Source organism: Odocoileus virginianus, unplaced genomic scaffold (assembly GCF_023699985.2).
Source record: "Odocoileus virginianus isolate 20LAN1187 ecotype Illinois unplaced genomic scaffold, Ovbor_1.2 Unplaced_Contig_8, whole genome shotgun sequence".
Classification (NCBI taxonomy): domain Eukaryota; kingdom Metazoa; phylum Chordata; class Mammalia; order Artiodactyla; family Cervidae; genus Odocoileus; species Odocoileus virginianus.
In genome coordinates, this window is record NW_027224325.1 from 823,107 (window position 1) to 941,184 (window position 118,078).

Sequence of the window (118,078 nt, forward strand, 5' to 3'; positions counted from 1 at the left end):
GGGAAGAAAACAGCCAGTGACAACAGAGGCAGTGACTGGGGTGATGCACCCACTAACCAAGGCAGGCCAAGGATCGCTGGCAAACACCAGAAGCAAAGAAGCAAGGAAGGATTCTCCCCTACAGGTTACTAGAGGCAGCACAACCCTGATGACACCTTGATTTCAGACTTCTGGCCTCCAGAGCTGTGAGACAATAAATTTCTGATGTTTGAAGCTGCCCAGTTGGTGGTACATTGTTTTGACAGACCTAGGAAACTAAATATAATTACCAAGAGCTAATATTTATTGAATGCTTACCACGTACTAAGAGCTGTGCTAAGTACATGCAGAATTTCTTTTAATCTTTTCTACAAGCGTGTGAAGTTGATGCTATTTTTATCCATGTTTTACAGGTGGGGAATATAATGATTTTAGAAGTTAAGTACATAACTGCAATCATTAGGCAAATAGTGAGCTTGGAGTTTTGAGGATCCTTTCTTGTAGACTCTTAAGTGTTAAGGGATTTAATATATTCAAGGCCTCTTGTGAATATTAAACTTCTTCACTACTTGAGTTGTTTTGCCTGTGTATGTTCTTCCAGCCAAGCAGTATGATATGAAATTTAACATGTCCAAAATGGTGTTTATTTTCCCCTCCAAACTTCTTCCTGTGTGTGTGTGTGTGTTTACACTCAGTGTCAGACTCTTTGTGACCCCATGGACTGTAGCCTGCCAGATACCTCTGTCCACGGGATTCTCCAGGCAACAATACTGGAGTGGGTTGCTATTTTCTTCTCCAGGAGATCTTTCTGACCCAGGGATTGGACCCCAATCTCTGGCATCTCCTTCACTGGTAAGGCCAATTCTTTACCACTAATGCCACCTGGGAAGCCCCCAAACTTCTTCAGTTTCCCACTAAAACATCTCCTTCCCACTCTTCCCCAGTCTTGGTGATGGCTCTGTGCTCAGATCAAAATCCTAAGAGTCATCCTCAGTTCATCCACTCATCCCCAACACAGGAACCTCCAGCAGGCCCTGTCCCCTCAGACTATGTATTAAATCCAGTGTGGTCTCACTGACACTCTGCTACCACCCTAGTCCCAACCACCCATATCCTGCTTCTGAGCTCACTGCTGTGGCCTGTCTATTCTCCCTAGGAATAGCTTCCACTCCTGCTCTCCTGGAGTCCTCTCTCCACAAAGTGCCCTTTCACAATTTAAAACAAATCAGATCATATTTCTCTCCTGATTAAAGCCCTCCAAAGTCATCTCTTTCCACCTGGAATAAAATCCAACTATTTCCATGGTCTGCAAGGCTCAGTAGTCTGGCATTGGCCCCTCTGTAGCCCCATCAGTCATCACCCTCTAGCCGTGCTGCTCGTTTTTGTGGTCCTCCAATATTCCTTGACTCTGTTGTTTTCTTCACCTACAAGGTTCTCCTTGGACTTCCATTGACTGTTTGCTTCCTTCTCATGATTTAGACCCCAAAGACCTTCCTTGACCATATTCAAAATGGTCTCTTTGCCCAACCCCACTTCATCCCATTACCCTGTTTTATTTCCTTTAGTCTCTGAAAATTAGCATACACATTTATTTTTCATTAAATCTCTTGCTTATATTTTGTTTCCCTCTGTTAGAATTTCAACTGTGGATGGGACTTCCCTGGTGGTCCAGTGGCTGAGAATCCGCCTTCTCATGTAAGGGATGTGGATTCAATCCCAGATAGGGCAACTAAGCCCGTGCCACAGCTACTGAGCCCAAGCACTCTAGAGCCCATGCTCTGAAACAAGAGAAGCCCATGTGTCACAACAAAGGCCCAGCCCAGCCAAAAAATAATAAACAAAAATAAATTTTTTAAAAATTAAAAAGGAATTTAAACTATGGGAGCAGGGGCCTCATCCACTGGGGTTCACTGTTCTGATGACTAGAAAGTATCTGACACATAACAGGTGCTTCGTGAATGCATGAATGAAAGTCTAAGGACCTCAAAGTGGGATCCTTACTTTGGGTGAATTACCAGTGTCTTTTGCTGCTCCCAGGTCAGCATTGTGGTCCAAGCAAGTATCCATCAAACGCATGCTGGTTGCATGATCAGAGAAAATTTTCTCTTAGAATTTCTGGGTGGTACTAGGACTTCACATTCAGAAATCCATCACACAGTGTTCTTGAATGAGACTTAGAGAGTCCTCCTCAGTTTTTCCCTAGAGGAAGTCTCTGCTCAGTGAGACATAGTCATCCTCCACACACAGATAGGCTTGACCTACCCCAAACTTGTGACATTGCTGTTCTAACCAAACTCACATATGTAAACATTTTCTGGATTTTTAATTACTTCCAACACAGAGAACACATTTGGAGGCCTTTTCCAGTCATTCTGCATCTCTTACCACTTCAAACTGCTTGGGAAATGAGTTTTTCTGCCACAGGGGACATAGAAGAAAATGAAGGACTTTTTTTTTTTTTTTTTAATTAAGTCCATATTTAGTGCTCTTCTCAGATGCCTTGCATCCACGTGTAATAAATGGAAGTGGGCTCGTGTTCTTGGAAACTGATTTCTCCATTCCCCTTAGTACTCTGTATTTGCTGGCCCTCTGACTTTAACAGTCGCTCAGAAAGCTGTTCTGAACTTCAGATCCACTACGGGGAGGGGTGGGGGTGGCCAGGTCCAGCAGCTAGAACTGTGGCAGCAGGTTCCTTGAGCCTATTGAAAAGTCTGCAGGAGGCAGAGTCTGACGAGGAAAACTCTGAGCTTTAAATGTTGAGTCCCGGGCAGTTGCTGCTCTTCTGAGAATATGCGATATACGCGATCACACAGGACAGGAAGTCTCCAGTACAGCTGTTTGCATCCTGTCCCTGTCTGCCCACCCCCACTCCTCATCACCATATTCATCCATTCCCATTCTGGCCTGATTACTCCAGGCCAGGAAGGAGGAGGAGGAAACTGATTTAAAGTAAGTTAAGTAGGCTTGGCATTAGCCTCGAAGAAGGAAGCAGCCGTGTCTATTTTGGGCAATACTATTTCTCAACAAAATTATCCAAACTCCTCTTCCTTTGGCAAAAGGTGCTGGGAAACCAAGCTGACTAAGCAATTTGTTTTGGTTAAGGCTCTTTTTGGTTGCAAATAATAAATACCCACCTGGGCTAACTTCAACAAAATAGGAAAATGGATCATATGGATACAAGAATATCTCACAGAACGAAGGATCGGGGAGAGGATACAGGTCTCAGAACAGATCTAAACTAAGAGCTGTGGGAAAGTAATGGACCATTTTCTATTTTTCTTTCACTTTAGAATCATGTAGACACTCATCTCTGTTTCTCTCTGTACCTCTCTTTGATTCTTCTTTCTTCTGCCATAGACTTTTTGTTGCTGTTTATTTCTGCTTCTCTCTACATGAGACCATGATTCAGCTCTCAATTTCATACGTTCTCCATTCAAGTCACACACAGGAACCCACTGCTCATGAATCACAGGTTCTCAGGAGGAAGAGTCTGATTGGTTCTGCTGAGTCAAGTTTCAACAGCTGATCCAATCCAGTTTCAGCCAGGTGGACACATGCTGCTGCTGTTCCGTCACTCAGTCGTGTCCGATTCCTTGTGACCCCATGGACTGCAGCACACCAGGCTTCCCTGTCCTTCACCATCTCCTGGAGTTTGCTCAGACTCATGTCCACTGAGTCGATGATGCCATCCAACCATCTCATCCTCTGTTGCCCCCTTCTCTTTCTGCCCTCAATCTTTCCCAACATCAGGATCTTTTCCAATAAGACGGACTCTTCCCATCAGGTGGCCAAAGTGTTGGAGCTTCAGCATCAGTCCTTCCAATGAATATTCAGGGTTGATTTCCTTTAGGATTGACTGGTTTGATCTCCTTGCAGTCCAAGGGACTCTCAAGAGTTCTCTCCAGCACCATAGTTCAAAAGCATCAATTCTTCAGCACTCAGCCTTCTTTATGGTCCAGCTCTCACATCCATACACAACTACTGGAAAAACTAAAGCTTTGACTATATGGATCTTTGTAGGCAAAGTGATGTCTCTGCTTTTCAATATGCTGTCTAGGTTTGTCATAGCTTTTCTTCCAAGGAGCAAGTGCCTTTTAATTTCATGGTTGCAGTCACCATCTGCAGTGATTTTGGAGCCCAAGAAAATGAAGTCTGTTACTGTTTCCAATTTTTCCCCATCTATTTGCCATGAAGTGATGGGACCGGATGCCAGAATCTTAGTTGTGGACATATGCTAACTCATATTGGGAAGTCATCCCATCCGTCCGTGGGGCCACAGAGGGACAGGCAGCAATCCCCCAAATACCTAGAGTGTATGATTACCCTTCACTGACAGAACAGCCACTTTTTGCTGTTCTGTGCCTTTAACTCCAGCGACCTTGGAGTATTCAAAAATGACTATAATCTGACTCTTCGTTTATTGCTTTTTTATCTAAGAAAGGATCATTGGTTATTAGACTTTTCTAATGAATTCTAAAATTATTTTTTCCAAAGTAGATTTTTTTCCCCTTCTTTTTAAATGTCTGAACACAGGTTTTCAAACCCCTAGCTCATCATCAGTCATTCAAACACTGGAAACCAAGGTAGCAGTCCTGGGACCATTAAGTTAGTTAAGGCTAAGGAATAATAGTAACAATAATCATATGGGAAAGTAAAGGAGAAGAAATAGATGTGGAAGAGAAGGAGTGAATGTATATTGAATACTTACGATTGCCAGGCGTTGTAATAAACATCTTAGGGACCCAGTGACCAATCCTTTCCTCAAGCAAGTTAGAGACACAGGGAGCTCTAACTGTATTACCCACCCACGTTCATGACCACTGCTCTCTCCCTTAGCTCCTGTGGGTGCTTGGCTTGATTACACAAAATATTACTGACTATTTTCATTTACACAAATAGCTTTCATTTATACCTAATCACCATGTAGCACAAAGATGATTATGTGTTGATTAACTTTGCTTTAAGATTAATCTCAACATTAAACTCTTCCCATTATTTTCAGGCTTCCTAGTTTATTGTTTGTACAAAATTGATTGTCTACTCCAACTTAAAAATAATTAGAGGAAACATTATGATACTAGGTTGTAATATAGATGGCACACATACGGGCCCTTCCCAAGCAGCAGAGGATAATTGGATATTTTGAAGAACTGATCTTAGAATATCTGGATATCCCTTTGGAAATGGAAAGAATATTAGTGTCATGGAGATATATAGCATGGTCTAGTTGCATTTTTAAGATGCTAAATAGAGAAGTGGGCAACAAGATACTGTGAAAGGATACCAGTACGAAAGTCAAAGTCGTGGTCAGCCTGCCTCCAGCAGCAACTAGCTATGGGAAGTGAGGATGTGGGGACCTGTAGGGGTACACATTTGCTGCATGTATACCATTGTAAGTATTAATACTGCCTGATACTTTAGTAACAATAATAAGTAATGACAATAATATAGAAACAATAGAAACAAGATAGCTAGCATCTATTGAGTTCTTGTGCCACATAATATCATATTTAATCCTCAGAATAACCCTGAGGGGTTGGTGCTATAACTGAAGCTCTACTTTGGCCACCTGATGCAGAGTCAACTGATTGGAAAAGACCCTGATGCTGGGAAAGACTGAAGGCAGGAGGAGAAGGGGACAACAGAGGATGAGATGGTTGGATGGCATCACAAGCTCAATGGACATGAGTTTGAGCAAACTCTGGGAGATCGTGAAGGACAGAGAAGCCTGGTGACTTACAGTCCATGAAGTCACAAAGAGTCAGACACGACTAAGTGACTGAACAACAACAACAGCAACAAATTGGTGTTGTCATTGTCCTGAGTTTTCCAGAAGAGGAAACAAAAGTTGAGAGATGCTAAAAAAAAAAAAAAAGACCATGTTGGTAATTCAACATGATCCAGCTAGTCTGGATCTGAATCCAGGTCTGTCGGGCATCAAAACTTAACGATCTTTCCTGTTCTTCTAGGTTGTCTCCAAGATCGCTAATCTCCAAGAATCTCAGCTTCCTCATTTGTAAAGTTGGATAATAATATTTTTACTTAAAACACAGTATCTTAATGAGAGTCACAGGGTCACACACCTGTGTTGCGCACCCAGCAGTGGCTCAGGGCAGAGCTGCTACGTGACAGATGAAACTGCTGTTCCAGGTGGGGCACTCACTGGAGAGAGATGAGCAATGCCCTTTTATAATATCATCTTCGTGCTGAGTCTCAGGCACAAACTTGGAAGCATTTTTAAATGCTAGAAAATGTAAATTTGTTAACATTATATCATCTTCGTGCTGAGTCTCAGGCACAAACCTGGAATTCTCCTAGAAGAAATTGGACATCTGCCCTTGATAGGGTATTACAGATAAGGCATAGCATCTGTGACCAGAAGATTGAGATCTGAGTCCCAACTGTGCTACTCTTTGCTGTGTGACCTTGGGGAAGTCATTTAATCTCTCTGAGCCTCAATCTTCTCACCTATAAAAAGAGGCTAGTGGTAACAACATTGTGTTGGAGATGTGTATATTAAATGAAGCAATAGATACTTTGTAAACAGTGGTCTTATGATTAATCACAAGTTAGTTGTGACTATGTATTTTTCCAGCAATGAGGAGAGGATAGGTGAAAGGCAGTGCCCTGAAACTCTCCCTCATGGCTAGAGTCTGCATAGGGTTCACCTGGCATTTATAGTCTTTTATTTTTATTATTAGGAAAACAAGCACAGTTGTCTCTTAGAACTTGCAGCATGGACACCTGCAGGTGAGACAAAGGCAGTGGTGAGGGTGGGCAGATGGGGTAACCTCCACGGGACTGGGCTTTGGGGGCATGGGCCATTTCCTACAGGAAAGGCAATGATGGCTCAGGAAAGTAAATGAAGAAGGGCGAGGCAAATGTCCATTATACACAGTTAGCAGTCACCCCACAGCCCTGGCCCCCATGGATTCCAACACCCACAAAGCTATTGCCTTTCCTACCTCCATCCCTAACTGCCCAAATACTCCTTCTAGCCTGACTTTGAGGAAGCAGGGATGCTGCAGGAGGAAGACGTCTTGTGAGGTTTGCCCCAGGGCCCTGCATCCCCTCATTGTCAGAGCAAGCTCAGCTCTATCACATCCGTAGATAGAGCAGTGGCCACACCCCCACGGAGAAAGGAATGTGATCCTTGAAGCTTGGTGTTGGAGAACAGGGAATCATTCAAGTTCTGCCACAAAAGTGCTGTGACTTCAGCAGTTCACTTAATCTCTGAGCTATATTCTCAGGCAAACAGAGATGTTAACATTTGTTCTGACTTCCTCATGCTGTTGATATGAGGATCAAATTAAAAAGCAAAGAAATCATGGGAACAAAAAAGTCTGTTTAAATGTTTATTTTTATTATTTTTAAACATTGTATTTATTTGTTTACTTATATCTGTGCTGGGCCTTCTTGCTGCCTTGCGCTTTCTCCAGTTGCAGTGAGTGGGGGCTACACTTTGTTGCAGCGCATGGGCTTCCCATTTCGGTGTCTTCTCTTGCTTCAAAGCGCAGGCTCTAGCGCTCGGGCTGCAGTCGTTGTGGCACACAGGCTTAGTTGGCCTGCAGCACGTGGAATCTTCCCGGACCAGGGATGGAACCCATGTCCCCTGCATTGGCAGGCACATACTTGACCCCTGGACCACCAGGGAAGTCCTAAATGTTTATTTTTAGGCGAACAATAAAGTAGTTAAAAGCAATAGGCTAGGTGGACACCTGGCAACATGGTTGGATCTTAAGTACCTGGCCCTGAGTAGAAAATGCAAGAAGTATAATGAGCTCTGTAACACAATACCAGCCACATAAATTTAAAATATGTGCTCACAGAATAATCATTCACATTTTTCAAAAATTCAGCCCTAAACAAATTAGAACAGTAATAGGACTAAGGAATGGGGATAAAATGAATGAATGAATGGCAAGGGTTTGCGTGGACCAATGGTAATAGCATTCCATGAGCTGAGGAGTAGATTAATCCAATCCCATGTACCTAAAATTCACACACACACACAAATATCTTATTATTAATGTGTCAACTGTGTGAAGTAAGAGAGGAGTATTGACAATATTTTCTTCTGTGATATGGTCATTCATTCAGTTAAACATCTACAACAGGCCAAACTATGCCAGGTGCTAGAATTATAGAGCTTTAAAAAAAATAGGTCCCATCCTCACATCTGCTGTTTACAGAAAAGGAAACAAATGATTACAGTATGACTGATGGTGTCTGACAGAGAGGAGGAAGAAGGGACTCAGAGAGAGGGCCTTCACCCAGCTTGGATCGAGGGAGGGGACTAGGGCAGCGAAGCCTGGAAGAGGGGTGCTTGGGCTGTACTGGAAGAATAGAAGGTGGGAACAGAGGCTTCAGGTATAGGAAACGGCAAGTTCAGTAGCACTGAGGCCTAAAAGAGTGAGAACAAGGGCCCCACAGAGCTGAGGCTGGAGATACAGGCTAGACACTGCTCAGAAGAGCCTCTCAGAACAAGATGGGGAGTCTAGATTTTCCCTAAGCTCATGGGAGCTAATATGGCTTTACACAGGAGAACATCAGAGCCAGAGATGCATTTTTAATAACCTCTCTGGACACAGAAATTTTCTATGAGGGAAGCTTGAAGGTGAGGCGACCACTTAAGGGGTCATAGAAACACTGGAAGCCTGATCTAAGGCAGCAGCCATGGGATGGGGAGAAGAAGCCAGTCTTCTCTAACCACCTCTGACTAATTCTCTATCCGACATCCAGTTGGACACCAAGTCATGCGATCCTGGATTCTCCCTCCCTCTTCCTATCTCATGTCCTTGGTCTCCCTTCTCCATCCCCACGGCCACCTCTTTAGTTCTAAGCTTCTTTTCAGACCCCAAGTTCAGGTGACCATGTCCTTCTCCAGAACAGGAAATCCAGGAGGAGGCAGGCTTGGGCAAGACAATGAATTCAGTTTTGGAGAGACTGAGTTTAAGTTTCAGAAGGTTGTATACACAGGAATGCAGCTCAGGAGAGGTCCTGAGTTGGAAATATCCATATTTGGCAGCACTGAAATGTGAAGCCCCTGGGGGAGATGATACATCAGGGAGAACTTAGAGCTGAAAGAAGAAGAGGGCCAAGAACAGACCATTCATTTAAGGGATGGGTCAGGGAATTGAAACTGTGAAAAAAGGAAAGAAGAGAGACCAGAGGAGATGAGATTAAAAGTGAGTGGTGGGGCTCAGTGCTAAAAAAAATTCTGCCTGCCAATGCAGGAGACATGGGTTTGATCCCTGATCCAGGAAGATCCCACATGCTGCAGAGCAACTAAGCCCATGCACCACAGCTATTGAGCCTGTGCTTTAGAGCCTGGGAGCTGCAACTACTAACGCCTGAGTACCCTAGAGTCCATGCTCCACAAGAGAAGCCGCCACGAGGGGAAGCCTGTGCTCCACAACTAGAGAAAAGCCTGCACAGCAACGAAGACCCAACATAGTCAAAAGTAAAATAAATAAATAAATTTTAATGAGTCATGAAAAGGAAGAGGAAGTCAGATTCATCAGATAATGCAAACAGGTCAAGTAACATGAAGACTGAGATGAGTACGGCAACCAAAAGGCCTGTGTTAACAACAGAGAAAATAAAAGCAGAGTTCAGTTCAGTTCAGTTCAGTCACTCAGTCGTGTCCGACTCTTTGCAACCCCATGGACTGCAGCACACCAGGCTTCCCTGTCCATCACCAACTCCCTTGGAGCTTGCTCAAACTCATGTCCATCGAGTTGGTGATGCCATCCAACCATCTCATCCTCTGTTGTCCCCTTCTCCTCCTGCCTTCAATCTTTCCCAGCATCAGGGTCTTTTCCAATGAGTCAGTTCTTCACATCAGGTGGCCAAAGTATTGGAGCTTCAGCTTCAGCATCAGTCCTTCCAATGAATATTCAGGACTGATTTCCTTTAGGATTGACTGGTTGGATCTCCTTGCAGTCCAAGGGACTCTCAAGATCTTCTCCAGCACCACAGTTCAAAAACATCAATTCTTTGGCACTCAGCTTTCTTTATAGTCCAGCTCTCACGTCTGTACATGACTACTGGAAGATGCAAGAAAGATGGGAAAACTGATGATAGGAGATCCCGGAGAAGGTGATGAGGGCAGAGCAAGGACACAGCTGAAAGGGTCCATATGAATTGAAGAAGGGACACCTTTACCCCTGGATGAAATGAATTTTCCATCTTTCCTGAAATAATAATGTGTACACAGCTTTCTGCTCCCTATAAAATCAGACTGGTATCTGTTATTGAGATTACTCTAAATTTTGATGACTTCCCCATTTTCTCTTTCCCCAACTTCCTCCAACAATGGCAAGAATGCTGAGGTGGGTGCCTGGGAAGCAGGAAGAAGGGCCAGAAGCCAGCAGAATTGAGAATGGGAAAGGGAAGCAGCCCATAATGGGACACAGAGAGGCATCAACATTCCTTCTAATCCCCAATTTAATGCCTCCGCTGAACCAGGCAGGCACAGAGAAACAGTCCTGGCTTCCCCACTGTTTAAACCTGTTCTCACTTCCCCCTCCTCCCAATTCCAGATCCACCTCTCAGTGTTTAACTTCCCCCCTGTTCTTTCATTGCTGGCTCCTGATGCTTTGCTCCGCCTCCAGAGTTTTGCTTTGTATTCAATACTTTGACACTCCAGAGGGCTTTTGTCTATCTTGGGCAAAGGGATCTGAGGTGGTTAACAAAGATATATGGAATATAACAAAATTTTTAAAATACTTAGATCACGAATCAAAAGAAAAAGCAAAGTTAGAATAGGATAAATTCAAGGTAAGGTGAAAATGCCCAAGATACCTTCCATAAGTTTCTTTTACTATAAATGATCATAGACTGAGGACTTCCCTGGTGGTCCAGGGGTTAGGAATCCGCCTGCCAATGCAGAGGACATGGGTTCAAGCCCTGGTTGAGGAACTAAGATTCCACACGCTGCGGGGCAACTAAGCCCGTGCATCGTAACTACTGAGCCCGCGCTCTAGAGCCCAGGCTTGGCAACAAGAGAAGCCACTAAAACAAGAAGCTCGCGCGTCTCAGCTAGAGAGTGGACCCCATTCTCTGCAACTAGAGAAAGCCTATGTGCAGCAGTGATGACCAAATGCAGCCTAAAGAAACAAAAATGATCATAGGTTGGCCTCCTAACAGCCAATATTAAGAAGCAGGAGAAGGTATGCAACTTACTGTGTTTTTAAATAAAAACAAATGTATTAAAATCAAGAAAAAAGGGAGTCCAAAAAACAGAGGGGCAGAAGTAATCTCCAAGATGAAAGTTAGGACAGTTCCAGGGTACTAGCCTTCAGAGAGCACCAGAATGTTGTAGGAGCTGTCTCCATCAGAGGAAACTGATGGAATACCTGATATGTTCGAAAGTACTTAAGAGTTTAGACAATTAAGGGAATGTTTGGCATGAAATAATGATAAATACTTAGAAATTAAGCATAAAGACATGGTAATAATTATCCCCAGCATAAACAAATAACATAGTATAAGAAAGAAAGACTAATAGCTCTGCTACAAAATAGCATTTCTGTGGTCCTAATTATGTAATCATGAACTATCAATATAATGTTGATCACATCTATGCCATAATGAGAGGAGAAGGAAGTCATTGTGAGAGATAATGATGTTTATTGTTTTAATCTGCTAGTTTTGGTGTAATTGTATTTCTCACTCTAAAAATGAAAAAGTAAGAAATTGATAACACCTCAAACAACAAAAAACTCAGGAAGTAGAAGTTTAAGCTTGTTATTTAGAGATATGAAAGTTTGTAACAACAACAACAAAAATAGCTTACAAAATTAGGGGCTGGAGATCCACTTCCAAGACGGCTATTCACACGACTGGCAAGTTCTTGCTGGAGGATGGAGAATGAAGGCCTTGGTCCCTTACCACACAGACGTCTCCTTAGGGCTGATGGAGTGTCCTCGTAACAAGCAGCCAAATTCCCCCAGAGTGGGCAGGACGAGAAAGGACGGGGTGGAAGACGCAGTACCTGATGACGATCTAGCTTCAGAAGTCACACTCCGTCATTTCACATGACTCCTATTGGTCACACAGGATGACGCTACTCAGTGGGGGCAGTGACTATAGAAAGACATGAATTACCAGGTGGCCCAGTGGTGAATAATCCACCTGCCGCTGCAGGAGATGCAGATTCAATCCCTGGGTTGGAAAGATTCCCTGAATGAGGAAGAGTCCCTGGAGGAGGAAATGGCAACCACACTCCAGTATTCTTGCCTGGAGAACCCCATGGACAGAGGAGCCTGTCGGGCTACAGTCCATGGGGTTGCAAAGAGTTGGACATGCCTGAGTGGCTGAGCACACACACACACAAGGATTACTGAAGGCTGCTACACAAGTATTCAAAAAGTATTATAGAAACTTGCTAATAAAGTGAACCACATTCTTAACATTCTTATGATAAGGACATCGTCAGGCCAGTGGCATAGCTGAGAAGTCCTGTTCTGAAAAGCTAACCAACCAAAGGCCAAAATGATAAGTGCCAGCACCCAGCTCTCTGAAGGTCTCTGTAGGTCTGACTTATCTGTAGATAAGACAGGGAATCCAGAGGGAATGCATGTCTTTTGCCTCCATTGATGCTATTTTTTGCAACCGAGCATTTGGTAAATGTTGAGCTGCAGGAAGCTCAATGTTATGCTATTTGACAAGTACATGGAGTTCAGCTCCTCCCTGCTACCAATTAAGAGCAGATCCACAGTCTTTAATAGGCTGAGCTGGAGATGGGCTGTCATCCGCCTGAGAAAGTTCAGGAGCCTGGATGGGACACATGAGTGGCAAGAAGGACAGCCTCTTGGATGTAATATCTGTCCTCCATGCAGATATCCTTGGCATTTAGGACATCCCAGCTTTAAATCCATACCCTTCCTTTATGCCCAAGAGCAGAAAAAGGATGCGTTTCCTCTTTTGAAGTTCTCTTTTTAAAAAATTCATTTATGTTAAAAAATTATATTTATTTTAGCTATCCTGGGTCTTCTTTGCTGCCTGGGGTTTCCTCCAGTGGCAGTGAGTGGGCTTCTCATTGCGGTGGCTTCTCTAGTTGCAGCTCCCAGGCTCTAGAGCACAGGTTCAGTAGTTGTGGCTCATGGGCTTAATTGCTCCATGGCATGTGGGATCTTCCCAGATCAGGGATTGAACTCGTGTCTCCTGAATTAGCAGGGGGATTCTTTACCACTAAGTCACCAGGGAAGCCCCATCTCTTTTCAAATTCTACCAACCCTCAAAGTCCAGTTCAAAGCACCCAGTCCATTAAGGCTTCTTCACTCCCTCCATACCTGCTATTCTACCTTCTCCCAGCGAGCGCTCAGGCCTCTCAGCCCGCTCCCTATACAGAGTATGGTTAACAGTGCGGACGTAGTGACCCCAACAACTCCACCATCTCATTCAGGTACAGGACACACCTCATCCAGGCTTGTGCCTTCCTAGGCCTCAGGTCTGTTCACAAGAAGCCCTCAGCACTTTTGTATCTACAAAGTGTGCCTTCAGAACAGGATGATCCCAGGGGAGAGGGATGCCCACAAAGAACAGCCACGATTCTCTGTGTTTGTTCAGACATTTCTGCCCCCTAAGAAAAAAACCAGTTTTCATCAGAATCTCATGGCCCAAAGGGGTTAAGAATCCTTGTCAGAGGACACCAATCAGAGAGCATGCAAGGTTATTGGTTTGGACCACAGAGTGTTTGAAGGAGGAAGGGAACAATACTTAAAGGTCAGAGGACTTTACACAAAAACAAAGATTTCTAGCTACACAAATAAAAAACAGACCCCAAAAATGGAAAAGGAGGCAACCCTGAGCCCACATTCCCTGGTGGCAAGAATTGGCTAGTTCGGAGCAGAGCTGCTCTTCAGATGGGACACAGGCTCCCCACAGTCCCCACCAGACCAATTTCTTTTTGATGATTCTGCCTTCTTGACCCTGGTTTAGCTTCTTTGTTGTAGCTCTTCAAAAACTGGTGACGGTTTCTCTCCCAGCCGTCGGTTTTACTGGTTTCAGGCCACTGCTGGCCATTTTAGGAACTCTCTACACCCCAGAGCCTCATCTCACAGGGGAGCTCACCCTCAGGCAGGCTCTTCTTCCCATTGCTGACATCTCCTTGCCTGGGAAGGGACCTGTCTGAGCTGACACTCCTGTCTGACTCCGCCCCCCATTCCTGATTGGCGGGTGAGCAGAGAAAGCTGGCAGTATCCTTCCTACCTCCGGCTCCTCCCTCCCCAAGCCACCCAACCCATCAAGCGAGTGTGCCTCAGTTTCTTTAGGCCTTGTGGACATGTGTACAAGGGAAGGACATTAACAACCTCATTTTACTAGATATGAGAGCTTTTTGGAAAAATAATTTTATTTCTTTAGTTAGTGATTATTTTAGCTGTGCTGGTTCTTTGTTGTGGCATGCTTACTTCTCATTACCGTGGCTTTTCTTGTTGCAGAGCATGGGCTCTAGGACGTGGGCTCAGTTGTGGCTTGAAGGTGTAGAGCTGGGGCTCGGTAGCTGTGGCACATGAGGCTTAGCAGCTCTGCAGCATGTGGGATCCTCTCAGACCAGGGATTGAACCAGAGTCCCCTGCATTGCAAGGCAGACTCTTAACCACTGGGCCACCAGAGAAGCCCTACATGTGAGAGCTTTAATGGGTAATGAAGGTGATACTTTGTTCTCCATTGGCCTACACAGTTGTGTATTTTCTCTAAAGACCGTAGATTCAGGAATCACAGTGCTCCACACTGTGACCTTAGGCAAATCATTTAATCTCTCTTCTGCCTCAGTTTCCTGGTCTGTAGAAGAGGATAAGGCTAGTGTCATCTTCAATGAGATGTTTAGAATACACCAGATAATCCATTTTTTAATGCTTACTTAGCTTAATATTCAGGACATAATAAGAACTCAGTAATTGCAATCTATTATTGATATAATTTCTGATCTCATTACTAAAAATTAAACCAAACAAGAGTAAGAAAACCAATAACAAAATAGACATGCACATTTTCTTTGGTTGGAGCACTCCTCTTCCTCCTTTCATTCGCCTCTGAAATGGTTCCAGGAAATTCCCAGGCATTCACTCCCAGGGGTCCTCCAGTTCAGTTCAGTCGCTCAATCGTGTCCGATTCTGCAACCCCATGGACTGCAGCATGCCAGGGCTTCCCTGTCCATCACCAACTCCCAGAGCTTGCTCAAACTCATGTCCATCGAGTTGGTGATGCCATCCAACCATCTCATCCTCTGTCATCCCCTTCTCCTCCTGCCTTCAATCTTTCCCAGCATCAGAGTCTTTTCCATGAGTCAGTTCTTCACATCAGTGGCCAAAGTATTGGAGTTTCAGCTTCAACATCAGTCCTTCCAATGAATATTCATGACTGATTTCCTTTAGGATGAACTGGTTGGATCTCCTTGCAGTCCAAGGGACTCTCAAGAATCTTCTCCAACATCACAGTTCAAAAGCATCAATTCTTCGGTGCTCAGCTTTCTTTATAGCCCAACTCTCACATCCATATATGACTACTGGAAAAACCATAGCTTTGACTAGACAGACCTTTGTTGGCAAAGTAATGTCTCTGCTTTTTAATATGCTGTCTAGGTTGGTCATAGCTTTTCTTCCAAGGAGCAAGCGTCTTTTAATTTCATGGCTACAGTCACCATCTGCAGTGATTTTGGAGCCCCCAAAAATAAAGTCTGTCACTGTTTCCATTGTTTCCTCTCATCTATTTGCCATGAAGTGATGGGACTGGATGCCATGATCTTAGTTTTCTGAATGTTGAGATTTAAGCCAACTTTTTCACTCTCTTTCACTTTCATCAAGAGGCTCTTTAGTTCTTCTTCACTTTCTCCATAAGGGTGGTGTCATCTGCGTACTTGAGGTTATTGATATTTCTCCTGGCAGTCTTGATTCCAGCTTATGCTTCATCCAGCCCAGCATTTCACTTGATGTACTCTGCATATAAGTTAAATAAGCAAGGTGACAATATACAGCCTTGATGTACTTCTTTCCTAACTTTGAACTAGTCCTTTGTTCCATGTCTGGTTCTAACTGTTGCTTCTTGACCTGAATACAGATTTCTCAGAAGGCAGGTAAAGTGGTCTGGTATTTCCATCTCTTTAAGAATTTCCCAGTTTGTTGTGATCCACACAGTCAAAGGCTTTAGCGTAGTCAATGAAGCAGAAGTAGATGTTTTTCTGGAATTCTCTTGCTTTTTCTATGATCCAACAGATGTTGGCAATTTGATCTCTGGCTCCTCTGCCTTTTCTAAATCCAGCTTGAACATCTGGAAGTTCACAGTTCACGTACTGTTGAAGCCTGGCTGGAAAATTTTGAGAATTACTTTGCTAGCGTGTGAGATGAGTGCAATTGTGCGGTAGTTTGAACATTCTTTGGCACTGCCTTTCTTTGGGATTGGAATGAAAACTGACCTTTTCCAGTCTTGTGGTCATTGCTGAGTTTTCCAAATTTGCTGGCCTATTGACTGTAGCACTTCAACAGCATCATCTTTTAGGATTTGAAATACCTCAACTGGAATTCCATCACATCCAGTAGCTTTGTTTGTAGTGATGCTTCTTAAGGCCCATTTGACTTCACATTCCAGGATGTCTGACTCTAGGTGAGTGATCATGCCATCATGATTACCTGGGTCATGAAGATCTTTTCCATACAATTCTTCTGTGTATTCTTGCCACCTCTTCTTAATATCTTCTGCTTCTGTTAGGTCCATATCATTTCTGTCCTTTATTGTGCCCATCTTTGCATGAAATGTTCCCTTGGTATCTCTAATTTTCTTGAAGAGATCTCTAGTCTTTCCCATTCTATTGTTTTCCTCTATTTCTTTGCATTGATCATGAGGAAGGCTTTCTTATCTCTCATTGCTATTCTTTGGAGCTCTACTTTCAAATGGGAATATCTTTCCTTTTCTCCTTTGCCTTTAACTTCTCTTCTTTTCTCAGCTATTTGTAAGGCCTCCTCAGACAACCATTTTGCCTTTTTGCATTTCTTTTTCTTGGAAATGGTCTTGATCACTGCCTCCTGTACAATGTCACGAACCTCTGTCCATAGTTCTTTGGGCACTCTGTCTACCAGATCTAATCCCTTGAATCTATTTGTCACTTCTACTGTATAATTGTAAGGGATTTGATTTAAGTCATATCTGAATGGTCTAGTGGTTTTCCCTACTTTCTTCAATTTAAGTCTGAATTTTGCAATAAGGAGTTCATGATCTGAGCCACAGTCAGCTCCAAGTCTTGTTTTTGCTGACTGTATAGAGCTTCTCCATCTCTGGCTGCAAAGAATATAATCAATCTGATTTTGGTATTGGCCATCTGGTGAAGTCCACGTGTAGTCTTCTCTTGTGTTGTTGGAAGAGGGTGTTTTCTATGATCAGTGCGTTCTCTTGGCAAAATCCTGTTAGCCTTTGCCCTGCTTCATTTTGTACTCCAAGGCCAAATTTGCCTGTTACTCCAGGTATCTCTTGACTGCCTACTTTTGCATTCCAGTCCCCTATAATGAAAAGGACATCTTTTTGGGGTGTTAGTTCTAGAAAGTCTTGTAGGTCCTCATAGAACAGTTCAACTTGAGCTTCTTCAGCATTACTGGTTGGGGCATAGACTTGGATTACTGTGATATTGAATGGCAACTGTTAAAGGTGGCAGAGTAGAAGGACGTATGCTCATCTTCTACTGAGAGATCTCCAAAATTACAACTCACTGCCGGAGAACTGTTGACGGGAGAATGTTTGATCCCACCAAAAAAAGATACCCCATGTCCAAGGGCAAAGGAGAAGCCCCAGAAAGATGGTAGGAGGGGTGAAATCACATTTAGAATCAAACCCCATACCCACCAGAGACACTCAGAGGGCTCAAACAAAACCTTGTGCACACCAGGAGACCCCACAGAGACTGAGCCAGACCTGCCTTTGAGTGTTTGAGTGTCTCCTGTGGAGGTACAGGTCAGCAGTGGCCTGCCACAGGGGCAGGGCTCTGGGTGCAGCAGACCTGGGTATGGCATAAGCCCTCTTGGAGGAGGTTGCCATTAACCCCACCATAGAGCTGCCAGAACTTAACACAGTACTGGGGAAACAGACCAGGACCCAGGAGGGCACAGACAAAACTTTGTGTGCACCAGGACCCAGGAGAAAGGAGCAGTGACCCCACAAGAGACTGACCCAGACTTGCCTGTGAGTGTCCAGGAGTCTCCAGCAGAGGCGTGGGTTGGCAGTGGCCTGCTGCAGGGTCAGAGGCACTGAGTATGGCAGTGCATGCATGGGACCTTCTGAAGGAGGTCGCCATTATCTTCATTACCTCCACCATAGTTTGGCCTCAGGTCAAACAATAGGGAGGGGGCACAGCCCTGTCCACAACAGAAAATTGGATTAAAGATTTACTGAGCATGGCCCCACCCATCAGAACAAGACCCAGTTTCCCCCTCAGTCAGTCTCTCCCATCAGGAAGCTTCCATAAGCCTCTTATCCTTATCCATCAGAGGGCAGGCAGAATGAAAACCACAATCACAGAAAACTAATCAAACTGATCACATGGACCACAGCCTTGTTTAACTCAATGAAACTATGAGCCATGCCATGTAGGGCCACCCAAGACAGATGGGTCATGGTGGAGAGTTCTGACAAAATGTGGTCCACTGGAGAAGGCAATGGCAAACCACTTCAGTGTTCTTGCCTTGAGAACCCCATGAACAGTATGAAAAGGCAAAAAGATAGACACTGAAAGATGAACTTCCAAGTCAGTAGGGGCCCAGTATGCTACTGGAGATCAGTGGAGAAATAACTCCAGAAAGAATGAAGAGATGGAGCCAAAGCAAAAACAACACCCAGTTGTGGATGTGACTGGTGATGGAAGTAAAGTCTGATGCTGTAAAGAACAATATTGCATAGGAACCTGGAATGTTAGGTTCATGAATCAAGGTAAATTGGAAGTGGTCAAACAGGAGATGGCAAGAGTGAACATTGACATTTTAGGAATCAGTGAACTAAAATGGACTGGAATGGGCGAATTTAACTCAAGAGTCCTCCAAACTTAGTTCAAAACTGCTTTTTTTTTTTTTTTTAAACTACAAAGCTACAGTAATCAAAACAGTGTGGTACTGGCACAAAAACAGAAATTTCGATCAATGGAACAGAATAGAAAGCCCAGATTAAACCCACACACCTATGGTCAATTGTGTTGTTAATCATTCAGTCATGTTCAACTCTTTGTGACCCCCATGGACTGTAGCCCACCAGGCTCCTCTGTCCTGTAGTATCCTCCAGCCAGAATACTGGAGTGTGTTGCCATGCCTTCCTCTAGGAGATCTTCCCAACCCAGGGATCAAAACAGCATCTCTTTTGTCTCCTGCATTGGCAAGTGGGTTATTTACCACTAGCACCACCTGGGAAGCCAAATCAACTATACTTTAATTTAAAAAAAATAGTACTTAAAGAGGGAAAAAAAAAAAACCTTAAAAAATTATATATATACATTTTTTTTCCTGCTATTTTAATGTCTTCCACCAACCTGGTTCTAGAGTCAGACACCTGAAAGTTACCATAAATTCCTCTCTCTTCCCTACTCTTCAGCAATGCCACATTCTGTTGGCAATCCCTCCTAAATCTCTCCCCATCTCTCACCTTTTCTACTACCCCTGTCATGAATTCAATAATTCACTCATTTAGCAAATACTGATACCTACTATATGCTAGGTACTGCAATAAATACTAAGGATATAGCAGTGATCAAAACAAGCACACCCCTGCCTTCAAGAAAGTTTCATTCTCCTGGAAGAAGACAGAACATAAGCAGATAAGCAAAAGATGCAGTGTGCTGGATGGAAACAAAGAAACAAACATGGAAGTGGGATAGGGAGTAAAGGACTGCTTTAAGTAAACTAAGGTTCTTCACTCAATTCAAATGATGATTGAACCTATTATTATGAACAAGAATCCCTTAGAAGAGATGGAGTAGTCCTTATAGTCAACAAAAGAGTCTGAAATACAGTACTTGGGTGCAATCTCAAAAATGACAGAATGATCTTGGTTCATTTCCAAGGCAAACCATTTAACATCACAGTAATCCAAGTATGCTACAACCACTGATGCTGAAGAAGCTGAAGTTGACTGTTTCTATGAGAACCTACAACACCTTCTAGAACTAACACCAAAAAAGATGTCCTTTTCATCATAGTTATGAAGTCCAGAGATACCTGGAATAACAGGCAAGTTTAGCCCTGATTATTACTCATTTTGGAGTACAAAATGAGGCAGAGCATAAGTTAATAGAGTTTTGTCAAGAGAACATGTTTGTCATAGGAAACACCCTTCTCCAAAAACCCAAGAGATGACTCTACACATGGACATTACCAGATGGTCAATATCATACAGTCAAAGCTATGATTTTTCCAGTAATCTTGTCCAATTCTCAGATGTGAGAATTGGACCATAAAGAAGGCTGAGAGCCAAAGAATTGATGCTTTTGAACTGTGGTGCTGGAGAAGGCTCTTGAGAATCCCTTGGACTGCAAGGAGATCAAACCAGTCAATCCTAAAGGAAATCAACCCTGAATATTCATTGGAAGGATTGTTGCTGAAGCTGAAGCTTCAATACTTTGGCCACCTGATGCGAAGAGCCAACTCACTGGAAAAGACACTGATGCTGGGAAAGATTGAAGGCAAAAGGAGAAAGGGGTGGCAGAGGATAAGATGGTTAGATAGCATCACTGGACTCAATGGACATGAAACTGAGCAAACTCCAGGAGATAGTGGAGGACAGTCCACGGGGTTGCAAAGACTCAGACCTGATTTAGCAACTGAACAACAACAATGCTTCATTAGAAAGGAGACCTTAAGCAAAGACTTGAAGCAGGTAAGAGAGTGAACCTTGTGGACATCTGGAGAAAGATCATTCCAGAGAGAGGAAAGAGAAGGTGCAAAGGCCCTGGGGTCAGTGTGACAGGCATGTTCAAGGGTCAGCTAGTAGTCGGTGTGGCTGAGCCAGGAGAGACTGAGTGGGAGATGAGGTCACAGAGACAATGGGTCAGTCTGGGGGCCTGATGCTTCATTGGTAATGGCTTTGGTCTTTACTCGGAGTGCAATGGGAAACCTTAACTGAAACTCATTTTTCACCTGCCTCACTGCAATGGCCTTCTGTCTGGCCTCCCTGACTCCAGTCTTCACTGGTCAGTGATGCCAGAGTCAGCTTTCTAAGGCTCATCACTTCCATTCTTAACACCTTCAACAGGCCCCCGCTGTTGCCAGAAAAGAACAGTTTCCTTGTTGAATTTTTAAAACTTTGTGCTTCAGGTTTAGATACACCTCTCTCCTCTTCCTACAGTGCTGTCCAAGAAGCAAGCCCTGCCTTCAACCAGCCAAAACCCATTCAAATTCCTGTGTGAGGCCCCACCTCTCACACTGTATTTGTTTCAGCTGTTCCTCCTGCTTACAGTGTTCAAGCCTTTCCCTCCCATCTCTTCTGGCAGCTCAAGTGCTTCCCTAACCAGCCTGGCGGTGGGGAAGGGCCAGGAGGTTCCCATCTTGCGCATACCTCTACCACAGCCCTGTTCCGTTGTTTTCTCATGGCTCATTCATCCGTCTGAGCCAGAGAGTGCTCTGAAGACTAGTGCCTTTTTCAACTCAGTATCTCTAGTTCTCAGTGCAATTCCTTGCACGTAGTACCCACTCAATTAAATTTTAGTTTAAAAATTATCTCTTTCCTTCCCTCTTCAATCCCAACCAATTAAGCTAGAATTAATCTCTCCACTGCTCTTAAGCACCCTCTCGCCTTTGATTTTTAGCAGTTATCACAGTCCAACCTTGATTAGTTTTGTGTGTTATAGCCCCTCCTAGATTATAAACTACTGTCCAGGAACATTGGAATTAATTTTGGTAACCACATTGCATTCTCATCCCCTCACTACCTAGGATGATGCCTCTCACAGGGAGATTCTAATAAAATTAAGAGCATGGGCTCTGGGATTGAACTGACATTTGGTTCTCTAGGTCTGTGAGGCCTTGTCCGGCCACACTTTGTCCGTCTTTTTTTGGAAAATGAGGATGAGGATGGTGATGCCTGATTCAAGAAAAATGAGCACAGGGCTTGTCTGCTCATCATGGGCTCAACAAAGGCAGCTGTGATCATTAGAGGCCCTGTACAGAATTTCTCAAATTTGTGTGAAGTTCAGCCCTCATCCCCACCCCACCTCTTAAAAAATATTTATTTAATCATTTATTTGGCTGTGCTGGGCCTCAGTTGAGGCACGCAGGATCTTTAGTTGTGGCATATGGGATCTAGTTCCCTGATCAGGGATCGAACCCTGGCCCCCTGCATTGAGTCTGCACCACTGGACTACCAGGGAAGTCCTACTCAGCCCCTTTTATTCCTTGTCTTCCCTTGGCTGTGCTGTGAGGTATGTGGGATCTAAGTTCCCCAACCAGGGATTGAACCCAAGCTCTACGGTGGAAGTGCAGAGTCTTAACCTCTGGGCCGCCAGGGAAGCCCCTCGTCCTTCCCCCCACCCTTTCAGCCCCTTTCAAAGGGGACATTTTTTCATAGGCTCCCTTAGAACATGAGTGCAAAGACAGTGACTTAAAAATATCTATAAATTGTGTCTGTATAAAAGGTGTCAGTAATTTTCTAAAACTTACCTTAAGACTGAAAAGTCAAAATTCAAGCAATTGTCGAAGAACTTGCGGAAGCTCGGGCTTGTGTCCACAGACCCTAATTGAGAGCTTTTGTTTACTAAGTGGACTTGGGACAGAACCAAAGGCCCAAAGGCAGAGAGGTGGCTGGGGGAGGCAGTGGGCCCTGGAGGGGGTGCAGGGAGGGGCGGTTGGGAGTCCTTTGTTCTTCCCATGATGGGGAGGGGGACGCTATGGAGGAGGAGGAGTCAAAAATTTAGGGGTTTGTCCCTGGAGACTCTAGCCTGGTGTACAGCCAGCTGGTGGGAGTGAGGAACCTCCCACCAGAGCCCCGGGAACCAGCAGTGCCTTGCATAAGGCTAAGGGAAGATCAACTGTGGGCAGAGGCAGAAAGAAGTTCTGAGAAAATGATGTAACTCAGAAATTTTTATCTGCAGCAGACGGGAAAAATCATCAAGTCAACAGAGTGTCATCAAGCAAAGAAGAACCAGGGCAACTAAAAATGAAGCCAGACCCCTGCTTCTTCCTGGCCTCTTACCCTGCTGGAGCCAAGGCGCCTTTGGGGTCTGCTTCATTGCGGGTCTCTCAAGACCACTTCTCAACCCCAGGCCTCCTAGAACACATGCCTCCCCTCTCCTCTCACCTGGCAGAAGTCAGTTTCTGGCAGTGACCCTGGCCACAGACCCAGAGTGGAAACATCTAGAGATTCTCAGAGATCACAAGAGCCCCCTCCCCTGAACCCAGCATCATACGGCAGCTTCTCCCACAGTCAGACAGGCCTCGGCCTCCTCAGTAAATAGACCAATCACATGTTATTCCCCTTCCCCAAGACCTAAATAAACATCTAAATGATCCAGACAGCCACAGGCCGACTCCTTCAGCAACTGCAAACAGAGATCATTTACATTCCGAATGAATCTGCAGAGGGCAGCGGCCTCTCCACGCTCTTTTCACATTGGAAGAGGCTATCGAGCTGGAGATGTTATTTTCCTCCACTCAGGAGACTTCAGAAGGAGTGCAGATGTGCAGCTAAGCTGAGCACCCTTCAACATTCCCAGTGGCATCTCTGTGGGCTTGCCAGGTGGTGGTCATGGTAACGAGCCTGCCTGCCAACGCAGGAGACATAAGAGACCTGGGTTTGATCCCTGGGTTGGAAAGATCCCCCTGGAGGAGGGCATGGCAGCCCACTCCAGTATTCTTGCCTGGAGAGCCCCACGGACAGAGGGGCCTGGTGGGCTACAGTCCATGGGGTCGCAAAGAGTCAGACACGACTGAAGCGACCAAGCACAGCACAGCAGCCCTGCAGAGGCAGACGCGTCCTTTTCCTACAGCCATCGAATGTGACACAGCTCCTGGGAGCCCTCTTTCCCGGCGGTCAGATCCTTAGTCGCCTCCTGGAGGAGCTGTAGATGAACGGAAAAAAGCTCTGTTCCAGGTCCCTGTAGTGTAGACCAGGATCCGAACGTGGGAAAGAAACTCAACTGCTGACCCAGAGCCCAAAGGCCCAAGCAGAGCTCCCTTGCCTTCCGTCACTGTCTTCTACCCCTTCTTCAACCTCCTCCCTCCTCCCTTCCCCCTGGAAGTTGGAACCCTTTTCCAGAGGCCTATTTGGCAACAGTGTGTGCCAAAGGTCTTACTAAGTCTGATTTCTAGGAACTATCCCAAGAAAAGAATGTTTTGTTTATATCCGGGAGTGTTCTCTTTGAAGTGTTATTTATATTAAACATAAAATGACCCAACAGTAAGGGACTGAGTAGATGATGGTATCCTTATACACTAGAGTATCATAAAATCTGAGGGGAAAAAATATAGGGGAAAGCCCAGGCTGCACTGGGAATTGTTTAGAAGCATTTTCCAATACATTATTTCTGCATATTGCCAATGACATAAAGATAGAGGAAAGCAAAAATATGTACAAAAGAGGACTAGAAAGTTATGTTGTTGTGTGGGGGGTATATGGATGGTTTCTTTGCACTCATCTTTTTTTCCACAGTTAACATGTCTTATATTTCAGAGTGTAAAAAGCAATTAATTGTCCATCTTTCTAAAACACAGACACATACGTTTACCCAATACACATATTTGTAGAGCAGACATCTTAGTGGATGGTCTTCTGAGCAAAGCCAGAGCTAGAAAGGGCAGATGACAGAGCAAGTGATAGATCAGTGAAAGAATCACTGGCTGGTAGGTCTAGCTACATAGCTTGCAGGACCCAGTACACAATGAAAGCAAGGGGGTTCCTCTCAAAAATTACGAACCTCAAGACAGCAAGAGCAGAGCATTAAACCAAGTGTGGGACCCGTCTAAGTGTGGGGTCCTTTGCGACCCCTGTGCAGGCATCACACATGCCCAGGAAGCTGGTTCTGTTCATTGGCCTGGAGCAGAACACTGTGGCCCAGCAGGTGAGGGTGTGCAAATCAGCAACAAGCTCGGAGGAACTGATCAGAGGTCCCACTGCCTCCTCACCTGTTGCTGAACAGGTTTTCATTCTTCATGAATTCCCCTTCCCAGCAATCAACCTCTAAAACAGAGGTAAACTTCATCATCTACATGCAAATCAGAAACCAGCCAAGATGACTTACACCCTGGATCATAACCTCCCCCACCTTTTTTTTTTTTTAAGGTAACTGCTTATTTATTCTAAGGATAACAGAAAGATGCCAAGCCATCTTCTACCCTGAAATTAATGACAGTCCCTACTGAGACTACAATGTGGACTTTTTTTTAAAAAAGCAATTTCTGATTGTTTTCTCTCCAGAATCATCAAGAACCCAATTTGCACAGTTTCATGGTCTTTTTCTGGTCCCAGTACCTCCTCCTTTTTTTTTTTTTTTTTTTTTTTTTTGCCAGTCCCTTTATTTTGCAAGCAGAGAGGAAATTCATTAACGAATTCACTACAGAGCATTATTCATTCCACATGTCTCATTCGGAGGTTTTTAATATCAGGAGTTACAATAAATCACCCCTGAGTTGTGATCCTGTGAATCTAACGAGGTTCACAGAGCAGCATCCCTGCTAATGACCAAACGAAGGCAAGGTTGGAGGAAAGTGTGTTGATTCCCCTTGTCTGGGGAGGAGCAAACTCAGTAACTAACCCTTGGATTAAATTATGTGCGAAGCAAATCTCTCCCTCTGCAGCCAGTCACAGAGGCCACCTGCTGCAGAAATGCAAACATGTCGGATCAAACCACAGCCAGACACCTGCCTAAGCCAGAGCTTGTGGAAAATGAATTGGGAATCACTCAGGCACAAAGGCATACACCAAATTCTTCCTCCAACTTCTCCAGGAGACCCGAGGCCGAGTCAGGGGTGGGTGGGGCAGGACGCAAGTTCTACCCCTCACCCGAGTGGCCAGAAGAGCCTCGCTCATTTTCTAAGGTGTAGCATGTGGAACTTTGCCCATGGCCAGCCATTCCAAGGCCTTTGAACTCTTCTCTCTTGACTTTCCTCTTTTTTATCTTGCTGAAAACTTTAACAAAATTTGAATGTTGGAAAATATTGTGAGGGGCATCTATTCCACTCCTTTAACACTTGCCTTCCTCTGTGAAGCCCCACCCAACTTTTATCCAGCCTTTGCTTGAATACCTCCAGGAACAGGGAGCTCACTACCACCAAAGGTAACAAAACATCCTAGCACAGGGCTGACCATTCTTCCTTTTGTTAAATGGAGCTCCCTCACTTTGTGTAACTTATCTCTACTGAGAGCCTTGCTTTACACTTATGGGCCAGATGAAACAACTGTTATGATGGTCTTTCTCATATTTGAAGACAGGGCTCTTACTTCCCACAGGTCTTGTCTTCAGTGGATTAACAATGCCAGATCCCAGTGACCTTGCCCTGTGACAGCTTATTGGAGGCTCAATTTTCTTGCTTGTAGAATAGAGATAATAACATCAATTTTTCAGTATCGTTGTTGGGATTAAAAAGAAGGCATGCAAAGCATCTCACAGGAGCCTAGCACCCAGTAGGTAACTAATAAATAGTAGCAGATCTAATTAGCCTCTTCACCTAGAACAGAACAGAACACCTAGAGCAGAAAAGAACATTCCTCCTCAGACCTGACCCAGCAGAGTGACCAGACTGATTCCCGCACGCCCCCCCCCCCCGCCCCCCACCGCCCCACTAATGCTGTACTTCTCTTCATTTGGCCTGAGGTGTCTCATCTTCAGGGGCAGTCACACCACACACAGCACCTACTAACATAAACCTTATCGCAACTCAAAGCCTGAAGTCTTTTTGTTTGTAGCCTGTCATGCTACCAAAGGTGACTGTGAAACGGGAAGATGCCTATCAAAGGCACATTGTAAAGGCTCAAAAAAAGTGAGGAGCTGTTAGCTGTTACCAGTCGACCAATATTGTCCAGGAGGGGTAGAGGCCATGAGGCGAGTTGCTGTGGACCCTCGGCAAGTTTCCCTGGCCCTCACTTCTCAGCCATATCTCCGCCATCTCTTGCTGCCTTGGCGCCAAATTTCCCTTGGTGTTGGCTGTTCCCCTAATTTTCCTTCTCAGACTTAGAGCTAATTCCCAGCCCCTCACCCTCACCTTCACAACAAGACTGATTGTTTCTAACATCAACTTCCTCCATTTCACTCGGTATCTCATCCCTTTGCTCTTCTCCAAGAAGCCTCCTACCCACATGCCTGTTCTCATCCTGTGTGGGCTGGTTCTCTCTCTCCATCACACTGGCCATCAACCTCTGCCCAGATGCCAACCTTTCCCCTTCTGGAGACAAACAATGAGGAGAAACAGGAATGGAGTGGCACCCCCACTTTGGGAAGTCCCAGTGCCCTGTGAAACCCAAGGCAGATTCATCATGATGCATGGCTTCCCCCACTTCTGGGGTCTGTCCAGGACCCTCCCACATGGACACAGGGGTGCCTGAACCAGAATGCGCCACACTGCGTAACAGTGAGAAGTGCAAACAATGGGCAGAAGGGGAGAGGCGTGGCAATACAGCAGGGGTCAAAATGAAGGAACCTGAGCTCTGGGATCATCCTGGGCAAGCTCCAAAATAATGCTGGAGTTTAAAAAGATTGCATACGTGTACTTAATAGAAGGTACTTCCCTGGTGGCTCAGCAGTAAAGAATCTACCTTCCAATGCAGGAGACCCGGCTTCAATCCCTCAGTGGGGGAGATCCCCTGGAGGAGGAAATGGCAACCCACCCCAGTATTCTTGCCTGGGAAATCCCATGGACAGAGGCGCCTGGTGGGCTACAGTCCATGGGGTCCCAGAGTCAAACATGACTGAGCAATGGAACAACAATAACATTTATAGAAGGTACTTTTTATGTGAATTTTAAAACATACAAAATAATTCTACAAGCTGACTTGGTACAGATATGTGCAATAAACACATTGGTTTTAAAAACAGGAGGATGATACTCATTTAAGGATAGTAATCACCTGTGAGGAGAGAGGTGCGGTTAGGGTGGGGAAGATAGTTAACTGAATCTGTAAGCTTATATGTCTTTTTTTTTTTAAAGAAAGAAAGATCTACAGCAAGCATCAGAAATGTTAACATTTTAAGTCTGAGTGGTGACTCATGGTTGCCAATTATATTATTTTCTGTACATTCAAAATATCAATATTTCATAATTTAAAATACATAAAACTTCCCTCAACCCTGCTTCTCTTTCTCTCCCGCCTCCTGCCCACCACACCTGCCTGTTGAACACCCAGTTTCTTCACTGAGTAGCCTTGTTTCGCTGCCTTCCCTCCCCTCCCCAGCTTGCACTTCACAGCAAACACCCTCCGGCCTCCCTCCAGCTGTTTCCCTCACCTTTCTGACCTCTCCCAATGCTTGAGGGTCCTGGCTGCCTCCTCCTTCTCGGTCCTTCCTCCTGTCAGATTCAGAGATGAGGACTTTTCCCAGTTCTACTCAGTCTCTTTCCTCCACTGGCTCCTCTTCATCCTCCCATGCCTGCTAAGTCACTTCAGTCGTGTCCAACCCTTCGTAAACCTATGGACCACAGCCCCCCCGGCTGCTCTGTCCATGGGATTCTCCAGGCAAGAACATTGGAGTGGGGCACCATTTCCTCCTACAGGGGATCCTCCCCACCCAGGGACTGAACCCGTGTCTCATAGTTTCCTGTGTTGGCAGGTGGGCTCTTTACCAATAGCACCATTTGGGAGTCCCCTCAACATGCTTAGTTCGTTAGTTCAGTCACTCAGTCATGTCCGACTCTTTGCGACCCCATGGACTGCAGCACACCAGGCTTCCCTGTCCATCACCAACTCCCGGAGCCTACTCAAACTCATGTCCATCACATTGGTGATGCCATCCAACCATCTCATCCTCTGTTGTCCCCTTCTCCTCCCACCTTCAATCTTTCCCAGCATCAGGGTCTTTTCCAGTGAGTCAGTTCTTCACATCAAGTGGCCAAAGTATTGGAGTTTCAGCTTCAGCATCAGTCCTTCCAATGAATGTTCAGGACTGATTTCCTTTAGGATGGACTGGTTGGATCTCCTTGCAGTCCAAGGGACTCTCAAGAGTCTTCTCTAACACCACAGTTCAAAAGCATCAATTCTTCAGTACTCAGCCTTCTTTATAGTCCAACTCTCACATCCATACATGACTACTGGAAAAACCATAGCTTTGACTAGGTGGACCTTTGTTGGTCAGCTCAATTTATATTCTCATAAAACTCACCTAGTAGCACTTTCCTGACTATACTTGCATCCAACCATCTCCACGCCTGGGCTTCTGCCAGTGTCCTCTCCTGGGACACCCTTTCAGTCCAGCCCTTCCTCTGAGGCCACCTCAAACACTACCACTTGATGGCACCTCTTAAAATTCCGCTTGTGGAGTAGGACCACTCCCTCCTTGGAATTCTCATGAAGCACTGCTCTCTGACACCACTTATCCTAAACTACTCCAGCCACAGGCAGAGGAAAATCCATGCCTGTCTTATCATTCTACCCTTGGCCACCTCCGCATTCCCCCATCCCAACTGAGTAGTCAGTTTCTGAGGCCCAGAAGTCATCACATCTTCTCGGCCCCCAGCACAAAGTCTGGCTCTCATTAAATGTGTTGGGAATCACTGTTTTGAGGCTTGAAACCACTGTTTGTGCTGTGTAGGGTGGGTGCCAAAGGCTCCGTAAACAGTGTCCTGTTCATTATTTCTGTGGGTGGCAGGCCTGGAGGCTGCAGCCCAAGGCCAAGATGAATTCACGGGGGGCATCCAGTGAGACTTGCTCCAGGGGATGCACAACTGGCAACAAGGTCCTGTTCCCAGGAGACTTGTAAGGAAAACTGTGTGCAAAAAAAGGAGAACTGGCCAGGGTTCTGGCTGCTGGCTGTCCCATGAGGGAAGCTGCTCTTCAGGAGAGCTTGTGTGCTGGTGTGTGCTCAGTCGTGTCTGACTCTTTGCAACGCTGTGGACTGTAGCCCGCCATGTAGTCCATGGGGTTGGTTCTTCAGGCAAGAATGCTGGAGTGGGCTGGCATTTCCTACTCCAGGGGATCTTCCCGACCCAGGGATCGAACCCACGTCTCTTACATCTCCGTCACTGGCAAGTGGACTCTTTACCACTGAGCCACCTGGGAAGCCCGCAGGAGCACCTAGAGCTGTGCAAACTCCCAGTCCGGGGCACGTGCCTTCAAGCTCACGGTGAACCAGCTCGGACGGAGAGGACAGCCCTGGACGGTGAAGACCCTCCTTCCTCCCTTTGTGTCTTTTTATCTCCCTGTTCTTCTCAAACATCCATGAAGCCTGAGGAGTAGCTGCCACAGCTATAGGAGGAAGTCACAGTCGAGTCTGGGAAGACGGGTCCATGAACAAGCAGTGACACACAGCAAGACGTCAGCAGGGAGACGCCTGCAGTGGCCCAGCTGAGTGATGACGAGCGTGGTGGCGATGGTGTGCAGAGGGGTCCTCCCTCCAGTCAGGCTGAGGACCCTCCAGAAGTTGACACACACCCCCCAACCACCACGAACAAAGTCCTCTTGTAGCACAAGTCTGACCACACTGCAGAGTGGCTTCTATTGATTCACGTCTTTAAACCAGCAGTCCACAAACTGAGACACGTCCTGCTGCTGCTGCCGCTCAGTCGGGCCAGTCGTGTCCGACTCTTCGGCACGGCAGCCAGGCAAGAACACTGGAGTGGGTTGCCATTTCCTTCTCCAGTGCATGAAAGTGAAAAGTGAAAGTGAAGTCGCTCAGTCGTGTCCGACTCTTCACGACCCCATGGACTGTAGCCCACCAGGCTCCTCCATCCATGGGATTCTCCAGGCAAGAGTACTGGAGTGGGTTGCCATTGCCTTCTCCAGAAGACATGTCCACACCTGTCTTGTTCACTGTTGTGAGGAAGCACATAGTATATACTCCACCAATATCCATTACATTTATCACTAATCAATTGCCTGTCCAAGCTGGCTTTGACATTGCATTGCTCCCACAGGTGCTGCTTTTCACTCAAGCTCCATTCAGATTTCAGCATCTCTCAGTGACCTCCCCTAACTCAGATGTGTGTCTCACATCCAGATTTGCTTCCATGCTCTATAACTAGGCAGGCTTCCCAGGTGGCTCAGTAGTAAAGAATCCACCTGCCAATGTGGAAGCCACAGGAGATGTAGGTTCTATCCCTGGGTTGGGAAGATCCCTTGGAGGAGAAAATGGCAAGCCACTCCGGTATTCTTGTGTGGGAAATCCCATGGACAGAGGAGCATGGCGGCTACAGCCTATGGGTCGCCAAGTTGGATGCGACTGAGCATGCACGCACTATAACTAGGCGTTGGGCTTCGCTCACCACTGCGTGGTGTTCCGACCTTGCAGTCTGAACGCCATCTATGACTGCATTTTCTGCCTTCTGATGACCACTCACAGCAGTTCAGTCTCATAACAGGGCCCAAGTTCCATGGAAATCATATCCCCTTTGAGAGTCTGAGATACCTATTACAAGTTTCTTCTGTTTGTAATAATCAACTTTCCTAATGGTGCCTTTTTATTTGTACAACATCCCCTTTATCCTTCTTGCCAGACAGTTTCCTCGGCCCGTCCCATTCCCAGCACAGTCACGAGGCACTCTACGATAAATCTTAATAGTGATCTGAGCAGCAGGCCTGTGTGTGGCTCTGTGATTTACAAAACACTTTCACATGTGTTATCTCGTTTTAGTCATCACACTGCCCCTGTGAGGGAGATATGAATATTGTTTTTACCTTACAGATGAGGAAACTGAGATTATGCAGGCAGAAAAGAGCTGAAGTACAACTTGAATTTCAGATGTCTGCTCTGTGCTCTGCCACTGTCCTGTCCTCAGGGAAATGGTAAACCATGCTGATCTTTTCCAGACCATGAATCAGTAAGAGTGATGAGCTGCCTCCCTTGTCCTCATTAGAAACCCACAAAACATAAATCCCAATTTGTGGCTGATAATTTGTCTGCAATTTACAGGCTTTCAAATGAATACTAAAGCCTGGTTTAAATGAGATTACTTCTACCTCAATTTAAAATCCAGTGATAAAGACTTCCCTGACCATCCAGTGGCTAGGACTCTGTGCCTTCACTGCTGTGAATCCCAGTTCAATCCCTGGTTGGGAAACTAAGTCTGCAAGCCACAAGTGACAGCCAAAAACCAAAACAAATAAACAAACAAAAAAAACCCACTGATAAAGCTAGCATTTCCCTTACCTACCTGTTTCTAGCTTACAACATTAAAACTTCCCTTAGGTATCTAAAGAATATACAGCAGTAAAAAATATTTCACATCAATCTGGACTAAGGAGGGTTGGAAAGGATGGAAGGAGAAAGAAAAGGGAATTTGTAAGTCATAGTCAGGAATGAGAGGAAAAATCCACAGCTGTGATGTTTATCTCCCCTCTGCTGGGAGGAAAAAATGCTTAAGAATCCAGGTCATCAGGCAGATATTCCAGGGGTAGAACATTGAATCCTCAGTCACTACCAGCATAAACCGTATACCTGCTCCACAAATCACTGAGTAAACTGATCACATCATGCTGGAAGGCACTGGAAGGGCATGGTGGGCTAGAAAATACTTGCATGACTTGAGGGTCCTAAATCAGATGACATTAAGCCTCTTCCAGATTAAAATAGGCTATACTTCCAGTCTGTAGAATACTCTGCCACATTCCTTGTGATGCCAATAAAAGTACCTGGCATGACTGCCAACTTGAAATCTTTCAAAGCACTTTAACTCTTGTTCCGTCTAAGCCTAAGTGGACAGCCAATTAGAAACAGTGATTGAGATTTCTCAGAGTGGCCCCAAAGGCTACAGGGAGACACAGGTGACAGTGAAGGAGGAGAGAGGAGAAACATGGAGAAGAAAAGCATCATAGCCACACTGTACACAGCATAATTGGTTCTGAAGGCATCAGGGCAAAGCAACACCATGCAGTAATTGATGTTGATAACCCTGAGTCACCAAGAGGTTAAATCATAGATATGTCACTGTGAGCTGATCACTCAACTCATTTACAAAGTATTTATCAGACACCTCATGTGTGCCTGACTCTGCTGGATCCCCAGCATAGCAAGATGAATATGACATGGTCCCTGCCCTCAAAAGGCTCTCTGGACTTCAATTTCTTCAAGTGTAAAATGAGGGAGCTAAACTCAATGACTCCTAAAATTCCTTCCTAGAGGTCCTAAAAGCTTTAGGCATTAGGGCTTGAACCTCGACAGTCCTATGAGATGGTAATCCAGATAACATAATCCTGTTTTGCAAATGAGCACCGAGACTCAAGGCGGTTAGCATCTGACTCAAGGTCACACAGTGGATGAGGAGCAAAGCCTGGACACTCAGCCACACAAACCCGTCACACTGAGATGGAAAGGTCTTCTTTCTCCCTTCCCTGTGCTCGCTCCACACTGTCTTCCTTCCTCCAAGAGGACAGGCAGAATAGATGGAAAACAGCTCATGCATTTGACAGCTGCCTGGATTTCCAGGTCTCGAATACAATATTCAGAGCCACAAAACAAAAATCATGTGCAATTGGACAGCAATAAGTACCTGTAAGACCAAGTGCAACCAAAGTGCATAGAAGGATCTGTCAAAACCAACAGCAAAATAAATCCAAAAAGTCAATAGTGATGGCTACTAGGGACACATGCTGAACTACTGAAATATCTCCGAGGGAGAAAACGTGGTAGAAGGGAAAAGGCAGCTTGGGAGCACTGTATTTTTAAAAAAAGAAGAGAAAACTAAGACCCAAACACACACATCACTGCTGGTGGAGTTGGCTTAGGTGCAGAGAAAGGGTGGAGGTGCTTCCACACAGCCTGCTTTCTTCCCTTACCACTGGCACAGGACACCTGTCAACCCTGCTGTTGTTAATCATGTACCGATTATGGTGGGAAAGAAGGGCTCTGTCTTCCAGGGGACAATGTACAAGTGGAGAGCGAAAGCAGCCAGAGAGCCAGTGGACTGAGACCGACGGCTGATCACCACACAGGATGCCAGCTGCATACTGTCTGACATGAGACCGCAAGTCACAACCCTGGGGACAAGCATGCTGTGAGCACTTTTATTTTCCTGGATGTTCTGCTAGATATTTTATACACAGTAGTCCATCTACCACTCACAACACGTTTATGAGTGGGTAACACTCACTGACACTCAGAGAATTGATTTGCCCGGGATCATACAGTCAGTGAGTGGCTGAGAAAGGATTATTTTTTTTCCCCTTGGAGGCAAAAAGCTTTATTGTTTCTATTTAGTCCAAGGGTTGGGAGAGGGCTCCAGGGTGGTTTAAAAGCTGCCTAGTGGTTGCAGAGAGGGGCTTCAGACAGAAGCCCTATTAGGGGGGCTCCTCAAAGGCCGCTGGGCTCCTGAGGCTCCTAGCCATGCTTGAGGGTGAGCCTTTGGAAGAGATATTCACCCAGCCCAGCATGGGGACCAGCCAGCCTGTGGAGGTTGGTCAGGTGGTCACCCATCTTCTGAAGAGTTTCACCTCCTCATCTAGGAAGTGGCTCTCCAGGAGGTCACCGAGGTGGGTTCTGCGCGGGCAGAACCCAGGCCATGCAGATCCAATATGGCCAGGTTCGGGTTCTTCTGTACGAGAAGGGTGGCTTCCATAGTGTCCTGGGTTTTACACCACTCATCTTGAGATGGCTTCTGCACATCCTGGAGGAGGGCATGGCCACCCTACTGTTTTTGCATTTTCAAGAGGCTCTTGGCACCCTCACGCTTCTCCTCAGCCAATTTGTAAAAAAAGTGACCCACACCCTCCAGAGCCACATCGTCGCGGTCGAAATAGAAGCCCAGAGAGAGGTAGGTGTAGGAGGCCCGCAGTTGCATGTTAACCAGGCGGTTGACGGCGGCCTCCACCTCGGTGGAATAATTCTGACAAATGTGGGAGTTCATCAGTTCAGTTAAGTTCAGTCACTCAGTTGTGTCTGACTCTTTGCGACCCCATGGACTGCAGCACGCCAGCTTCCCTGTCCTTCATCATCTCCTGAAGCTTGCTCAAACTCATGTCCATAGAGTCAGTGATGCCATCCAACCATCTCATCCTCTGTTGTCTCCTTCTCCTGCCTTCAATCTTTCTCAGCATCAGGGTCTTTTCCAATGAGTCAGTTTTTCACATCAGTTCATGGTTGATCAGTAATAAGGAGTTAAGCTCAAAAAATGATGTTGGCTAAATATCGTATATTAACACATGTACATGGAATCTAGAAAGATGATACTGATGAATCTATTTGCAGGGCAGCAATGGAGACGCAGACATAGAGAACAGACTTGTGGACACAGTAGGGGAAGGAGAGGGTGGACGAATTGAGAGAGTAGCATGGAAACATATACATTACCACATGTAAAACAGATAGCCAGTGGGAATTTCCTGTATGATGCAGGGAGTTAGAACCGGTGCTCTGTGACAACCTAGGGGAGGGGTGGAAGGTGGAAGGACAGTTCAAAAGGGAGGGGACATGTGTACACCTATGGCTGACTCATGTTGATGTATGGCAGAAACCAATACAATATTGTAAAGCAATTACCCTCCAATTAAAAATAATTTTCTTTAAAAAGCAAAAAAACAAAAATAAAAAATGGTGTTGGCTGATGGAGGACAACTGAGTGGCTGATTCCAAAGGCTACAACTGGAAAAAATGTTGGAGGATGGTCAGAGCCTGGAGCAAGGGCCCTGCCTGGGTCTTTTTCACCCAAGCACGAGACAGATCCATGGGCCCGCGGGGGCGCACTGCACCTAAGCAAGGATTTGAACTCGGCTTGCGTTCAGAGCTCCAGCTCTCCCAGCTCCTCTGCATAGCCTCTAAGACTGTGTTCTGGCCCCACGACACTTATCACGATGCAGTCTTAGACCAATCATTAAATCTCTTACAATCCTCAGGTTCCTGAGAACTGCCTGTCTCATGGAATTCTTGTAGAGTCCGAGGAGATAAAAAGCATGAGCCTTTCTTAATCTGAGAAGACTCCTGCAATCAAGATGATGTTGATAACAATAACAATGCTTATTGAGCACCTATTATGTGCCAGGCACTGGTTTGCTGCTTTACAAGGATTACCTCACTTCATTCTCACAGCAATATGTGCAATTGGTATTATCTGCATTCTATAGATGAAGAAACCCAGGCTCGAAGATAATAGGAAATAGGAAAATAGTAAAGAGAAGTAATACGAAACCCAGGCTCGAAGAGAAGTGATAGGAAATGGCAGGGCTGAGGAGGGAATGGGCTTAACCACTCCATGAACAACAAAGGTCTCCCCACCGCCTTCTGTAGTTTTATTGCCTTCCTCCCCTGTGGCCACAGGGCTTAGCCTACTTTGAGACGTTCTCCTTAGATGTAGGAGCTAGAAATTGTCACTGTGAGAAGGCCAGCACGTCCCACAGTTGAAAAGAGACTGCATTCTGTTTTTATCTGTAGCTTGTCTTTGTCCAACTGAATTGAAAAATGCCATCAAAAACGTTTACTTCTTGTCGACCTGAGTTAAGAGGCAAATTTGCCCAGAGTTCCAAGGGTTCACAATCTCCTGGGGGACCACAAATACAGCATTTATTGAGCCCCATCTCTGAGCCAGAGTCTGGGTGAGGCCCTGGGGACACAAAGAATAGCAAAACACCACACATGGTGGTACTGGCTCCACCTGGGATGCGCACAGGGTAAATCAGGGCCTGGAGGGAAAAGACCCTGACCCTGCCGGAGGGTGGCAGGACCAAGGGAGATTGGAAACAGCCAGGAAAGCCTCCCAGTGGAAGTGGGGCTTCAGAGCTACATTCTGATAGCCTGCACTGCTAAAGAGTTGGCATATATCGTCTCTAATCCTCATTGCAACAATCCTCTTGGGCAGATGTTATTATCTCATAGATAAGGTATTAAGTAACTTGCCCAGAGCATCAGAGCAGAGTCAGATGCTGACCCAAGGAGCGCTGTGACTCCAAGTTTGCCAGACCCTAAAATCACATCAGGCTGCTGCAGAGAATACAGTGTTACAAGCCAGGATGGAGAAAGAAACACACACCACTTGAGGGGTTAGAACAGAGGAGGGTAATTGAGTCGCCATCTGTGAGGTGTCATGAAGGACAAATGGTGTGAGCCAGCCATGGTACAATGACTCAGGACAGGACTGCAGAGATTCTTCATTATTCTAGTGAGTCCTCTAGGTCCTAGGCAGGGAGGAACACTCGAAAGCAGGGGTCCTCAACCCCTCTAGCAGGACCCCGCCTGTTAGGAAGCAGGCCACACAACAGGAGGTGGGCAGTTAGGAGGGAAGTTTCATCTGTATTTACACCTCCTCCCCGTAACTCCCTTTAGTGCCTGAGCTCCCCCTCCTGTCAGATCAGCGGAGGCATTAGATTCTCATAGGAGCACAAACCCTACTGTAATTGTTCATGCAAGGGATCTAGGTTGCATGCTCCTTATGAGAACCATCTCGAAACCATCTTCCCTACACCAGTGCGTGGAGAAACTGTCTTCCACAAAACTGGTCCCTGGTGCCAAAAGGTCGGAGGTCACCACTCTAAAGAGTCAAGGCCTCAAGGCCATGTGCCCAACAATCCAGGGGATGGGGTGATTTTTTTTGGTGGGAAGGTAAGGTAAGATGAGGAATCAGATTTGGGTGGTAGGAAACCTACTCATATGACTTGAGCAAAAAACATAAATTAGGAAAAGCAAACAAAAAAAGGGACTATTTAAGGATTGGGGCATTTTGTAGAACCCAAGGGCTAGTGAGGTATTGTGACTACAGGAGTCCTGGTTGAGATCACTGCTCACGACCACATCAGCTGCCCCCTCCCTCCTGCTTCTGCTTCTGTCTGGGGTCTCCTCGTCCTTTGCCTTCTGTGGTCTGGCTCTCACTATCTCTCCGCAGCAGGGAAAAGATGCTTCCAGACAATCTCTCAGACCTGACGTCTCTGATTGCAGTTCTAAATCCCCAGGAAAGGGACTCTAATTTGTTCCCCTTGAGCCACACAGTTGTGGATGAGGAGGTAGGGTATCCACTCTCAGAGAAGGCTGGAGGTCATGACCCAGAGGTCATGTCAGGGTGTTCTGGAGATGTGTCCAACTCCAGATACTGTCAGAACCCATGTTCTAGAGAGAGGCTGCCAAGAGGCCTTCATTTTGACTTTCTCATTCTGCTCTGCAAAGTATTACACTGGCTTCCACATTTATAATTCTTCTGTGGCATAATTAAATCCATAAATAAAGATTTAATCTTTGAAGCCCTGCATTGTGAGAGTAGAATTTAAAGAGCAGGCAGAGGAGAGCTTACCAGCCCTGGTGGCCGGGGCAGCAAAGGATGCATCCTGGCTGCTGGGCAGAGGAGCAGGAGAGGCTGAAGCTGCAGAGAGCGGCTAAGGGCAGAAGGATGGCTCCTGCCCTCTGGCTGAAGCCTGGAAGAGACTTCTCTGCTCCTCTTGGAGCAGAGACGGCACTGCTGAGGCTTAAGGTCCTATCCTGCAGGCTGGGAGACACACCAGGACTGTCTCCACAGCTCTCATAGTGAGCATGTTCTGACCTAAAGCAGGTAGAGAAATAAGGATTGGTGGAAGAGGGTGCTTCCAGGAGACTTGGGGAAGGGTCCCTATGCAAGGAGAAGGAATCCAGAAAGTCTGCGACTGGAGGAGGAAAAGGGAAAGGACTCTGGTTCCTGTTTAGCTCAGTGCCCGATCCCGGAGGAATCACTGACAGCTGAATCAACAACTTCATTCCTTATAACTCTGCCCTCTCCCTCCCCACCATCGGGGACTCAGACAACACTGGCTCAGGTTCCTCCATGAAGAAGTGACAACATGAACACGTTGGTTTCTCTCGTGGGCAGACACAAAGGCCAGCAGTGGGGAGGAGAGGATATTGAGAATAAAGAGGAGGGCTGGGAAGTGAGGGTGGGGAACTCTTGAGGCCAGAGTAGGGGTAAAAGGGGACCCTTTCAACCCTGTTGTGATGCAGAGACACGCCTGGACCAAACATCTGGCAGACGGCTGTCCCCACAGCAGCAGCTCCGCCTGCTTCCTGACTCCATTCCTGCATCCCCATCCCTGGTGGTTATCGCCTTGGGGCTGGGGGTTGGAGGCAGATGTGGAACTTCCCTACGGACTCTGAGCCCCTCTTTCCCCATTAGGGCCTCTGCTTCCCGCCATCTTTTGTTCGACCCAAACCAGAGGTCATAACCTGCTTCTGTCAAGTGACATGTAATGGAGGGTCTGAGAAGGGGCTGTGAAGCTGTTTGCTGATGATAGGATTCAGCCAGCAAGGTGCTCTCTCTGAGCAGCAGTTAATTTCTGTTAATGAATTTGGACAGTTCACTGGATCTGCCCACACAGTTCCGCTCACCTTCTAAAACGGCTTCCAAAATAGCACTAGCTATTTTACAGGAGCCAAAAAGGAAAAAAAAAAAAAGAAAGAAAGAAAAGCAGAAAGTAAGAAGTGACAAGACCTCAGAGATTTCTGTCCTTTCAGAAAAGTCTGAGTGAAATTTTCCAAAAAAAAAAATTTAAGCAAAAAAAACAATAAAAAATAAAAAAGCTGCTTTTTTCCTCATTGAGGAACCCAGGAAAGAAAAATGACATAAAGATAGGCACACACATGGTGAGGTTGAAGGACAAGTTTTTAGTCCTCACTCCTCACACTGACGGAGAAGGCAATGGCACCCCACTCCAGTACTCTTGCCTGGAAAAATCCCATGGACGGAGGAGCCTGGTAGGCTGCAGTCCATGGGGTCACTAAGAATCGGACACGACTGAGCGACTTCACTTTCACATTTCACTTTCATGCACTGGAGAAGGAAATGGCAACCCATTCTAGTGTTCTTGCCTGGAGAATCCCAGGGATGGGGGAGCCTGGTGGGCTGCCGTCTATGGGGTCGCACAGAGTCGGACTGGACTGAAGCGATTTAGCAGCAGCAGCCTCACACTGATGTCATTTACACAGAGTCCCAGAGCTATTCCCTCCTCAGGGTCTTCAAAAAGCCACTTCTGCCGTTTGGTGCGGTATCAAGATACGGCTGCAGACAGGGCCCCATCCTCAGTCCAGCGGCGTAGGGTCAGGAGCTCCCCCGTCCCGCCCCGTGTACACGCCCCTCCTCGGAGCCGGGACCCCTGTCTCCGGGCCGCGGGAACTCCTCCCTCCTCCACAGCCTCTAGTGCGCCCTGCGCTGCGGAACCAGATGTTCCGTGGGCAGACCCCTCTGTGGGCTGACAGGTGGTGATTACTGCTGCCAGCCTCACATTACGGAGGACTGAATGGGAGCGAGCCCCCACCCATCCCGGGCTCCCCACAATAGGGCCTTTGTGAGGTGCTGCAGGGCTTTCTTTTCCCGCCTCCCCAACCTACGTCAGGAGCAGCTCTGCCTGGGGAGACAAGACAAAAGGAGGATCGCAGGGCCCTGACAGAAACCTTACCCTGGGTGGGGGCTGGGTGAGGGAGAGCGATATCCTCAGGGGAAAAGACCAGGTCCCTTTCCCCTCCTGCCAGGAGGTTAATAACCGGGAGGACACCCCACCCACACCCCCAGGGCTGCTCGAGGTCAATCTCACTGTCAAAGAAGTGGATCTTGTCCATCAGACGGCCTTGCTCCTTGATGTTGGACATGAGGATGAGGCTGGAACAGGGCCTGGTACAGAGCTTAGCAGATGCCTAGAGAATGGGCTCCAAAACCTGGGTTTCCGTCTCCTGTCCCTTCTCCCTTCCTGCACTGGCCTTCTCCATGTCTCGCCCAGAGGCCAGGGTGCTAGGCAGCAAAGGGTTAAGTTTCCAGGACTTCTGGACAGACTTCCCCGAGGTGGGGACTGGGGTAGGTAGGTGGGGGCGAGGTGGGTGGAGAGAAGGATGTGTTGGGAAACTGGTAAGGACGTGGTCACTGCCCCTCCTCCTCGCCCAAACCGCAGACGCCATGGCAGCCGGAAAGTCAGAGCGCTGCAGGCCAAGATCACAGTTGAGCAACCTGGCCCTGGGCCATGCTAGAGATGGGAGCGGGCTTCAGCACGGGGGCGGCGCAGAGTCCACTTCAGAAGGGAAACAGTTCTTACTGAACACACATGTATATTCAGGGCTCTAGTTCCCACGTTTGACTGCAGTGTGACTAAAATCCATTTTCTGCTTCAAAACCTCAGAGAATTGGAATTAGAAACTCTGCCCCTGGGCCCTAGTCCCATGGCCACAGGCACAGTGCCATTTGGGGTTCTGGGAAGGCTGGTGTGGACGATGGTGGGTGTGGAGGGAGGCCTTTTGCCCAGCCTCACTAAGTGGTGGATACTCTGCCTCCCCAGGCGCCTCCTGATGAAGTCTGTAACTAGAGAAGCCCCTCTGCCTCAGCCTGGGAGCCCAGCCAAGGTCCTAATGTGGCTTAAGGAGTGGATATGTGGCAGAGGAGAAAATGGACGATCATGGGGAGAAATCTGATCCAAGGGCTACCCCAAACACACACAGGCGAGGAGCAGTGGATTTTCCTTTTAATGCAAAAGTCTGCAGTACAGAATGAGTCCCATTCTCTAGGGCACTGAAGAGAAAGGGAGAGAGGGCAGAGCTAAAAGTCTCCTCCTCACCCTCTCTCCCCTGACTCCCACTGAGGCCAGAAATATTCTGTTGCCTGATCATTGGGGTTGCCCCCATATATTTAAGGGTCAGAGCTCTGAAACTGGGTCATCTTTCACTGGCTTGTAATTTGTTTACATGGGGCAGCAGAAGAGTGAACATTTGGGGCTTTCTCTCTTTTAGCTCGGAAAGGATTCCTTAAGATCTGGAGTCCCACGTGAAATGCATGGGGCCAGGAGAATTTAGCTTCCATGGATTAAAAACACGAGATTTGAATCACAGCTTGCCCACATCTGGAGAATGAGGAGCAGGAAATTTAGTCAGGATATAAATGTATGGAGGTGAAAGAGATTCAAAAAAAACAAGACCAGCTCCCTCAAACTTCTTCCTCTTTCTTCCTCATCTCCAGCTTATAGACAATCTGGTAGCCATCATCCCAGGCGTAGAGCTGGCGCTCACGGGGGTTATAGCGCAGGCTGGCATGGGCACCATATCTGCGGGGGAAATAAGGGAGTGCTGCCCTTTCCGGGGTCAGGGTGCCGCTGGCATCAAAGGAGCATTGGATGCGAGCCCGACTGGCAGGGCGGGTATTATAGACGACGTAGAGGGTCCCACAGATGACAAAGGCGGCCTCGGCGTTCTCTCGGGGACATGGGGTATCCCACTGCTGCTCTGTGTCCAGCGTCTGTGGGTCTAACTTGGCCAGACACAAGTGCCTGTCATCCTCCTGGGTGGCATAGACAGCCCAAAGGCCCTCCTCGTCAGCCGCCAGGTCTATGTATGTGTCTGCCGTCAGCCCGTACGGGGGGATCAAACCCTCTGCTGGGAACACTGAACTGTCCACCACTGTCCGGTTTGCCAGGTGGAACTTGATGAGCTGCAAAGTGTTCTGCAGCTCACCGCCCCCTCCAGGTCCTCCGGGGGGCCTCCGGGCATAATACAGAAAGCCACCATATACCAGCTGGCCCGTGCCTACCCAGGGGAAGGGCACCCGGACCCGGGAAGCCTTCCGGGCAGCCATGGCAAGGGTGAAGTCACGCAGTCTTGGGAAGACAAAGGCTGTGTCGTTCTGGGTCCCATCTAACACGTAGATCTTCTCTGCTGGGCCCAGTGGATCCTTTGTCCATAGACCGGCTGGGCCACCGAACCGCTTCAGGATCTTCATTGATCTCACCTGAGAGATCGTGTAGCCACAGTCTCGTGGGAAAGGAGAAAATCACAGGACAAGGAAATACAGGCAAGAGTTAGATGCTCACTGCAGGAACCTTGCTGGGTGGGCAGTTTAGACAAGAGCGGGCCTTTGCCCAGTGGATGCCTCTACTCTATGGAAGACTGGGAGAAAGGGCATCAGAGGCCTGGGTCCCCAGAAACTTTCCTTAATGAACCTGATATTACAGAGATTTCCGTAAAAGAGACTCCAGAAAATAGAGCCAGATAGACTGGGATAAGGAGAAAAAAGGGGAAGACTCAAGGAAGAACACGGGGGTCTGTTTCAGACTGCTTACCTGTTATCATATCGTACTTCTCATTTCTTCTGCCCTTGCCTTTGGTCCCAGGGCCTCCGGTCACCTTCTCATCAACCTCTACACAGGGTAGGGCTGGGTTCTGGGTTTCCAGATAGTCCACCTCCCGCTCCAGACGGTCTACTCTCCCGGAGATGGTGTCGGCTTCGGTTCTGAGCGCCTCCCGCTCCTTCTCAGCCACCTCCAGCAGCGGCAGCATCTTGTTCTTGAAGTCCCGCAGCTCAGCAGCATGCCGACTACTCTGGTCCTGGCACTGGGCCAGCCGTTCCTGAAGGGATGGGGCAGCAGGAGGGAGGGCTGCAGGGTCACAACTCCCAGGCAGGAAGAGGCCCCAGCAGGGAGTCAGGAATGGAAAAAGGCACAAACTCAGGCAGGCATCAGCATTCCCCGCAATCCCCAAAGGAAATAAAATGTTCAAGATGCTAAATGTGCAAAGAGCCAGGCTAAGACCCATGCACGTCCCTATCCTGACTTTGCATCCTCTGGCCTACTGTCTGTGAGCAGTGCCACTGAATCATCTGAGCCTCTAGGGCAGTCTAAGTACAAGAAGGTGAGAAGGGATCTCTGCTCCATTATGCTATCCCCCTCTTAGGAACTAGGATGCTACAGGCTCCAAGCCATTAAATAGGCAGAAAGTTGCAGATTCTCTGAGAACTTCCAACTTTTAATAGAACCATCAGCTCCTCTTGAGATGGATAAATCCTTGCAATTCTAGCTCTCACTTCCACTCTGTCCCCTTATCCCATTGAATCCCAGAGGTGAAACACAGAGGTCTATTTGCTTTGGAACTGCACTACGAATGTGGGCTTCCCTGGTGGCTCAGTGGTAAAGAATCCGCCTGCAATGCAGGAGATGCAGGAGACTTGGGTTCAATCCTTGGGTCGGGAAGATCCCCTGGAGGAGGAAATGGCAACCCATTCCAGTATTCTTGCCTGGAGAATCCCATGGACAGAGGAGCCTGGAGGGCTACAGTTCATGGGGTCTCAAGAGTCGGCCAAGTCTGAGCACACATGCACTGCACTCTGTGGATGTGGGGAAAGAGGAAGATTTGCAATTCTGAGAATCCTCTTATTAAAAGATGGAGTTTTCTGTAGGTACTTACAGAGCCTAATTTGTCATCCATCCCCAGGTCTCTGACAAACTGGGTGAATCAACTTAGAAGATACGGAATCCTTCCGGGCTGGGCCAGAAGAGTCACTTACCTCTAAGGCAGCCAATCGGCGTTCCATGTATTCCACAAGGTGGTGCTGCTGTCCTTGAAGGGGTGCCAACCATGCCAAAAGGAACAATATGAGGAGTGGAGTGCGGGGCCCCATGGCAGTGGCAGAGTGGGGCCAGAGTGTGTAGTCGGCCTCTTCCACTCAAGCCGGCGGGTTAGCTCTGGAGGCGGGGTGGGGGCGGTGCCTCCTCTCCTTCTCCATCCCTGGTCTCTCTCACTACTCTGGAATGCTTTCACAGTCTCTTTAAGGCCCTCCTCCTTTCCGCCAGGATTGATCAAACACAGATGGCCCTATTGCAGAGCAGCCAGAAGCTTTAACCACTTCCCGCCTAGGCTGCAGGCTCCCCGGGAGAGGAGGAGGGGACTGGAAACTCTAGGGCAAAGGCCTTCTGGGCAGTCATCCAGGAAAGGGAGCTAGAAGGGGGAGGCGGAAACCCCAGAGAAAACTCAGCAAACTATTTCTGCTTTAGAATGCTTCCGATGCTGACTTCAGAAACATTCTTCATTTATCCTTTCCTTTCCCAGCAATAACAGCACGGATTGTTTTCTGCCTTTGGTGGAAGCTGGAAGCAGGGAGATGAGGTCTGAGGAGAAGAGGTGGGAAAAAAGGCCATAGTGCTCACGTCTGCAGGACCTTCCTCTACGGCTCACTGGCGCCACCTTGTGCCAAGCACCTGCTGTCATCTCAGAATTAATAGGAAAACCAAGGCTTAGACTTCATCTCCAGTGGAAAATTTTCTACAAGGCAAGCCAAGTAGGCTGAATTTACAAGGGCTTTCATGATTAAAATGCACCTTTCCCCACAGACTATCCAATTACTTAAGGAGCCTCTCTTTGATTTAGACTAAGAAAGACAATGTAACTGAGATTAAAACGAAAGAAAAAAACTCAAAACAGGTCATTGAGAAATTTGTAAATTAATTCTTGATTATCTGGAAGAGAGTCTGACAGCAGTCATTCTATATAGTCTTCCTTTGCCTGAAAGCTCCTAGAATGTTATCTTACCAAAACTAGGGAGTGTTCAGTGAGTTCACACTACTTTTACACTCATTTAGGGGGGAAAAATCTGAAAAATTTATGTTTGTAGTCTAAATTAAAATAAATGTACTCTGACTTCCCTACTAATGGGAGAGAACAGACTATTGATAATTTCTCTTGGTTATGGCTCCAAAGGGCGTTTCTGTTTTCTCATTTCTATATTCCAACTATGACTGCAGGAGCCCCAAATGAATTAATGGCCACTGTAAGATAGACTTGTCTTGAAACACATACGTCTAAAGAAGTCAAATGAACATAGCATGTATTCAGAGACCCTCAGTGATGAAATCAGGAGAAATTTAATTCATTTTAATCATGAGAAATCTGATCAGAAATTCTCCTCTAAAAAAAAAACTAGTCTTCTAACAGGGCAGCTTGAAAGGAGGGGAAAATAGCATCATCTTGTGGTTATTCTTATTTTCATTTTGGTACTTTAGATGTTTGGTGGAACATGGTAGGAAGCAATTAATGAGTGTCAGAAGTTTCTGCCTTTTCCAAAGGGCTAGATCCAGATGCTCTTAAGTTAGGGCCCCGGACACTCCATTCTGGGGAAGTGTCCCCTACCAGGCCCTAGTCAGTTCAGATGTGGAGATTTGTATGAAGAAGTAACTTGTCTCTAACATTCTACCAGTCTTCAGATGCAACGTATTCAGCCACTCCAAAGATGCCATTGTTGATCCTCTTTGCACCCTTGTAACACAAGTCAAAACCAGTCACATGAATCAGAAAATTTACCCATTTTATTGATGCATTGCAATTGCTCTACATTTTACCATATTATGTAGAAAATACTGAAAATACAAGCTACTTTGTAAAACCAAAGACAAACATTGAATCCAAAGATAAACTATGTTTTACACAATGGACCCTTTTCCCGTAGTTAGTATTAAATTTTAAATATCTATTTTTTTGTTAAAATGATTATTTTACATACTCCCTAAGTACATCTGCATTACAAACATAGCTCAGTAATTCTCAGAAACTGTTTCTAGAGGCTTGTTGTAAAAGAAGCGCACAACCAGAAAAGGGAGAAAGCAAAAAAAGTTTAAATCGCACACAATAACTAGCATATCAATACATTTAATAAAGTTGGAATTCCATTGCAATATCAAGGATTCAAAGCAGAAATACTAACGTTACATATAATGTACATAAAATGTACTGCTACATGTAGTGAGATTATTTTTCAAGCTGAATCAAAACCACACATTATATAAAGTTTAGCAACAAACAACCATGTAGACATGCTGCACCATCCATCAGTTTAAAAAAAAATTGAAATAGGAAGCAGGCTTGGGTCATTCCTGTCACTGAGAGGCAATTTCATTTCCTATCCTAAAACAAACCATCCTAACCAGTGGGTTTCTGCGTAATAATGCTGAATAAAACACACATTACTGCACTTGCCTGGCTAAGGGCAGTCAAGCTAGCCCCTCCAGTGGAGGACGATGGATGGCCAGAACTGTTTAAATGGTGTTCTCATTCCTGGGACTGGGGTTTTAGCTGAGCACTGACCAACTCTGGAGTGATCAAGTGTCCTGATGAGCCTAGAGTGGCTGCACCTTCCCACTTTCTCTCTCACCCCTGAAGTGGGGAAGTTGGAAATACAAGTTCTGAGAGGACTTAAAGCCTTAAGCCGGTCTGAGGTCAGGCCTCTGTGACCGGGGCCAGCTGCTCACTTTATTACGGGGCTTCCCTCATCCTGTCAGGGCCAGCAATATTAAGCCCCAGAGACAGAATCTAAGCCACATTGAGCACATACGCATTCAGCAGACACAGATGCATTTCATCTTGGTAAATCCGAAACGCCAATTTGCAAAATTAAGACTGAAGATCTCTAAAATTCTTAAAGCCACACACTGCTAGTAAGGTGACTATGGTAACAATATAAGCTCTGGGTGGTATTGTCTTCTCCCCATGAAGACTCCTATCTTAAGTGGTATCCACTTACTGGACTGAAGGTGGGGGGTAGGGGGTGCAGGAGTGGAGTGTTTTGTGTCCCCCCCCCGCCGCATCTCATTTCTTACAAAAACAACAAAACTTATCCCTTGTAGAGGAAAGATAAGGAACAAAAAAAGTTTCCATAGATCTGCCTTTGAGCTATAAAATGAGAATGTGTTTGGCAAAAAGAGACATAAAGATCACCCACGCTGACACAGAAAACTGTATAATACTCGTGACAGAAACTGTACAAACTGCTTGGGTATCTTGACCAATACAGTGCTGAAAACAGAACTCAATATAATGATGAAAAGAAAGTAGAAAAACACCAACATGTTCCTGGTAGGCTGTTCTGACTATCTGCCCCATCCTGAAAGCCCTTCCTCCTTCCAATGAAGAAATTCCAAATACCTTGACAGCTCCTCGGTGTTCAACCTGGTTCAGAGCTTGCTGACCAGGTCCCATGAAATCTCCCATCTCCATCCTGCACCTCCTTGACACCATCTCTACAAAGAACCAGTCCTAGACGTATCCCTCAAATCTATAACCTTCAGTTCAGATGGAACACACCCACATCTTAGGGTTAGCCTTCTTCCCCCAAATCTTTTACGGGCAGGAACTTTGCCATCCCCAGTACCCTCTTCTTGACCCAGATCCGTGCAGGAGCTGAGAGTACAAGGACAATTTCACAGTTTGAAGGGCCCCAAGAATACAGAAGTTGTTAAAAAGAAACCTCAGAAGCCCAATGACTCAACAGGCTTTGGTTCCTTCTTAATATTCTTCACCGGTTAAGAAACCTTTCTGCGAGTTCCCTGTCACCAGCGGCATCACAAAACTCCTCCTCATAGTATTGGGGACATGGTAAGCAATACAACAGGCTCTTTGGTATAAACACATCTGTTACATGTTTTTTTTCAACAAGCAAATATTTTACTAGGAATGTCGACTATTCGCAGGAAGGACTGCCACATGGGAAAAGGAAAAAATAAATCATCTAAAAGTGATTGCACTTACTTAAAAAAAGGGGGGGGGATGCACATTTAATATTGACTCGACTCCTCACCTGCTTCCTAAATTCTCACAGAAGCAAGGTAGCAACGCACAGTGAGAGAGCCACATGGGGAAAATGCTTCTGTGAGAACTCAGCTGAGAATCCAAAACAGAAAGGGGTAGAGGTGGTGGTAAAAAAGAGAAGTTCCTGTTTTTATTTTCCAATGTCGGCAGGGAAACTGAGAACAATGCATATACACAACACAGCTACTAATCCTGTTCTGATAAATCCCGGTGAACAGCTTTGGGTCCACGGGGGCTTGCTGGTCCGTCCTAAGGCAAGCTCACTGTAAACTCTATGAACCACTACATTATCATATAAGGCACTACAATAAGGGAAGGAGGAGAAAAGGAAGGAAGAGACACACACTGAACAACTCCTCACCAGACACACCTGTGCAAAACAATTCCAAGGGTCTCCTCTCCTTGCAGGCAATGCCCCTGCTCACTCAGCACTACAGTAATATGCTCTATTATAATCGCAATTAGTTCACATACATTCCAACAAGTATCAGTTCATTTTGGTTTAAATACAATGGAGACATCAATTTCATCTCCGGGGTAACACTGGAGGATCAGATACACACTAAATACACAATTCAAGTGTAATCACTACACATTTGATTACAAATAACATTTTGGGTTAGCAGGAAAAATTGCTTGTTATAGTCTTCTAGTCAGTATGTACATATTTAATTATGCAAAATATTAAAACACCACCATTACAAAACTTCTAAAATATTTTTAAATTCAGTAATAAATTTTTAAAATATTTTTTGCAATTCCTACATGCACTTATATAAGTCTTAGTAAGAGAGCATTCAATTTGCTGCTGGCATACAAAGAAAGCTACTTTTAAGTATAAAAGCTATACACAACGTTCTTATCTGATTTCAGATCCTTTAGCTTTCTCCCCAAATAAATCACATAGAACAAAGGGAGAGATGAGGCAAAGAGAGAAAGAGGTGTATTATTGAAAATTCATACTAATCTTCAGGCAAAGCTCATCAATGCCAGTATCACATAATACAAAGAGAGTTTGCATATAAGAAAACAACCATCACCATACAATAATAACCACCTTATTGGCTTTTCCAAGAATAAAATTTAAGCTGAATCAGAGAAAGACTTTTTTAAAATAATTTAAAAAGAATGCACAGGGCTTCATTTAAAAAGAACACCCAGTGCTTTGTGGTAGGTATGGATTCTCTCACACTAAGTTACCAGCAAATGGTGAGCTGCCTTTTTAACACTACTTTATAATAAACACAGGAGCAACTGAGAGAATCCCAATAGTAACACAGAGTAGTATGTAACCAGTTTTGCAAAAATAAAAATTTCCCACTAAATATAACATGACATGAAAACAATACTAAAACACTGTAAGCTTAAATGTCCCATTAGCAAAGGTAAAATTCCAAGGAGAAATGCAAGACAGTAAAATACAGATTTGTGCAAGCTGCTCTTAAGAGAAGCAATTAAGTCTTGGTTTTTAAACAAGCAGAAAGTAATGGTTTTCCTTTCCTTACTTGTTACCAGATTTCGAGTCCTCCTATCAGCATTTTTCCTCTGACCAGGAATTACAATAAAATAAAGTTAAATAAAGAGATACTTCACTTGTTTTTAAAAGCATTTATAGAAATCAAGTCAGAGAAGGAAAATATTTTTCAAAGGTAACTTCAGAATGATCACTCTTCCTTGGTAACTGCAGACAATGGGCATCTGAACTCTTCCAAATACCAAAAATGCTGTCACAAAAATAAAGAATTAAAAAACAGGGCAGACTTTGGGAGACTACAACAATGCAGTCAATACTGAGACAGGTTCCCCAGAGAAAAGCCTTCTGCTTCAGTGGGCCCCTGTGGAGCAAGTTGCTGGCTAAGGAGTTTCAGGAGAGGGTAAGGGAGGGGCTCATGACAGCCCATTGAGAACTCGGGCCCTCCCCTCCCTTATGCTCGCCAACTACAAGTAAGAATACTGGCTGATCTTGGTAGGACTCAGTGGGTATCCAGTGTAAATGGCCGAGCCTCGGGAAGACCCAATGTAAGACTGGGTGGCAAACTGGTGTTGGTACTGCGCAGGGGCCACGCTGGCAGAAGTGAGGAGACTGGGCCCAACGCTGACAGGGACCTGGTGCACCAGAGTGCTCGGGTGGGTGGCATAGGCCGCAGCGTGCCTCGAGGAGCCCTGCGGGGAGAAGAGATGAGCAATGGAGGTGGTGGAGCCCAGTGCAGCAGCAGAGGTGGGGGCAGCGTACGTATACAGATGAGGCTGGCTCGGCAGGTGAGCGGGGGCTGGGGCCAGGTGGGGGTGCCCCGTCGAGTGCAGTGGGCTGCCGTGCTGGAAGGCGTAGGGGGCCTGGGAGAGCGGGGCCACAAATGCCTGCTGTCTGCGGGGGGCAGGGTTGCCACTTCTCTCCTGCGAGGTTGGAGCTGACGATGACTGCTGGTTCTGGAAGGAGGGAGAAGGGAGTGAGCAATCTTGAGGTCACTAATGGTCCATTTTGAGAGTTGAGGTTCTAACATAAACTGCCTCTGGGCTGCCAGAGCACAGATCTCCCAGACTGGCAATGCTGTCAGAAGGCAGCCATCCATCCCTCTGCCTCCTGGCAGAACAGATCCTAACCCAGCCCAAACAGCAGCGGTTTGCTCTCCAGTATGACAGAGGAAAGGGGGAAATAAAGAGTTCACAGGGGTTACCCACTCCTACAAGCGAGTAACTGTCAACTCAACTCACCCTATTCTGGCGTCAGTGACTTTGAATCTTCCCTACCCTCTCTTCCTTGCCATTGTTTCTTTTGTTCTCCTCTAAGTTCTTCACATCCCTCTTGAATTGTGGTGCCTAAAACACATGCACTAACTCGAACGTACATCTGCACTTGCATGTGCCCTCTCTTACACACACACGTGCACACAAACCCACAGTTACACCCTCACAGTTACACTTTCTCACTGCTAACAGCTTTCATACAAGCACCAGAATTTTAGCTGAGGAAAAAGTGAACACAAATAGAGTAGGGACCCTCCCCACCCATCAGAAGATCAGATGTGGGGAAAAGAGCCCCAAACCCCAGACTCGAGCAACATGTAAGACTAGAACCAGTAGATTAAGTGTATAGACAGCTTTTCACTGTCCCTTGCTTCAAGTAAACAGTATGAGGCTCAAGTTATTTATGACCCAGGAGATGAAAGAAGAGAATATGGTCTCAATGCCGGTGATGATGCAGAACTAGGCATGGACTAAAGTATCCTTGGTGCTTTCTAAATTCCAGACATTTCTCTAATCATCCAGGACAGACTCGGGAGGCCTGATGGAAAACCTGGATCGTATACCCTGAACACATTCACAGAGGGAATAAAGAGACACAACACATGCAGATACAATGCGGGCCATGGAACACCAAGCTGTTTGTGCTTCATTTGGCTTTATTCAGCAATCCAGCCAGAAGCAGGTTTCTCCAGAAAGCAACAATAGGGGGGGTCCCAAACAGAAAGCAGCAGCCCCTAGCGCTTACCTGGCTAAGGTTGAGTGGCTGCGCTGCACTAGTCCCCCCGCGTTGAGCTCGGTACCCTGTGGGGGTGATACAGCATCCAGACGACTGCCCACTCACTGAAGCCACTGGCTTGGTCTTACTGCTCAGGAGACCTAAAAAAAGGGTCAGTCAGGCCTTAGTTATGAGCAGACATGGGCTTAGTATCACTGAGCTAAACCTCACATGGCATCATATTAATCAGTCCATGTCTGTATGAGGTTTGCAAGAGTTAAGGTTTCATGTGTATCTTATTTCCTCAATTACATTTACACCAGAGGAACAAAAACTATATTATCCCTTTTTGTCTTCCTATAGAGCTCCAAGAGGGTCTTCAGAAGGGTCACTTCAGTAAATATTATCTGATCGCCAGTAATGTGTTAAGGTGCTATTAGAAATATAACACAAGTAAGAACAGACCCTGCTCCCAAGAAGCATAGGGTTTTATGTATGAAGGAATTAAACAAGAACAGAAATGATAATGTGAAGCTGAGTAAGATACTGGTAATACTGCAGAACATTAAGGTGTCAAAGGGGTTTAAAGGAAGATAAGATTGTATCTTGTTGGGCATTCACTGTCTTGAAATTCTAAGAAACTACAGCTGAAACTACAGCATGATCAGTTTTCAAAATTTTGCCTCCTTCTGTGGCCTCATGAGGAAAACTGGAGCACATATTCAGTGACTGGTGGAGCATCCTGTTTTCTCTGGACCCAGTACAGGACAGAGCCCCCAGTAATGCTGCTCAGGGGTTCCCCAGTGGCTTGGTGGTAAAGAATATGCCTGCCAATGCAGGAGTCCTGGGTTTGATCCCCGGGTCATTAAGAACCCTTGGAGGAGGAAATGGCAACCCACTCCAGTATCCTTGCCTGGAGAATTTCATGGACAGAGGAGCCTGGTGCTATAGTCCATAGGGTTGCAGAGTTGGACATGACTGAAGCAACTTAGCACAGCTTGGCAGGAGGAAGTTTTGCCCTGCCTGCAGTAGACAGTTACTTCTGAGGAGCAGAACCACATGTCACCCTCAAACTAGAACCCTGCTTATGTCTCTGGTAGTATTATAATTCACAGTAAAATATTAAGTTATAAAAGTATGGAAGGGATGGCTATAATGATGCCAAAAATTCACAGGCCTCTCTATAAAGAGAGTATAAAGTTGCCACTGAAAAAGAGCTGCCTAGACAAGGACTATGTTTTCTGGGCCCCCTTGCTTCTAGGTGGGGCCATGTGATGAGTTTTCACTATTTCCGGGGCTAAAGAGGTTACTACTGTGTGCGCCCCCTCCATACTTCCTTTCCCTTCTGACCAGATACTGAGGATTCCAAGGCTCTAATCCCTGACTTACTGCAGGCCTACCAACCAGAACACTGGGAACTCATGTGAATAAGGAGAAAATTTCTATCATGTTAAGCCAGGAAAACTGGGGTTTGTTATTACAGTTTGCATTTCATTACCCAATAACTAAACCAGGAAGCCTAACCCCAGCATAACAGAACAAAAAAAGATGGAGGTAATTTGGTTGATAATACAAGCCACAAAAGCATCACTGCTATGCCACTGGGTAAGAAAAGATCTAAAGTACCTATTGCTTTCCAAAAAAGCTTTTGTAATCATTTTTAATATTATCAGGATTCAATATTATCCCATTTCTGGACTATCAAATTTGAATCACCTGTAGGAAAAAAAAAACTGCCTGCTAATTCTCTACACCACCCAACAGATGTCTTATCTACCTTCTTCCATCAACAGTGAGTACATTTCTGAGACCACAAGCTCATTTTTATATTAATCCAAGCAAAATGAACACAGGGAAATAAAAACTGATGGCAAAAAATAATTTCCCATTACAAGGAACTGATTCCTGAATTAGGAAAATTTTAGGGAAATCTGCACCACTAGTCTGTACCACCGGCACAAGCTGTTGCTGCTGTTTCGTTGCTCAGTCGGGTCCGTCTCTTTGCAATCTCATGGACTTCTGTCCCTGGGATTTCCCAGGCAGAATCCTGGAGTGGGTTGCCAGTTCCCTCTCCAGGGGATCTTCCTGACCCAGGGATCGCACAGGGATGTGTGTCCTAAGGATACACACATTAAAGGAGAATTCAATTCCAGCTGTGACAATACTCACCTGAGGCCTGGGTTGCTACAGTGCAGTCACCAAGCTGAGTTTTCAGTGGAGGTACAATGATGGTGCGGGTGCCAGGGCCATCTCCCACGACTCTGCCAGGCCCCTCCGGAAGGGGCCCACTATTGCCCCGGAGAGCACTCAGAGTCTCAGTGGAGTACGGGCTGCTCAAGGAAGAGTCAGAGTCTGGAGAATCATTGACAGTGACGTAGCTGATGACATTAGACCTTGCCTTCAGGCCAGAGCTGAGGAGAAGAAAAATACATGAAAATTCAACCTTCTTATAGCAATGTTTCTTTGCTAGTCTCCAGTCCTCCCATAACAGCAATGATGATAATCATTGTGGCAACAAATTTCTGAATACTTTTTATGCATCAAGCACTATTCTTACACTCTACATGTATCTCACTGAATCCTCACAACACTTCCATGAAGCAGGTACTCGATCCGTGTTTTGCAGAGAAGGAAACTGAGGCAGAGGGAGATTAAGAAACTTGACTGCAGTCATACAAGTGGTACGTGGTGAAGACAGGATTCAGATCCAGGACATTCTGTCCTGGACTCCAAAGTATACACTTTTAACAACTATTCTATGTTGCCTCTTAGCCATTCCTATTCACAGTAATTTCAAGAGTATTCTTCAAACACCACTTTTTTTTCATATCACCCTGCTGGACTATAAGCAGTTCCTTACTGTATCTAACTAAACTTTTCACTATAGGTGTTTTTTAAAAAAGTTTCTTCGTAAACTGATCCCTACCTTACTACTTTTACTTTTTCCTTAAATTTAAATAGGCTTTTTTGCTCCAGTCAAAGCAATCCTGCTGGTTATATAATTTTTGTCATTATTATGTGGAAAATCTACTTTTTTCTTCCCCAAATCAGTTCAATGACCACTCTCAAAATAGTTATCACCTCTTCTATATGCCTAACACCAAAAATCCAATGAAAAGGAACACAGAACCATCAAGGCAACTGACTTTGCTCAGACCAAGAGAGGTGTGTATCACAGTCCTTAAATGTATCCACTCTCTCTTAGTTCACTGCTCAATTAAGGACCTGGATTAAGGTGTTGGGATAAAAGGAAACAACCTGGTACTTAAATTCTTAAGCTGAATGATCATGTAGCAGTGGGCAGGAAAGAAGGCAGCCCTACTTAAAGCTCTACCTCTTCCAAAGAGGTCTGTTCACATAAAAAATTACATGAATTTCAAATAATCTCCTATCTTTCAACTTGTTCCAATCAACTATTGTTTAAATGCTTCTGTTACAGTATCTGTTTTCAGACTGTGAAGTTCCTTAAAAGCAGGGAATCATGTCTGTAGTATATAATGTGCATTCTAAGCCAGAGTAGCCTGAGTAACCATCAAATGTAACTGAACAAATGACTTAACTGATGAACATAAGTAATATTAAAGAAAACCCGACAGTGTTCAGTGATGGAAACTTCAGTGTTCTGGCTCACTCACGAAAGGCCATGCTTCCAAAATTGCCCTTTTTATTAGCCTCCAACTAATAAAAATAAATGGGGGAAAAAAATTGCCCTTTTTGGAAAGGCAATTCCTTTCACAGCTGCTAGTCTGAAGCCAATAGACTAAGACCAAGAGCAGGAGACACAGAGCCAGGGAAACTTTCACCTGTCTTACCTATTGGGCTTATATTTGTTGTCCTCTTCCTCATCAGTGTCACTGCGGATGGTGATGACACTCACAGCAGGGCTGGGAGTATCTGGAATGATGATTGGCTGATGCTGATCCTGAACAGGAACTAGGGAATTATAAGAAGATGTGGTACGGAGGGGGCTGCTCCCAACCAGAGAATAGACTTGAGATGGAAGAACATCCAGAGAGGACCTGCAAGAAAAAGGCATAAGAAAGATCATTCAGGCTTGGTCCCTCGAACTATAATAGGTATCTTTTCCCCAGAACTCTTTGATTTCTTTTTACCAAATCATTAAGCCAATATATTTAACTATAAAAGTTCTAAACTAACTGCTCTAGCCAGGGTTTCCAGGGGCAAGAACACCAAAATTAGAATACAGATTTTATTTCTGTATGCCTTTTTACCCCATGGTTAAATTTCACTGTGTAAAGTGGGCAGAAAAATAAAACATCAGCCAAAATCAGGCTGGATTCAAAGGAGCAGCAGAAAGAAATGATTAGTGTAACCAGGACTCCTCTGTTCTGTGTGCATGCCCAAAGGTTAGCGCATTTCAATTTGGCAGCTTCTTGCTGCTTCATACCAAAAGTGTCTATACTCCACACTCTAAATGCCAGGCAACATCTCTCTCAAACTGGCAGTTTAACTATCAGCGCTAACAGAGACTTACTTGGAAGACACGGGAGCAGCCTGCTTATTCCTCTTTGAAGGGAGGGAACTGGATTGCTGCTGTCGGACAACGTGGGCAACGCCGACATTAAGAGGCTGGGCAGTGGCCAGAGTCACGCGGTTCGTCAGCAGGGGCGGCTGCTGCATGACAGCGCTGTACTGGCTGCCATGAGAGTGGGCATTCCTGTATTAACAGAAAGAAGCGGCAATGCCACAACATCCAGAAACTAGGACCAAACAGGTACGAACAGTAATGGAAACCACCAAATAGATATGCTTTATTTAAGGCTGGGCACCTGGGTTATAAGCTTTGGGGGTTTTCACTGTATGGTTTCTAATTGTATAAGATTTCCTTTAAATCTGAAGAAATCAATTCCTGAACTTAGAAACTACTGTTGTCCTGTATTTGAATTTTCTTGTAACTCCATCTCCTAGCTTGATATGGATTCTTTTCTTCAAGGATTTCACACAGAGATAAATCTTTCCTTTCCTTTATTTGCTTCCTGTCTCACCAAATCTTCAAGTGCCCGTTCCCTAAGGGATCTGCCCTTGTAAATCTCCCAGAGAGGAACACAGGGCACTTGCCTCCAGTCTGCGAGCTGCTGGCCGCTGCCCATGGCCTCTGGGATCACTGCAGTGGGCTGGACAGAGTTGTGTAGAGCTACCCCAGGCAACTGTTGCCAAGTGGAAGGCAGGAGAATTTGTTGGGTTCCTCCAGGCCAAGCCTGCTGTAAGGAAACACACACAAAAAGATCCAGACTTGTCTCATTCTTGGCTTTTTCTTTTTCTTTTTTTTTAGATGAAAGAAAAATTCATATCTTAAAAGAAGTTCCTTGTAGATTGTTAACTTGCAGAGATTAAAAAAGAAAGGTCAGAGGGGCTCAAGGTTATAAGTCTCATGAACAGAGAAAAAGAATGCACTGCTTTCTCTTGGCCACCTCCATAACCTGACCACCAGGGTATTAAAGAAAGGCAGATCCCTGTGGTTAAGAGTTTCTACTGCACTGCAGAGTAAAGAGGTAAGCTCTTGTTAAATGCTGGAGTAATATTTTTGGAAAGGGTCTAAAAATGTCCCTAGAAAGAGTTAAGACAACTCCCTTGAGATTAAAAATAGGAATTTAAAAATGTGAGTACCAATCAGATAAAAGACATCAGGTCAATTTGACCCATAAAACAAAGAGAAGAATTGTTCCTTTTTAAAAGTGTAGTACTTGGAAAATGGAGTCAGATGTGGATGACCAAAGGCCAAAATCCTTTGGCAAACAAGCTTATGCCAGCAATAGAAAACTAACATCATTTATAGTCATGTGATAGAATTTTTTTAAAGGCAATAAAAAATATTTAAGAAATAGATGCAGAGTACCATATTTTTTTAGTAGTTTCCTAAAATATGTGTAATTTGTAGGAACATAACTCGACATAAAAACTAATCACTGAAACAAAATACATTATTTGTAGTTTTTAACAAGCCATGCCACTTGCAATAGATATCAACAAATATGTTTTCTGTACTTCTTATGAAAATTGTGGCATGTCCTTAAAAAAAGGGAACAGATTTTATAAAGTCTGCTTTTTAAACCTGAATTCTACAGTACAATCACCTACAATGCCTGAGTACATATTGTTCTGTTTCTTGAATTTCAAACTACAACGCCATAAACACACTGTTTTAAAAATATTTCTGCAAGTAACAGATCCACTTGTTACAAATACCGGTTCCAAACAAGAAGGCTTCAAATCAGAGAAACTGCAAACACGTCTGCTACCATAAGCAGAATTCAAAACAAAACAAAACAGAAAATAAGAGAAGTATGTTAAGTCACACCATGCGTCTTTCCATAAGCCAACACCTGCACAAGACAAAGCATGTAGTTTAATACAGAGCAAGAAATAACATTTCAACGTGAGGCAGAAATCTGGCGTTCCAAGCGACGAACTGTTTTGACAGAGGAAGAGCAAAAATATGCAAAGCTTAGCAAACGGCTAGTGCAAACTTAAGAGAAGCAGCAAAGGAGAAGTGTCGACTACCATTCCCAACCTCAAAACTATAGGTGTGCAAGTTAAAACCAGTGGCTTGGATCTCCAAATTGGAAATTCATCTGATTCCCTTATACTCAGCATTTATGCTTATGATGGAATTATTTTGGCGGTGATAGAGACTTTTAAACTGAAAACCAAACAAACCCCAGCAATCAAAATATGTATTCTGAAAGTGTTTTTCACTCACATAAGCCCTTGAGAAACAACAAAAGAAATTTAGAGCTACTTTGAAAGATGGGGAAATATCAGGATTCAACACTATCAAATAGGTTTTCAAATGCTTATCTGATTTTAATTTTTAGATAATAAAATGCTGGACATCAAATAAATAATTCTAACTCCCCCCCAAAAACCAAAACACATCCAAAAATCACTGTTAGGGTTCCAAATGTTGAAATATACCTCAAAGTTCTATCTGTTTGTTTTCTAATTTCTAAGACCCATACTACATTTGATGCTGTATTTAATAACTTTTCTCCATGACTTTTGATAACAAAGACGTTATTCTTGCATAAAGTTTTTCAATCATATTTTCACCTTGGTATAAAGACCTATTTGTAAAATCATTTATTTCCCTATAAATCAGTTCACCTTTGATTTCAACCAACAAATGAAATATGATCTAAAAAGGCTCTAAAGGGAACATGTTTAAATGGAAGGTTGCCACTGATCATGAGTGGCAAAGAGTTATCTTCATAGGTTCATGGAGGGAAAGTTAATACCAACTGATGAATAAACAAGAGAATCTTAAACATTTCTACATGCACAAAACTTTTAGAAGCTTAAAACAGTAGGTCAAGGAAGGAAGCTAACTTGCCAAAGAGTTCAAATTCTGGCCATCCAGGTACCTGTAGCAGGGCCAAACTAAGGGCCATCTCCTTCATTCTTAAGGTTCAGAAGGTAAAAGACAGGGCAGAGAACAGAGAGCAGTGCTGAAGCTCTTCTGAGGCTACACCAAGAGCTTTCATCACACTAGGCTGGCAAAGAAGAACCAAGGGATCTGACTCTTTCAGAGTCACACTGAACACCAGAGTCAAACAGTGAGTGCTTCAGCAAATGTCAGGGAGGAAAACAATGAGACATTAAAGATGTAGCAAGAACACAGCCACAAGATGGCACATGCTTCCATGCCCTCTGCAAAGACTAAGTTAAAAAAATTTTTTTTGAAAAATGAGAAAACCAGAAAAAAACAGAACAAAAACAAACAGGAAAAATTAAAAATAAGAAAGAAACCAAAGAAACTCCGTTAGTAACACAATCAAGTGAGGGGAATTACCAGTACAGCGGCAGTCTGTTCAACCAGCGCCGGCCGGCCGGCTGCGCAGCTCAGAGTAAAGGGCACCGCATACTGCGGTGTGATGGTGGCTACTTGAGGGTGGAGAGTTGCTACCATTAGTGGTGTACAGCTTCCCTGAAATGTAGATTAGGCAGGTGAGTGAAACAAACACCGAGGCAGGTATCTGGATTCAGAAGGGTTTTCATCCCCCCCCAAGTTATTACCAACAATATGCAGTAGTTTCACATCACTTAAAATTCATGTACCAAACACAACTTTCCCCTCCAACTCCGCACAGCACTGGCCAACTAGGTCAAATGTCAATGGCCTAAAGCAAAAAAAAATTTATAGGAATCCTTCTTGGACCAGATTCAGAGGATCAGGAAACTGAGTTACTAAAAAACTCAGTTAACAACGGCATGTATTAAGACTTTCTCCTCTTCCTGCTCACAAAATGAGGATTTTGGATTTCAGGATTTGCTATATGTCATGGGCCACAAACATTTACACACAGAATTTAAAATACAGTGTCTGTTGCTTACAGGAATATTTCATGAGCTTCTTGATCACCTTAGTTGCATTTTGCATGGCAGGTATAAAGTTTTAAAACTTTCTACAGCCTAGTTAAACACAAGGAATGAAGGGATGTATTACTTGAAGAGATATTCTGATATGATCCAACGTCTCAAATGTGATGAAGTTCTCAAAGAATAAAGGGGACACTGAGAGAAAAAGGGAAACCTTTTAATTTTAGAATTTAAGTGTTGCTACATGTTGTACTTTAAGAGCATCTAGATAAAAGATTAACTTCATCCCACAAAATTAAATTTACTCAGGGGACAATTTCTCAAAGTCTGGCTATTTATGTCTCTAAGTCTAAGGAAGACAATGGCAAAGCTGCAATAGCGTTAGGAATGAGTACATCATTCCATTATAGATATTCCATTTTAAGTCCACTGAATATGACCAAGAAAGATCTTATGGTCAAAGCAAATTTCATTTTCTAGGACCAAATATCTGATTCTCAACAGTGCTCCAGAGAACTTCAGCACTACCGAGCGTCCAAGCTGCGCTGGCTCGTACCTGTGTGAGGACCCCCGACTGTATCTGCAGTGGCTGAGCAGCTGGTGCCTGCGGGACGATCGGCACTGCGTTATCCATCCTCACAGGGAATCCAGAGTGTTTTGTGGTTGCTTGCAGTCCAGCTGTAAAAAGCAACATCACAGTTATATTGCTTTGCTAGGCCTGGGGGGTACTACCTGTTTGGGGGTTTTTTTGGTTTTTAGCTTTTCAGTTCAAATAATCCACCACCCAGGTTTTCGTTCTAGACACTTCAGACAAAGGAATTTCACCAAAGTCTGAGAAGTTAAGGAAAGGGAGATTTGATTCCCTTCAGGTTAGATCAATAGAAAGATGCTTGATAGGGGGAGGGCTAGTTTCAGGAAATTCTAAAATTTTTTTAATCCAACAAAGCTTAAAACATTACACTCATTCCACTCCCATTAACAGTAGAGGCAAAAATAAACAACTTTGTTTAGTAAGTCACATTCACCTTTTAATCCACTAAAGATGGGAAAATTTTTTAATTAATTAAAATTAATTAATTTTAATTAATTAAATAATTAATATAGTCTATTAAAAACAAAGACTTCATTACTTTTGGTTAGATAAGGAACATTATAAAAAGCTCAATGATTTATTATCTCAGTCATCTTTTTGTTTAGAATATTTTAAGGGGATGTTTTTATCCAACTCCTCAAAAATATATTACCTAGGTCACAAATTAGTCATATATTTTATCCTTAACCAGTATGTGAACTGAAGGAATTATAACTAGGATAAAAGCATTTTAAAAGTAGACATTGTGCTTTACAGAAACACTTTTCAGTACTTATTTGAGAAATCTGCTTTCATCACTAACAGCTTTCTAAGAAGACTCTTTCGTAGATAATGGAAAGCTAAGAAAATTTTTGTTGCCTTTAAAACAATGACCATATCTCATTACTGTTTTACTCATTATCCTCTGGGCACACATATTGAAGAAATGTTTCCTACAAATCAGGAGTATCTCATTCTGGGGGAAAAAGGGGCTCAAGATAGTTCCCCCTTTGTTAAGACTTGAGAAAAGAACCTTCAAAGCTTTCTTTTAAACCTATCCTGTCAAAGCTTTCTATGTAGAGAATTTAAGTTTCTATTATGCCTCTAATTCACTAAAGCTTGCATTTTTGTTAAAAGAGAGCTTATAGCCATCTTAATTAGAATACTCTGTCAATGACACTTTCTGGGCTATCACCAACTAGTTTCTCTGAAACTTACTATGGAGGTATCAAATGAGCACAGCTCATAAACTCTAATATGTTGCTTTCAGCAATTTTCCATTTCATAGTTCAAGTAACTTAGTAATTAATTGTCATACAGGAAAACACAATCCAGAAATGTACAAAGTAAAAGAGACTAGTAAAATAAGAATTAGAATACTCTAATAACTTTTTTAAAAGTGCTACTTACATAAAAATAAAAGGGAACAAATCCAGGTATCCAGATTTTAAAAATTACCAGCCATTCTTCCTAAGGCAATGCTATTTAATTAGAAAGCTAGGTAACATCAAAATTCTTGTCTGTATCCCCATGGCTTAACTACATTATTATATATATATATATATATATATATATAATATAACTACATTATTATAATAGCCTCCTACAAATTGTTAGGAACTGAGGAGACAAAATTTAGAAAGAAATATTCACTATAGAAGCTCATCTTTGTGTCCTAGGATGATGAAATAAAAGAGGACAAAATTACAGAATAATAGTTTCCACTGAGCAAAATGTGTATCTATTTTGGTCAACTGGAATACTACAGAAAGTAGTATTTACATACTGACCCACAAATGTGACTCTAAGTAAGTATTAGATTGCTACAGTAACCGAGGCTAAGCCACAGCAGTCAAGATAGTTTAAAACTAGCTTTTTCAGGGAAGCCCCAAGTGGAAACAGAGATTAACAAAAGGCAGCACTTTGGGAAGGCTCTCCCTGAGCCCTGAACTAAAAGGAGTAAAGTTTTATTTTTGTTTTTGAACACAGTCCTTTAAATTAAAACAAAAAACCATGAAAAGTATGGAAAGAAGAGTAAAACTACCTAATGATGAGGGTCTATTCTCCTCTAAGTATAGGCATCTTATAAAAGAGCTCATGGTGAAACAAAAGTAGGCAAAGCTGTAATAGAGGACTGTTGGGCAGAAACCAGCATATGGCTATGGCTGGTAAATCAACTGACAACTCTTTCCCACTATTTGAGTTTAAATACTGAAAGATAGTAAAGAATAACACAATATATAAACTATGGGCCCCACTGCCTGGGTTCAAACTGTGGTTCTACCACTAACCAGTCATAAAAAAACTGGGCAGATGGGTTATCAGGATCAATTTTCTCATCTACAAACTGGGGATAATGACATTACCCACTTTCAAAGGTTGGCTGTGAGAATGAATTAATACATGTAAAAGCACTTAGAACATTATCTGACATGTAGTGATACCTATCAGTTTTCAACACTGTCATCACTTTATTCTAAAACTCCCTTTCCTTTGGAAATTTTAAAATTTGCTCTACCTAGCTCCTCAGGTTATTTAGGCTTCCTATATAGGAAAAAATTTCCTAAAGCTATACTTACCTAATTATACCAAAACCAGTTAAACCACTTTTCCCTTCTACCTCTTCTGTTTACATTTTTCTTTGTTAAAAGAACCTTTTAAAAGTTCTTCTGCCTCATCTCTTAAATATCATCTGAGAAGCAGCAGAAAACTTCAGAGTCCCACATCTAAAAATTGTTACAATGAAACTCACTTTGGAAAAGGTGATGGGGAAGAGATGGCTATTTGCTAAGTAGAAGAATCACTCAACATATGATAACCCAAAATACAGAATTTACTATGAAGCACACGCAAAAAATAATTTGGTAAATTAGGCTAAATTTGCATTTACGGATTTGGAATCTGCTCCTCCGCTCTCCCTGTGGTTTCTCCCTGGTTTACATCGCTATCGCTCTCCTGTCCTCCCGGTAATCTCTCAGTCTCCCCTAGCCCCTCTTTGCCTTCTGCTTGCTCCGACTCTGTCAGAAACCAAACAAACAAGATAGTCACAGTCAATAAGTAACTGAAGGAAAAGATACAAATGCTAACTGCTTCTATATGAACTGCTAGAGTAGCCTGAATCCAGGTTCATTTCCAGAGGACACTGACACTGACTTTCTAATGGGAAAGTCAAGATGTTGTCAGAATATATCCTTAAAATAATTTAACTTTTTAAATTATTTTTTAAATGGTTCATGAGATCAATGAACACTGAACAACAATGAGAAAATGAGGAAGGATGGAAATGTGAAAATCAAAATCTTATTGTAACACATCGGGTGAGAGTTCCCTTCTTCAGCTACTCTGTTCCTGTTGATAGGTGTTTGTAGGAACAATATAATTTATAAGCTGAAGCAGATAATCTTAATAATGCCTTCCCCACACAAATACCTCAGCTTGTAGAACTTTTCAGTTCAATAATGATCTTTACTTCTGAATATAACTTAAGAGATTTCTATATTCTTAAACATGAGTTTTACATTTTTGAATAAAATTACTTTTTTATTTGGGATACTAATTTTATTTTATAATGAAATGATAGAGGAAATACGATTCAGTATACAGCAGTTCTGTTTCAAACAACTTTTTTCAAGATGTATATACTCTGCACATTGAGAAATACATGTTTAAGCCAGATACAGGACATTGGTACAAGGTCTCAATTTACAAGAAAACTGGTATCAGGCAATTCAAATAAGGAAACAGTAATTGAACTCCTATGCATCAGAGAGTATCATAATTAGGCAAGTAACCAGTATAAAAAAGGTCAGTCTTCTTCAGAAATCTTCATATCAGAGACTGAGTTTAAATCTATCAAAGATCAAAACTAAGCAACTTGATATCTAATTAGGAGCTGCCTAAAGCAGGTAGGTCTGATATATGTAATACAAGGGTTTCCCCACTTACTTTGAAAAGCAGGTGGACATACTATAAATGTTTGTTGGAATGGATCTGTCTGAGTGCAAATCTGGGTGGTTCCAGGCTGCAGGGAAACACCCTGCTGGGCGACACCAGGAACGGGTGCGGCAGATGATGGGTACAAAGCTGACTGGTAGTTCAGCAGGGAGACATCGGAATTAGCCAGAGAAAGAGTGGCAGCTGCTGCAGTAGAACTGGAAGCTAGAACACTGGCCTAAAAATAAAAGGATTGCAACTGGTATAAACGTTTTCATATACACAGAATTATCCAGAAAACTAGGAACAAAGTTTTGAACAGTAATGCTGTCTTTGAAATAACTCTCTGCTTAAGAAATTCTTCCTATTTCTAAACTTAAGGTCAATTATAAAGTTGGAAAATAAAAAAACCAAGAATAAAAAACAGTTCTGCTCTAGGTGAAGCTATATAAGTAAACCCCTACCTATTCCTTCTTTGCAAAAAGCTACTGGATATGAGATCCCACAGAATTTCATATGCTCTTCTATTTAAAAGTTAGAACTAGCTACGAAATTAGTAAACTTAACGTCTTCAGAAACAAACGTAAATGTAAATATCACTGTTTGGCAAACAAATGCAAAATCACTCTTAGAGTTAATTAATGGAATTCACAGAAACAGAGTCAATCAGTGGTTGGTGGGCAGGATAGGAGATGGCAGGGGAGGTGGTCAAAGATTCCAGTTTATCAGATAAGTAAATTCTGAGGACCTAATATACAGCATAAAAAAAAAAATTACTGAAAACACCTTTCTATACATATAATGAGAACTATCTAACAAAGAGAGAGTCATTTGGCTGAAATCAGTACATGAATAGCAATGATAACTAAAGAAGACAGGTTCCACTTATTTGACTATGCTAAGACTGTATTAGCACATGACCAGTAGGTATCATCAGTCTGAAACTCCTTATGAAGCAACCATCAAAGCAGAGACTGGTTTCTTTACCTCACCCTGTACTCTTACCAGGTTTTATCCCACTTAGGTTCTGAGTTTCCAAAATCATTTATTAAATACCTGATTGTGAACTGTATTGAGCTGGTTGCTGAAGCTCATAGTTAGATTTGTGCTTGTATTTGGAGCAACATGCGTGGTGAAGGGACTCTTGATCTGGCTCACTGTATCATACATGTGGACCCTCCGTTTGCAGATCTCCATGTTCTGGAAACAAGACTTAACACTGAAAAAGAGATTAAAAATTCAATGAAATAAAGGCTGTGATTTAAGAAGATAGTAAATAACTCAAGATAAATACAATCGATGTTTTCCCCTCCTGAGTACTTTCAGAGAAAATGAACCGAGCATCTTTCAGAGAAAATGAATCAAGCATTTTTATAACCATAAAGAGGAAAAACACACATCTAATTTTTAATCTCATGACTTTTCAATAAGAAGAAAAACCATCACTGAGCCAAATATGCAAGTACCAAAGCCACTGCTCATGTGATACTTCCATTTAGCAGTAAGATCAACAGAGAACTTGTTGAGTGTAACTCAACAGAGAACAACATCATGGCAAAACACCCCAGACCATACTATACTCACTGATTGCTATGTGGAAAATCCAGAAGGTGAGTCATTGTCACAAACTGGTGGTTAAGAGTTTTCAGAGGAGTAATTCTCTTATCTGCATCAATTGTTAGCATTTTTTTTAACAGATCAATGTATTCTCTTCGATCCGCCTTCTCTGCCAACATATCTGTTCCCTCTAAGTCTGTAGACATGTTCACCTTCCAAGGAAAATTTAGAAATATTACAGTTCATCACTTCACCTTTAATGCTGACATTTAACATCTGTATTGTGTACATATATTTATACATATATAATATTAATATGTATGCTTTAAATATATATATACAAATATATGTGTATAGATAGATCGATCGATCTCAAGAGAAACACCTGATGAAATTTTTTCACAAATGGAAGCTCTTATACTAAAATATTCAATTTGGTACAGCTCATTGGTAGAATAAAGATGAATAAGCTCTTTTTGTTCAAAATCTGGATAAAAGAGGTTAAACAAAAATGACTGTTATTACTTAAATACAAGTTTCTATTGCTGAAAAGATAAAATGAGCTATTTATTCAGTAGAGAAAATGGACAAGAAAGAAACCTTCATATATAATATTTCAAAATACTGACATGCATCAAGACTAGTTAAACAAAAGTAAAGGAGAAATAATTCTAAAAATCTTTTGCTAGGATTCAAACATTCTTTTAATACATGGCAGAATATTAATGTGTTTATGTAAAAAATGAAAAAAACACTAGATGATAATAAACTGAATCTATCTTTAATATAACTAATAGAAGTGTATCTCTGATTAAGAAGATACAGAAATGTCTGACTTTCTGAAACATTCTATACTCACCTGAGCCATATCATCTAAACAATTAAAAATGTACTTTCGAGCTTCTTTTGACTTGATCCCGGTCTCCAATTCATGTTCTTCAGGTGTCTACAAAATACAGTTTTTAAAAAATTCCATCTGTATGATATTTCCACATTTTATTCTAAATTAAAGCCAGATTACAAAGAAACAAGTATTATCATCTTCCCAACCAGAGGTCACAAACATGAAAGTCATTTACAACCAGGAAGTCTTCCAGTAGAGACGGGACCCTGATACCCGGCCTCCCTTTCGACAGCGATAAAATAAACGTGAGCCAATGACGTAGCACATTTCCTGAAGGATGTCAGTTAAGAAGAGACACAGCCATTTTTCTCTAAAAGCTACATTCAAATGAAACTAGATTCCAAATGCTAATTATTCAAAAGGTTCAGAGACAGAAAGTACTACTGGGTTAATTAAATTACTCACATATCAATGTTTTCAAGAAAATAGGGAAGGTCTTAATATGGGCAATTATAAAATTATGCTATTGTTTATTTATTGAGAATTCACTGAAAAAAAAAAACACTACTAAATTACTCTAGTTCTTCCTATCACTCAATGATAAGTAAGCACTACTTTCCATACCCTCTTCTTAGCTGCCGATTCAAATATATAAAATAATCTCAGCTAACTGTACTGGAATTTAATGTTTTATTTTAACTAAGGATAAGGCATACGGGTACAGGGAAGTAATTTCTTGAAGTATTTCCTCCCACAAATATACATTCTCACTGCCCACCCTCCTTTGCCTCAATTTAATAACTAAACTTTGAATTCAAATTGAGATTAAGGAGTACAGGAATGAGTAGTTTAGAACAATAAAAGTCAGACCTTAAGTCTCCATAACGGGTATCCCAAATTAGGATCTCTGTTGAAAAACCTAGTAGTTTTTGTTCCGGCACTGAGAAGATATTCAGCTGGCAGGCCTTGTGTTTGTGAAATGTAACGAATCTGAAATGTCAAAATCATCAAAACATTGATTTGGAGTGAAAAGGGAAAATTATTAAAAACTTTCACACTAAAATATTATTAGCTGTAGTCAAAAAAAAAAAAAAGTACCACAAAGAAATTAACTATTTGATCAATACAAATGAAATTTATCTGTAAATACATATATTATTCCCAAATATTTATTTAGTAATTTTGTCACTATACCTTATTCCCAAATATTTATTTAGTAACTTTGTCACTATACCTGTTATTTACAAGGAAAACTAAGTTTTGAAAATTTTCTGTGTGACCCTTATTGGTTTCCTGTAGACTTCTGACAGAGCTCAAAACAAAAAAAAAAAGAGATTTCTAGGACAGAACAGAAAGTTTTCAACAAACTATTTCATGGATTACCAAGGTTATGTTTGTTGATATATTATCAGATTCAAAAGATCAGGAGAAAATTTCCATAAGCCTCTTTCTTCCTTAGCTACCTCTAGCTCTAACTCTAGCTCCAGTCAATAGTCCCTAGTCAACTGTCCCTACTCTAAACTGCCACAGAGCTTCTCTCTCATACCATAAAATTAAGCACGTAATTCAGTTTCTCTATGCCCACATTAATAAAGGGCAGGTACTATGTTCATTCATTCACTATTTATTGAACAACTACTTTGAACTAGGCTAGCAGTTCTCAAAGTGTGGTCTGGGGAACACTGAGGGGTCCTCAATATCTATTTAAGAGTCTATGAAATATAAACTATTTACATAATAGTAATAAGAAGTTATTTGCCTTTTTCATTTCTTTCTCACAGGTATACAGTAAAGAGTTCCAGAAGTGATGTGTGATGATGTCATTGCTTCAATGGCTAATGAGACATGTGCTTGCATATTCTTGTGTTTTAAAAGTTTCCCAGTAAATAAATAAATAAATAAAAGTTACCCAGTTTCATAGTCCACACCTGTCTTTACTTTCACAATTCTGTCTACCCTAAAAGGTAACCTGCTCCTTTCCCATGGTGCTCAGCTGGTAAAGAATCCACCTGCAATGTGGGAGACCTGGGTTTGATCCCTGGGTTGGGAAGATCCCCTGGAGAAGGGAAAGGCTACCCACTCCAGCATTCTGGCCTGGAGAATTCCATGAACTATATAGTCCATGGGGTTGCAAAGAGTCGGACACAACTGAGCGACTTTCACTTAACCAATTGAAAGGAAAATAATAGGTAATTTTTTTTTACACTCTCCCCACCTCCAGGAGCTTCCCAGTTGCCGCTAGAAGTAAAGAATCCACCTGCCAACACAGGAAACACAAGAAACAAGGGTTCGATCCTGGGTCCAGAAGATTCCCTGGAGTAGGAAAATGGCAATCCACTCCAGTATTCTTGCCTGGAGAATCTCATGGACAGAGGAGCCTGGTGGGCTACAGTCCATAGGGCAGAAAAGAGTCAGACAACTGAGTGATTGAGCACACCACACCTACTCCACATGAGAATGGCTATATTTAATGATGAAATTAGAAACTTGTAAGCAAGGATATCTTGCTTCTCATCTCTCCTCCCCCAAAACTTCAGTTTTAATTTTTAATGCAATATATATTTATAGACATAAGCTATATAAACAGAGCTGTTTGGGGTCCTCAACAATTTTTTAAGAGTATAAAGCAGAGGTCAGTCTAAAGGCCAAACGTGGCCTGCTAGCTATCACAAGACAATTTTATACAACAGCAGGATATTACCCTAAGTCTGTGGGACATACATAACTGGAAGCCGAAATAAAGCATTAGCAAAACAGAAAAAAAAAATTTTAAGTTGTGAATAGGAACATTTTAAATGTGAACTTCTTCTGCATACAAAAAGGGTGAAATATTATGTAACATCCAGGATAAAATCTGTGCAATTAAATACTATGCAGACATTTTAAATGACAGAGGTATATTTATTGACATTGTAAGAAAGATATTTCATAATATCCTAAATGAAAAAGCAGATTACTAATTAAACACAAGCTCACTTAAGTTACACTTCCCTGATTCTTGTGTGTGTGTGTGTGTGTGTGTGTGTAACAAAGTTTTATTAAAGTATAAAGGAGATAGAGAAAGCTTCTGACATAGGCATCAGAAGGGGGCAGAAAGAGTACCCCTTCCCTGATTCTAAGAGGCACATTTTTTCACATTAACATCTTTGCAATTAGGATATGTCTTAACAACTGACAGCCACAATAAATCATGGTTTAATTGCAAGCATTCTTTCTTACAGGTACAGAAAAGTAGTGCGTCTCTCAACCAATGGTGTCTTAGATTTGATAAACACAGTGTCTATATCCATTTATATTTGAAACATAACTATATGCAGCGCATATTCATTCATTCATTCATTCTTTCAGTAAGTACTTATTGAGCCAGACAATGATGATTTTTAAAATAAACATGGTTCCTGCTCTCATAGACCTTGCAGTCAAGTGAAGGAAACAGACACTGAATGTATAAGTCAAACTGAACAGGTAACCTGAAGAAAATAAATAGGCTTCTACAAAAGGAACCTAACCAAGACAGAGGACTGGTGAGGAAAAGGTCCTTGAAGAAGTGACACTTTAGTTAATAAATGAGTAGTAGAGAAGCATTCCAGACTAAGAGAACAGTATGCATGAGGGCCTGTGCTAGAAGGAAACACTCTTAACCAGTGCTGAAATAATGCCAGCGGGTCTAGAGCAAGAAAATCAAGAAGTGGTATGAGGGTAAATCGAGAAAGGGATAGAAGGGGAGGAACAACCCACGTAGGGGTTCAGAGGCCATATTAAGAATTTAGCCCTTTATTCTAAGTGACAGGAAACCACTAAAAGAGCAGAGGAGTGGGATCATCAAATTGGTGTTCTGAAAAAAATCACTATTTGGAAAAAAGACTGGAGGGAGGCCAGAGTAGATAAAGGGAGGTTGTCTAGTAGCCCATGTAAGTGATGGAGACAGACTAGACTAGGGTAATAGCAGTAGGAAAAAATGAGTATACTCAAGAGGCATTAGGACATAGATGGTCAGGCGATGCATGTGGGTGCACATGCACACATACACTGCAAAACTACATTTTCCTTCATAGAATTTATCTCAATGGTACTATTTAATTATTTGTATAATTATTAATGTCTATTTCCCATCACGAATATATAGGCTCCATGAGGGCAAGGACAATGTTTTATTCAGTGCTGTATCCCACGTAATCAGAGCACCTGTGATACAAAGTAGGCACTCAATAAATATATAAAGAAAATTAACAATTAAATGTGTAAATAAATATAAAATATACCAAAATCTAACAGGTTACCTTGGAGGGGTAGAACTACTAAAGCATGAAATTTTTGTCTTTTGGCTCACTGCATCTTTTCTAATTTGTCTACTATGATGCACTTAACAAAATTAAAACATTGAAAAATTTTAATAACTTAAAGTAGAATGGGAACTATCATACAGATACTGCTTTTCACATAGCTTAAAATAAAGCAACAACAAGAGCCCCATCTTTATGTAAACAGAAAGTGTTACTGTCATTTGTTGTTTTAAACAATTGAAATGTTTCCAACAAAGTTGACGCTATTAACTAATATCTGGAGAGGGTACACACATTTGACTTTAAGACTCAAAAACATTTGCTGTAAAATCTCAACTTCAGCATTTCCAAAAACACCACAGTTGATATCAAACTTAACAATGAAAGACTGCTTTCCCCTTAAAATCAAGAACAAAACAAGAAAATCAACTCTTGCTATGTCTATTCAACACGGTACTAGTGTGGTTCAGTGCAAAGCAGTTAGGCAAGGGGAAGAAAAGGAATCCAGATTGGAAAGGAAAATGGAAAATTTATTTGTAGATGACACGATCTTCTAGTTAGAAAACTGTAAGGAATTTATCACAAAAACTATTAGAACTAGAGTCATTAGAAAAAGAGTTCAAGAAGGTTGCAGAATACAAAATTACAAAATTCACTGCATTTCTATACACGACCACTGAACAACTGAAAATCAAATTAATAATTCTATTCACTATAGCATCAAAAAAAGAATACTTAGAAGTAAATTTAACAAAAGAAGTAAAAAACTTGAGCTCTGAAAATTACAGAACACTGCTAAAGAAAACCTAATAAATCTGATCATGTTTATGGGTCAGAAGTCAGTATTGTTAAGATGGTGATACTTCCAAAAGTCATCTACAGATTCAAGAAATCCCTACAAAAAATAAATAAATAACTTTCTTGGGACAAAAACAGAAAAATCCGCCCTAAAATTCATATTGAATTTCAAAAGGACCCTGAATAGCCAGAACAATCTTGAAAAGAACAGTTAGAGGATTCACGCATAGCTCAGTCTTTTTCTTGCCAAAAAAGAATCCAATGCAGGAGACCTGGGTTCAATTCCTGGGTCAGGAAGATCCCCTGGAAAAGGAAATGGCAACCCACTCCAGTATTCTTGCCTGGAGAATCCCATGGACAGAGGAGCCTGGCAGGCTACAGACCATGGGGTCGCAAGAGTTGGACACAACTTAGCAACTACACCACCACCACCACCAGAGGACTCACAATTACTGTTTTAAGAACTGCCTGCCACCAGACAGAGAAAGACAAATACATATGATGTCACTTCTACGTGGAAGCTAAAATATGACACATAGGAGCTTATTTACAAAACAGAAATAGACTCACAGACATAGAAAGCAAACTTGTGGTTACCAAAGGGGAAAGGGGAGGGATGAATTAGGAGTTTGGGATTAACAGATATCCAGAACAGGGAACTATATCTATTATCTTGTAATAACCTATAATAGAAAAGAATGTGAAACACACACACACACACACACACAGGAATCACTCTGCTGTACACTTGAAACTAACACAACATTGTAAATCAACTATACTTCAATTTAAAAAAAAAAAAAAAGAAAGAAAGCTGACTACCAAACTATAGTAATCAAAATGGTGTGGTACTGGCATAAGGACAGATATAGGATATAGGTCAATGGAAAAGAACCAACAATTCAGAAATAAATCATTGTATTTATTTATGGTCAACTGATTTTTGACAAGAATGCCCAGACAATTCATGGGGAAAAAACTCTTTTAGAAAACAGTATTGAGACAACAGAAAACCCAAGTGCAAAAGATTGAAACTGGATACTTTCCTCACCCAATATTGAAAACTTAATTTAAAATGACTCAAAAACCTAAATGTAAGCACTAAAACTATAAAACTATTCGAAGAAAACATAGGAAAAAAGCTTATTTTGATTTGCCAATGAATTTTACAATACCTACAATTATAAGCAACAAAAGGAAAGATGACTTCATCAAAATTTAAAACTTTTGGGTAAACGCTATCAACTGAGTGAAAAGACAACCCCATGGAATAGGAGAGTATTTGGAAATCATTTATTTGATACTGCTGCTAATTCACTTCAGTCGTGTCCGACTCTGTGCAACCCCATAGATGGCAGCCCACCAGGCTCCCCCGTCCCTGGGATTCTCCAGGCAAGAACACTGGAGTGGGTTGCCATTTCCTTCTCCAATGCATGAAAGTGAAAAATGAAAGTGAAGTCGCTCAGTCGTGTCCGACTCTTAGCGACCCCATGGACTGCAGCCTACCAGGCTCCTCCGTCCATGGGATTTTCCAGGCAAGAGTACTGGAGTGGGGTGCCATTGCCTTCTCCCATTTATTTGATAAGGGATTAATAATAAGAATACAGAAAGAACAGTAGCTCAATAACAAAAATTCAAAAATGGGCAGTGGACTTGAATAGGCTTCTCCAAAGAAGATATACAGATGCCCAATAAGCACATAAAACAATCCTCATCACCACTAATCATTAGAGAAATACAAATCAAAACCCCAAAGAGATATCACAACATATCCATAAGAATGGCTATTATTTTTTTAAAAAGAAAGAAAATAACCAGCCTTGGCAATGATGAAGGATGTAGGGAAACTGGAACTCTTGTACATTGCTGGTAGGAATATAAAATGGTGTAACCACTGTGGAAAGAAGTCTGTTGGTTCCTCAAAAACTTAAACATAGAATTACCATATGACCCAGCAATTCTCTTGGGTTGGCCAAAAAGTTCTGTAAGACGTTACGGAAAAACTTGAATGAGCTTGTTAGCCAACCCAATTCTTTTAGCTTTACACCCAAAAAAAGTGAAAGTGTTAGTCACTCACTTGTGTCCAACTCTTTGCAACCCCATGGACTGTAGCCCACCAGGCTCCTCTGTCCATGGAATTCTCCAGGCAAGAATACTGGAGTGGGTTGCCGTTCCCTTCTCCAGGGATCGAACCTGGGTCTCCTGCATTATAGGCAGATTCTTTATTGCTGAGCCACCAGGGAAGCCCCTTTAATACCCCCAAGGAATTGAAAACAGGGACTTAAACATTTGTTTAAGGCAGGAGAAGGAGATGGTTGGTTGGAGGGCATCACCGACTTGACGGACATTAGTTTGAGCAAGCTCTGGGAACTGATGATGGACAGGGAAGCCTGGCATAGGGTCCATAGGGGTCACAAAGAGTTGGACACAACTGAGCAACTGAACTGAACTGATCCATAGCACTATTATTCATGACAGCCAAAAGGTGGTAACAACTCAAGTGTCCATCAACAGATGAACACATTAAAAATGTGGTATACATGTATTAATATATTTATACACAGACACACACATACATGCACACAATGAAACACTATCCAGTCATAAAAAGTAATGAAGTTCTGATACATGCAATAGCATGGATGAAAAACATCATGCTAAGTAAAAGAAGCCCATCACAAAAGACCACATATTGTATATAAGGAGTAAAATATACTAGAACGGGCAACTCTAAAGAGACTGAAAGGAGTCCCTACGGTGGTAGTGGTGGGCAGTTAGCGGACAATGGGTACTGACTGCTAATAAGTACTGGGTTTCATTTTACAGTCCTGAAAATGTTCCAAACTGATTGTGGTGATGGTTCACAACCCTGTGAACACACTAAAGACCACTGAGTTGCACACTTTAAATGGCTGAATTATATGGTATGTGAATTATATCTCAATAAAGCTGTTTAAAAAAACCTCAGCTGTAGGAATAAAGAACCTGCCTCATGAATCTTTTTGTATAAGCAAAGATATCTCAAGATAAAGTATCCCCAATCCTGCTTTACAACAACAACATCCGATTTATTCATTATTCAGCATGGGAAAAACAACTTTCTCCTACTACCCATGGTTTCAATCCATACACCAGGCAAAAATTCTCAAAACCACCAGATCATTTCTTTACATGATAAGCCCCCACTGTACCGTAGCTTCTAGATCTAATTTTACTTGGTTCCACTTCATAGGAACATTACAATATAATCTGCTTGCTAAGTTTGAAGAGATGCCACAAAACAGCTGGCCTAGGAATGGCACTTTGGAGGTGATAATTGCTTGGAGCAAGGTTTCTTAATCAGAGGGTCCATGAATTCCCTAACTCTGTATGTAAGACACTGTGCACATATTTTTCTGAGAAGATTCACACCAGATTCTCAAAAGAGTTTAAAACCCAAAGGGGAGAATTAGTGAATTGGTTCAACTAACGGTGGCTTTCCATCATTTAATCTCCCTCACACTTATTTGTGGTTGCTAAAATAAGGAAGGTGGCTCCTGTCTCTAAGGTGGATGAAAGACTGAAAAATAAAAAATTACAAAACAACATAACTGGTTACTTATCAAATGAGCAACTCATTGTTTATGTCAGACTCTGATGACAGGAAAGACTGAAGGCAAAAAGAGGAGGAGGTGGCAGAGGGTGAGCTGGTTAGACGGCATCACCAACTCAATGGACATGAACTGGAGCAAACAGTGGAGGAGACAGTGGAGGGGAGGAAACTGGTGGGCTACAGTCTACGGGGCTGCAAAGTGTCAGACCGGTCTCAGAGACTGAGCAAAAACAAACAACAGAGACAAGTCCAAAGAGTCAAATTTTTAGAAATTGGTAAATGCTACATCTACTCTAAAATGAATCTAGGTTGAATAAGGGAAAACACTATTTTACTCTTTTTCCTTTTAGAAATTCAAAATAACCATTCATTTCTCAAAAAAAAAAAAAAAAACAGAAAACAACAAAACAAAAACCCCGTGTACCTACTGTGTCCCAGATACAATGTTAGCAGTTGAGGATACACTGGTAGACTCAAGCACAGCATAGTAGTTAGAACTGGCTTTTTGAAAGAACAAAAATGAGAATTCACAATTTTCTTCCATGGCAAAACTTTTCCCTTTAGGACCAGTTTCTTAGGAAGCTGCAGTGTATCTTCTAAAGCTTTTCTATTCTGAAACACAGATCATTTATTAAAGTACCTTTCAACTCTTACGATTTCCCTCCAAAATCCTGTTACAAAGACCTAATACACACTGCAGCTCCCGGGGTCCAATATGTTTCAGTATGCAGCGAGTAATTACTTTAGTATGTGTCATGTGTAAAAGGAAATAACAGCACTGAATGAGCCAAAGTTCACTCTTAAAGTTCCAACTTCACATCCTTACACTACTTTCATATCTTAACTCACAAGACACATTAGCTAACTAAAGTCTCACTACAGATCTGGAAAAGTAGCAATCTAAAGTAATACGAATAAAATCCTTTTTTAAAGTACAGAATTGCAAATATAACTTCAGACTAAAAAGCAGGTAGACAAAATTTCATTCTTTAAAAAATTATTTCTAATTGGATTATTCTTTCCCTGCAATCTAAATACTTCACTAGTACTTCTAATCCTCTAGAATCTTTCACCAGTAACTACTTGCTTACTATTGCTATCCAAATAAACACTCTTACCTGATCATATTCTGAAGCACCAGGATAAAGAGGCCATCCCAGGAACAACTCTGCTATCACACAGCCCAATGACCACATGTCAATAGCTTCACAAAATGGTAAGCCAAGAATAATTTCAGGGGCTCTAGCAAAAACAAAAATAGCAGATTAAAAAAAAATACACACTATTTTGGTAAATTGTGCTGTTAATATTCGTTTTAGTATCAGTAAAGGTATACTGATTTAATGAAACTAAATACAATCTTGGGTATAAAATCTGTAATTTGAAACTCTTGGCCCTAGATATGTTTCTTGAATTTCAGAAAGGTACTACCCATGTATAAACTACAAACTGCATAATAATCCCTATAGAGTTCAGGAATCATCACATAATCAAACACATTAATATTTCTGCAACAAAACATATGAGTAATCACACTAAGCCAGACAAATACCTTTTTTTTTCCCCAGACAAATACCTTTAATAGCCTTACATTGATTCAAGTCAGGTCTTGCTAATAATAGCTTACACCAAACTTAGAAAAAGATTTAGTCTTGAAAGCTTTCTAAATTTTGAAAATTTAGCACTTTTTATCCTTAGCACCTTTTTAATTACAGAAAAATCAATTAAGTGGGCTGACCAATAAATATCTCTTTGTGACAGATATGCCTTCTGTAGAGATAATAGTGGTTCATACCCTAGTTCCATTATTTAAAAGCTGTAGGCAATTAATTTCTCTGTATCTCAGGTTCCTCATTCATAAAATGGAGATGAGTACCTACTACATAGGGTTGTGGTAAGGTTTAAATAAATAAGTAAAAAAAAAATGATAATGATGATGATGATGTTGCTCAAATACTAAAGCTCTTGATCAGTGCCTAGAACACAGTAAACACTATGTAACTGTTAGATAAAACAATGACTATTATTATTACATCATCATTTTTTAAAAACTTTGAACCCTCTGTGTGCTTTCAGAAATATTCATTTTGATTAATACTCCAGTGAGAAACCCAACCCTAGGGAACCTTACAGAGAAGACTACAGTAATATCATAAACTAGGAGCTTTATATATATATATATATATATATATATATATATATATGAATACATCCAAGGCAAAGTGCCACTTACAGAGAAGGAAACAGATGCAAATAGATTAAGAAATGTATCCCAAATCATATAATTAATAAATGGCAGAGCTAGAATTTGAATTCTAGCAGTCTAGCTCTGAAGTTGAGTACACTGTACTATTACTACCTCTAAGTAAGCAAAAGTTAAATACATATCCTGATGTGAAAAACCAATTCACTGAAAAAGACCCTGATGCTAGGAAATATTGAAGGCAAAAGGAGAAGAAGGGAGGCAAAGGATGAGATGGTTAGATATCATCACCAACTCAATGGACATGAATTTGAGAAAACTCCGGGAGATAGTGAAGGACAGGGAAGCCTGACATGCTACAGTCCTCGGGGTCACAAAGAGTCAGACGTGACTTAGCGACTGAGCAACAACAACAAATACATACCCATCTATATACATCTATTTGGCATTGTGGTGTACATGGTGTTTTTCAAACTGTGACAGAGATAAATGGATTCAAAAGGGGGATAATAATAATAAATGACACATATGTAGGGCCAAGTGTGTACCATGCACTGTTCTAGGTTCTTTATAAATATGGGGTTTACTTAATCCTGTTTACAACAATCTTATGAAAAGTATTATCACTGTTAAGCCCTCAATCACATGATGCATACTTTTCACATTTTAACCTCTCTGAAATTGAGACTCTTACAAATGACAATATATTTTAGTTTAATAGCAATGTTTTTACTTTCTTATTAGTACATAAATAATATTTCATCTTATAATCAATGGCACCTTGCCTCTACATTGAAAGTATCATTTCTATTTTAAAGATAAAGAAACCGGACACTGATAGGTTGAAGTGCTCAAGGCTGGCCACCAGGCAGTCTGGGTCCAAGATCTGAGCTCTCAAAACACTTTATCATCTCCAAATAATTTCCTTTCCTTCTAGTAAGTCCCAGAATTTGAATTCGTAAGGACACTCCAGATCCAGATCCCTCATTTAACAGGAGCTTAATGGAAAAACAGATCTCTTCATTAGGACCCATCTCACAGCTGTCTCCTCACAAGTGTCCCAAATTTTTACTTTCAAGCAGTATGTGTTTATTGTTGCACTGTGTATATGTGGGAGAAGGGGGAGGGGGACAAAGATTGAGTGGGGAGGGTATAAAGATATTTCTCTTAATAAGAATATTACTTTAGCAGAGTAATTTTCTAAACAGTCCCTAGAAAACAGGGTAAATTAGAGGACTCCAATAGCTTAAGATCCTGGCCTGCTGGGACTTCCACCATTTGACCAGAAAGGGCAGAACCACTGATACCATCAGGTTTTGTTCCATTTGATGTGCACTGTCTTTTTTAGCCAAAGAAAACAACTTTCAAAAGTGACATTCCTGTTGCAGGTGGCTAGAGCCCCACATTACTGATGAAATTTCAGAGTTCAATTAAATACAGCCACTGTGTCATATTTGAGAGCATTAATAAACTAGAGGGCAAGAGTACCCTGAAACATAAAAGCCTTTCTAAAATTGAAAAAGGACAAAATTTTTACTTTCACTGAGCAGACTCATTAATTTCTAAGTTCATGACAGTGCCAAAAATAGCTGGCAGGGAGAATGCAAATGGCTTTGTGCCAAAATAAAAACTGGGCTTAGAACATTCCTAAACATCAATTGAAGAGCAGCAGATTGACTTTGCCATTCCCACTATACCAGAAAGACATTTCAAAATCTAAAAGGTAGGTCACAGGGAGGGGCCAGACCACCCAATAACTTACTTTTTTTAAAAGATAGTCATAACATGTGATAATTCTTAGGCTTCAAAGGCTTAAAATTTCAGGGAAATTAAGAAAAATGCTAATTCCATCCCCCAAACTCCATAAAACAAAAAAACCCCTAAAGATTGGCTGGAATCAGTTTTTCCATTTGGTCTTGCTCTGCTTCTAGAGTAACAAAAGCAGCTAAGTATTCTGAGCTAAAGCTCACTCAAAACAGTTAACTCTACCACATCTACTATACAAAATGGTAAGAATCAAAAGAAAAAATATGAAAGCAGTAAAAATAAAACAAGGCTGCTCAATCTACTGAGGACTTTTCACTATCATTAGAGCCTAAAAATGTTAGACTTATGTAAACTCTAGGAAGCAAAAAGACTGAAGCTATAATTTTTTTATTGAAAATCATTTACAGCAGGTTCACCTCTAAAGACAGAATGTTTTAAACTTTGAATTCAGACCAAAATTCTTTGTAATATTCTCATTATGATATCATCTCTCTCCTTGGTCTCTATTATTTCTCAATCCCTCAATGTAAACTAGACACTGAAATTCTGGTTCTACCTCATCTATATAAGTTACTCACTCTTCTAGGTTCTTATCAGCTCTGACATTCTAACAACTAGGCAGTAAAAAAGATTACACACAGAAAAACAAACTAGTAGCCTTCAGTAGAAAAATGGCATTAATCGTACTTTGGACATAGGGACTCTCTTCTTTGAAGATACATTCCATCCTTAAAGATCAAATGCTAAACAGGCTCTAATTGCTGTAACCAGGTGATAGAGATAGCAATCTTCGCCTTCTGATTTCCCAACTTCAAACTCCTATAAATTGAAAAATTCCACCTAAATCATAAAGCTCTGTTTCACTGGAACCCAGAGCAAGTTGAAGTTGCGGTAACTTAAGAGCACAAATCATTCTCTGCTCATTTTCAAGAACACTCTTGTTTCATCCCACCCATCTCAGAGGCATCAAAGCAAATAAGAGATGTTATATAAAGTCTAACTTCCTGCATCTGTAGCTTAGGTGTAACTGTGGTTTCAGTGTCAAACGAAATTGGATTGCTTTTTGTCTAGGATAAACTAATGATTATACACTGGAAGTGAGAAAAAGGTTTAAGGGACTAGATCTGATAGACTGCCTGATGAACTATGGATGGAGGTTCGTGACATTGTACAGGAGACAGGGAGCAAGACCATCCCCAAGAAAAAGAAATGCAAAAAAGCAAAATGGCTGTCTGAGGAGGCCTTACAAACAGCTGTGAAAAGAAGAGAAGCAAAAGGCAAAGGAGAAAAGGAAAGATATACCCATTTGAATGCAGAGTTCCAAAGAATAGCAAGGAGAGATAAGAAAGCCTTCCTCAGTGATCAATGCAAAGAAATAGAGGAAAACAACAGAATGGGAAAGACTAGAGATCTCTTCAAGAAAATCAGAGATACCAAGGGAACATTTCATGCAAAGATGGGCTCAATAAAGGACAGAAATGGTATGGACCTTAACAGAAGCAGAAGATATTAAGAGGTGGCAAGAATACACAGAAGAACTGTACAGAAAAGATCTTCACGACCCAGATAATCACGATGGTGTGATCACTCACCTAGAGCCAGACATCCTGGAATGTGAAGTCAAGTGGGCCTTAGGAAGCATCACTACGAAAAAAAGCTAGTGGAGATGATGGAGTTCCAGCTGAGCTATTTCAAATCCTAAAAGATGATGCTGTGAACGTGCTGCACTAAATACGAGAGCAAATTTGGAAAACTCAGCAGTGGCCATGGGACTGGAAAAGGTCAGTTTTCATTCAAATCCCAAAGAAAGGCAATGCCAAAGAATGCTCAAACTACCACACAACTGCACTCATCTCACACGCTAATAAAGTAATGCTCAAAATTCTCCAAGCCAGGCTTCAGCAACACGTGAACCATGAACTTCCAGATGTTCAAGCTGGTTTTAAAGGCAGAGGAACCAGAGATCAAATTGCCAACATCCACTGGATCATCGAAAAAGCAAGAGAGTTCCAGAAAAACATTTATTTCTGCTTTATTGACTATGCCAAAGCCTTTGACTGTGTGGATCACAATAAACTGTGGGAAATTCTGAAAGAGATGGGAATACCAGACCACCTGACCTGCCTCTTGAGAAACCTGTATGCAGGTCAGGAAGCAATAGTTAGAACTGGACATGGAACAACAGACTGGTTCCAAATAGGAAAAGGAGTATGTCAAGGCTGTATATTGTCATCCTGCTTATTTAACTTATATGCAGAGTACATCATGAGAAACGCTGGGCTGGATGAAGCACAAGCTGGAATCAAGATTGCCGGGAGAAATATCAATAACCTCAGATATGCAGATGATACCACCCTTATGGCAGAAAGTGAAGAACTAAAGAGCCTCTTGATGAAAGTGAAAGAGGAGAGTGAAAAAGTTGGCTTAAAGCTCAACATTCAGAAAACTAAGATCATGGCATCTGGTCCCATCACTTCATGGCAAATAGAGAAAACAGTGGAAACAGTGGCAGACTTTATTTTGGGGGGCTCCAAAATCACTGCAAATGGTGACTGCAGCCATGAAATTAAAAGATGCTTACTCCTTGGAAGAAAAGTTATGACCAACATAGACAGCATATTAAAAAGCAGAGACATTACTTTGCCAACAAAGGTCCGTCTAGTCAAGGCTATGGTTTTTCCAGTAGTCATGTATGGATGTGAGAGTTGGACTATAAAGAAAGCTGAGTGCTGAAGAACTGATGCTTTTGAACTGTGGTGTTGGAGAAGACTCTTGAGAGTCCCTTGAACTGCAAGGAGATCAAACCAGTCCATCCTAAAGGAAATCAGTCCTGAATATTCATTGGAAGGACTGATGTTGAAGCTGAAACTCCAATACTTTGGCCATCTGATGCAAAGAGCTGACTCATTGGAAAAGACCCTGATGCTGGGAAAGATTGAAGGTGTGAGGAGAAGGCGATGACAGAAGATGAGATGGCTGGATGGCATGAGTTTGAGTAAACTCCAGCAGCTGGTGATGGATAAGGAGGCCTGGCGTGCTGTAGTCCATGGGGTCACAGGGAGTCAGACACGACTCAGCTGAACTGAACTGAAACTGAAAATATGCTTTCCTTATCTAGACCTTGTCCTTCCATACATAATAAAGTGATCTCAGCTTTAAATAAAGGCCAGCTGGCCTGTTCAAAATGAAAAAGAAAAAAAAAAAATGGAAAAGCATTGAGCTGTAAGTATGGCAAACCTTTGTGTCTAAAACCCAAGCCCCAAAGACAGCAACTTTCCTTGGAATTAATCTACATTTACATTTACAGTGGGTTAGGAAATAAAGTATTTTCATCCAGCCATGCCTATGGCCAATATAAACAGCACGGTGGCAAAAACTTATGTCAACTGATCGTATTCTGGCATGTTATCAGCAAGATAAACTAAAAGGGAGGGAAGGGGAAGACTGGCTCTGAAGCCAGAATGCTCCACTAGTCAGAAGGATTACAGAGAAATTTTCTGAAAAGACAAGAGGGTAAGGATTTAGTGGACTCTAATAAAGCAACAATGCAACATGAAGAGGACCACTGTGGATAAAATTAATGATAAATAAGAAATGCCTGAGCTGCTCTTCCCCTTGCCTTAGGCCCACCATCAAGTATTACTGTGATATAGCTTTATAAAACTATAAAAAGAAAAGATAAAAACAGACAAGTGTGGACTGGAAGACAATGTTGTTGAGATATCGGTACTATACAAGATGATTTGCAGATTCAGTGTGATCCCTATCAAACACCAAGGAGTTTTTTTTTGCAGAAACAGAAAAATCTATCCTAAAATTCATACAGAATTTCAGGAGACTCCAAATAGCCAAAACAATCTTGAAAGAAAATAAAACCAGAGGTCTCATACTTTCTGATTTCAAAACTTATTACAAAGCTACAAGTAATCAAAAAAGCATGGTACTGGCATAAAGACAGACATTTAGAACAATGGAACAGAATAGACAGCCCAGAAATAAACCCTCATATTTATGGTCAGAGGATTTTGACAAGAGTGTCAAGACCATTCAATGGAGAAAGGACAGTCTTTTCAGCAAATGGTGCTGGAAAAACTGAATAATCACATGCAAAAGAATAAAACTGGACCCATACTTTATACCAAACAAAAATTAACCCAAAGTGGATCAAAAAGCTAACTATAAGAGCTAAAACTATTCAAAGAAAACACAGGGGAAAAGCTTCATGACATTGGCTTGGCAATGATTTCCTGGTTATGATACCAAAAGTACAAAGCAACAGCAACAAAAAAGACAAAATTCATCAAAATTAAAACTTTTGTGCAAATGACACTATCAAAAGAGTGGAAAGGAGACCCCACTGACTAGGAAAAAATGTCTGCAAATTATGTATCTGACCAGGGATTAATACCCAGAGTATATAAAGAACTCTTACAACTCAACAACAACAACAAAAACCAAACAATCCAATTCAAAAATGGACGAAGGACTTGTCCAAAGAAGATGGCCCAAAAGCACATAAAATGATGTTCATCATCACTAATTATTAGGGAAATGCAAATCAAAACTATATGAGATATCATTTCACATACATAAGGATGGTTATTATCCAAAAAAAAGAGGGAGAGAGAAAGAAAATAAGAAGTGTTGGTATGTGGAGAAATTAGAACCCCATGCACGGCTGGTAGGAATAAAAAATCATTCAGTGGCTGAGGAAAAGAGTTTGATGGTTCCTCAGAAGGTTAAGTAATTACCAATATGAACCAACAACTCTAATTCTAGTTTTATACCCCCAAAAAAGTGAAAACAGGGACTCAAATACTTGAATGCCAATGTTCATTACACCATTACTCCCAATAGCCAAAAACGTAGAAACAATCCAAGTGTTCATCAACAGATGAAAGATAAATAAAATGTGGTATATACATGCAATGAAATATTCAGTCCTGAAAAGGAATGAAATTCTGATACATGCTACAGAATTTCAGAGATTAACCTTGAAGACATTATGCTAAGTGAAGTAAGTCAGACCACAAAGGACAAATACTGTATGATTCCACTTATCTGCAATATCTAGAACAGGCAAATTCACAGACAGAAAATCAAACAGGGGTAACAGGGGTGGCAGTTGTAGGATAGAGTAGTTACTACTTAACAGTTACAGAGTTTCTGTTTTGAGTGATAAAAAAAATTTGGAGGGACTTCCCTGGTGGTCCAGCGGTTAAGAATCTGCCTGCCAATGCAGGGGACATGGGTTCCATCCCTGGTGGGGGAACTAAGATTCCAGGTGTGTGTCTGTGTGTGCGTGAGCGTGAGCTCAGCTGCTCAGTCATGTCGACTCTTTGTGACCCCACTGACTGTAGCTCGCCAGGTTCCTCTGTTCATGGAATTCACCAGGCAAGAATACTGGAGTGGGTTGCCATTCCCTTCTCCAGGGGATCTTCCCAACCTAGGGATCAAACCCAAGTCTCCTGTATTGCAGGCAGATTCTTTATTGTCTGAGTACAGTACAGATCACACACACCTCGGGGCAACTCAGCCCAGGTGCCACAACTAATGAACCCGCACACTGCAACCAGAGAAAAGCCCGAGCCACAGTGAAGATCCAGCAGAGCCAGAAAGCAAACTGCAGAAACGGAGAGTGGTGAGGGCCATGGGGCACAGTGGAGGCACTGCCTAACACTGAACGGTACGTGTAGACGCAGACTTCGTGTTCTGTAGGTTTTACCACCATTAGAAAAACAAAAAATATATAGATGGCATATTTTATGAATCCCTGCACAGGTTAAAACATCCTGTATTTTTTTCACACATAAAATTCTTAGTTCAGAATTTCTATTCCCTCAAAATTTATTAGCCAAACATAAAACTTGACAAAACTTATTTTGGGGGTTATCTTTTTTACTGTTTCACTTCTTGATTGGGTGTGTGTACAATCTGTGTTTAACACATGACCATTAAAATAAATATCAGATTCCCTAAAATTAGTAACTAGACAGATAAATGAGGTACTGAGAAATAAAAGTTCATATAAAGATTTTCTCCTTTCTTTCAGTAATGCTCCTTGATTATAGTACAGACAAAATCCTATATACTAGCATTTAAGTTCTGTTCCAATAATTACTATGTATTGAAAAGGTAGCTTTATTAGAAGTATCAATATAGAAATATAAATCACTAAAGTATAAGGTGCTTGGGTCAAGGCCATTTTAGGATAACCAAATGAGTTCATATGCAAATAAGTTCAAAGACCTATGGAGAATATTAAAACAAGAAGAGATCTCAGCCATCATCTAATCCAATTCTATTATGCAAGAGAGAAAACGTAAAATAATAAAATGATGCTACAGTTAAAACTTGGAATAAAAAAAAAAAAACAACTTGGAATTATTCCAAGGCATCTCACCTGCCAAGACTGGAACCTGGAAAAAAATAGCAGCATATGCCCAAATTCATCACAATAAAGTAAATATCTTATATATTTAAAGATACTTTAAAAAGGAAAGATTATGTATAAAGGTAGCAAAGAAGGAACCAGATGCTAGAATAATTCAACTAAGAACAAATTTCAGAATCAGACTGAATTAATTTTTCTAGAGTTAAAATTTCAGAAATAAAATGTTACATATAGGAATGCCACATACAGGGAATAAACTGAAATATATTACCCTATTCTTTGCTGAAATCTGTAAATAATTCATTGTTATACGTAGGCCTTTGTAGTACATGCTAAATATAAAGACAGATCTCTAGTTTAAGACACGTTTTTTAGCATTTGCCACTTGCCTGTAGTAACGAGACTGCAAGTAGGTTGAGCACACAGCTTTGGAAACGTGACTAGCAGAACCAAAGTCAATGACCTTCACTCGGTAGGGCTGGCGCACTGGATCAACCAGCATTATGTTTTCAGGCTTAAGGTCTGCATGAATTAGACCAAGGCTCTTGAGCTTCATCAGGGCGGTGGCCACCTGCTGCAAGATTGGCCTGATGTACTTGAGTGGCAGTGGACTAAACTTGTTCTGCTTTAGAAAATCATATAAGTTCTGCTCCAGCATCTCGAACACAAGGCAGGTATGATTCTTATGCTGAAAGCACTCATAAGAACGGACAAAATTATACTCATCAGCATTTTCACTGCTTAGTCGGGAAAGGATGCTCACTTCAATCTGTCCCTGTCTGGCATAGGAGGGGTGGTTCTTCAAGATTTTAATAGCCACAATTTCCTTGGTGCTCCGCTTCCAGCACTTAGCCACCTGTCCAAATGTTCCCCGGCCTAGGAACTCCAAGACTTCATAGCTGTTTGTCATAGAGCAAAGGATCTCATGTTGGACCAGCTGGTAATCCCCTTCTCCGCTGGAACTGCTACTCTTTGTGGTGACAGTGGTGGTCGTGGCAGCAGCACCCACCACAGTCCTGTTTTGCAGCATGAGAGGGGGATGTTCTTCTATGATTTGCACGCTACCGTTGCTGTCAACTTCCTCACTTTTTCTTTTCAATCCACATTTTTGATATGGCTCAAGCAAAGAAACGTTGCTTCTGTGAGTCAGGGTCTGGCTGCTTTGGAAGGTTGATGTAGCAGCACTGGCCGAGCTGTCAGCAGCTGTTACAACAATATGCTCCACTGCAGGAGCTGGGAGGAGGAGGCCCTGGTCGTAAGCAGGGATGTTGAAATTTGCTACCTGGTGAGAGGAGTTGGCTTGCCCTTGTGTGGCTGGGAGGGTTTTGCTGTGGGTATAATATTTGTCGTTGCTGCTCTGTCCAGAAACATCCCAGCCAGAGGGCTCTATTTTCAGTTTCTTCGCACTGCAGAAGGCACTCGACGACACTGATGGGGGGGAAAACACCTGCAGCTGTGATGCCATACCTACATTGAGAAAGAGGAAGAGGAATTAAGCCCTTAATTTTTTTTTTTCCTTTTATTTTTATTAGTTGGAGGCTAATTACTTTACATCATTACAGTAGTTTTTGTTTTACATTGAAATGAATTAGCCATGGATTTACATGTATTCCCCATCCCAGTCCCCCCCTCCCACCTCCCTCTCCACCCGATCCCTCTGGGTCTTCCCAGTGCACCAGGCCCGAGCACTTGTCTCATGTACCCAACCTGGGCTGGTTATCTGTTTCACCCTAGATAATATACATGTTTCAATGCTGTTCTCTTGAAACATCCCACCCTCGCCTTCTCCCAGAGTCCACAAGTCTGTTCTATATATCTGAGTCTCTTTTTCTGTTTTGCATATAGGGTTATCGTTACCATCTTTCTAAAGTCCATATATATGTGTTAGTATACTGTAATGGTCTTTATCTTTCTGGCTTACTTCGCTCTGTATAATGGGCTCCAGTTTCATCCATCTCATTAGAACTGATTCAAATGAATTCTTTTTAATGGCTGAGTAATATTCCATGGTGTGTATGTACCACAGCTTCCTCATCCATTCGTCTGCTGATGGGCATCTGGGTTGCCTCCATGTCCTGGCTATTATAAACAGTGCTGCGATGAACATTGGGGTGCACGTGTCTCTTTCAGATCTGGTTTCTTTGGTGTGTATGCCCAGAAGTGGGATTGCTGGGTCATATGGCAGTTCTATTTCCAGCTTTTTAAGAAATCTCCACACTGTTTTCCATAGTTAAGCCCTTAATTTTATACAACTCCTCACTTAGTACAGTAGAAAATTTTCAGTTCAAAAAAAAAGACACAAGTAAAGGTGTATCTGGCTGACTTTTTATTTTATACATTTTCCAAACCTTGTTTCCCATTAAAGAAGGATAAACTTTTTGGTCTAATTACACATTCTGAATCACTCTTTGAGACTCAGCAATAATAGGAATGAATAGTATGAACATCTATGAAGGTTTATAAAATAAAAACAACATCAATAACAATGCCTTAGATGACTGATCATCTACTAGGTACCAAGAGGTAGTCTAAGCACTTCAAACACATTAATCTGATTCTCACCACAACCTTTTGAAAAAGATACTATCCTTACTTCCACTCTACAGATGAGGAAACTGAGGCAGGGAGTGGTTAAAATAATTTGTCCCAAATAAGACAGCTCTTAAGTGGCAGGACTAGAATTTAAAACCAAGTTCTTTGGCCTCAGAGTTTATTCCACAGTTCTGTCTTCATTCCTGTCCTAATTAGCTTTTAATCAATTACTTAAATTTAGACATAGCTGGTATATAATATGTAACTATAAAAATCATAGATGAATCAAGTTTGGGCAGGATGCTCAGTATTGCTAAGTAACAGGTCCAAAAGGATCACCAAGAACAGAAACCATAAAGTAAACCTAGCTGATGACATTTAACACAAATACAGACTTCCTACTTAGGTATGAAATCTGGCTAGCACAAAACACAAGGATAAAAGATACAAGGTTAAGCAGAAGCATATGTGAAAAACACTTCTGTTAGCAAGAGAAACCCTATGTAATAATGTTCCTCTCTCCTCAAAAGCAAATTCAATCTTAAACTACATCCACAGGAAAAGTAGTGTCCAGAATGTGGCAGACAATAGCTCTGTCCACTGCACTGCAAAAGGACCACTGACAAACTGACCAGAAGAAAGTAACCAGGATGAGGTGAAACCTAGATAGGATCTTCTGAAGAACCTTGGGGAAATCATCATTAGAAAAATATGGGGAAAGGTAACAAGAATTGCCCACTTTATTATAGACACCTCGAGCTCAATAAGCCCAAAGACTAATTACAAATTTGGACTAATTTGGACTTTAAAGTCCAAACTTGGCACTGTGGTAAAGAATCTGCCTGCTAATGCAGGAAACGTGAGATGTGGGTTCCACCCCTGCATTGGGAAGATCCCCTGGAGGAGGGCATGGCAACCCGTTCTAGTATTCTTGCCTGAAAAATTCCATGGACAGAAGAGCCTGGCAGACTAGTCCATAAGGCTGCAAAGGGTCAGACACAACTGAGCACAAATATCCAAACAGTTGACTTAGCATACAAGCCATTTCATATTTATCTTCTCCCTTCTCAATTAAATAACCCTCATATGCCTCAGGGCTCATACTAATCCTCCTTCTCCTGCTTCCCTCTTTTTACTACTTCCCAACACTATTTATGTTTCTCTATTTGTAAATATTCTCTCTCTAACCCAGACTCCTCTCTTCAACTCCAAATCCTTATTTCACACTTCAAATTTGGATACCTTAGAGACATCTCAATTCAACATGTCCAAAATTCAACTTTAAAGATGCCCACACTCAGTTTTTTACCTCAATTGAAAGACACTACCACACACCCAATATCTCAAGCAGAAAAGGTGGCAATGAGTCTCTGTTTCCTGATCTACAAAATGGTGACAGCAATACCTATATTACGGGGCTCTTCTGAGAATTAAATGATTTAATAGAGAGGACAGGCTTAGTGTCTAGAACTCATTTAATATTATTATCCTGACTCATTCCCCTCCCTTAATCCCCATGTCTAATCTATAACCAAATCTTATCACTCCACCTCCTAAGTGAAATGAAGTGAAGTTGCTCAGTCCTGTCTGACTCTTTGCGACCCCATGAACTGTAGCCTACCAGGCTCCTCTGTCCGTGGAATTTTCCAGGCAAGAATACTGGAGTGGGTTGCCATTTCCTTCTCCAGGGGATCTTCCCGACCCAGGGATCGAACCCAGGTCTCCCACATTGCAGGCAGACGCTTTACCCTCTGAGCCACCAGGGAAGACACCAGGATTCCACCTCCTAAGCATATTAAAAATCAGCCATTTTTCTCTACCCTTATTGGAACCTTTGTAGCGCAAACTGCCAGGAGACTCCAAATTCATCTTGAATGCACTCAGGGGACCTTTGTTTTTAAACCATGTAGACTGGAGGACTACTCTTTCTTAACCATCTCCCTCCTCCCACCTCCAGGTTCTTTCATTGCTTTAGATAAAGTTAAAAATCCTCAACCTGTCTTAAAAAAGCTCCTCCCAAATCTGGCTGCTGTCTTACAAAATCTCCTCACTTCAATTCCTCCACCACTCCAGCCATGCTGCCCTTTTTGCAGTTTTTGGGAGGCCCTCTAGTATGCTGGGAGACTTTCTGTTAGGAAAACTGTTTCTTCTTTCTCACAAACTCCGTCACCACTGCATTCCCACACCATGCTGTTCCTACCTTATAACATTAAGTTATTTATTTATAATGTTATATTCCCAGGTACTGTAAAAGTTACATGAGCGCAGCTACCATATCTGTCTTGCTCTCTCGCTTATGTCACCAGGATGTGCCACACACTCTGGCGATATACAGACACTCAGTATCTGCTGGCTGATTTGACCACTGCCAGCCAACCTCACTTCTACTCCCTACTGCTTGTGCTAAACTCCAGGATGCTCAAATGCTTGTTTTGTTCTGGCTTTTTGACATCCCTCTCTTTTAGCTGTGCTGTCCTTGAGATAATGGGGGAAGTCTCCCCTCTAGTATAGACTGTAACTTTATTAGTCATAAGAGAATAAACACAGATACCTAGAAAGGAAGGGAACATGGCAAAGGGATGTTACAGAACATAAAAAAGCAAAGTGTGTGTTTCTTTGTGCCTGAATGTAGCTAAAAACCATCTGCACTGGACCAAATAGCTGAAAGGAAGAACCCTCAATCTTATATTTCTAAAATGCTGTCTGGATTTACTTTAAGCAAGAGTTTCCATAATTTATATGAACCTTGAAGAGAAAAGAAGTGTAAATTAAAAGAACATTATTGCAATTTAACTCCTAGGTTACAAATTCACAAATCATCTTGTTTCACCTATATCACTGACATAATACCAAACTATAATAAAACTGACATAATACCAAACTATGATAAAACGAAAACTGAAATCAAGTGGTGCCTTTACAAAACTTACCTATTAATAAATGAAAAAATAACATCATAAAATCAAACATTTTTGAAATTGATTTCCATCATATATTTGCTAAATCTTTTAACAATCTATCAAAAAACATAAGCTCAACCTTCTTATACCTAAAAGTGAAAAAGTGAAAGTGAAATCTCTTAAGTCGTGTCCGACTCTTAGCGACCCCATGGACTGTAGCCTATCAGGCTCCTCTGTCCATGGGATTTTCCAGGCAAGGGTACTGGAGTGGGGTGCCATTTCCTTCTCCAGGGGATCTTCCCCCAACCCAGGGGTTGAACCCGGGTCTCCCGCATTGCAGGCAGACGCTTCACCAACTGAGCCCCCAGGGAAGCTTCTTGTACCTAAGAGTACTGTAAAACTATCTGAATACAAAATTTGCAGTTTGTAGCAATGTTAGGAATATGGAGGTTTAAAGTAATAATACTGAAAAGAATTCATGAAATATAACAATTTTTTTAAGTATGGTCATAACTAGACAGTTTGTAAAAATATTCTATTTACCAGAGCAATGCAATAACAACTTGTCACCCAATGAACTAAATAACAGATACTGATGGCTTCAAATTCACACTGAACACTGCAAAAAAGTACAAGTTCTAAGAAACTGTTCTGAAAGTTTAAGTATATAAATGTATATAATTCTTATCCAGTAAGACAAATTTAAATCCACCCATAGGGAAATAACAACCCACAATTTCAGTGGCTTTCCCCTCCCCCCACCCCCAGCAAGGGTATGTGATACTGCAGTCACCAGTTTGCCACCAGAACTCTTATAGTGTGGGTGACATTCATCCTGACCTCAACTAGCACCATGTGGGGGAAAAAAACCCAGAATCAAAACTGCCTAGAAAAATCTACTCTTACTTACATTACAATTTGAAACTCAGCTAAAAACAGCCATCTCTAGACACAAAATACTATGTCCCACAAAATTTGCTTTGTCAAATGGGGAGACACTTTTCTTCCTAGGCTGAGACTTCCCAAGCAAAACTATGCAACAGATTTAACATCTGTGGAAAATTTACTATGTATCACACTCTGTTGAGCATATTACACATATATTCAATTCACATGAGAACTGCTCCCAATAAATTAAAAGCTCACTTCCTGAAAATGTTGCACCTCTTGACTCTAGCAGTAAACTAGTCTTTGCATTTCAAACCTGATTTTCCAAGGATGTAACTATCTAAATATAATGACAAACTTGCCACTGAATTAATCCCAAACCAGAAGTGGTAGCCAAAAGGTTACTGGTACTTATATGTATTACTAAAAAGAGAACTGAGTCTTGCTAGGATCCAAGGCCTTTCACTTTTCACTTTCATGCATTGGAGAAGGGAATGGCAACCTACTCCAGTGTGCTTGCCTGGAGAAATCCCAGGGATGAGGGGAGCCTGGTGGGCTACAGTCCATGGGGTCACAGAGTCGGACACGATTGAAGTGAATTAGCAGCAGCAGCAGCAGGATCCAAGGCTATCAAAACAGTCAAATTAACAGCTTCCCCACTCCCTCCCATGGGCACATCTATTTGACAATATTAACAGGGTGCCCCACCTCAGGGGCAGGATTCCCTGGTGGCTCAGGGGTACAGAATCGCCTGCCAGTGCAGGAGACACAGGTTCACTTCCTGGGTGGGGAAGACCCCCTGGAGAAGGAAATGGGCCACTCCAGTGTTCTTGCCTGGAAAACCCCATGGACAGAGGAGCCTGGCGGGCTGCAGACCATGCAAGGGGTAACAGAAGAGCTGGACATGACTTAGCAACTGAGCAACAACCACTACCGTCCTACACTACAGGCAGATAAGTGAAAAGTGACAGTGTTAGTTGCTCAGTTGTGTCAGACTTTGCGACTTCATCTTCTGTAGCCTGCCAGGCTCCTCTATCCATGGAATTCTCCAAGCAAGGATTCTCCAGTGGGTTGCCATTTCCTTCCCCAGGGGATCTTCCTGACCCAGGGATCAAACCCCAGTCTCCTGCATTGCTGGCAGACTCTTTACCCACTGAGCCACCAGGAAAGCCCACCGGTAGATAATCTTACCATAAAGAATTCAGATATTGTAATTACGAATGAAACTGCTGGGTATGACAACCAAAGTACCCACTGGTCAACGTTTTGCCTTAAGTCTTCAGTGACTTCCTTCTTCTCCCTGAAACACCAATAATAAATTCCCAACACTTTTACTTGGTGTCACGTTTGTCTTTTTAATACAATTTAACAACTGGTTACATAATAACTGTAAAATCAGAACTACATGCTGATTTCTTCCTCTAGAACTTGTCCTCAGCTGCCATGTACACAGATGTACATGTTCTCCAGTACACTGATACAGAAAGAGTATTCAGTGGGTAAATAAGAATACACATTCTGTAAAAAAAAAAAGGTAAGACTGGGATGAAAACTCTTCCACTGGAACATCAGATATCTCTCGCTCCACCCCTACTGTACAATCCTGCACTGCTTACTTCAACTGCCTAACCTGTCTCCCCAAATGGTACTCTTGGGCCTTCTTTTTAAGCTCCCTTCTCCAATTCATTCTTCACCTTACAATCGAAGCTTTTACAAATGCATATCTATCTCCCATTTAAAAGTTTAGAATAAAGTCCAAAACCTCTAATTGGGATTGTCAGGCTTTGTAAGCTCTGGACCCTGACTATTTTGTAGCTTCATGTCACTGACTCTCTCCCACAGCACTCCCTTTCCCAGTAGTTCTAAATATCTCCGGGTCTAAAGCAGGCCTTGACTTCTCCTGCCTCAGTCCTTCACATATACCACCCTCTCTCTACACTTCACTCTACCCTCTTAGTGAGCCTTCTCTGAACTAACACTTATCCTTTCAGCCTCTACTTAAAAGCTCACGTTTTCAGTGCTGCACAAGACTGTTAGTCTGGATTATAATTTAGTCTCTCCTCCATCCCACGCACAAAGCCAGGCTCCATTTACCAGTCCTTCTCTCCAATACAAAGTGATAATGAGCCTTTGGCATTCTCTTCCTTTTCCACCAGGAGAAACCCATGAAGACCCAGTTTCTGCCATGAGACAACACTCGAGGGAGGGCAGAGCAGCAAGATGGAAAGAACACGGGTACCTGAATGATCATATAGAGCAGAGTCCCCTGTGCATCAAAAAGTAGCAGAAGGACCCAAAAAGGAAAACAAGGGCCAGAACACATACTGACTTGTGGGCCACTCTGGATTTTTATTCTAAGTATGACTGTTTGAAATTATTTATTTAAAAGTTAACTTCTAAAAAAAAGTTGTCTTCCCTTCTGAACTGCAAGTTCTAAGAGGGCAACTGTCAATAGCAGAGTATCTTCTTCCTTTGTATCACCAGCATCAATCACAATGGATGGAATACAGCATGTATCAAATGTTTGATAGAATGAATGACTATAAAGAGACCACATTATTTCTCCATATATAAAGGGATCTCAGAAGTCATTCTCACTAAATTAGAGAAATATACGTGATAAAAATTACAGCCTCTTGTCTACAAGAGAATACTTTCCTAAATATAGTAATACAGAAGAAAAAAATAACCTTGAAGCCCTGAGGACACTATTTGAATCAAAGTTCCCCACCCCCTTTCCTGTAGCACTTCCTTCATATGGAACCATGTGAAAGGAGCCAGTTCCCCAACCAGTATGCAAAAACAGGGTGTGGAATAGTGGTGTTAGCAGACAAAGTAGTAACTCTACAAGTCTATGTAATTTCCAGCCATTTAAGCAATCCCACTTCTGGGCATACACACCAATTTTGGAATCTTTTGGTAAACTGGCTGAGGTGCTTTCCTTCTAGGGAAGAAATTTTTTTCCTAAATTTCAATAGCTCTCTTAGATTTATTTAGAATGACGAACCTAAAGCAACAGAACAAAAGAAAAGTAGGTTTTTCTGGTGTTTGGTAAAATGGTACTATCTTAGTATATACACAGAACAGTCTATAAGATCTATAAAGTTTACAATAAAGAAAACTATACCTCAGTTTCTATCATAAGAAAAATGACAAATTAACAAAGCATAGGCCAATATGAAACACGAACACTAAGAGAGGACCCTTAGCCAGAAAGGGCCTAAGGAAAATAGGACTCAAGTAAGGTAACAACAGTCTGAAAGATGAAAGGCAGATGAAGGTCTTACAGATGAAAGAACTAATTTGAGCAAGTATTCCAGGGGATATGGAGAAATGAGAAACTGTTTAGAGTATTGGACTGGAGAAGATGCTGGCAAAAAGAAAAGTACAGTGATTCTTACAGCTTACAATTACATTCTTACAGCTTACATTCTTACAGCTATCAAAGGGTCTTAAAAGACCCTTTCTAAAACCTCCTAATTCCAAGATGAGAAAAAGTAGACCCAAGAAAGCCACACAAGTTTTACCCAGAGCTAATCAGCAGTAATGCTGTCAAAGAATTCAGGTTTTCTGATTCTTTTTCATTAAGCACGGTGGGAAAGCATTGTACCAGGCACCCTTAAAGAAGCCAAAAGACATGCACCTAAGTTTCCCTATCTTCAAAGAACTTAAAATGTTGCTTAGTTGATGTGACACATAAAAAAGAAAAATACAAAAACAGGATGTAAAATTTTTTAAGTGTCAAATTATGCTCTGCAAAAATACATAAGGTATTTAGGGAGCTGGGAGATTGGAAACAAAACACAAAAACAAAAAAGGAACCGAAAAGCAAATCAATGACTGTTGAAGTGGTACTTGAAAGAAAAATTATTTTGATGACTTCTGTTCAGAATGGCATTAAATTTAAGGGAAGAAACTGGGGAGGAATTAGTAACTGTAACTTTAAAAATTATGGATTGCTTTATATAGTCATGAAAATAAAAGGGCCGATCAGGAAGTTCATGTTTGCAAAATTACCTCAAATTACAAAAGAACCAGTTACAATATATAACAAGTTGCACAAGTTCCAAGTGTAAGAAGTTCATAAGTCAGGTTTGGCTCACTGATTTCTACCAACAGAACCAATGACTAAGCTGTGCTTATGAAAACCAAACCACAGAAAAAAAGAATTCTATTTTCCAGAGATTTGTGGATGTTGAGATTATCTTTTTTTTCCCCCCCTTTTAGTAAAAAGTTCTGGTTTGGTTTTCAATCTCAAGTTACCAATCAACTTGCTCTGCAATCCATAAAACTACAATATCCAGATAGGATAAAGATATCGCTAGCAAAAGTCTTATTACTAACCAGAGTCTATATTTACAAGATCTCATTCACCATTTTACTGGTAAGATGCTTTACTGGCCTGACTGCCTCCAGTTGCAACCACAAGTACCTTACCAAAATATTCTTCAAGCCAGGGAACAGTGCCTTAAAGTCAATGATATCCTTCTTCACACCATCATACCAGTTCTACAACACAGAACCCAGAGATTATTACATGTATCTCCAAAATCACCAGCTGCATTAACAACAACTATATAAAATGACCTATTAGTGTATTTTTTAGATGTTTTGCAGAAAGCTTTAGACCTACATATGAAAAAGAGCTGGTAATGATTTGCATTCTCTATAATCTTAAAAAAAACTACACTACAGAGTAGGAATCAAAAATAGCTTTACACAAACAAGAGCAAAATTGTAGGTTTTGATGAGGGCATCAGCCACTTAATTTAACCCCACTTCATCAGGAGCAGGAAGCCATGCTGCTGTTTTCATCAGTTACTAGGAAACAAATAAGATAAAGGAAGGATTGGGCAGAAGAATCTATAGCTGAAATTAACAATTTGATAAATGACTGAAAATTCCCAAAGAAAAATGCACCTAGAGCTGCCTCAAAAAGAGAATCTCCAACAGTCAATGGTTTAATTGGAGAAAAGACACACTCGAGCTCGGGGCTGTTTTTTCCCCCTTTCTCCAGCCCCTCCTCCCTTCCCCCACCTAAACAGGAAAGAAAGCGCGCCCAGCGTAAACACAGGCCAAAGCTCACGGTTTGTCACCACAACAAACTGGAGGTTACACCAGCGCTCTTGGAGACTGAGTCCCAGGTCTCGGTTGCTAGGCACAAAAACGGCCTCTTTCCCACAGACCTGTGAACACCGGGGCGGGGGTGGGGGGCTGGGGCGGGGAGGCTTACCCAAGAGTTTTGGTGGTTTCCTCCCACCGCCCCCCCCAGGCTTTTTTTTTTTTTTTTTTTTTAAACGAAAGCTTTGGCAAAGTGGCGACAAACAGCAAAAGTTTCCTTTTGAGCCAGACTTCTAGGTTGGCCGGTCCCACTTAGTCTCCACCATCATCACGATTTACCAACCTAACGATTAAAGAACACAAGCGGAGAGGATAGGAGGGCTTCCACACCCACCCCACCGCCGCCGTCCGTTCCAGACACCGCTTCCTTGTCCCCAACAGCACAGATAGCCTCAAACCAAGGCGCTAAGCTGCGCTGTGAAATTCACAGGCGCAAGCCACACACTGGGAACCGGCCACGACACCCGAGGAAAAACCGGCCGGGTAAGGAGACGCCAGGCGGACCCCTGTCATCTGAGGACAACACGCCCAGGAAGAGAAGTGGCAGGACACAGGAGGAGTTGCCCCGAAAACAAGCCCGCAGCCTCCCCACTTTCTTGGGAATGCCATCCCCTCCGCGGCCGGGAGAGGCCGGGCCACAGGGCTTGGCGCCGGGTCCCGGGTGGGGGCAGCCGAAGGAGGCGCCCCCCGCAAGGCCAGGGCGAAGAGACCGCGGCCAGCCCGGCCCCGCCTCGGGGACCCGATAGGAGATAGGTCCCCGCCGAGGCCCCTGCCCGACCGCTCTCCCGCTTCGACTCACCGCCGGTGTGTCTTCTGGTTCTCAGCCGCGAGCTGGGGCTGCCGTAAGGAGGCGGCGGAGGAGACGAGATCCGGGGCCCCGCCGCCGGGTCATCATACCCCCTGCGCGAGCCGGCCCGGGCCCCGGCCCCCGCCCCCCGGAGCCGTCCCCGCGCCCGTCCCGCGGGGGGAGCCCTCTCAGCCTCCCGCCCGCTCCACCGCCCGGCCCCTCTCCGCCGCCGCCGCCGCCTCTGACCCGCGCGCTCCCTCCTCGGCCTCCCGCTGCTGTCCGGGGCCACCGCCGGGCCCCTAGCTCCGCAGCCGCGGTAGTCGCCAGACCCGACAAGCTGAGCGCCGAGCATCCGCCCTCATCCGGCCCGCCCCGCCTCGCGGGAACTAGTCCCGGGTCCCGCGCCATGACACCTACTGAGGCGGAAGTCCGGGAGAGCAGGAGGATTACGACGACCTCATTTTACGGGTGGGAGTGGAAGTGGGAGTGGGTGGGCCTCCGTGGGGAGCCAGCGTGGATAGAGTGCTGGGGTCATCTCCCCGCCCCCTCCTCACGGCCAACACCGAGGTGACTTAAAGGTGCCTAGTGTCGGTGTGAGGTCCAGGTTTAAAATGTCATCCCCGCCAGTATGACATCACCACCGCCTAGTGTGACACTTCCAGAGACTGAGCAGCGCGCGGGGAGGCAGTGCCTACCGGGAAGCCCCGCTGCTGGTGAGGAATGACCAAAGTTTAGGCTTTAATGTTTCCTTGCTATCTAGAGTCGTTCTAACTGCTTGGCAGAGGTGTATGGGATCTGTGAGCCTCCACGCCCATTAGGACCCCCTGAGGGGGCTCTTCCATTCCCTCCTTGGGAAGCTTGGTTTGCGACAGGAGGTGAGAAAGAATAGCTGTACTCTGAACCCTACCCCCCCCCCCCCCCCCAAGCGTTTCAGTGAGCTCATACTACCATAATTTTCTCTCCTCTACCCGGAGATAGTAAAACCGGGTGTTCAGGAAAAGGAATGCAACGTTCTGGAAAAATAAACACTGCCTGAAAACTGCTGCTGCTCAGTCGCTTCGGTCGTGTCCGACTCTGTGCGACCCCACAGACTGCAGCCCACCAGGCTCCCCCGTCCCTGGGATTCTCCAGGCAAGAACACTGGAGTAGGTTGCCATTTCTTTCTCCAAAAACTAGGTTATCCTAAAAGAAAGACAGTTGCCATCTCCCTCGGCCAAGAGATTCTGAAAGTCTTCAGATCTACCTCTTGGTGTGTAAAATGCTCTGATTCCTAAAGTGTGGGACATTTTTAGGCAGACAGTTAATTTTTTCCTTCCCACAAGTTCTGGAGGCAGCAAGGATCTGAGCCCTAGAAAGTGACTGTACAGAACTGTGGTATTTACTTGCATATACTCTTTAAGGGGGCTTCCCAGATGGCGTTAGTGGTAAAGGATCCACTTGCTAATGCAGGAGACTTAAGAGATGTGGGTTCCATCCCTGGGTCAGGAAGATCCCCTGGAGGAGGGCATGGCAACCCACTCCACCATTCTTGCCTGGAGAATACTGGAGGAGAGAGGAGCTTAGTGGGCTGCCATCCATAGGGTGGTAAAGAGTTGGACACGACTGAAGTGACTTAGAATGCTGGCACTCTTCGAGAGGGCCGATGTGGCTAAAACAAGATTATACTATCAGGTTACATTTCCCAGGTCCCAGTCATTTTACCTCTTTGGGTTTTGTTTGTTGTTGTCATTCAGTCTCTTAAGTCATGTCTGACTCTTTGTGACCCCATGGACTGCAGCACTCCAGGCTCCTCTGTCCTCCACTATCTCCCAGAGTTTGCTCAAATTCATGTCCATTGAGTTGGTGATGCTATCTAACCATCTCATCCTCTGCTGTGCCTCCTTCTCCTTTTGCCTTCAGTCTTTCCCAGCATCAGGGTCTTTTCCAATGAGTTGGCTCTTTGCATCAGGTGGCCAAAGTATTAGAGCTTCAGCTTTAGCGTCAGTCCTTCTAATGAATAGTCAGGGTTTGTTTTCTTTAGAATTGACTGGCTTGATCTTCTTGCAGTACAGGAGGCTCTCAAGAGTCTTCTCCAGCACCACAGTTCAAAGCATCAATTCGATGCTCAGCCTTCTTTATGGTCCAACTCTCACATCCTTACGTGACTACTGGAAAAACCGTAACTTTGACTATACAGTCCTTGGGCAGCAAAGTGATGTCTCTGCTTTTTTAATATGCTGTCTAGGTTTGTCATAACTTTCCTTCCAAGGAGCAAGCCTTTTAATTTCATGGCTGCAGTCACCTTCCATAGTGATTTTGATGCTCAGGAAAGGAAAATCTGTCACTGTTTCCACTTTTTCCCCTTCTATTTGCCATGAAGTGATGGGACTGGATGCCATGATCTTAGTTTTTTGAATGTTGAGTTTCAAGCCAGCTTTTTCACTCTCCTCTTTCACCCTCATCAAGAGGCTCTTTAGTTCCTCTTCACTTTCTGCCATTAGAGTGGTATCATCTGCATATCTGAGGTTGTTGATATTTCTCCCAGCAATCTTGATTCCAGCTTGTGATTCATCCAGCCTAGCATTTCGCATGATGTACTCTGCATATAAGTTAAATAAGCAAGGTGACAATATACAGCCTTGTTGTACTCCTTTCCTAATTTTGAACCAGTCAGTTGTTCCATGTCTGGTTCTAACTGTTGCTTCTTGACTTGCATACAGGTTTCTCAGGAGACAGGTAAGGTGGTCTCATATTCCCATGTCTTTTAAGAATTTTCCACAGATTATTGTGATCCACACAAAGGCTTTAGCATAGTCAATGAAGAAAAAGTGGATGTTGTTAATGTTTATTTTATTTATTTACTTGGCTGCACCAGACCTTAGTTGGGGCATGCAGGATATTTTAGTTGTGACATACAGGATCTAGTTCCCTGATCAGGGATCAAACCCAGGTCCCCTGCATTGGGAGTATGGAGTCTTAGCCACTGGACCAACAGGGAAGTCCCTTGTTAACCTCTTCGGATCAAAGAGATGATTTTTGTGAAGATGTACTCAAGTGGTTATGCTGTCTTTGGAGGCCTTAACAACACTAGGAGCAGTTCTGATGGGAACGGGAAAGTTTATTTCCCTAGAGAACCAGGATTAGCAAGAATGTTCAATTCCACAGGGAAGTTTTGGTTATATATTTTCACAGAAACTTGGAGGACATAAAGTGCTACACTGAAGCTGACCTGGGAAACATTGAGACATGGAGAGTGGGCAAACATGGCTGCTGGGGAGCCAGGAGATAGGCAGAGCTTGAGCTCTAGGGAAGAGCAGATGTCGCTTGAAAAGCAGGCTTCCAATACACTAACTGCTTACTGTGCTTTGGTTCACCCCAGTGTATGACAGGCCTCTAAGCTCCTGTTAGGAGAATAGAACATTATGTCCCTTTCTTCTTGTCAAACACATCTCAAAATTTGCCCTGGGGATGCCTTTTCTGTTTAACTCCCACTTAATTCTAGTTATTCAGTCATGCATCATCATTTGACTACTTCACTTACTTCTTGTACATTATTTATCTATACTTGTTGATCTCATTTTCATTGTTCTTTGGTCATTTCCCCAGTCAGTCTCACTATATGGAGACCTTTTAAAATCTGGTATTTTCCCCTCTCTCATATTTATACCCATCCAACAAACTCTGCCTGCTCAGTGGCAGACACTCTCCTAGACCCTCAGTCAGATTCGAGATGAATAAGACATGGTCCTTTCCCTCAGAATAGTTAACAATGTAGTGGGGGTGGGGGATGCATGGGAGATGTATTTCCATGAAGAAATACATCTACCTGAAGAAGATTTGAATGACAGTGTCAAGGAAGACTATCATTTACCATCAGAGGTGATATTTAAACATGGTCTGCTCAAAGAAGTTTCAGAGTTTAGCTAGAGTTCATTTGTTCATTCAGCAGAAATCTTCTGAGTATCTTCTGTGTGCCAAGCACTGTGTTAGAGTTAAAGATACAAAGAAGAAAAGGTGTGGTCTGTGCTCTGAAGGAGCTCACAGTTCAGCAGAGGAAAGTCAGGGTTTGGAAATTAAAATGGGCTGAGTCAGATTTTGAAAGGCAACGCAGAGCTAGTAGAATTTAATCAGACAAGTAATATGAAGGAACGTGTGCTTTAAAGAGAGAGCTGGTAGCAGTGAGGAGGATGGCGGGCTGGAGAGGGGAAAGCCTGGAGAAACCGAGCCTACTTAGCAAACTATGATGAGGGCTTGATGAAGCAGAAAACATGGGGAGAAGGTTGCAGATATGTGAACTATTGGGCTTCCCAGGTGATGCTAGTGGTAAAGAACCTACCTGCCAATACAGGAGATGTAAGAGACGTGGGTTTGATCCCTGGATCGAGAAGATCCCCTGGAGGAGGAGGACATAGCAACCCACTCCAGTATTCTTGCCTGGAGAATCCCATGGACAGAGGAGCCTGGCAGGCTGCAGTCCACAGGATCACAAAGAGTCAGACATGGCTGAAATGACTTAGCAGGCACGCATGTGAACTATTTCCTCCCAAAGTCAGGGCAGCTGGAGACGGAGATGGAGCTGTTGCCAGTTGGAAGCACTGATGTCTCATCTAGGGTACGGTATCCCTCTAGGGCTTGGAGCCTATATTCAGTGTTGTAGGCCAGAAGTCTCTTCCGCAGGAGCCGCAGTGCATAAGGTCAAGTAGAAGCTGACCAAAAGGCCATCTTGTGAGAAACTAAGACAAACTACCTACACAAGTAGTAAATATGAGGAACCAAGAAGGAAAAAGATTTCAAGTAGAAACCAACAGTTGCAAAACTGGGAAAACCAGATGAGAGTGAAAGACTGAAGTGAAGAACAGAGGGCAAAATGTGGGAAATTTTTTGAACCGACGAGAGAATCCGCACTGATTTTTAAAATTTATTTGTTTTCAATCGGAGGATAATTGCTTTACAATTGTGTTGGTTTCTGCCATATATCAACATGAATCAGCCATAGGTATACATATGTCTCCTCCCTCTTGAACCTCCCTCCCATCTCCCACCCAGTCTCACCCCTCTGAGCTCCCTTTTCATAGAGCAGATTACTACAGTGTCTTACATATGGTGACGTATATGTTGCAGTGCTCCTCTCCCAATTCATCCCACCCTCCCCTTCCCCACCTATGTCCACAAGTCTAGTCACTATGTTTGCCTCTCCATTACTGCCCTGCATATACGTTCATCAGTACCATCTTTCTAGATCTCATATGTATGTGCTAACACATGATACTTGTTTTTCTCTTTCTGACTTACTTCACTGTGTATAATAGGCTCTAAGTTCATCCACCTCATTAGAACTGACTCAAATTCTTTTTTATGGCTGAGTAATAGTCCACTGTATATATGTACCACAGCTTCTTTATCCATTCATATGCCAATGGACGTCTCAGCAGCTTCCATGCCCTAGCAGCTGTAAATAGCGCTGCAGTGAACATTGGGGTGCATGTGTCTTTTTCAATTATGATTTCCTCAGGGTATATGCTCAGTAGTAGGATTGCTGGGTCACATGGTAATGTTATTCCTAGTTTTTAAATGAATCTCCATACTGTTCTCTGTACTGGCTATATCAATTTGCATTCCCACCAGGAGTGCTGCAGGGTTCCCTTTTCTCCAAACCTGTCTAGGTTTGTCATAGCTTTTCTTCCAAGGAGCAAGCATCTTAATTTCATGGCTGCAGTCACCATCTGCAGTGATTTTGGACCCAAGAAAATAAAGTCTGTCACTGTTTCCATTATTTCCCCATCTATTTGCCATGAAGTGATGGGACTGGATGCCATGATCTTTGGTTTTTGAATGTTGACTTTTAAGGTAGCATTTAAGCTTTTTCACTTTTCTCTTTCACCTTCATCAAGAGGCTCTTTAGTTCCTCTTTGCTTCTTTCCATAAGGGTAGTGTCATCTGCATATCTGAGGTTATTGATATTTCTCCTGGCAATCTTGATTCCAGCTTGTGATTCATCCAGCCCTGGCATTTTGCATGATGCACTCTGCATATAAGTTAAATAAGCAAGGTGACAATATACAGCCTTGATGTACTCCTTTCCCAATTTTGAACCAGTCCATTGTTCCATGTCTGGTTCTAACTGTTGCTTCTTGACCTGCATACAGATTTCTCAGGAGGCAGGTAAAGTGGTCTGATATTCCCATCTCTTTAAGAATTTCCTAGTTTGTTGTGATCCACACAGTCAAAGGCTTTAGCATAGTCAATGAAGCAGAAGTAGATGTTTTTCTGGAATTCTCTTGCTTTTTCTATGATCCAGTGGATGTTGGCAATTTGATCTCTGGTTCCTCTGCCTTTTCTAAATTCAGCTTGAACATCTGGAAGTTCTCAGTTCACATACTGTTGAAGCCTAGCTTGGAGAATTTTGAGCATTACTTTGCTAGCATGTGAAATGAGTGCAATTGTGTGGTAGTTTGAACATTCTTTTGGCATTGCCTTTCTTTAAGATTGGAATGAAAACTGACCATTTCCAATCCTGTGGCCACTGCTGAGTTTTCCAAATTTGCTCTCATATTGAGTGCAGCACATTCACAGCATCATCTTTTAGGATTTGAAGTAGCTCAGCTGGAATTCCTTCACCTCCACTAGCTTTGTTCATAGTGATGATTTCTAAGGCCCACTTGACTTCACATTCCAGGATGTCTGGCTCTAGGTGAATGATCACACCATCGTGGTTATCTGGGTCATTAAAATCTTTTTTGCATAGTTCTTCTGTGTATTCTTGCTACCTCTTCTTAATATCTTCTGATTCTGTTAGGTCCATTCCATTTCTGTCCTTTATTGTGCCCTTCTTTGCATGAAATGTTCCCTTGGTATCTCTAATTTTCTTGAAGAGATCTCTAGTCTTTACCATTCTCTCTTTTTCCTCTTTATTTGCATTGATAACTTTGGAAGACTTTCTTATCTGTCTTTGGAACTCTGCATTCAGATGGGTATATCTTTCCTTTTCTCCTTTGCCTTTCACTTTTCTTCTTTTCTCAGCTATTTGTAAAGCCTCCTCAGACAATCATTTTGCCTTTTTACATTTCTTTTTCTTGGGGATGGTCTTGATCCCTGTCTCCTGTACAGTGTTACAAACCTCCATCCATAGTTCTTCAGGCATTCTATCAGATCTAATCCCTTGAATCTGTTTGTCACTTCCACTGTATAATCATAAGGGATTTGATTTAGGTCATACCTGAATGGCCTAGTGGTTTTCCCTACTTTCTTCAATTTAAGTCTGAATTTGGCAATAAGGAGTTCATGATCTGAGCCACAGTCAGCTCCTGGTCTTGTTTTTGCTGACTGTATAGAGCTTCTCCATCTTCGGCTGCAAAGAATATAATCAGTCTGATTTTGGTATTGACCATCTGATGACGTCCATGTGTAGAATCGTCTATTGTGTTGTTGGAAAAGGGAGTTTGCTGTGACCAGTTCATTTTCTTGGCAAAACTCTGTTAGCCTTTGCCCTGCTTCTTCTTGTACTCCAAGGGCAAATTTTCCTGTCACTCCAGGTATCTCTTCCTACTTTTGCATTCCAGTCCCCTGTAATGAAAAGGACATCTTTTTTTGGTGTTAGTTCTAGAAGGTCTTATAGGTCTTCATAGAACCGTTCAACTTCAGCTTCTTCAGCATTACTGGTTGGGGCATAGACTTGGATTACTGTGATACTGAATGGTTTGCCTTGGAAACAGAGATCATTCTGTCATTTTTGAGACTGTACCCAAGTACTGCATTTTGGACTCCTGTTGACTATGATGGCTACTCCATTTCTTCTAAGGGATTCTTGCCCACAGTAGTAGATGTAATGGTCATCTGAATTAAATTGCCTATTCTGGTCCATTTTAGTTCACTGTATAAGCTGTATGAGCTGTTTATATTTTCTGGAGATTAATCCTTTGTCAGTTGTTTTAGTTTGCAATTATTTTCTCCCATTCTGAGGGTTGTCTTTTAATCTTGTTTATTGTTTCCTTTGCTGTGCAGAAGCTTTTAAGTTTAATTGTCTCATTTTTTATTTTTGTTTTTAATCCATTATTTTAGGAGGTGGGTCAAAGAGGATCTTGCTGGGGTGTATATCAAAGGTGTACTGCCTATGTTTTCCTCTAAGAGCTTTATAGTTTCTGAATGGATTTAAGACTTTAATCCATTTTGAGTTTATTTTTGTGTGTAGTGTTAGGAAGTGTTCTGGTTTCATTCTTTTACATGTAGCTCTCCAGTTTTCTCAGCACCGCTTATTGTATGGCTCTTTTCTCCGTTGTATGTTCTTGCCTCCTTTGTCAAAGATGAGGTGCTCAGAAGTGTGTGGATTTATCTCTGGGCTTTCTATCTTGTTTCATTGGTCTATATTTCTGTTTCTGTGCTGGTACCGTACTCTCCTGATGACTGTAGCTTTGTAGTATAGTCTGAAGTCAGGAAGATTGATTTCTTAGTTCCATGTTTCTTTCTCAAGATTGCTTTGGCTGTTTGGTGTCTTTTGTGTTTCCATACAAATTGTGAAAACTTTTGTTCTAATTCTGTGAAAAATACCATTGGTAGTTTCATAGGGATTGAATTGAATCTGTAGGTTATTTGGGGTAGTATAGTCATTTTCACAATATTGATTCTTGCAATCCTAGAACATGGTATATCTCTCTATTTATTTGTGTCATTTTTTATTTCTTTCAAGATTTTTTATGTTTATTTATTTATTTTTGTCTGTGCTGGGTCTCCATAGCTGCACACTGGCTATCTCTAGTAGCAGTGAAAGAAGGCTACTCTCTAGTTGCGATGCACAGGCTTCTCCTTTCCATGGCTTCTCTTGTTCTGTAGCATGGGCTCTAGACTGTGGGCTCGTTTGTTCTGGTACATGGGCTTAGTTGCTCTGCAGCATGTGGAATCTTCCCAGATCAGGGATCAAACCCAGGTCTCCTGCACTGACAGGTGTATTCCTAACTACTGGAACACCAGGGATGTCCCCCTCACTGATTTTTTAAAATCTAGACTCCAGAAAACTTTTTATTTGCAAATAATTTCAAACTCATAGAAAAGTTGCAAGAATGATAATAATAATATAACTCATATAACCCTTTACTCAGATTTACTAATTAACCTTTGACCCTCTTGCTTTAACATTTATGTGCTTGTTTGCTCAGTTGTGTCTGGTTCTTTGGCCTGTAACCTTCCAGGCTCCTCTGTCCATAGGATTTTTCAGGCAATAATACTGGAGTGTGTTGCCATTTCCTCCACCCAGGGATCGAACCCGCATCTGTTGCAGAATAATGATATTGTGTCCTTCTCAGAATATCACACCCAAAGTCAGATGACGTCCCTGTCCCTCATTGGGTAATAATTTTTTTTTTGTTGAAGTGTACTTGATTTACAATACTGTGTTAGTTTCAGGTGTACAGTGAAGTGATTCAATTACATACACATATTTTTCAGATTATTTTCCATTATAGGTTATTATAAGATACTGAATATAATTCCCTGTGCTATACAGTAAATCCTTTGTTGCTTATCTATTTTATGTATAGTGGTTTATATCTGTTGTGAGTTCCCAGGTGGCACAGTGGTAAAGAAACCATCTGCCAATGCAGGAGATGCAGGAGACTGGGGTTCAATCCCTGGGTCAGGAAGATCCCCTGGAGGAGGAAATGGCAGCCCACTCCAGTATTCTTGCCTGGAAAAGTCCATGGACAGAGGAACCTGGCAGGCTATAGTCTATGGGCTCACAAAGAGTCAGACACAATTGAGCACAATGCATGAAGTTTATATCTGTTAATCCCATACTCCTGATTTGTCCCTCCCCCTTCTCCGCACTTTGGTAAACATAAATTTATTTTCTACATCTGTGAATCTGTTTCTGTTCTGTATATAGATTTATTTGCATTATTTTTTAGATTCTACATATAATGATAGAGTGATAATAATTTTGATCACCATGTTGAGCTATCTGATTTCTCCACAGCATATTTACTATTTTTTTCCTGTTACAAGTAATCTGTGGGGCGACAGCTTAGACCACTGGAATATCCTGCTCCTCGTTAAACATGTTCCTTTAGATTTAGAATCAATTGGTGATTCCTGCCTGTACCAATCCTCCCTTCTCTCAATTAATTTAGTTATCTATTTATTAATGATATAGACTTGGGGATTAGTATGTTTTTCAATGACCTTGCTGTTCTTAATTATTTGAATGCCAAAAATTTCCAGCATACTCTATAACAAGATATTCTAGATTCCTCTTGTACTTTCTCTTCCTTAACCCTAAAATCAGCCATTTCTCTGAGGAGTCCTTGTTCTTTTTGTGGGGAGTTGTATTAGAAAACAAAGTCTGGGCACTAGGTACGTAATGATTTCTTAAAGGATACTTGTGGCCTTGGGTATGACTGCCAACCCTGAATGGACAGTTTGCTTACTCATCCTTTCCCCAGGGTTGCAAGACTCTGGTATCCCCAAGATTTTTCTTTCCAAGACTCCTTTGGGTTGTATTTAGCAAAGAAAGCTTTGGTAGAAGAATATGGCAGACATTGTTTATTGCCTATTCCGTGAAGAGTTCGGGTTCACAACTGCTGTAGCAAATAAAATCCATAACTCTGTGGCTTAACACAATTAAGTTGCATTGCTTGCTCATGTCACTAGTCTGTTGTTGGTGGCCAGAGCAAAGTATCAGGGATGAGAGAGTTGCTCTGCTCTGTGAAATCGTTCAAGGATTCAGGTGCCTCCCATCTAAATTCTTGCAGCTTCACCATTCCTTGGAGCCTTGAATTTCTCCACTGAGTATTTTGCATTTGGCCAGGAAAAAAAAAGGGAAGAGAAAATAAGGGTGATTTGTGTGGGAAGTTTTTATTTATAGGCCAGAACTGGAGGTAGCAAATACATTTATCTACTCTGTACACTTTACATTGGTGGGAACTCAGGAACATGGATGCTGCTAACTGCCGAGAGATTAAGAGATGATGCAATCTAGCTGTGTGCCCAAGAGGAAAATAGATATGATTTAGTAAAAATTAAGGGAATAGTTATCAACTCTAGTATTCTTGCCTGGAGAATTCCATCAACAGAGGAGCCTGGTGGGCTACAGTCCATGGGGTCACACAGAGTCGGACACAACTAAGAGACTAACACTGTCACACTTATCCAAATGCCATTCCCTAGATTCATTCTTCCCTATTAATAGAATCCCAGTTTCATTCAGATAGAAGGAAGATCCTTTGATTTCAAGGAAGCTAAGTTCCTCTCCATTAAGTGAAAAAATGAAAGTATTAGCCAGTCAGTCATGTCTGACTTTTTGCGACCCCATAGACTGTAGCCTGCCAGACTCCTCTGTTCTTGGAATTCTCCAGGCAAGAATACTGGGGTAGGCAGCCATTCCTTTCCCCAGGGGATCTTCCTGACTGAGGGATTGAACTCGGGTCTCCTGCATTGCAGGCAGATTCTTAATCATCTGAGTGACCAAGAAGCCCTTTCCCACCCCCCAAATCAGGGGATAAATCACAATTCATCTAAATCAATCCTGGTAATACCATTTCTCCTTGGCAATGATTGGTCTAGGAGTGGGTACAGGACACAGTTCTGGTTAATGAAATATGAAAGGAAGTCTTCAGGGAGGCTCCTAGGGATTTTTTATTTTTTGCATAAAGAGAAAAATTTCTTTTGCTCCTGTCTCTGTCTTTTGGCTAAGACAAAAGGATGAATACCCAAGATCTGGAGCTACCATGGCTGTCTTGTGCTCCAATGGGGCATCAGTCTTTGTTTTTAGTAACTATCTTAAGTACATTTTTCATGTAAAATGTGAACAGAGGAATAAATATGCCATTATGTTATCATATATAAGGGATATTAGCTCAAGTATGACAGGTACACTCTTGGGAAGAAGTGGTTATCGTCTGCACTAGGCTGCCAGACAGCCCTGGGATTAGAAGCTAAAACCAGGCAGAGAAGAGCATGATATACAAAATTGAAAACTGAATCACCCATGCACATTTGGAAGCTGCCCGGGATAATCAGGTAAGCAAGAACTCTCCATATCATCATGAAGGTCCCTTCTATATATTGTGAGAAGGCTATGTCACCTCACTGCATCCACATTACTCTCCTTCCCCAGCATCTCCCCATTAAAGCTAGGTTGGTTACTGGGCTGAATAGTGTGATTGCAGGCAGGAATCTGACTTGCTTGCTCTCAAGTCTTCATCTTGTTTTCTTTTTGGATCACAATAGGACATTTTGAGGATTGGGTTCCAGCAGAAGTGATGACTTTGGCCGAACATAATCTTCGGTGAAGACTATGCCTGTGGGATTAAAGAGAAAGAGTCAAGGACTTCCCTGATGGCGCAGCAGATAGGAATTCACCTGCTGATGCAGGGGAAACTGGTTCGATCCCTGGTCCGGAAAGATCCTGCAGGCAACTAAAGCCTGTGCACCACAACTACTGAAGGCTGTTTGCCTAGAGCCTGTTCTCCCCAACAAGAGAAGCTGCCACAATGAGAAGCCTGTGTACTGCAACCAAGAACGGGAAAGTGACTCAAGAGGGAGGTGGTGGTGCACAACATTGTGAATGCATTAAATGCCACTGAATTGTACACTTAAAAATGGTTGTTTGTTATGTGAATTTCACCTCAATTTTTTAAAAAAAGAAGGATGGAAGTTTGCAGGATTTAGAAATAATGGGTAAAAGACTTCACCCCTAATTTTTCTGATTTTCAAGGGTCAACCCAGAGACTCTTCTGGGAGAACGGCAAATGCCTTAACCACTTTTACAACAATTATGAGGGAAGGAGGGTTTGAGGTTTCATTTCTGTTTCCTCCCTTACCCACACGTAACCATCATCCTGTCTCTCACTTTCTTCAAATACTAGATCTTTATTTAGCAAAACCAAGGGATAGTGCTTTTCTCTCCCTTTACCTGGGATCATTTCTCATTATCATGCCTCCATCATTTCCTAGCTTCTCACCTTTTCTTTGACCAGCTGTTACATGCATGAGCTTTTCTCACCTTCATTCCATACATCATTCCCTGTCATCAGTTCTAAGCAAAAGCCAAAACATGCTTTAAGAATGCACACAGAGACCCACAAGGGAGAGGGCAATAAATCAGGACAGGACCTCAAAATTTAATAACTGATTATTTATGCTATATCATTTTGCAATTCCTACAAACTCTGAAATCAAAAAGACCTTAATGAAGTATCCCTTGCCTAACACAATTCCTGATACGTGGTTGGTAATAATAGCTATTTTGCTGAGTAAATTACTGAGTGTTTATTCATGGTACTCAAAGCATCAGAATTCAGTAAACTATAGAATAGAGTTTAAGAAACTTCAAAATAGCAGTCTTCACCTTTGGCCATGCATTTAACTGATTTTTTTCTATTATTGCTTTTGGAAACTCATTTGTATAAAATCTGTTAGTTGTCATCAAGTGGTTCTCTCTGGTTCGGGCGGGGGAGCTGCCCTATCAAAACAAACGATAGAGGGTAAATTTTCTGATGTGAAATAGGGCTTCTGCCTGACCAACCTCAGTGCTCCCAGAATGTCCAGTATAAACAAAAAGCATGGACTTTGGAGCTTAATGTCACTAGGAGTCCTAACTCTTCAAGTTACGAGGGCATGATAGTGGGTCTGCTCATGAGCCTCACTTAATCTCATCCTTAAAATGGAGATGGTAATAATACCTTTTCTGTACCTCCCTGATTCTGTCCATTGGAAAATTTCTTCAATGTTACTTTCAAAAAATAGCCTGAAATCCACTACCATTCATCTCTACTGGTAACTGTCTACAAAATCAGAAAGTCTCTGAGAAGTAGAATATAGAATAATAACAAATATGGATTTGTCAGTCCTATCTTGACTTAAAAGTGCAGGTTTTAATTATGTATGTACTGACTAAGAGCCTTGCAGAAAGAGACTGCTCTTTCCTGAACCAAAATTGCCCTGCTCATTCAGGTGCATTTCTGTAAGGAGATAAAATATCACTACTTGGTGAATTAAACAGAAAAGATTAAATCAGACTAAATATGATAATGCTGTGTCTTCTACTGTATCTTATAGATCTCTCCTAGAAGATGCAGCTATTCAAAGGTCAGGACTAATGTTATTTGCTATAAAATTTCATAATAATTTAAATAATTAAAAAAATAAGTATTCTCTGATAAATTCATTTTTGTTTACGAAAAGTCCTAGTCTCTCAGGAAGTGTAACCTCTAACCCCAAGGCTTGTGTTTACTCCAAAGCAAGTAAAACATGTTTTTTCCTCTTAAGTACATAGTTCTAAAACATGTCTATTATAGGAAATAATGTTGATTCATAAAATATTTCAATTATTTACTTGTAGATAAATCTTTTTTTTCTTCTTTCTTCATTTCCTTCAAATATGTTTATCTATATAATATCTTTGGGTATATAGATATACTTTTCCCTTGTGAAAGCTCTGGTAGAAGAAAAGGGATGTCTCTCTCCCTTCAGTTGCTTGTGCTAAAGAGGTAACTGATTTTTATCCAAACACAATGCAAAAACACCAGTATCTCTCACAGCTGCAAAAGCTTCCTGACTGGTATTCTTACTTCATTCTTGCCCCATTCTTCATCTGTTGCTTTCAAAAATATCTATCAGATCATACCACCCCAGTACACTAAAGCACTTTCCACAACACTTAGACGAAAACCCAAACTTCTTGCTCTGTAGGTCACATCTGATCTGACTCCTACCTCTGCCTCTGATCCCATCTCCTCTTCTCTTCCACTTGCACAGCTCTTGCTGATGTTCTTTAGGCATAGAGCTCATGGCCATCACATGGTTTTGGTGCTGATGCTGCCCCCAGATCTTCACCTGGCCGGCTCCTTTTCATCTCTCAGGTCTTGAAGTGTTATTCCCACCGGGATACTTCCTTGCCCTTTATCTGAACTGCTCCCCACATCCATTAAATCAGTATTAATATTTTCTTCTTCCTCTTCTTTAAAAAATTTTTTTTATTTTTCTTCTTATTATTTATTTATCAATTTATTTGGCTGTGCCAGTCTTAGTTGTGGCATGTGGGATCTTTAGTTGTAGCATGCAAACTTATAGTTGGCGACACATAAGATCTAGTTCCCTGACCAGGGATCAAACCCGGGCCCCCTGCATTGGGAGCATGGAATCTTAGCCACTGGACCACCAGGGAAGTTCCAGTCTCATTTTCTTCTTAACATGTATCACCACTCGATATTTATTTATGTATACTGCCTCTCTCCTTTAGAATGTTGAAGTTCCATGTGGGTAGGACTTTTTCTGTCTTGGTCACTATTTCATATCCCCAATGTCTAGTAAACTTGCCTGGCACAGTAGGCATTCATTCACATTCAATAGGCATTCAATAGGCACATAGGCATTCATTAAATATTTGTTTAATGAACAAATGAATGAAGAGATTTATGGGCACTAGTTTTCTCACTGGGATAGTTGCAAGTTAATATAGAGATAATATTTATACTGTATCTGCCAAACTTAAGCATTCAACAGTAGGCAGCTCCTGGAGGGCTTTGAACTCTGCTTTATTCCCTCTTGGAGAGAAATAGTGTTTATTGAAGGAGGATTGCCTAAAGGATGTGCGATGCATCCATTCCTCCAGATTAATTCATTTATTCATTCACCCAGTGTTTATCATTAAGAACCTGGTATGTGTTCTAGACAGCAGGAATAAAACAGTGAACAAAACAATCAAAAAGAAAAAAGGAATCCTAGAGTTTACATTCTAGTCCATGAGGCAAACACTAATCTCAATAAATAAATGATATCATATGGAAAGTGCTCTGTGGAGAAAATGCAAGGCAAGGAAAGAGGGAGTGGTGGGCAAGGTGGTTGCAATTTTAAATAAGATGGTCAAGAATAGCCTCATTAAGCAAAACCTTGAAGTAGGTAAGGGAGCCATGTGGGTGGAAAAGATGGTGGGGAGAGGGAAGAAGTGATTGTCTACAGGGTAGATTGGAGTAGCTGCAAGGAGGTCAGCATGCCTGGAGCAGAGTAAGTGAAGGTGGCAGAGGAGGAGTAGATGAGGCAGTCTGGAAATCATAGGGGCCATGCAGACCACCAGGAGAACTTTGGTTTTTATTCTGAGTGAGCTGGAAAGCCATTGGAGGATTTGAGCAGAGAAATAACATGCTATGACTTACATCATGGCTATCATGGGGACTCTATTTGGAGAGAAGGGGGACAGTATTGGAAGCAGAGAGAACATTTAGGAGGCTATTGAAGAACTTGCACAAGAGACAAAGTTTGCTTGGACAAGGGTAGTAGAGGTTAAGATGGTGAAAGGAAGATTCAGGATACAGGTAGAGTCAACAGGATAAATCCTGAGATGCAGGTGGGAGGGGAAAGCAATGAGAAAGGGAGAATATGAAACCAAGCTTACTAGGGACATGTAATAGGATTGCTTAGCAGTATGGAAGGCCATTCTGATGTTTGAAATCATGATTTTAAGATGAAACCAGACAGTCTGATTGAATGATTTTTCCAGGAACATCTAGCTGCTCCGGTACAGGCAAAGAGTAAATGGATATTATCATTTATCCAGAACTGGAGTTTTTCAAGCTAAGGTTGAGTGTGAGAGAGAAAGGGAGTGATATTATAAAGATGGATGGTAGGATACAGTTCAGTCAAGGAAGGAAGTGAAGATGAGAGGGCTCATGAACAGTGAAACACTGGCAATGAAGATACTTGAGCAAGTCAGCTGGAGAAAAGAGGGTTTAAATTTGAGATTTCAAATGTAGTATAACTTCTGGTAATGACAGGTTGGTAAGGTAGAGGGGAATGAGGTCTTTGGAGATGATGAGGTCAGAGACTGAGACACCAGAATGTTGATATCATCCAGGGTGGAGATAGCGTTCTGAAGGAGGAACAGAACAGGCGGAGGTGTTGGGGAAACAGCACTCAGAAAGCATGGAAGCTCCCAGCCCTTCCCACATACTTTGCCCTGTGCATTGCTTCCACCTGGCTGTTCCTGAGTTATATCCTCTTATAATAAACTGATGATCTGGTGAGTAAAGTATTTCTCTGAGTTCTGTGCATTGCTCTAGCAAACCAGTCAAATCCAAAGAGGGGATCATTGAAACCTCCAATCTATTATGGTCACTCAGAAGCACAGATGATGACCTGGACTTGCAACGGGCATCTCAGGTGGTGAGGGGACAGTCTTGTGAGACTGAAGCCTTAATCTGTAAGATCTGATGCTATCTCCAAGTAGACAGTGTCAGAACTGAGTTGAATTGTAGGACACCCAGCTGGTGTTAGCATTGCTGGTTGGCAGGGAAACCCCTGGTTCCAGTTTAGGAACTGGATGCTCAGACCTTTTAGCAGCAGGAGTCTGGTTTCACCCTCATGCTTTGTTTCTACAGAGTCTGGTTAGTAGGGGGAGTGGACTTGACCCAATCTTCTTCGCTTCTCAAAAGCACACCTTTCAGAGAGCACACTAAGGATGGGACTGTAGCACTAGGGATGAACTTCATCCTCCACTCCCCAAAGTTACTAAAAATTGATGAGAGGAGTCAGGACTGGTTAGATAGCCCTAATGCAGTAGCTTGCTTGTTTTTTAAAATTTTTCACAGTGCTGGGTCTTCATTGCTGTGCGAGGGCTACTCTTCAGTTGCGGTGCTTGGGCTTCTCATTGTGGTGGCTTCTCGCTGCTGAGCGCAGGCTCGAGGCGCGGGGGCTTTGGTAGTTGCAGCATGAGGTCTCAGTAGTTGTGTAGGGGCTTAGTTCCCCCCACGTCATGTGGAATCTTCCCAGACCAGGAATTGAACCTGTGTCCCTGGCATTGGCAGGTGGATTCCTAACCACTGGACCACCAGGGAAGTCCCAAGAGTGTTTTGATTATGTAAATACTGCAAGGGAAAAATTAACCCAAGGTGAGCCAGAAGTTTTGTGTGATTGAAAGATGATTTAGTAAGCTTTCTGTTTAGGAAAAGAACCAAGTCCAAGATTCTGGGAGCTTTCTGTGATCTGGTGGGTCGAAGAGGTGTTCGAAGAGAAAGTTACCTAGGAATGAGACAGTCAAGGTGGAAGGGTATCTAAATAAAAGCACTGTGACCAAAATAAAGACAAGCTTGGGGCTTCCGTGGTGGCCTAGTGGTTGAGAATCTGCCTGCCAATGCAGGGAACACGGATTCGATCCCTGGTCTGGGAAGATACCACATGTCTCTGGGCAACTGAGCCTATGCGCCACAACTACAGAAGCCCACATGCCCCAGAGCCTGTACTCGGCCCCAACAAGCCACTGCAATGAGAAGCCCATGAACCACAGCAAAGATTAGCCCCTGTTCGCTACAACCAGAGAAAGCCCACTCTGAGAAAGCCTGGCAACGAAGACCTAGCACAGCCAAAAATAAATAAATCATCTGGAAAAAAAAGACATTCTGAGGATGAGAATCCCCCATGGGCAGTTGTAGACACAAATATTATATAAAGGCAAGCAGAATCATTTTCTAGTGATATAGATGGGCTATCCTTCAGAAAAAAAAGGGGGGAGTGCCAAGAACTCAAGACAAAACAGCTTGTGGTGGTGGTGCTTAGGGAGGGTGGGAGGTGGGAAGCAGGTAACAGACCAAGGGCTACTCACCAGTGATTGCATTGAAAATTCATGCACATACAGGGAACTATATTCAATATCCTGTGATAAACCACAATGGAAAAGAATATGAAAAAGAATATATATATGTATGTATAACTGAATCACTTTGCTGTACAGTAGAAATTAATACATTATAAACTACACTTCAATAAAACAGTTTTTTAAAATGTGTACATGGACCTCCAGATGGAATTTCTCCTCTTTATGAACCACTCCAAGAATGCAGAGGGAACTGTCTCCTTAGGAGTGGACTTGAGATAGAGAACCCAGATCTAAATCACTTTTCTTGAACAAGCAGACTCACTTATCTTCTATTTCCTACCACAAAGGGCAGTCTGGGTCACATGTAAGAGATGTTGCCCAAGGCTAGTCAGGCAGATTTTCTTCCCTAAAGGGACTTAAATCACTGTCAGTCTCCTTGTGGAAAAGTACAAGTTTTCCCACAGATCATGAAGCAAATAACTAATTGATCTCTAGGGAACTTTCTTTCTCCCAGTGACTTGAAGCTTAATTGCAAGATCTTCACAGATCAATGGGGTCATCCTTAGATTCTAAAAATAAATTAGCTTCTTAAAGATACATGCATTGAAGCATTTTTGTTTGAGAGTGTTGAGAAATCAAACAATACAACTGCCAATCTCTATTATAAGCCAGAAAATTTGATTTAGAATAGTATGGAATCTTCTCATTGTTAATACACAGACATGCTACCGACAACTACATTTCTCAAAGCCCTTCGCTTCTCACCCTCCCCCAACCATCTGAATTCATATAGATCCCGCTTCAAGGAATACGTGTGACACAGCATGTGCCAAGAGTGGACAAGTGTCCTCGTTGCTAGAAGATAACTCCCATCCGGGGGCCCTTGTACTGAAGACTACCTTATCTCTCCCAGCCACCTTTGCATAGCACAGAAGTGAGACAGCTAGAGGCTCCCAGATGAAGTCTAAGCCTTGCCCACATAGTTTAGTAAATATTTATTAAGTACAGAAGATGATTTTCCATGTGTTGACATCTACCATTCTAATAACATCATTTGAACTTAATGAGTCTTCGTGGCATTTTTAAATTTTATTTTTGGCTGTGCTGGGTCTTCACTGCTGCTGTGGGCTTTTCTCTAGCTGCGGAGAGTAGGGGCTACTCTAGTTGTGTGCAGGCTTCTCTTGTTGTGCAGCACGGGCTCTAGGGTCC

The 118,078-nt window shown here is 42.6% G+C and overlaps 2 protein-coding genes and 2 long non-coding RNA genes across 11 annotated transcripts; 2 read left to right on the forward strand and 2 right to left on the reverse strand.

The window, feature by feature from the left end:
• Positions 1-41,451: 41,451 nt before the first annotated feature.
• Positions 41,452-44,617, reverse strand: OLFML3 (olfactomedin like 3). Its single transcript, XM_020908231.2, has 3 exons — positions 44,277-44,617; positions 43,057-43,342; positions 41,452-42,748 (listed from the first exon to the last, which is right to left on the reverse strand). Exons 1-3 carry the CDS (start codon positions 44,388-44,390, stop codon positions 41,928-41,930), a joined length of 1,221 nt encoding a protein of 406 aa, XP_020763890.2. The 5' UTR covers positions 44,391-44,617; the 3' UTR covers positions 41,452-41,927.
• A 1,436-nt stretch (positions 44,618-46,053) lies between these two features.
• HIPK1 (homeodomain interacting protein kinase 1) lies at positions 46,054-98,817 on the reverse strand. 8 transcript variants are annotated; one of them, XM_020908152.2, is made up of 17 exons: positions 98,731-98,817; positions 96,843-96,914; positions 86,475-87,552; positions 76,840-76,963; positions 67,919-68,038; positions 67,064-67,150; positions 66,232-66,416; positions 65,704-65,866; positions 64,660-64,885; positions 60,700-60,821; positions 59,617-59,751; positions 56,886-57,028; positions 56,302-56,484; positions 55,619-55,825; positions 53,976-54,217; positions 51,837-51,967; positions 46,054-50,773 (listed from the first exon to the last, which is right to left on the reverse strand). In XM_020908152.2, exons 3-17 carry the CDS (start codon positions 87,548-87,550, stop codon positions 50,285-50,287), a joined length of 3,633 nt encoding a protein of 1,210 aa, XP_020763811.1. In that variant the 5' UTR covers positions 87,551-87,552; positions 96,843-96,914; positions 98,731-98,817; the 3' UTR covers positions 46,054-50,284. The 8 variants fall into 8 exon arrangements, with proteins under 8 accessions (XP_020763811.1, XP_070319974.1, XP_020763816.1 ...); XM_070463873.1 differs by lacking the exons at positions 96,843-96,914; positions 98,731-98,817 and adding an exon at positions 98,326-98,565 and having other exon boundaries at positions 46,054-50,509; positions 50,705-50,773; XM_020908157.2 differs by lacking the exon at positions 98,731-98,817 and adding an exon at positions 98,326-98,401.
• On the forward strand, positions 56,447-68,951 carry LOC139033902 (uncharacterized). The gene is made up of 3 exons (XR_011486386.1): positions 56,447-56,541; positions 57,100-57,319; positions 68,830-68,951. It is a non-coding gene; the product is annotated as an uncharacterized lncRNA (long non-coding RNA).
• A 120-nt stretch (positions 98,818-98,937) lies between the features above and the next one.
• LOC139033901 (uncharacterized) lies at positions 98,938-110,880 on the forward strand. The gene is made up of 2 exons (XR_011486385.1): positions 98,938-99,026; positions 110,509-110,880. It is a non-coding gene; the product is annotated as an uncharacterized lncRNA (long non-coding RNA).
• The last annotated feature ends 7,198 nt before the right edge of the window (positions 110,881-118,078 follow it).

What these genes read in the sequence shown, in the direction of transcription:
- OLFML3 (XM_020908231.2), bottom strand. Translation starts at nt 44,390, where the DNA reads ATGGGGCCCCGCACTCCACTCCTCATATTGTTCCTTTTGGCATGGTTG. An exon ending in GCCGATTGGCTGCCTTAGAG is followed by an intron (nt 43,343 to 44,276) that starts GTAAGTGACTCT and finishes CCATCCCTTCAG; the next exon opens with GAACGGCTGGCCCAGTGCCA. An exon ending in GAAGTACGATATGATAACAG is followed by an intron (nt 42,749 to 43,056) that starts GTAAGCAGTCTG and finishes CTTTCCCACGAG; the next exon opens with ACTGTGGCTACACGATCTCT.
- HIPK1 (XM_020908118.2), bottom strand. Translation starts at nt 87,550, where the DNA reads ATGGCATCACAGCTGCAGGTGTTTTCCCCCCCATCAGTGTCGTCGAGT. An exon ending in GTTTAGATGATATGGCTCAG is followed by an intron (nt 66,417 to 67,063) that starts GTGAGTATAGAA and finishes TTTCCTTGGAAG; the next exon opens with GTGAACATGTCTACAGACTT. An exon ending in ATGTCCACCTGCTTTTCAAA is followed by an intron (nt 60,822 to 64,659) that starts GTAAGTGGGGAA and finishes TGCTTTTTACAG; the next exon opens with CTGGACTGCAAGCAACCACA.